Here is a 121,896-nt window from a genome sequence, read left to right as displayed (position 1 = left end):
CTGATCCTTTTATGAGGATAAGTGTTGATGCAAAACCTCATTTCTACTGTCCCTCGTTGTTCAAACAGTCACCACTTCCAAACAATGGCGGAAGCTCCGGCCGGCAGAGTTAGTTTTGGGCGTGGTTTCAGTAGGAGGGCAAACCTCTGCGCCTATGGTGACGTCACCATAGGCGCAGATTCTGAACGGCTCGTAGAAGTCACATGACACTGGAAGGATCATCCGGCCGGCTGTACAGACCCTGCAGAATTTGGTTGCTTTCTTCCTGCTCTGAGTTGGCAGGCTGAGGGGAGACCACTTTATACATGTTAAAGCAAGAAAAAACCTGTTTTTCATAATAGGTCCCCTTTAAGGCTGGATTATGGTTCTGCAACAAATCGACGCCGAGTCTACGCCACAGGTTGCGCCGCATCGTGCACCCCACGCCATGCCTAACCTGCAGCTCCCACAAATTGTAACTACGCGTCAAGAGGTCGCAGACCGAGAGGGCTGTGATTGGTTCGCTTGGTAGCAACGCATTTCCGGTTTCCGGTTCGTGAAGCAGTCGTGAACTTTCAGGGCTCTTTTCTTCGTGTATGTGTGATTTGTTTTGTTTTTTTGCACAATAGTTGTCCTTATCTCTTTGATTCACTGTGACCGGAAAAGTCGGATAAACCATTCAGGAAAAGATCGCACCCCCCTAGCACTCGCGGGGGGTATTGCACCGCGGAGAAATGGAGTGACAGAGAAGTCCGAAGGTTCATGACGGTGTCACAGCAACGGCGTGTGCTCTGCATTGGTGTAGCGCAGAACCATTATCCAGCCTTTATACAGCGCTTTCCAGCTGTACTCCTAGAGCCCCAAAGCTCTTTACACTGTAGACATTCACCCACACACAGCATCGATTCACACACCGGTTGTCGGCGGAGCTGCCATACACGGCGCTGGCCTGACAACCGGGAGCAACCGGGGGATTCAGTGTCTTGCCCAAGGACACAGGAGGAACTAGGGATCGAACCACTGACCTTCAGGTTCATGGGCGAACGCTCTGCCAACTGAGCCACCTTCCCCATGGTGCAGAGCTGCACAACCATCCAGACCAGGATGACCCCAGGATGACCCCAGGATGACCCCAGGACGACCCCAGGATGACCCCAGGACGACCCCCTGCAGGCCAGAGTCACTCCCAGCATGGAGGCTCCCTATGAGGAAACACTGGAGATAAAAGCTACAAGAAAGCAGGAGAAGATAGGCTATGAGGTTAAAATACACACTAAAAGAGTTTAAAAGTATAACATAAAATCTTAGAAGTAGGTCTAGAAAGCAAGACCTGGTAAAACAAACATAAGAAACATGAGAACAATTTAAAACCATAAGAGCATAAGATCTGGATTAAAACAACAAGAACAGCTAGTTAAAACAAGGGGATACAAGAAAGACTAAAAGGAATCAGCTAAAAGCCAGTTTAAAAAGGTGAGTCTTGAGCTTTTTTTTTTCTTTTTTTTGGGCTCTAGTGGCCCTTTATTGAAGATGCAGACTGGAAAGGGGTAGAGAAAGAACGGGGAAGACACGCAGCAAAGGTGCGCAGGCCGGGATTGGAACCTGCGACCGCTGCAGGAGGAGGACTGTAGCCTCAGTATATGAGCCGCTGCTTAACCCACTGCGCCACCGAGCAGCCCGAGTCTTGAGCTTTTAAAAGCATCAATAGTCTCTGGTCCCTGAGGTTCTCCGGCAGGCTGTTCCACAGACGTGGGCCGTAGTAGTGAAGTGATGCCTCACCGTGGGTTATGGTTCTAACTTTGGGAATGATTAAAAGGCCGATGCCGGAGGAGCTCAGGGTCCGCCAGGGTTTATAGGGTAAAAGCAGATCAGACAGATAAGAAGGCCCGAGACCGTTAAGAGATTTAAAAACTAATAAGACAACCTTAAAACCTTAAAATGTTTATCAGCAGATGCTTTTCATTTCATTGCTGGACTTCAGATGTGTGAAGGATGGATTCCAGTCAGTTTGTGGTTTCTCCTTCAGTTCTGTGATGAACGGGTGTTTTTATGGTTGTGATTGAGGTGAAAACATTGATTTGCTTCTACACAGCAGAGTCTGCAGGTAAACAAGCGAAAGAGAACCGAACACGCTCGTTTTGGTTCTTAAGATTTCTGGACCTGAATGAAACGTCATGTGAGAAGCCAGTGCTGATGGGGAGAACCACCGTGTCCTGGTGGAAATGCTGATCCGGTGGGACGAGCTTCACCAGCAGAGCTTCACCAGCAGGGTCTCCGGCATTCCCACCAGCTTCAGCTCTTCCTCCTGAGACGTAGTGGATGAGACATGTCTCTGCAGCCACGCCGCAGGACAACCATGTGGAATATCTAGAAATATCTAAACCGACATTTCAACATGCAGAAACAGCGCCATGATTTCATGATAACCAGACCTCGTTCCCTCCCCTCAGATCGGAGCTGGAGCTTTTACCCAGCAGCACCTTCCAGCACCGTTTGTATCTTCTAGACTAGATTACTGTAATGTGTTATTAGCAGGATGTCCAAGTAATTTGCTGAATAGGCTCCAGCTGATCCAGAATGCAGCAGCACGAGTGCTGACAGGAATCAGCAGGAGAGACCACGTCTCTCCAGTGTTAGCGTCGCTCCATTGGTTACCCGTAAAATTCAGAATCCAATTAAAAATGTTATTACTTGCATATAAAGCCCAAAACGGCTTAGCTCCGCATTATTTGCAAGACCTGATAGTGCCTTATGTTCCTGTCAGAGCTCTCCGTTCTCAGGGTGCAGGTTTACTCGTAGTTCCTAGAGTATCTAAATGTAGATTTGGAGGGCGGGCGTTCTGCTATCAGACACCATTACTTTGGAACCAACTTCCAATCTGGGTTAAGGAGGCTGACACCACCTCCACCTTTAAAACTAAACTTAAAACCTCAGGCGTCAGCAGCAACAGCAGACATCCACGTAGGCAGGTGGAAGCAGCAACGGGATGACCGGGGGACCGGGACCGCAGGCCAGAACGCAGCTCCCGGGGCTCCGGTCTGCAAACATGCACAAAAGAGAAAAAAGGGGGGCCGGCACAAGAAACTGCAGGAACGATGGACAAAAATGATAACTATGAGATATTTAAAATAAATGAAAATGGAAAGGGAGAAGAGAGAAAGGGAAAAGGAGAGGAGAAGAAGGGTGAGAGGCACCGCCCAGCGGATCATGTCGGAGATCTGGCAGCCACCTGAAGAATCTGGTGTGCAAGAAGTTTGCCGGCCTTATCCCCTTGCTCAAAGAACCATGCTCCAGACTGTAACATAAGTTCAGTTATACGATTGGTCATAAGCACAAAATCAGATTGTACAGATATGCGTTCATTATACACTTGTGGAGAGGGATTAACTTCATAAATACTGTCAAGCCAGGCAACACGCTTTCTCCACTCCATGCAATTTCGCCTGTCGCCATTTATTCTCAAAATGAATGTAAGGAATAATCTCCCCCCTAATAAAAGCCTTCAACGATTCCCAAAGAAGGGAAGCAGATACACCAGGGGCCTCATGTACTAAGAGTGCGTGGATTTCAACGTGAAACCGTCCGTGGAATTAACAAGAACGCAAAAATTCAGATGTACAAAGCTGTGCGCACACCCAAATCCACGCAGGTTGCTCTGTACATCACAATCAGCGTGGAATTGAGCGCACATGCGGGAGCGCAAAACTCCGCCCTGACTCATGATCATGAGTATAAAAAAGCAGGTGAAAATCGGCCAAATAAACTTTTTTGAAATGGCGAAAGCAACAACCAAAAAGTGAAAATACACAGAGTGTGAGCTGGAGACACTACTGACAGGGATGGAGGCCAGGAAGACCGTCCTTTTTGGCTCCCTGTCCTCTGGGATAAACACCAAACGGAAAAAAGGTGAGTGGGAGCTTGTGGCTGCGTCCGTAAACGCTGTGGGCTCAGAACACCGCAGCACGCAAGAAATAAAAAAGAAGTGGTCGGACATGAAGGTGGAGGTGAAGAGGAGAGCGGCTGCACACCGGCAAAGTGTGGCCATGACGGGTGGTGGAGCAGGCACGGAGGAGCTCACGCCTTTTGAGAAGTGCGTGTGCGCAATTATGGGTGAGACCGTCCTCACAGGCTTCCTACCTGTCGGTGAGTGTCATGTATTGGTTTACGTAGGTCACATGACGAGGGTAAACAGGAAGTATGTTAATTTAGAGACTGCAGTCCGGAGGCGGGTAATGTTGAATTGTACTGTCGGTCGGATAATAAAGCAAGTAAAATAAGAAGCTTTATGTCATGATTGTATTCAGGATGCACTATCTAATTGAGTATTAAAGTGGTATCAATCTTCCCTGCCTGCCTGCTTTTGTCCTGTCGCTTCAGAGTCTCTCATTTTCATTCCTCCGAAAACTCTACAACCATGGAATTGATTAACTGGTTTCTTAGCACTATTGACCAAATGTTTGCAACGAGAAGTCAGGGGGTTAGGAAGCCCTCCTGCCCCGACGGAACTTTTTTTGCAACCATCAAGGACGTTGAAGACGCCTTCTTAATTGGATTTATGATAGCAAGATTTCTTCTAATTGGAGTGGGGATTTTCCTGGCCTATCGACAATTTCGTAAGTCGGTGACAGCCGTTCTGGCCCTCTCTAAGCTGCCCGACGTTGCTGAAGGAATAAGCACGGGGATCCGCACTCAGACTCTAGAGCAGGGCCGCAAGCTGGATGCGATCCTTGAACAGAATCGCAGGCTAGCGGCGGTCTTCGAGCTCGTTAGCAAGATGGAGAACACCTTGGAGAAGCTGGGTACCCATCTTGGCGGGGATTGATCACAATTCATCTGATTGGAGTTGCCATTGATGAACCAGAGACTTTGAAGGCAGACGGAAAATTACTGGGCTGCCTGATCTCAAGATCGTTGATTCTACAATTTGCCGTTGTCGGAGTGGCTTGGCAGGCCTCTTCGGTCACAAATCTCCCTGGAGGAATGTAAACAAGACAACTCTGCTCAAACCCTCCCCCTCTCCCACAACACCTGCAACATCTTCCTCCCAGAACTGTACCGAGCTGCCTGATTACACCAAGGACTTTTGGCTGAGGAGCTCTGGGTGAAGGCCACAGACTATCACACACACACACACACACACACACTCACACTGACAACCACAACTCCCCCACCCCCATCCAACGCCTTCCTGGCGTTCACTTGGATGAACTGTGCTGGGACAATTTTATTCAATCAGATGATGCCAAACCGGGAACCTCAGGTGTCACAGCTTCCTCCCTCCCATCTGAGGAACCCCGCGCCACTGGTGCCTCCGGTCCTGAGGTCTGTCCGACCGGCCTCATGCTGACGCAGACGGTTCTGGAAATCCATGACATCAGCGTCATGCGACATAATATTAAAACATATTAAAAAATGAACCTTGACTACCTTGACTGAGTTTCCCATCTATAGTGTGTCAATGACACGTTGTCGGGCCCAAATGGCAGCTGCATGGGGTTGCACAAGGGGGAGTGCTGGCTCTGGCTCGTTTGCTGGCTCCTCCACCTCTGCCAGTGGGACGCCATGGCGGTGCGCAAGCACTAATGATGTGGCCCACCTTGTCGGGGCGGTACAGCAGCACCCCCCCGCTCCTGTCCAGGCAGCGCCAACGACATTTCAGCTGCCCGATCGCTCGCTCTATAACAGCTCTAGTGATGATGTGAGCGTGGTTGTAGGCGAGCTCTCGGGCAGTCTGGGGGTTGGTGAGGGGGGTCAACAACCACCCCTTCAGTGGATAGCCGCTGTCACCTGACAGGTTATTGTCAATGGACACATTAATGAACTGTGAAGTGGCTTTATTGTCGACATTGTAAGCGATCACTTACCAAGGAGCCATCCATCCTGCACCCTGCCAGCTTGGAGCCTCATCCCCACCAGGCTGTTGGTGAGGATGTAGGAGTCGTGAGTCGAGCCAGGCCACCTTGCCACAACATTTGTGAAGCGCATCTGTGCGTCACATATGATCTGCACGTTAATGGAATGAAGGTTTTTGCGATTGACGTACGCAAATTCATCCACCTCCGGTGCCTTTATTGCAACGTGTGTGCAGTCAATCACACCGATTAAGGAAACCGGCAATCGCTGCAAATTGCGTTTTAATATTTGCAAGGACGGTCAGCTGCACCATACGGGAATCTGATGTACTTGCCGAACATGCCGATGATCCTGTCCCATACAGCTGGCATTACACGGCTCAGTGCAGACTGGCTTATTTCTGACCGGTCTGCCAACTCGCACTGGTAGGACCCGGTAGCCAGGAAACCAATGGCCCTTTTCGATTAGTACCTACTCTGCACGCTTCTACTCGCCACGCCCCCGTCTTGCACTTTTCTACTACGGGCCGAGGCGGGTAGAGGCTACCGAGTAGATACTTTTTCTGTAACTATTCTGCCGAGGTTCTGAGCGGCTGAGTCGGCCTTGTATCTGACGTAGCACCCTCCACTCCACTGATTGGTCGGGGGGCGGGGCCGTCAGACGTTTAAATCAAGAAGCGGGGAGTCAGCGCGAGAGCTACAGCTTGACTGACCGACAGGCAATGGCAGCGCAAAAGTCTGTTTCATGATCCAACTCTGAGGTGCAGATGTTCATAAACCTGGTGCTGACGAAAGAATTAAAAAGGGATCTAGACGGGAGATAAGGAACAACCAGATCTACCAGGATCTCTGTCACTTCCAAGCTGCTCACGGCTCCAGCTGAAGGCTGATTTATGGTTCCGCGTTAAACCAACGCGTAGCATGGCTTGTGTTGGTATCAAACACAAGCCACAGACCCAGCAGCACATCTATCATCTCCTCCAGGTTCTACATCTTTAGTGTTGTTGTCTTCTCTGTTTAGATACACAATCAAATACGTCACAGCAGCTTCACTCCAACCTCCTACTTCTGATCTGGGTGTCGAAAAACAAACGAGGACAAAGCGGATGGAGGCGTTACGAGGCGTGACGAGCCGTACCGAGTCAGGCCGCGCTGAGTAGGTACTAGTGGAAAAGGGCCACAAATGTGGTCAGCACTTGTAAGGGGACAGGTAGTGCGTGGCTCCTCCTTGTGTCCCTCTCCAAACTCCCAATTCAGCACAGAGTTCCAAGAGGATGGCTCTTGGAAATCTGAAACGGCTGAACAGCCAGTCATCATCGTGGGCCAGTAAATCAGTGTGGTCCCTGAAGACGCGCTCCCTCCTGATCCTGCCATTATTGCAGTCGTCTACCACGAGCAGTACTGCCATCGGGATTTGCACAGGTTACGTTTTCCTGCGCCAACCTTTATATGTTCAGACCATGTGGTTAATTATGAAATTGGTGCAGTTCCACCCGTGTGTAATTTATCTGGTGATTTGGGACTGTCGTGTCCTTCATGTGGTCGTGAATTTATTGTTGACGTCACGTTTCCTCATATTCTGCACTTCACTGCATCACCAGTGAGTGTCGCCAACGGACAAAACCTCAGAAAAGTGCGTACGCCAGCCTTGGTGTGTGCGTGAAAGCAAGGGCGTAGGTTTGGTCTCAACATTGGTAGGGACGATATAACGGCATAACCTGCATGTACACTTTTTGCTGGGGACGGGACATAATAAGACCAAACAGATTGGGTGAACGGGGGTCAGGGCTACATTTGTCACAAATATGAACCTAATTAATTGATAGGCTAAATGATCAATGCAAAATAAATCTGTATTGACTTATACTAACTTTCATGTGTATTGGTTCACCTGATATACGGTTCCATTCAAACCTTTGTTTTCAAAAACTACTAAGGAAACATTTTGAAAACTTCCAGAATATTCCAGGATTTTATTAGCAATTTAAATTGCAATATTTGAACATAACTTAAATTATATTAACATACACAATAAATGTATTAATTGTACTTATTAATAATATCTTAACTATCCAGAATGCAAAAAAATAAACATTTGTCTACGACCATCAGCCAATCAAACGTGCGTTTGAGGAAAAAAAAATGGACCGGCGAATTCAGCAAGTAAAAAGGGGTAAATATAAGTCTGAACATAATGAAAATAATTCACTTAATAATGGTAGGGTCAATTCTATCCTTACAACATTTGGGAAGACAATCTAAATTACCTATATATCTGAACTCATTATATAATGCAAATAAGGTTGCTTAAAAGTTGGTGGGGACAATTTGAGCCTCTTGAAAAGGTGTGTGTGTCTGTGTAGCTGTGTGTGCAAAGTGAAAAACGCTGCTCTACCTGAACTGTAACTATAGTGGAGGAGAGAGGGCACAACCCCGCCACCAGAGAGACCAAAAGTCGACAAGGAAGAAACCCGAACCCAGACCACCAGCAACCCCACAGAGGACCAGAAGAGGGCGGGAGGAAACCCACCGCCAGTGAGGCCCGGCCCCCCTCAGGCGATAGAGGGAATCCCCGGACTGGGCCCCCATGACCAGGGGAGGAGGCAGCCAGGAAACCCACGGTGATGGACCAGGACCAGCCGAGCACCAGCCACCCGGCATGGGCCAATCATGTGGCCAGGAGGCCCACACCCCCCAGGCCCACGATCCCCACCCGGCGAGAGGCCAGCTGTCAGGGCAGCGAGGGGGACCGGAGACGGGCCCGGAGAGAGGGAACCCCCCAATAGGGAGCCACCCAAACACACCTAACAGAAGAGAGTCCCAACCCCAGGCTAGACAACGGACACCCATCCATCCATCCATCCATCCATCCATCCATCCATCCATCCATCCATCCATTTTCTATACCCACCTTATCCTTTGCAGGGTCAGGGGTATCTGCTGGAGCCTATCCCAGCTAATTACAGGTGAGAGGCAGGGGTTACACCCTGGACAGGTCGCTAGTCCATCACAGGACACCCATTCACACAGCAGGCACTAACATACACTCACTGACAAAGACATGGACAATCATTCTCTCCCCACTCCCATCTCCCCCTGGAGGCCCGGCACAGCCCAGCGCAGTCATTTCCTCCAATTGGATTTTTCCCACTTTCAAAGAAAACCAATGTCCCCAGTGGCTTTTAAAGGATGCAGCATTTAATATGTTGAGTATTTTTGCAATTACATTTTTTCCACCTTTAACCCCTCCCGCACACACACACACAACCTTATGACTCCCTCATTGACTTTAATATGTTGAATTTCATGCAACTGCATTTTTCCTTCACTAGAACCGACGTACACACCAATTACTTTTGGATTTTAGTAGTACCTGCGATTGCATTTTTTCACCATTACTAAAAATAAATAAAACCCATGCCCCACTAGAGGTTTATGTTCATCCACGTCAGCAACCAACTGTGTTGGCAGGTGTTGTGTTCCTGGCTTTTATTTGCACTTGCTTCATAAATGAATTTGACCATGGCCGACATGTGCGCCAGGGACTTTAAGGGCTTATTTACTGGGTGGTGGCATAACCCATACCTCATGAGATGAAGGTATTATTGATCATGTAGCTGCAATCAAGGCACGCCACGCAATTTATGCCTGAACTAGAAGAGATATCTGGGTTGTTAAGGGTGACGTCACCTTCAGAGGCTCTGGTGTTAAGTGGTTAATGTAGCGTCCCTGCTTACAACTGCCTACTGTCCATTTTTAATGCATTTAGCTGGTAGTCGTTTATGCAGACTCTGTGTCAAAGCCTTCTGCAGACCATTTAAAATCTTCAAACAGTTCTGAAAGTTCCGGTCTGTTGGATTCATACTTCTTTTCTGCAGGTTGTAATGATAAACAATAAAACCCTGACTCTCCAACTCCATATATAGTTACATTGGATGTATAGAATAAGTTGGAGAGGGATTTGAAATCATGTAGAACCTAAACCTTATTTGAAAAAACATTGAAAAGAAGGATGATTTCTCTATATCAAAGTAATGAGCGGTGATGCTTACTATGTTGATTTGGGTATTCTTTAATTGGTGATTTGATTTGATTATTCAAGGATGAAGGAAACATGTAGACTGTACCTTTTTTTCTTTCTTATTTCTTGAGGAATCTTTGTTATCCCCATGGAGGCAATTTGTTTTACTGGCAGTCTTGTCTCTTACTTCTTGCTTTTATTTCATTGCTTTAAATAATCTTTTTGAGTGTAGGCAATGAATAAGCTTTGCTCAGCCTACACCTTTTTCGGTCTAGATGGTATTTGTATATTGGAAACTTTTTTGTAATGTTTTCTTTGAACAGTGTATTTGTTTCCTTGTTGTCATTTTTATTTTATTCTTAATTTTGTAAAAGCTATTTTGATGTTTGTCTTATTTTTATTCTTTTTTTGTGATGTCATCATGACCGAAATAAACTAAACTAAATGATTCAAAACCTGGAGTAGAATAACACTTCAGATAAAACCTATTAAACTAAAAGGACACATTTAAAAAACTATTAATAATTAATGCTCACAGAAGTGTGAGTAAATGCAGTCACTTACTTTACACAGTTAATGATGAAGTGAAATCAAAATACAGGGAATATAAATGGAGCATAAAGGAACATACAGGGAACATACAGGGAACACATGTCTGGAGCCTGATTTATGGTTCCGCGTTAAATCGACGCAAAGCTTACGCCGTAAGGTACAGGGCGACGCGATTGGCTCTGAGTTGGTGTAACGCGGAACCATAAATCAGCCTTGAGTCAGAGACGTTCAACGCTCCGCCAGCACGTCTTCATGACGTCTCCCACAATGCACCGCGCGCCTGTCATGGCTGCTCACTGATGCCTCTTTCCCCACATGGGTGGATAGAAACGTTTTCCTGGACTGAGACGCGCCGGAGTGACCGCTTTAACAGAGCCGTGGTGGAGTCGGGCTTGAGCCGGGACCGTCCGGAGCGGGGCGCCACTGCCGCCGCCATCATGCCTGCGGAGGTCGGCGTGGAGCTGGTGGAGCTGGTGGTGCTGCGAGGCTTTCTGACGGCGCAGGAGGACGCGGGCTGGAAGGAGCAGGTCGCTGGCGACGCTGGTGAGCTGGCCAAGGGGTCTCCAGGGGGTCTCCGAAGGGGTCTCAACGGGGTCTCCGCAGGGGTCTCCGCAGGGGTCTCCGCGGGGTCTCCGGGGGGTCTCCACAGGGGTCTCAGCGGGGTCTCCGCAGGGGTCTCCGGGGGTCTCCGCGGGTCTCAAGCCTGAATTGTGGTTCTGCGTTAAATCGACGGCGTAGCCTACGGAGTAGGGTGCGTCGGTGTAACGCGGAACCATAAATCAGCCATCCGCGGGGTCTCAGCGGCGTGGCGCAGAAAGTGTACCCGCCTCTAACCTCCTGTAGTCCGGCTGCCCGCGGTGTCGCGTCGCGGTGACGCCGGACTCCGTTGACATTTTGACCATAACTCAATATACAGGACTGTCTCAGAAAATTAGAATATTGTGATATTCTGTAATGCAATTACAAAAACAAAAATGTCATACATTCTGGATTAATTACAAATCAACTGAAATATTGCAAGCCTTTTATTATTTTAATATTGCTGATCATGGCATACAGCTTAAGAAAACTCAAATATCCTATCTCAAAAAATTAGAATATTCTGGGAATCTTAAACTGTAAGCCATAATATTCAGCAATATTTCAGTTGATTTGTAATTAATCCAAAATGTATGACATTTTTGTTTTTTTATTTGCATTACAGAAAATAAAGAACTTTATCACAATATTCTAGTTTTCTGAGACAGTCCTGCAAATACTTCACAAGTGTCGTGGTAGTTGGTGGGAACGCTGTTTGGCATGGATCATACAGGGATATTTGCGGATAAAAATGAAAATAAATCAAGTTTTAAATGGAGTTTAGCTTTGAAGTCGCTGTATTTTGTGTGTGTGTGTGTGTGTGTGTGTGTGTGTGTGTGTGTGTGTGTGTGTGTGTGTGTGTGTGTGTGTGTGTGTGTCTGGGGGGGGCTGCTGAGATTTACTGACTTGGCAAACCTGCAATATTGTGAGCAAACCTTTGTGAGTGAGGATAGGTGCCACATGTTGGCGGCAAACAGATGAAGTGCATGTGTAAGAGCTGAAACGTGCTGAGTTTGGTTGTGATGAAGATGATGATGGTTGGGCCCGGGGCTGCAGCTCTGGGGCCTCCTGGTGGCTGCAGGGGCCGCATGCATCTCTGCAGGGGCCGCATGCATCTCTGCAGGGGCCGCATGCATCTCTGCAGCCAGGAGGAACCAGCTCTGTTTGGGATGGCCTGGCATCCATTAAGGTTATTAACACTTGTCGTTTGTGCCTTAAAATGCCCGTATTGAGGGATACAGTCCAGATGTTGAGCAGTAATACTTGGATCACTGCTCTTGGCTTCCCGGTGGTGCCTGAGTCTGAGGACTTTTCCTGGGTGGCTCAGTTTACAGGATTTGCAGCATGTTTCTCGTGCTCAGATCCTGAAATAGCAATAACACCCCCTCGGCTGTACTGTCACCATAAGGAAATACACGCCGCCAAGTCTAAAAATAAGAAAAATCATCTCCTTCATGTCAGATCTTATAATAGGATAGGACAAATATAACCTTACATGAAAAAATACATGAATTATCTCACTCTGTCATTATTTATTAAACAGAAACAATGCAGAAGAACTGTTTCCACCCCACGATGGAGCTCGTAGATCCGCCTTGAAATAGCAGTGTTTTGCTGTAAAGTTGTTCTGTATGAGTTGTTGGGTCAGAGGCTCCTCTGTGAGGAGTCCAGCACCAGCTGCCATCACACTTCCACCACCGTGCTGGGCAGGGGAGTTGTTTGTGGTGGTAGGTGTGCTGCAGCAGACGGAGCTCCAACAACGGGGGTTCTAGTAACATCATTTAATTCACGGATGCGCTGTTGAGCTGTTGCAATTTCTTTCTTTTTTTTGCACTTTAAATGGATATTGAAAGGAATATTTGAGTTGTTTATTTCTTAGTTATTTATTTTTTTACAGATAACTAAATTTTTTTTGTTTATGCCTAAAATAAGGAATGTAGAATAACTACTGCCATGTTTTTGCCTTTAATGTTTTCATACTTTTAAATATATTTAAAGTTTTCAGTTATCATTGCACCGCAGGGTGCTCGAGGGTTCATGGGAATTTGCCCAACCAGTCTACATGTGTTTTGTGGATCTGGAGAAGGCATTTGACCGTGTCCCTCGTGCCATTCTGTGGGGGGTGCTGAGTGAGTATGGAGTCCGGGGCCCTCTACTAAGGGCTGTCCGGTCTCTGTATGATCGAAGCAGGAGTCTGGTTCGCATTGCCGGCAGTAAGGCAGACTTGTTCCCGGTGCATGTTGGACTCCGGCAGGGCTGCCCTTCGTCACTGGTCCTGTTCATAATTTTTATGGACAGGATTTCTAGGCGCAGCCAGGGGCCGGAGGGGATCCGGTTTGGGAACCTCAGGATTTCATCTCTGCTTTTTGCAGATGATGTTGTCCTGTTGGCTTCATCAGACCGGGACCTCCAGCATGTGCTGGGGCGGTTTGCGGCCGAGTGCGACGCGGCAGGGATGAGAATCAGCACCTCCAAGACCGAGGCCATGGTTCTCGACCGGAAAAGGGTGGCATGCCTTCTCCGGGTGGGTGGAGAAGTCCTGCCTCAGGTGGAGGAGTTCAAGTATCTCGGGATCTTGTTCACGAGTGAGGGAACAATGGAGCGTGAGATTGACAGACGGATCGGTGCAGCGTCCGCAGTAATGCGGTCGATGTACTGGACCGTCGTGGTGAAGAGGGAGCTGAGTCGAAAGGCGAAGCTCTCGATTTACCGGTCAATCTACGCCCCTACCCTCACCTATGGTCATGAACTTTGGGTAGTGACCGAAAGGACGAGATCGCGGATACAAGCGGCCGAGATGAGTTTCCTCCGCAGGGTGGCTGGACGCTCCCTTAGAGATGAGTTTCCTCTGCAGGGTGGCTGGACGCTCCCTTAGAGATGAGTTTCCTCCGCAGGGTGGCTGGACGCTCCCTTAGAGATAGGGTGAGGAGTTCGGTCACCCGGGAGGAGCTCGGAGTCGAGCCGCTACTCCTCCACATTGAGAGGAGTCAGCTGAGGTGGCTTGGGCATCTGTACCGGATGCCTCCTGGACGCCTCCCTAGGGAGGTGTTCCAGGCATGTCCCTCCTCCCTAGGGAGGTGTTCCAGGCATGTCCCACCGGGAGGAGACCCCGGGGAAGACCCAGGACACGCTGGAGAGACTATGTCTCTCGGCTGACCTGGGAACGCCTCGGACCCCCCCTGGAGGAGCTGGAGGAAGTGTCTGGGGTGAGGGAAGTCTGGGCATCCCTGCTGAGGCTGCTGCCCCCGCGACCCGGTAACGGATAAAGCGGGAGAAGATGAGTGAGTGAGTGAGTTATCATTGCTTTATATACTTTCTTGGGGTTAAATTTTCATAAAATGCTAAAAACAGAATTCTCAAAAATTAAAAACCGAAAAACACAGAAAATGGAAAAAATAGGAACTGAATATGTTAAAAAATAAAAGTGATTTTCATACAGCCCTACCTCTGTTTGCTGCCCTGGATCTGTTTGGTAATTCTGATCCACGATGTTTCCTAAAGCAGTTCTATCAGCATTCTGGGAGCTGATTGGTCCTTACAGCATCATTAGCTGCAATACTTGCTGTTGAATCTCAATATAATACTAGTATTAATATGTTGCAGAACTACAGTCATATAATTCATGCAACAGCTCAAAAAACAGTTTAATAACACTAACTCAAATCAATATCAAATCGATTCTTGATATTTGAATCGATTATTATCGAGTATTTAGTCTGCTCCTCAGGTTAGCACCCAGGCTTTTCTTTCATAATGAGCATGCTTTTCTAGTGTTTGAGCTGCAGGTATCGTAGCGGCGTCGGCGATGCTCCTTTCAGCACCAATCTGTCCTGATTTTAATGGGTTCAAAAGCTAGATTAGCTTTATTTAAATGGGCTCCAGCCCATGTTTTTGTCACATATCTCTTAATTTTCATTATGCTTCAGTTTTGTGGAGTAAAGACAAATAATATGGTTCAGGCTTAAGATTTTCTGTTTCTTATGGGGAAAAAACCCATTTTAAACATACATGACATTATAAACTACGTCACATATGAGAAATCCCGTTGCAATCTTGAGTAAATGTTAATAGCAGCGTTTAACAGCACAATGTGTCTAGTGCTGAACCACAACGCTCGCCAGACAATGAGCATCCGGTTCATCAGGCCATGAAAAGTGACCAAAAAAGACCCGGTAGAGCAGCAGACTGGGACAACAATTGTCTCCCTGACCTCCGTCAACTTGTGTCCTTGGTGTCCAGACATTGATTGACAGTTGTTAAAGGTGGAGCGGAGCATGTCCAGATGAACATAATTTTGCCCATACATAAATACATAAATCATTTATTTAAAATACTTCAACCCCCTGACTGAAGCTTCAATTATTTGATTGGTTGTATTCTTTTCCAGAAGCTCTGCAGCACATGAACCGGGGTTTGGACCAGCCCTACCGAGAAACCGCTGTGTCCTTGTGAGCTATTTCCGGGTGTTCATCTTGGCTCGAAATTGCTGCTCAATCACGAGCACTTCTCAAAACTCTATTCACCGTTGCCTTATTAACTGCAGCTCATTGCTGCAACCTTCATGAGTTATGGACCAATTACAGGGACTCTCCCATCTTTCCATAATTGCTGCCATTTCATCGGCAGGCCGGGAGAGAAGCGGAAATTTCATTACAGGCGCGGCCGTACCTTAGGCGTTCCTTTCCCCCCCCTCATAATAAAGCCCCCCCCTCCGTGTACCGTTATGGCAGCGCCTGGGTTTCATTAGATCAGCGGTGAGATGATTTCCTCCACACCTCATTTACAACACCGGCCACACAGTAGGCGCTTATTAACGCCCAGGGTACAGTTAAACACGGTTTGGTTGGCAAAGAGATCCGGGTTCACGTGTGAGCATGAGCCAGTCTTTAACTTGGTGTCAAGGCTGACTTTATATAAAAAACACATTTATTTTGATTAAAGAAAGAAAGCAGATGATCCAGAGGCAAGGCGTTCTGTCCCCAGTCCTTGTGTAAAGCCACGCTGCCTCACCAAAGAACAGCACAAGCTACCCAAGGTTGCACCACATTTATCTTTGATTATGGGATGCATGTAGGGCTGGGGATCGATTCAAATGTAAAGAATCGATTCGATTCCGATTCTTAAGATTCAGAATCGATTATCACACTTTGATTCGATCCGATTCGATTCCAATATTGATTTGGGTTAGTTTTATTAAAACAGTTTTTTCAGCTGTTGCATGAATTATATGACTGTAGTTCTGCAACATATTAATACTAGTATTGTATTGAGATTCAACAGCAAGTATTGCAGCTAATGATGCTGTAAGGACCAATCAGCTCCCAGAATGCTGATAGAACTGCTTTCAGAAACATCGTGGGGCAGAATTACCAATTTATCCCATTTCCCATCGATGAGAATTTGGTTTTTAGCATTTTATGCAAATGTAACCCCAAGACAGTATATAAAGCAAAGAAATATAGACAATTTATGCAATTATAACTGAAAACTTTAATGTTTTCATACTTTTAAACATATCTAAAAGACAAAAACATGGCACTAGTTATTCTCGTGTCCAACAAAACATTCCTTTTTTGGGCATAAAAAAAATACCAAAAGTTGTAATGATGGGGGGGAAAAAAATAAAAATAAAATCAATCTTAAGACATATGAATCGATTTTTAGGAATTAATATGAGAATCGATTTAGAATCGGAAAATCGATCTTTTCAACACAGGCCTAGATGCATGTTTATCCGCATTATTTCAAAAAGCTTGTGGAGTGCAAGGGCATTTATTTCTGTCCAAAACACTCCCAGATCTTGTATTGATGATGGGCAGCTGGGTCACTGAGTCAGGTCTGCTCCAGAACCGACGGGTCACTGGCAGGACATAGTGTTGGCAAAACCACAAGTCAAATGGCGTCTGGTGTTCATCAGCTACCGTTTCATGATGGAAATGAATCCTGGCGTTGTTATCTTTGGCATTGGAGAAAGAGCTTGTTCAGTATGTTCAGGTAGTCGGCACACCTCGTTTTTTGGACTTGTGGCGTTGCTGAACATAATAACCCTGACCATCAAAAGTAACCCCAGGTCATGCTGACGAGGCTGAAATAAAGCTATTCATCATTCTGTTTAAATGTATTCTAAACAGAAATGCCACAAAAGCACATATAGAAACAAGAGGTGAAGACTCTGCTCCATTTGAATGCCAGCGAGACTTTAGAGATTAGATGGCATTAGCGGTCGCTGCCGTCTCTACGTTGTGATGTGGGAACCGCCAGGAACATCTTGATGGTTCCACCTCGGTGCTTAAACAGGAGCATGAACATACAGAGGCTCATACAAATTAGCTTAACCATTTAAAACCTTAAAATAAAGTAATTAAAATAACTAAAATTGTTCCTGAAACGGACTGTATGTCCGACCTCACAAGGCCTCTATAAGGACGGAGACATTTGGTGCTTTTCCACTAGTACCTACTCGGCTCGGCTCGACTCAACTCGGCCTGGTTTCTTTTCCATAAAAATTCAGCACCTGGATCAGAAGTAGGAGGTTGGAGAAGCTGCTGTGACGTATTTGATTGTGTATCTAAACGAAGAAGACAACAACACTAAAGATGTAGAACCTGGAGGAGATGATAGATGTGCTGCTGGATCTGTGACTTGCCCAGGACTGTAGCTTAGGTAGAGCACTCGGTGATGGAAAAATGGGAAAGAAAATTGTGGATAAAAATATATATATAAAAAAAAAAAGAATGAAATGGAAAAATAAATATGAAGAGAGAGAGCTCCTGGTGGATCTGGTCGTTCCTTATCGCCCGTCTAGATCCCTTTTTTAATTCTCTCCTCAGCACCAGGTTTATGAACATCTGCACCTCAGAGTTGGATCATGAAACAAACTTTTGCTGCCATTGCCTGTTGAATGAAATGAATGAATGAAATGAAGAAGCCGTCAGTCGCTCTTTCTCTGATTTCCTCCTCCTCACTCAGACGTCTGACTCCAACCCCCCGACCAATCGGTGGCCTGTAGTGTGATGATGTCAGATACAGCCGACTCAGCAGCTTAGAACCTCGGCAGAATAGTTACAGAAAAATATCTACTCGGCACGTTAGACCCCTAGTGGAGAAGCGCAAAAGCGCGGCAAGTCGAGTTGGGCTGAGTAGGGACAAGTGTAAAAGCACCAATTGTCTGCGGTTTAGTCTTGCTTTGCCACTCTTCATGTAAGTTCCTGGGACTCCTTGTCACCGTCGCTGTGATGTTGACTTCTTCATCCGGCAGGAGTGGTCCTCTGGTACCGCTGCCCTGCATGTTTGAGACGCTCCCCTACTCAGCAAACCTGATTGAAATCCCGATCGGCCTCTCATCAGGAACTGTGCCTGACCAACCCGTTTGAGCCGGGAGATGAATAAAACATGCCGAGCAGCGGTCCCCCCGGACCTGGGCCGAGGAACAAAGTGTTTTTGAAACCACGGCTCTGCTGTCTTGACAAAGTGCCGCTAACAGAACCGTACTAACGAAGTACGACGGCCCGGTATGACTTTGAATACCACGACAGGAGCACGGCAGCATTTTATTTTCTCCGTCTGCACTTTTAGATGAACAACGGTGATGTGAAATAAACCAGGAAGGACTGACGTAAAGTGTTTCTTTCTTGCATATTTAAACCCCAACATCCACTGGATTTAAGGACAAATGAAGACGCTGCACTAGACAGCTGGAAATTTCTGAATTCCCTAAACGGCAAATTAGATCTTTTGGTTTTAGTATTCGCGGCATGATGTGATGTCTGAGGACCAGCTCATCTGGATTTAAAGAGACGCTCAGAACCCCACCCTCTGGTCTCCCTTCGCTCTCTGTTCCCTCCATCCGGGAGAACAAAGTAATCTGTGCTAATGAGCCAAGCCAGATTCCCTCCTAAAATAAAAAGCTAATGAAAGACGGGGAGACGTTAAACGGAGCGTCTGGGTACCGCCATCATTTCTGGTCAGAAAGCAGTGGCCCTGAAATTGCCCTCTTCCCCTCCATAAAATCAGCTTGGTTTTTTCTCCCGTCTCTTCAGCGGTCATGCTGGGAGTTTCTTCTGCCGAATGCTCACACTGTGTGTGACATCTGTGAAGAAACTGTTCCATGTGCTCATTGCTTCACTGAAAATACAGCTTGAAATTGGGGAATAAACCTAAATAACAAAGCTATGAAGACCTGTTCGGCAGAGCGTGGCACAGCCTTTACGCAGTTTCGTCTTAAAAGAGAGAGAAAACTGCAGTCTCTCCATTGTTTCTGTGTCCTGAGAAATGATAGGAAGCCTTGAAAGGTAAAAGCAGGCAAATCTCACTCTGCTACTACTGGCCAGTAGTTTTGCTAGTACAGTTAGTAGTTCTGCTAGCACAGGGGTCAGCTCTTTAGCGCTGCCCTAGTGGATCCTGGAGCTTTTCCAAAAATGTTTGACCTTTTTTTTTCTTTTCTTTTTTTTTTCTTTCTTTTCTTTTTTTTTCCTTTTTTAATCTCAACTTTTTTCTCGACATTTCGACTTGTTCTCGACATTTCGACTTGTTCTCGACATTTCTTTTTTTTTTTTTTTTTTTTTTTAAAGGTTTTTTTGGGCTCTAGTGGCCCTTTATTGGAGATGCAGACTGGAAAGGGGTACAGAGAGAGAATGGGGAAGACACGCAGCAAAGGTGCGCGGGCTGGATTCGAACCCGCGACCGCTGCAGGAGGAGGACTGTAGCCTCAGTATATGGCCCGCTGCTTAACCCACTGCGCCACCGAGCGGCCCATTGTTCTCGACATTTCGACTTGTTCTCGACATTTCGACTTGTTCTCGACATTTCGACTTGTTCTCGACATTTCGACTTGTTCTCGACATTTCGACTTTGTTCTCGACATTTCGACTTTTTTCTCGACATTTCGACTTGTTCTCGACATTTCGACTTGTTCTCGACATTTCGACTTGTTCTCGACATTTCGACTTGTTCTCGACATTTCGACTTTTTTCGCGACATTTCGACTTTTTTCGCGACATTTTGACTTTTTTCTCAAGATTGTAATTCAACATTAATCTCGACATTTCGACTTTTTTCTTCAAATTTTGACATTTCTCGATATTTCGACTTTTTTCTCGAAGTGCATAATGAAAAAAAAAATCTTCCCCCAGTTATAATATAGAAACATGCAGCATGTGTTGCCTTCATTCTAAGGCTTGTACAAGACTTCATTTTTTTGCGGCTCCAGACATATGTTTTTTGTGTTTTTGATCCAATAAGGCTCTTTCAACATTTTGGGTTGCCGACCCCTGTTCTAGATGAATGTGGGATAAATAAAATAAAACCGATTTCATAGTGCCCTACTTCTGTTTGCTTGTGCTACTCCACGACCGAAAATATGCTTGTGCAGTATGGGAGAGGTGAAATCATACTAAAAAACTTGATCCAGTCCTCAACAACACCTGTCGCCTTGTCACTGGATGCCTCGAGCCGAACACTGCTAACCTGCACATCCTTCCTGGCATTGCCCCACCAGAGATCAGAAGGGAAGTTTCCAGCCATGTAGAACACTTGAAGCAGTCCACTGACCCAGGACACCTTCTCTACGGGATACTACACCTTCCAAGGAAAGGCTGAATCTGTGGAGAGCTAGTCTGGAAGCAACCCCTCCTAGCCATGACATGAAAATACCGCAATCTGAAACCCTCCCAAAAGGCCAGGATGAAACATGGGCTAAATGGAAGTGTCTCAACCGCCTCATAATCAAAGTTGGACGAACAAAGGTGGAAATGGTGATATACTACAAATCCAACTACCTGCATTTGTGGCCCTGGCCCCCAGGATATCACCCATCTCCTTAACTGCCCACTACTACCTCCCCCTGCTCAATGGAACACCTGCGCACAAATGTGTGGAAAAATGGATGGATGTCATCTAGCTCTCAACCTTACCAGCACGAACACTCGACAAGAAGAAGTACTAGGTTTCACCGGTTACGGCTCACCTTTTAGGATGGTGGTTTCTGGAACAAGACCAGAACTACTGCTGTACTGTAGATGATGAGGTCTCACAAAGTTTGTTAGTTTATTCTTGTTCTTAGCAAAGACGTGGGATTAAGACCTGGGAACTGCTGAACCAACTAAAACAGACCTCCCATGAGAAGAAGATCTTCCAGGCCGAGGTCCTCTGTCCCTCCCATCCAGTCCCTGCAAGACTGTCAGCTCTGTGTTGATATAAAAGAAGCAGTTTGTAATCAACAACCGGCAAAGACGACTGATGGACGAGGTCTCTGAGCACAAACAACGACAACAAGGCTAATTTGCTTCAACCTCAGGAATAACAAATGTGTGACTCGCTTCCTACAAACTATCAAAATCAAAAGGACATTTAGGAGCTGATGTACTAATTTTATTGCAGAAACAATCAGTCATCAGATGTTTGTAGATATTTTTGTTGTATTAAAAACCTGCCGACAATGAGGAAGGTCTTCCTGAAGTAAAACACAGGCGTCCCTGCCAGTGCAGCTTGCGAGAGACTCTTTACTGGAGGCAAAGACATTTTCCGACCAAAGAGAAACCGTGTCTCTGATGCAAACTTTGAAAAACTTCTCGTGTCTGTGAACAAACATCTCATGTGAGAAAGATCAGAGATGAGTTTTTGCAGTGTACATACAGTACATAATACACACGTTTTTGACCATGTTACTGTTAAAAGCAGGTCTTTGTTCTTGCTGTTGTGAATTATTGCAGCTCACTTCAATAAACAATTGAACTTAACTTTTTTGCCTGCGTATCTGTTTTTTTGTTAAACATTTTATTCGAGAAATAAAGTCAGATGTACAAGATTCACATCATTACAGTCTCAATCGGGTATGACTGAGTTTTATTGATCACTAAGATAACACTGATTTGGCACGAAGTTGGTTCAATTTAGTAAAATGCTTGAATGTAGTTACTAGTTACTTTCATTTTGCTGTAGCTTAGCTTGCTACATTTCTGAAGGTAATAGCTTTGATTAGGAGTGGGACGATACGGGTAACTCACGATTCAATACTGAGGTGACATGTGGCCCACGATAACGATAATATCACCATTCACGATATCTACGATATTCGATAAATACCCATAAAAAGGAAAACGTCTGTATAGGGCTGTTCGATTAATCGATTTTAAATCGTAATCGCGATTATGTAATTAGAACGATGTTAAAACGTGAAAATCGTAAAATCGATTTTTCACTTTTTTTTTTTTTTTTTTCTTTTTTTTAAACCTTGTCTGCACACATATTAATGATTGATACCATATTAATGATTGATGGAAATACCTCTCAATACCTGCGACAAGTGCCCCATGGGAGAGGCTCTTTAGTGTAGGAGGGGGCGTTGGAACCATGGTGATATACTAACATGCCACCGGGTAGACCGGCTCGTGTTCCTTGCAAAAAACTTGCAAATGTGAATAGCAAATGTAATGAGTGACATTACACACCTCTACCTCCTTCATGGGTTGCATTATTATTTAGCATGCAAAGACCCAGTTTAGTTTAATTAGAAAATGTCTTGTTTTATTTAATTGGAAAAATGACTTACTGTATGTTTGCAAGTGCTGATTTGCTGATTTCTTTTTTTTTTCAGAGATAAAACTTTATATTTTATTATATTTTTAAAAACTTTTTTCAACTTATTTTACAGAGTTTTGCACTTTATTCATTCATTTTTGGTGCCCAATGGGGCAAATGTTCAATAAAAAAACAGCATATTTGAAATCATTTCTTTGCCTTTTGTCAATTCACAAAATAATCGTAATCGGATTTTGAGAGAAAAAAATCGAGATTTTATTTTTGGGCAAAATCGAACAGCCCTACATCTGTAGTTATGCATTTATTCAAAGCCAAAACTTCATAGAATGTACAAGGAAAGTGCATTTGTATATTTCCTCACTGCCTCCTAGGCTTGTAAATATAAACACTGTACAGCTGGACAAATTAAAGTGCATGAACATTAATAACATGTTTTATATAAACCAGGACAGTGCACTGCTTTGTTTCTAACACTGAAAAGTCAGTAAGCAACTTAATTTTGCATAGAACCTCACTGCCTCCTAGTCTTGTAAATGTAAACACTGTACCGCTGGACAAATTAAAGTGCATGAACGATAGTGGGGTGACAACCACGTAAATATGTGTTTTAATAAAATATCGATATTTGCCATCAGTTTATCGATTTTTATTGCGACAGAGAGCGTTCCCAGTAGCTTGCCCAACACTGCCTGTCGGCCTCTGACCTTGCCCTCCTCAGTGACCTTGCCCTCCTCAGTGACGGTGTGTGTTGTCGTTTCAGAGGCAGGCCCTCTGCTGCACAGCTTGTTGGAGGGAGACTTCCAGGCGGTTCTGCTGAGCCCACAGGTGAGCGGTCTGCTCTCAGGAGACGGCAGCTGCAGTGAAGGAGAGGACATTGAGGCGCTCCTGGAGAGACGAGTGCTCCAGTATCTGACTGGTGGCTCCAGAGATGACCAGATCAACAGGTGATGTAACAGCAGAGTCGCTGCCCAGATGAGCAGGGTGGTGACGCCGTTTATTACATCCATTATGCTTTCAGTTCAAACAATCCCACTGGCTCAGAGCTAGTGCAACTTGACTTCAGACTTTTTTTATTGTCATTATAGAGTGAATGTGCATGACGTCACAGATGTGACTTCACAGCGGGTTACGCCCACTGAGTGTCGGAAAGACTGAGTGTCGGAAAGACTGAGTGTCGGAAAGACTGAGTGTCGGAAAGACTGAGTGTCGGAAAGACTGAGTGTCGGAAAGACTGAGTGTCGGAAAGACTGAGTGTCGGAAAGACTGAGTGTCGGAAAGACTGAGTGTCGGAAAGACTGAGTGGCAGCGTAGACTTTCAGTTTGAGCAACTGGAAAACATCTAAAATGGGAAAGAGCTGTTGTGCGATCGACTGTACTCATAGATTTAGCAAGAAATCAGAGTTATCGTTTTACAGACTGCTGAAAATAAGCTTAAGAGAGACAAATGGATCGCTGCAATTTCATAGAAACAACTGGATTCCAGATAAGGCTGGGCGATATATAGAGTATAGCCGATGTATCTCGGCTTCTACTCTGTGCGATGTACAAAATGACTCTATTGTGCATATTCGAGTATAAATTTTCACGCATTTGCTTTTAGCCGCGGGCATTAAATGACAGACTTTTCTCACTCTCTCGTCTCGTCTCTCCTTCTCTGAGACATAAAACAAGCGCACCCTGTTACACACATCAGTCACGTGTTGTCGTGTGTGCATTATCATTGGCCCCCGACCAGCTGCTGGTGTCGGCGCTGCTGTCCGGGACCGCCGCTCACTTCCACCCCACTTTAACTTTACTTTAACTTTCCCAAACTCGGCCTGTTTGCGCCGTGAGCTCATCTGCGCGGTTGCTACGCGCGGCGGACTCTTTTCAAAGCTAACCGGTTTAGTAAAGACGGGAGGGGATGTTTTCTCCTCGCACGACGCGAACGGCTCTCTGGAATCCCAGGAGCCGCTTAGCGCAACACGCGCAGCCGAGCCTTTAGGCTGATTTATGGTTCCGCGTTACACCAACGCAAAGCCTACAGCGTAAGTGCGCATCGCCGCGCACCCTACGGCGTAGGCTACGCCGTAGGTTCTGCTTCGATTTAACGCGGGCCATAATTCAGGCTTTTCTCTTCCAGAACTGAGAAACGTCACCTAGTGTTGCTTAAATGTGGCCACATGAAATCAATCACTATCATCGAAACAAAGTCAAACAAGACTATATAACGTCATATTTCTAACAATAAGTGAAAGTGATGCAAAGTAAAGGAGGAGAGGATGAAACATTGCAGTCCCTGCACCTACAATTTAATATAAAGGTGCTGTAAAGGCCCTCCTGCTCAGAGCAGCTCATCCTGGTAAAACCAGGTAAAACCAGGTAAAACCAGGTGAAACCTGGTCATCCTGGTCATCCTGGTAAAACCAGGACCAGAACATGTTCTTAGCAGATGTTCTTCATACGGGGAGTCAGAGATGCAACGTGCACTTTCTATTTTGAAATTACACTTTTTATGTTTGTGCCACTCACTGCTTAGTAACTGTTTAATAAATACAGTTTTGGTAAATTTGACTTATTCCCCCTTTTTGCATGAAAGTTTAAAATGAGCATATATTAATACAGTATGAACAAGAATGTTTTAATGTAGATATAGAATTATCATACTGGTGTGATTGTAGCATCAAAGTGTTAATTCAAGGCTAAGGCAAAATATCGAGATATATATCGTGTATCGTGACATGGCTTAAAAATATCGAGATATTAATAAAAGGCCATATCGCCCAGCCCTAATTCCAGACACCGAAACGTGGATTTGTGGTTCCCATTTTGTATCAGGTAATGTTGGATTTCTGGGTAGCTAACGTTAAACGGTCAAATCATAAAGTTCGGTGTCCTCATCACTTTAATTTCTACAACAAATCCTGCCTTGAAGTCGGACCAAGCGTCAAGACTTTTGTAAGCCTTCAAGCTTTGCTTCGTGTATTTCCCCGGCGTAGAAAGTCCATATAAATATCAGGAAACTGGATTCGTGGTCAAATATTAATGTCCATGGACCACTGGTTCTTGGTAACTGTACCAAATATTAATGTCCATGGACCACTGGTTCTTGGTAACTGTACCAAATATTAATGTCCATGGACCACTGGTTCTTGGTAACTGTACCAAATATTAATGTCCATGGACCACTGGTTCTTGGTAACTGTACCAAATATTAATGTCCATGGACCACTGGTTCTTGGTAACTGTACCAAATATTAATGTCCATGGACCACTGGTTCTTGGTAACTGTACCAAATATTAATGTCCATGGACCACTGGTTCTTGGTAACTGTACCAAATATTAATGTCCATGGACCACTGGTTCTTGGTAACTGTACCAAATATTAATGTCCATGGACCACTGGTTCTTGGTAACTGTACCAAATATTAATGTCCATGGACCACTGGTTCTTGGTAACTGTACCAAATATTAATGTCCATGGACCACTGGTTCTTGGTAACTGTACCAAATATTAATGTCCATGGACCACTGGTTCTTGGTAACTGTACCAAATATTAATGTCCATGGACCACTGGTTCTTGGTAACTGTACCAAATATTAATGTCCATGGACCACTGGTTCTTGGTAACTGTACCAAATATTAATGTCCATGGACCACTGGTTCTTGGTAACTGTACCAAATATTAATGTCCATGGACCACTGGTTCTTGGTAACTGTACCAAATATTAATGTCCATGGACCACTGGTTCTTGGTAACTGTACCAAATATTAATGTCCATGGACCACTGGTTCTTGGTAACTGTACCAAATATTAATGTCCATGGACCACTGGTTCTTGGTAACTGTACCAAATATTAATGTCCATGGACCACTGGTTCTTGGTAACTGTACCAAATATTAATGTCCATGGACCACTGGTTCTTGGTAACTGTACCAAATATTAATGTCCATGGACCACTGGTTCTTGGTAACTGTACCAAATATTAATGTCCATGGACCACTGGTTCTTGGGGTAACTGTACCAAATATTAATGTCCATGGACCACTGGTTCTTGGTAACTGTACCAAATATTAATGTCCATGGACCACTGGTTCTTGGGGTAACTGTACCAAATATTAATGTCCATGGACCACTGGTTCTTGGGGTAACTGTACGGGTCACTGTCAAGTCCAACTGCCCTTAATTTAAGCTGATAATCAGCTGTTATCCCGTCTTCTCCACTAGTTGCAGCTGTTTTTACCACTCAGAGAATAAGGGGGCTGGTCCAGTGGGGAAGTGACGTCAGTGCAGACCTTTTATACGAGGCATACAACGAAATTAAAGCAATTGGAAATAAATCAAGGCCTTTTACAGTCCAAATCCCAAGCAAAACCCCACTAAGTTTAACTACTAACAGTTTGCAGTTGATGATGATGATTTGTGGGCAGCACACGAGCTTATGGGGTTATTGATGGATGAAAATGTTTTTACTATTTTTGTGATCTCAAAGTTAATAATAAAGTTCAGCCAACTTTATCTGCACATTCAGTTAATATTATTAACTATTAACTGGATGTTAATAAATGGCGTTTTAGGCTTTAGACCTTCATCTTTTCCACAGTAAGTCCAGCTCGTCTCATCCGTCTCCGAAGGGTCAAACCTTAGTGATGATCTGTAGATGAAAGTCTGACTGAAACAATCTGATAAAGTTAGAAAAATGTGAACGATGCAAAAAAGGGGACCCTCCAGTTACAGCCTGATGTGTGTATTTGTAATTTTGAAATGTTTATGACAAATGGAGTCACTAATCTACTGTGTAGAAGTGGTGATTATGAACAGGATGGTGTTACGTGAGCTCACTTGTTAAAGTTGCCATGTAGAACTGACGGTGTGTGTGGTGGAAAGCAGTTGTTTGTGCACTTTTGTTATGAATTATTAATTTTTAATAAGGACACTTTAGCGTCCCTCCTCACACTCGAGGGAGAATTGTCTGTGACTAAATGCAGCAGATGTGGCTCCTGCAGCTCGACCCCCATCATGACTGGCTCCATTTCTTCACTTCATTTCCTTCCATCTCTATCTCACACTAATTGGTGTGTGTGTGTGTGTGTGTGTTACATCTCTAACTGCCTACTGGAAGTATTGGTTCAAAAGCCTGCATCTGTGTTTCTGTTACAGACAAATGTTTAGTTGATCAGAAAATCCTGCCTTTATCTTGACATGTAACTTGTCTGCAGTGTTTTTGTAAAAGCTCCGTCTGTTCCGCAGCAGGGAGCGGGTGGTGCTGGCCCTGGCCGTCTCCTGCCTCCAGATGTTTGTCCAGAGCAACTGGACCGGTCCTCCGCTCTCTCTCCACATCTGGGACTTGCTGCCTGCGGCCCTGCGATTGTCTCAGGTATGATACCGTCTCATTACTGTCTCCATCTTCTGTCTCGGGTATCATCCTCTCTTCTGTGGGGTCATAGGGATGTGTGCAGGTTTTCTTCTCTTTCTTCCTTCCATGGCTCTGTCAGCTGGGATGGCATCGTAAAAGTATGACAAGATAGTTTGTCATTCCAGTTGTGGATTCCTCCTCCTCCACCTGTCCTGGCTCAGGTGGAGGTTGAACTCCTCCATCTCGGGGACTTGTTCACGAGTGAGGGAACGATGGAGCGTGAGATTGACAGACAGATCGGTGCAGCGTCCGCAGTTATGCGGTCGATGTACCGGACCGTCGTGGTGAAGAGGGAGCTGAGTCGAAAGGCAAAGCTCTCGATTTACCGGTCAATCTACGCCCCTACCCTCACCTAGGGTCATGAACTTTGGGTAGTGACCGAAAGGACAAGATCGCAGATACAAGCGGCCGAGATGAGTTTCCTCCGCAGGGTGGCTGGACGCTCCCTTAGAGATGAGTTTCCTCCGCAGGGTGGCTGGACGCTCCCTTAGAGATGAGTTTCCTCTGCAGGGTGGCTGGACGCTCCCTTAGAGATGAGTTTCCTCCGCAGGGTGGCTGGACGCTCCCTTAGAGATGAGTTTCCTCCGCAGGGTGGCTGGACGCTCCCTTAGAGATGAGTTTCCTCCGCAGGGTGGCTGGACGCTCCCTTAGAGATGAGGTTCCTCTGCAGGGTGGCTGGACGCTCCCTTAGAGATGAGTTTCCTCCGCAGGGTGGCTGGACGCTCCCTTAGAGATGAGGTTCCTCTGCAGGGTGGCTGGACGCTCCCTTAGAGATGAGTTTCCTCCGCAGGGTGGCTGGACGCTCCCTTAGAGATGAGTTTCCTCTGCAGGGTGGCTGGACGCTCCCTTAGAGATGAGGTTCCTCTGCAGGGTGGCTGGACGCTCCCTTAGAGATGAGTTTCCTCCGCAGGGTGGCTGGACGCTCCCTTAGAGATGAGGTTCCTCTGCAGGGTGGCTGGACGCTCCCTTAGAGATGAGTTTCCTCCGCAGGGTGGCTGGACGCTCCCTTAGAGATGAGTTTCCTCCGCAGGGTGGCTGGACGCTCCCTTAGAGATGAGTTTCCTCCGCAGGGTGGCTGGACGCTCCCTTAGAGATGAGTTTCCTCTCTTAGAGATGAGTTTCCTCCGCAGGGTGGCTGGACGCTCCCTTAGAGATGAGGTTCCTCTGCAGGGTGGCTGGACGCTCCCTTAGAGATGAGGTTCCTCCGCAGGGTGGCTGGACGCTCCCTTAGAGATGAGGTTCCTCTGCAGGGTGGCTGGACGCTCCCTTAGAGATGAGTTTCCTCTCTTAGAGATGAGTTTCCTCCGCAGGGTGGCTGGACGCTCCCTTAGAGATGAGTTTCCTCTGCAGGGCGGCTGGACGCTCCCTTAGAGATGAGTTTCCTCTGCAGGGCGGCTGGACGCTCCCTTAGAGATGAGTTTCCTCCGCAGGGTGGCTGGACGCTCCCTTAGAGATGAGGTTCCTCTGCAGGGTGGCTGGACGCTCCCTTAGAGATGAGTTTCCTCCGCAGGGTGGCTGGACGCTCCCTTAGAGATGAGGTTCCTCTGCAGGGTGGCTGGACGCTCCCTTAGAGATGAGTTTCCTCTCTTAGAGATGAGTTTCCTCCGCAGGGTGGCTGGACGCTCCCTTAGAGATGAGTTTCCTCTGCAGGGTGGCTGGACGCTCCCTTAGAGATGAGTTTCCTCTGCAGGGTGGCTGGACGCTCCCTTAGAGATGAGTTTCCTCCGCAGGGTGGCTGGACGCTCCCTTAGAGATGAGTTTCCTCTGCAGGGCGGCTGGACGCTCCCTTAGAGATGAGTTTCCTCCGCAGGGTGGCTGGACGCTCCCTTAGAGATGAGGTTCCTCCACAGGGTGGCTGGACGCTCCCTTAGAGATGAGTTTCCTCCGCAGGGTGGCTGGACGCTCCCTTAGAGATTGGGTGAGGAGTTCGGTCACCCGGGAGGAGCTCGGAGTCAAAGGTGCAATACCCCCCCGCGGCCGCTAGGGGGGGTCACAATCTTTTCCTGAATGGTTTATCCGACTATTCCGGTCACAGTGAATCAAAGAGATAGGGACAACTATTGTGCAAAAAAACTAAACTAAATAAATCACACACACACGAAGAAAAGAGCGCTGAAAGTTCACGACTGCTTCAAACCGGAAACCGGAAATGCGTTGCTACCAAGCAAACCAGTCACAGCCCTCTCGGTCGGACAATGAAGTTGGTCGAGGAATACATGGGATATACTTTTCTTTCTTCTTGTCAACCAAGTGTAAACTATGTAAAAAAAAAAAAAAAGAGGATCTGCACACTTGGATCAATGCAAGTATCTTTAATAAACCAACCAAGCTTTCGGTCAGAAGACCTTCATCTTGTCTATTTAGAAAAATGTTGATACATTTGCATATTTTAGAAAAGCCTCCCAACTTCTCTGGAAATGGAGTTTGAGTTCGGACTGAAACACGCAACATTTCCTTTGAATGAGATGCCGCTGTCTGTTGTGTAGTATTTGTTTTGCATAATTAGTTAACTCAGTTGCAGCTATATGCTTTTATTTTGAAAGGTGGTGGGCAATTTGGGCACAGCTGACGTTACTTAAAGGGGACCTATTATGAAAAACAGGTTTTCTCTTGCTTTAACATATATAAAGTGGTCTCCCCTCAGCCTGCCAACTCAGAGAAGGAGGAAAGCAACCAGATTCTGCAGTGTCTGTACAGCCGCCCCGGGTGAGCCGTCCAGTGTGATGTGGATCTACGAGCCAATAAGATTCTGCTCCTGTTACGTAACGACAGGAGCGATTTACATAGTTTGTCCTCCGATGTGTGAAACCACGCTCACAACTAACTCTGCCGGCCGGAGCTTCCTCCATTTTTCCATAGCGGTGTATGGCGTCATTCAGGCAGCCAATCAGCACAGAGCCTCCTTATCATAGCCCCGCCCACTCAGAATCCTGCATAGATAATGAGGTTAGAGAATGGGAAGATAAAGACATGGCTCAGAGGGTGAATTTCTAATTTATTTAGAAAAACAATCAAAAGCTTGTTTTTAAGACATTCAAGGCCTGTTTATAATAGTTATTAGATGCCATAATAGGTCTCCTTTAACTGATTTGTGCCGTCAGAAGTTAGTGTTCACCGGGGGAGGTGTGCGGTTTCTACCAGCCTCAGGACAGGACCAGAGCCAACATTTCAGCATCATGCTGCATTGTTCTGGAAGAGGTTTAATAAAAGCCACAATACGTCACCACCTGTCAAAACAAAAAAGAAATTAAAAACTGAAAATCAAATGTACCTGTGTTCTTCGCCCTGAGATCTTGTATTCCGTTGGGTTTTTCTTTAAAAGGTTCCTGAGTTCATCACGTGTGGTACTGAATCAGCTTAGTGGTACGTGGGTGTATAGCGTGTGCAGAGGTTGAGCCAGGCAGGGCTGCAGACGGCCTCGTCAGGGCAGGAGGACAGTAACGCGCTTCTCTGGGGTCCTAATTACACCGGCGGCAGGATATTGGTTCCTCATCGCGGTGCACGGTGGTGCATTTCACTCAGCCATTAGGCCCGAGAAGAGAGCTCTTTTCTTTTATCAAAGTAATTCCTCTGGCATCAGTGATTTATCTGCTCTGTCACACCGAGGAGCCCGTGTTCTGAAGCAGGTCGTTCATACGTGCACAGCGGCACCGGTGAGGACGACGAACGGCAGAGGGGTCGCCAAGAATAACATGACTGACTGCTCCTCAGGATGGAGCAAAAGAGACGGGAATAAAAGTACATGCAAATAATTGATCAGAGGTATAAGTCAGCAATTTCACAATCATTGTTGTGTTTAAGTGACCTTTATTAATAATGTTAATATGAGAATGTGAATTTCATTTGTAGTAAGCGAGACATCTGTATGGAGCAAACATTATTTAATTCATGTTTTCGCATACCCCTTTAAATGGGGGGCGTATCCCACACCGGTGCAGGTGAACAGCTGACAGACAGCCAAAGCTTTGTTAGCAGTGTGATCAGAAGCATAGTGGTACTCACATGAGCCTCAATCGGCATAATCGCCAACTGGTTATTACTGTTCCGTTTTATTTGACTCTCCCCAACGGAATGGGGCTCTCAATCAGCATAAAAAATGGGTATTACTCAGGATTTTCACTTTTTCTTCCTTTATTTTCCTTTGAGATAATTTTGCGAAAGTTTCCAGGTAATAACCTAAAATGATGATAAAATAAATAACAATTATGACCATAAAGCCATTCTAATGTGTCACATAATAACCCAAATAAATAAATAATATACATTATGAAGCCTTTTATGCCAATTACCATAGCAATAATGTTATGCTTCAACCCATAATAACTTTCATAAAGCATCAATTCATCACTCTAAATTATCATAAATAATTAGTTCATCAATCCATAATAAATGTTTTCAAACCAAATACTTTGATATCCAAATATCATATGTTTATCTATAAAAAGAATAACAGACAAAATAACAGCAATAAAGCTACAAAGTAACATATCAAATGTATTCTAAGCAATATAATATATCTAAGTAATGAAAACTTGCCCAAAACCAAGCTTGTAGTTTCTTTACTATGTGAATGTATGGCGTTTACTGCAAAGAAAACACCAAGTCCCAGCATGCATCACGTGTTAGTGTCATAAATTCTTGTAATGTATAAATATAAGCAAGGACTTCATCTCTAAAACCTGCTGTGGACCTCTGCCCCCTTCCCTTCCCTCCAAGCCTCGCTCCTCTGCTTCTGATGGTCGGCCAGCGAATGCCGGCCAGGGCCACCGTCAGCTTCTCCTCCTTGGCTTCTCATGCAGCACCAATATTTTTGGGTGCTTGATTCCGATACTACGTGCAGAGCGGCCGGAGAAACTTGCAGTGACTGCCAGGACTGGTAAAGTTGGGTTGGGCTCAAATATCTGCCTGGATGTGCTGCCATCCCAAGAAGCTTTGCGTTGGCATCGACCATGATGCCTCGTGTTCAAAGCATAGACAATGAATGGGATCCATGTAAAGTAAGTGATTAGTCACATACTGTGGATGTCAGTCATAATCACCTCAACACAGGCCAGCTAGAGCTCCACCACGGTGGCAGATGAAACTGGAAGTTTCCTACGCTGATTTTATGTTTGAAGCGGCTCTTTTTTTTACTGTCGTCATGTGAAGAATAATCTGATAAACACTCTCACGTTCCTGCGCAACTGTGACTGCGTTTCCATGCATCAATAACCCTTTTAAAACCCGAATATTAGCAATAACCTGAATTTGCACGGCCATGTAAACACCAATAACCCCTTTTGAATAACCCGAATTTGCTCATATTCAGGTTTTTAAAAACCCCAATATGACCCCTGGGTTACTCCTTTTAAAACTGAATATTGGGTCATGTAAACGCCTAACGGAATATCCCCATCAAATGGAACAGGAATTTGTTTTCTGCACATGTTCTGTTCACAAGGAATCCTGGTCTTTTGAGTCCAGGAAGTTCTTATAAACACGGAGAAACCAAGACCAGGAGGAGACTAATCACTTCATAAATGTAATGAAGGATATGAACATTTCTGCATTTGTAGACGCTAGAAAGTACCGGGATAGAAGATTTACAAGAAGGTGAGAGAAAAGTTGCGCAAAGCAGCATTTGTTTTGAATTTGGATACAGGAAGAAGAAGCGGAAATGACGGTAATTGCGTCATGATGTTCTCCGTGCGTCACTGGTTTGATCCAGATATTCTGAATGATTAATTACCATGTAAACGGAATATTCCCAATGTTTCAGTAACCGGAATATTAGCAATAACCAGAATTTTGACTGCATATAAACGTAGTCTTTGTAGTCAAATGAGATGTTTAACATTATTTTTTTTTTTAACATTCTCTCTCTTTTTCTTATGGTCATTGTTAAGTGAAGTAAGACTATAAGGATCAAATTCAGTCTTTTTGCCTGGGGTTTCTTCAACCTCCACGTATCTTAGCTGCTGGTGTACTTTGGTGTATGGAAGCAGCGATGAGCTCATCACTGCTTCAGTTGGGGTTAAACCCCTTTAATCACTGTACGACTCTTTCAGCAGGAGTCTGGGAGACGTGTCTACTTGAGTAAATCTTGGAGGTGGCTTGTCTTTGTACATGTTGATTGCTTTCTGTTTTTAACTGCATTGACTTTATGTCTAATAAGATACGCTCGACTAATGAAAATGTCATTTCCCTGACAGTAAAGTGCGAGAACAGAAGCAGAGAAGGGATCCATAAAAAGTCTGAGATTCATGCTTGTGGAAGGGTTTCTGTGATGCCCTGCATGAACAGAACTAGTCTGCGCCTGACGTTACCACAGGGACGGTTGCTTCACCGTGCTCCTTTGTAGCTGTGGCAGGTCTGTGTTGATGAGATTGGCCACGATGGGCTCATATCTCTGTTCCAGTTGAGGCCAGTCAAGGTCTTGAACACCAACGGGTCCATGCCATGATCCCCTCCAAATTTGTTTATTTTTATTTTTTAAAGTGGACCTATTATGGCATCTAATACCTATTTTAAACAGGCCTTGAATGTCTTAAAACTAGTTTAAGATTATTTTTGCTAAATAAATTAGAAATTCAGCCTCCGATCTATGTCTTGTTCTTAATCCGGGACAAATTAAACTCTGCCCTTTAGTTAAATGCATTTTCTATCTTCTTTTCTTTTTTTTCTTCTCTATTTCTTTTTGCTTACTATTACTTATTTATTTATTTTTCTTTAATAAATCAAGTATGTTACATAAATATACACATGTATCTGATAGGAATATGTTGCTCTTGGGATCAAACCTTTTGATATGATGTTTGTACTGAGAGCATGTGTCTGATACGACTGTTGTTTCTATGGTTGAGTCTCATGATGTTTGTACTGAGAACAAAAATAAAAAGTTAAAAAAAAGAAAATGCATATTTTTTTTTTAAATCAGCAGAGAACCCGCCTCATGTGAGCGTACTCCTGTAAGACCTATGGACGCTTTTGCAGAATCCACGTATTTTCTATGATCAATTCCAGTTTTTGCACTTTCAATTGGTGTAGTTTCCTGTCACACTGACACATTTGGTATTCTTATTGAGTCGGATCAAAGTGTCTCCCGGGAAATTGTTTTGTGTTGTAATGCAGACGAGGCTGATCCTGGATTCCATCTGCAAAACATGTCCGGCCTCACGATGGTGGACAAAAGCACCAGGGTCAGAACCAGAACCAGCTGATTTAGCTGCTCCTGTCTGGTGGGATCCCTGGGACCGCTGGAGGATTTAAACAGCTGGGTGACGGCCACCGTGGGCCACCACCGTGGGCCGCCACCGTGGGCCGCCACCGTGGGCTACTGGACGTCTCCCGCTCAGACATCATTTTTAATTGAAAAATTCTTAAATTTACAAACAAGGCACATCAAAGCTGCCATGTAGCAAGCACATTAGAAAAGGCCTGTACTGAGTGGACACATTAATGAAATAGAAAATGGAAAATAAGGAACAAAAAAAACTTAAATTAAATAAATACATTTTCTAAACATTATAAATATTATGATAAAATAATGACAAATTAAATACATGTAGCTTAAATTAAAAAGAAAATGAGGATAAAAGAAATTTTGCCTTATAATTTCCTTCTGGTTGGGTTATACATCATTTCAATCAGAATCTATTAATTTATAACACTGTAATTCAGCAGTTTGTTCGCAGATTTGAAGTTGTTGAAGCATGTAAATGGAATATTCCGAATGTTTCAGTAACCGAAATATTAGTAATAACCCCAATTTTGACTGCATGTAAATGTAGTCATTGAGGTCTGCACAATTCTCTTAACGACACAGTCACTTTTATAACAGTGCAATGAAGCAGCGAAACATGTAAAACATGCAGGACACCGGCCCTCGAGGACCAGGATTGGTGACCCCTGGTCTAAACCATTCTTCCACTTGGTTCCAGAATCTCTGGGAGTGGCTAAGAGGAGAAAATATGCTCTGTGGTTTCAATTTCAGAGTTGCAAAATGAGCATACATTACTTTCAAAATTGAATCTTAATCGAAGGAATTCCTGAGAAGGATAGATATCATTAATTAGTTTAAAATGTAATTCTTTAGCTTTGGGTGGTAAAGGATAACATAAGAATTCTGTTTTTAACTGTAGTACTTTGTCAGGATCCATATCTCTGAAATCCTCTCCCGCTCAGACTTGGATAAACATGTCGACTTCATGGAGAACGTGCAGTCGTCGTTGTTAACACGTCGTGCTTGAGCAGTTTCTGGGGGAGACTGCAGTCTGAGTCAATTTATGACTGGGTTAAAACCATCCTGGGCCGCACAAAATCAATATAAAGTTGTCTGCTTGTATGACAAATGCCTGGTGAACTGTAACACAAAATCATTTGATGTAATTCTGTGTATCGTTTGTTTTATGATGAATTTCTAAAGCTGTCTGAACTTCCCTTTTTTTATTAAGATAATGATTGTAATGATGGATGTTTCACCCTTAGCAGGAATAACTTGATTTATTTATTTCCAAAACCTTTTAATCTTTGTTTTTTTTAGTCGTTTGTTCAGGTGCAGTTTTGTGACTTCTCTTCTCTTCTCTTCTCTCAGGATCCCCAGTCGTGGGCCGAGGCCGTCCACGCCAGCCTGCTCCTGGACGGGGAGTCTGCGTACAGCCTGGTATCAAACCCCTTCCTCCTCCTGCTGGCCCGGGTCATCCTCACCAAGTGCTCCGACAACATGCAGAGCCTCCAGGTGAGACCGTCTTTCTCAAGGTTGTCTCTGCAAAAGACAGTTTTCTCAAGGTTGTCTCCCAGTAAGCCATTTTTAAGGGAGTTTTTCTGTCACTGGTACCTTTTCATGATAAAATGACAGTAGAAGGTTAACTTAGCCCGGGGCTCGGCAACCCGCGGCTCTGGAGCCGCATGCGGCTCTTTAGCGCCTCCCTAGTGGCTCCTGGAGCTTTTTCAAAAATGTTTGAAAATGGAAATCGATGGGGGAGGGAAATATATTTTTTGTGTTAATGTGGTTTCTGTAGGAGGACAAACATGACACAAATATTCTGAACGTTTTCCAATGTTGTAAAAATGTGTAGAATAAATATTACATTTCAACATTTCTGTTAACAATGATTTCAACATTAATCTCGACATTTCAACTTTTTCTCGACATTTTTCTCAAAGTTCATAATGAAAAAAAAATCTACTAACTAATATAGAAACATGCAGCATGTGCTGCCTTCATTCTAAGGCTGATACAAGACTTTTCATTTTTTGCAGTTCCAGACATATTTGTTTTTTGTGTTTTTGGTCCAATATGGCTCTAAAACATTTTGGGTGGCAGACTCCTGTTTTAGCTGCTGGTGTACTTTGGTGTATGGAAGCAGCGATGAGCTCCTCGCTGCATCAGGTTGCAGACCCCTAACTTAGCCCATTCTAGAGTTCCTCCCTTGTTCATGATTTTTTTGTTATCTGCTCAGAGCAGGTTCTTGAGTCCATTGGTCCAGCACCTCGGCATGGGAGGTTGTGCATGTTTTTCAAACCTTTCCCAATGGATAGAATCTTTTTGCAGTCAACGAACACATCAGTAGGGGTGGCCGAGGGAGACTTGGGTCATGTGCAACACTGTTTTACAATAACACGCCTTACGCTTACACCGGCCAATGGCGGCGTAGAGTGGTTAATAGATCTGTAGGGGTGAATAAAATATGGCTCCTTTCAACGTGTTCTGTCTAATTGTCAATAGTTTAGCAAACGTTCTCAGCGGTCCATCATCTGGGCCTCAGCTGAGTGTTGGTGTCTGGGAGGGGGGGCAGGAGTGGACCCTCGTCCGTGACCAGCAGTGAAGCAGAACACAAAGCTTTTCTTTCAGTTAACCTGTTCATACTTGTGTAGGCTAGAATTTAAGGGAAAAGATGAAATGAAGTTTGATTAATCACCCAGACCTTAAACGTGGCACATTTTTACAAATGTCAAAATGACTTTGCACTTGTGGCTGGCAGACGGTGATGACACGGAGAGCGTCTGCAGCCTTAATTCACCCAGACTGCTGCTCAATAAACTATTGAGTGTCCATTTTATGGGAAGCAGTGCATTAGCAGACAGGATGATTCTGGACAAGGTCCAAGATCAGACCCGGACTGCTCGTCCTCCAAAGTGAATCACACTAAAATGATGGAACAGCTGAGAATCTTGAAGGTTCTGATGTTTGACGGCTTGATCTTGAACCCTCTGACTTGTCACTGGTGCACGATAGACGAGTCACGCAGGAGGGATGTGACGCACACCAACAACCCCAGAGCAGAAAAACTGGGCTGATATGAAAATCACCCAAAAGAGGAGAGGTAAAGTAAGAAATGCTCATGAGAATAAGGTTTCACAAAGGGAGCCTGGATTGCAGGGACTTGCACGTTGCATACATTGGTGCAACCTTTTCTGATTTGCTTAACGTGGAACCCAGCTCAGAGTCTGTGGCCTCTTACCATGAAGGTGAAGGCTTGTGACAAACTCATTATTGCACTTCTCATGTCGAGAAAGGACTTCAGGAGTGGATGCAAATGCTATAAAGCAGGGGGAGGTACTGCAGGGGGTCCTCCAACTACAAGATTAATAAAAGTAATAAAGCAATTTTAACCAAAATAATTTGAGGGTTTAAAAAAATATTTAAAAAAGAAATACATACATATATATATATACAGGACTGTCTCAGAAAATTAGAATATTGTGATAAAGTTCTTTATTTTCTGTAATGCAATTTAAAAAAAAAAAAAAAAAAAAAAAAAAAAAAACAAATGTCATACATTCTGGATTCATTACAAATCAACTGAAATATTGCAAGCCTTTTATCATTTTAATATTGCTGATTATGGCTTACAGTATAAGATTAAGATTCCCAGAATATTCAAATTTTTTGAGATAGGATATTTGAGTTTTCTTAAGCTGTAAGCAAATTGCATTGCATTACAGAAAATCACAATATTCTAATTTTCTTAGACAGTCCTGTATATCTGTGTGTATATGTATGTGTATGTATACATATATGTATGTATGTTTGTGTGTATATATATATATATAATGTGTGTATATATATATATATATATATATATATATATATATATAAATGATTGAGAAAACTCCATTAACAAGCGATAATATTCTACTTTTGACAATAACTATTTAGTCTACAACTCTACATTGACTAATGTCAACTTTAGAGCAGAAAAACAGGCTGGCTAGCTGTTTAAGAAAAGAAAATTTGTTGCGAAATTGACTTGGCTATTTCCTATTTGATACTAGTTAGACCTGAAGGATAAATTAGTGACAATAACGAAGCCTAAAGCTGGAGATTGTAACGTTCCAGCTCGGCCTAACGTTACTCCTTCCACGTCTGACGAGGACAAAGTTTCATCAACCATAAACACATGTAGCTAATAACCCAGTCAGGAATTGGATAATAATGTGGTATAAACAGAATAAAACACATTCAAAAGTTATTATAAACCAGGCTTAAAACTTGACACATTTAAAAAAAAAAAAAAAAAGGGAAAAAAATAAAAAAATAAAATTACAAGCGGGGCTCCCTGCTCTGTTTTTCTCTCATCCAAGGAGCCCCTGGGCTAAAAAAGCTTGAAGACCCCTGCTATAAAGCATTAAAATGCTCATAAATGCCACTGAAGTATAAGCAGGTGAATTTCCCACCATTGTGAACACCGAGCTCCTCCAGTCCAGGCCTTCCTGTGGACATACTACATCCATGTGAACGTGCCTGATCAGAGGTGCACGTGCATATAAGCAGGGTGACATTGATTCAGCAGGACAGTCAATTAAACCTTCATGCAGCCGTGAAACGGAGGTGTGGACTTCTTAAAGTGGAGATGTGCTGCAACCGATTCTTGCTGACACACAAATGAGCGTTTCCCATGGTTCACTTCCCCTCTCCCAGCGTCTGGTGAGACGGGAGGGTCCGTGTGGTGGAAGAGGTCTGGTGGAAGGGCAGATAAAGCGCTTCATGGCTCAGAGACCATCAGTTTTCCCTCTTTTGTTGTTGTGGTTTGCTGTTTTCCGTGCGTGCTCAGCACTTTGGTGCCTGATTTGTGCTGACGGGCTGGAGATCAGCACGTCGTGCTGAATTACATCAGGGTCCACTGGTTATCGAGGTTCTATTAAAATCAAAGTAAAATGAAAGTCTGCTTTTATTTAGCCTTTTTTTTTTTTTAAGCTTTCTACGGACCTTTTTAAGAAGGAACACACCAAGTATGTGCTTGTTGGAAAGCATTTATGCTCCCAAAGCGTGTATTGACTCGGACCAGAGAGGAGGCTCATATGGCACCGATTAGTTACGGGCCTGCTTTAGAGCTGCTTCAGTCTCTGCTTCAGTAAATATTTAGTTGTTGAGCATTGGCTGATAGTAGAAGATGGATGAGGTCCTCCAGCCTTCCAATGAACCACCAAGAACCAATCAACCAGTAAAAACCACTGAGGGAAACTAGTTTTTGTCCTCTTTGCGGTCTCTTAGGACTCTTTGTGGGATTGGCCCTGCCTGTTCCTCGCCTGTTCCTCGCCTGTTCCTCATCCATTCGTTACCTGTTCATCGCTTGTTAGTCACTTGTTCCTCGCCTGTTCCTCACCTGTTCCTCACCTGTTCCTCGCCTGTTCCTCGCCTGTTCCTCGCCTGTTCCTCGCCTGTTCCTCGCTTGTTAGTCACCTGTTCCTCGCCTGTTCCTCGCCTGTTCCTCACTTGTTCCTCGCCAGTTCCTCGCCAGTTCCTCGCCAGTTCCTCGCCAGTTCCTCGCCAGTTCCTCGCCAGTTCCTCGCCTGTTCCTCGCCTGTTCCTCGCCAGTTCCTCGCCAGTTCCTCGCCAGTTCCTCGCCTGTTCCTCGCCTGTTCCTCATCCATTCGTTACCTGTTCATCGCTTGTTAGTCACTTGTTCCTCGCCTGTTCCTCGCCTGTTCCTCATCCATTCGTTACCTGTTCATCGCTTGTTAGTCACTTGTTCCTCGCCTGTTCCTCACCTGTTCCTCACTTGTTCCTCGCCTGTTCCTCACCTGTTCCTCGCCTGTTCCTCGCCTGCTCCTCGCCTGTTCCTCGCTTGTTAGTCACCTGTTCCTCGCCTGTTCCTCGCCAGTTCCTCGCCAGTTCCTCGCCAGTTCCTCGCCAGTTCCTCGCCAGTTCCTCGCCAGTTCCTCGCCAGTTCCTCGCCAGTTCCTCGCCAGTTCCTCGCCAGTTCCTCGCCAGTTCCTCGCCAGTTCCTCGCCAGTTCCTCGCCTGTTCCTCGCCAGTTCCTCGCCAGTTCCTCGCCAGTTCCTCGCCAGTTCCTCGCCTGTTCCTCGCCAGTTCCTCGCCAGTTCCTCGCCAGTTCCTCGCCTGTTCCTCGCCTGTTCCTCGCCTGTTCCTCGCCTGTTCCTCGCCTGTTCCTCGCCTGTTCCTCACTTTTTCCTCGCCTGTTCCTCATCCATTCGTTACCTGTTCATCGCTTGTTAGTCACTTGTTCCTCGCCTGTTCCTCGCCTGTTCCTCGCCTGTTCCTCGCCTGTTCCTCGCCTGTTCCTCACTTGTTCCTCGCCTGTTCCTCACTTGTTCCTCGCCGGCCTGTTCCTCGCCGGCCTGTTCCTCGCCGGCCTGTTCCTCGCCGGCCTGTTCCTCGCCGGCCTGTTCCTCGCCTGTTCCTCGCTTGTTAGTCACCTGTTCCTCGCTGGTTCCTCGCCGGCCTGTTCCTCGCCGGCCTGTTCCTCGCCGGCCTGTTCCTCGCCGGTTCCTCGCCTGTTCCTCATCCATTCGTTACCTGTTCATCGCTTGTTAGTCACTTGTTCCTCGCCTGTTCCTCGCCTGTTAGTCACCTGTTCCTCGCCTGTTCCTCGCCAGTTCCTCACTTGTTCCTCGCCAGTTCCTCGCCAGTTCCTCACTTGTTCCTCGCCAGTTCCTCGCCAGTTCCTCGCCAGTTCCTCGCCAGTTCCTCGCCAGTTCCTCGCCAGTTCCTCGCCTGTTCCTCGCCTGTTCCTCGCCTGTTCCTCGCCTGTTCCTCACCTGTTCCTCGCCTGTTCCTCATCCATTCGTTACCTGTTCCTCGCCTGTTCCTCGCCGGCCTGTTCCTCGCCGGCCTGTTCCTCGCCGGCCTGTTCCTCGCCGGCCTGTTCCTCGCCGGCCTGTTCCTCGCCTGTTCCTCGCCTGTTCCTCGCCGGCCTGTTCCTCACCGGCCTGTTCCTCGCCTGTTCCTCACTTTTTCCTCGCCTGTTCCTTGCCTGTTCCTCATCCATTCGTTACCTGTTCATCGCTTGTTAGTCACTTGTTCATCGCTTGTTAGTCACTTGTTCATCGCTTGTTCCTCGCCTGTTCCTCATCCAGTCGTTACCTGTTCCTCGCCTGTTCCTCACTTGTTCCTCACCTGTTCCTCGCCTGTTCCTCACTTGTTCCTCACCTGTTCCTCGCTTGTTCCTCGCTTGTTCCTCATCCATTCGTTACCTGTTCATCGCTTGTTAGTCACTTGTTCATTGCTTGTTCATCGCTTGTTAGTCACTTGTTCATCGCTTGTTAGTCACCTGTTCCTCGCCTGTTCCTCACCTGTTCCTCGCCTGTTCCTCATCCAGTCGTTACCTGTTCCTCGCCTGTTCCTCACTTGTTCCTCACCTGTTCCTCGCTTGTTCATCGCTTGTTAGTCACTTGTTCATTCGTTACCTGTTCATCGCTTGTTAGTCACCTTTTCCTCGCCTGTTCCTCGCCTGTTCCTCACCTGTTCCTCATCCATTCATTACCTGTTCCTCGCCTGTTCCTCATCCATTCATTACCTGTTCCTCGCCTGTTCCTCATCCATTCATTACCTGTTCCTCGCCTGTTCCTTGCCTGTTCCTCACTTTTTCCTCGCCTGTTCCTCGCCTGTTCCTCATCCATTCGTTACCTGTTCATCGCTTGTTAGTCACTTGTTCATCGCTTGTTAGTCACTTGTTCATTGCTTGTTAGTCACTTGTTCATTGCTTGTTAGTCACTTGTTCATCGCTTGTTCCTCATACATTCGTTACCTGTTCAACGCTTTTTAGTCACTTGTTCCTCGCTTGTTAGTCACTTGTTCATCGCTTGTTAGTCACTTGTTCATCGCTTGTTAGTCACTTGTTCATCGCTTGTTAGTCACTTGTTCATCGCTTGTTAGTCACTTGTTCATCGCTTGTTAGTCACTTGTTCATCGCTTGTTAGTCACTTGTTCATCGCCTGTTCCTCGCCTGTTCCTCACCTGTTCCTCATCCAGTCGTTACCTGTTCCTCGCCTGTTCATCACTGTTCCTCGCTTGTTCCTCGCTTGTTCCTCATCCATTCGTTACCTGTTCATCGCTTGTTAGTCACTTGTTCATCGCTTGTTCATTGCTTGTTAGTCACCTGTTCCTCGCCTGTTCATCACCTGTTCATCGCCTGTTCCTCGCTTGTTCCTCGCTTGTTCCTCGCTTGTTCCTCGCTTGTTCCTCATCCATTCGTTACCTGTTCATCGCTTGTTAGTCACTTGTTCATCGCTTGTTCCTCACCTGTTCCTCGCCTGTTCCTCATCCAGTCGTTGCCTGTTCCTCGCTTGTTCCTCGCTTGTTCCTCATCCATTCGTTATCTGTTCAACGCTTGTTAGTCACTTGTTCCTCGCTTGTTCCTCATCCATTCGTTACCTGTTCATCGCTTGTTAGTCACTTGTTCATCGCTTGTTAGTCACTTGTTCATCGCTTGTTAGTCACCTGTTCCTCGCCTGTTCCTCGCCTGTTCCTCGCCTGTTCCTCGCCTGTTCCTTGCCTGTTCCTCACCTGTTCCTCATCCATTCGTTACCTGTTCCTCGCCTGTTCCTCGCTTGTTCCTCGCCTGTTCCTCACTTGTTCCTCACTTGTTCCTCGCCTGTTCCTCACTTGTTCCTCGCCTGTTCCTCGCCTGTTCTTCGCCTGTTCCTCGCCTGTTCCTCGCCTGTTCCTCGCCTGTTCCTCGCCTGTTCCTCGCCTGTTCCTCGCCTGTTCCTCCCATAAATCCTCCTGAACTGTCCTGTTTTCTGCATGAGCCCCTGAAGTTGGAGCTGAAACCCTCAGTGAAGCGTCCTTGTCTTACGACAGTCTTCCTTAAGACCTCCGAGCAGAAACTTGGTGCTGTGAAGAACTAGCTACCTTTCTGGTCTGACGTCTAACTTATTCTTTGTTTTTTTCTGTTTATGTATGACATTTATTTAGGTAGTAATCATAAGTTTATTTCTAGTTCAGAAAGTTCCAGTTTTTTTTCTGTTTGGTATTTTTTACATTCCCTTTTTTTTGTGTAAAAAGTCCAGGCTGAGAGTGAAAGTTTGTTTTTTCTATTGTTTCTTTTGAAGCCGTCTTCACAGTCAGACGTTTGTTAGTATATGGTAGAATTTCTTTTACGCTGTTTAATTTGGTCCAGACTTACAGCAAAGCTGGAATTGTGCTCCATTTCCCCTGACGGACCTGGTGGACCCGAGTCCGGTTTGCAGGTCTTCGTATGCTCTCGTGCTCCTTCAGTGCTACCCACACATGTTCTACCAGATTGAGGTGTGGTCTTTGTGATGGCCTTTTTAAAGACACTTTACGACAGGAGTGGACATCTTCAGTTGTTGTTCTGGGGCTCATTTGTACACTTGACACCAAAGCTCGCTCGTCTCTGGGACTCTTGACGATAGTGTGCTTTTATGCTGTTTCTACTGGAGTGTAGTTTGAACAGATGGGCGTGGGACCTTCACACGTCTGGAAGTGAACCAGACTTGGACCTGCAGGTCCACCTTTGTCCTTTTGTGGAGGATTTTCTTCTGGTTTTCATGATGTCATATTTTTATGTTTGAAGTGGTCATAAATCATGGCTACAGGTGTCTTCAGATAACTCTGATTATATCATTTTTCAGAAGCTTCTTTTTTTCCCCGAAGCGTCTTGCCAAACACGTTGTCATGTAGAAATCTACACGAGAATGAGCTACAGTCACAAACGCGTCACATTAAGATGAACCGTATGAATGCATGCTGCTGGATTGGTGGTGTAAGAGTTCTACATCCGTTTACTGCTCAGATGTAACTGTGAAAGTCCGTAGGGTAAAGATGTTTTGTGTTTGGTCCTGCAGCTGCTGCCCTGGTGGACTCTCCGCTACGTGAACCTGCACCAGCAGATCCTGGAGGCCCGGTCCCCCCAGCTGCTGGACCTGGCCTGCAGCTGCATGGACAAAGGTCTGGGCACATCACACTCACAAACACTTCATGTAGGCCTTTCCCTCTAGTACCATTCACTTCTCCAGGCTTTTGTTGCTTATTATTTCACTTTTTTGCCATCAAATTCAAAATGAGCTCAAATTTTCAAATCTTTGAACTAGGGATGCCCCGATACCATTTTTTTTTTTTTCACACAGAGTAAGAGTACGAGTATTTTAATTTGTGTACTTACTGATACCGAGTACCAATACGATACTTCTACCACAAAAATAACTAGGCTAAAAATGCAATGAAAAATGCAATGAATTGGAAGACAGGTTTTATTTGTAACAGATAAATTCAATAAAAATAAATAAAATGAGTAGAATAACTATTTTAAACAAAAAATAATCTTTGTGTAAATAAAAAAGTCTCCACACTGGCACTGTGTTCACATTTAAGAAAATATCAAACATATAACATATCAATGAAACATCATATCGCGGCTCGAGGGCGTCGAGAAGAGAAATCCTCTCGAGCTTCTCCAGCTGACAGTGGCTGCTCATCCAGCGCTACATGTAGTAGTAGTAGTAGTAGCAGCGTTATTTTAACGGCCCGGGGGTTGTCTCTTGCCATTGTCTGTCTCTTTTGCAGAACCTGAGCTAATGTTGCTGTTGTGTTCTTGCAGTAGCATCAGTAAACTCTGTATACTCAGCTTTATGATGCGTCTGGAGATGTTTTATCAAGTTGCTGGTATCAAACTACGTATTCTCCTTCCCTCCTCTTGACACCTTAGCATCAGTAGCTTCAGTCTGCCTTGTTTCTGTTGTCCTCTCTTATTCTGAAATATGTCCAACTGCTGACGTCCCGCTGCATTAATTGTTGCTATCTCTCACTCATGTATCACTCTCTTCTCACTCATGTATCACTCTCTTCTCACTCATGTATCACTCTCTTCTCACTCATGTATCACTCTCTTCTCATCACTCGCTGACTGCAGCTCAACATCTCCCCCTAGAGTCACTAACCAGTAACTACAACAACAATGAAGTATCGGTGTGCAGTATCGGAGAATTTTGGAGAGTATGAGTATATGAGAGCATTATCGGCCCCGATACCGATACCAGTATCGGTATCGGGGCATCCACTATTTTGAACGTAAATCAAACATTTGTAAGATTTCTCCTTTTGCACAAACTGAACTGATAAAGGTTGTTAATGCCCAGGTTGTCAGCCGACTTGTTATTAGAGGACATTAAGTAATTGTTGGTGTTTTCCACATGTGTTGTGCTGCTTGTTGGGGTTGGGGGCTTGTGGGACTGCAGTCTGCTGTTGGACAGGTAATGGAGTGTGAAGACAGAGCAGTATGTGCTGGATACAAATCACTCTGATCCATATTCCAGAGGTTAAGCCTCCACCCACCACTCACAAATCACTCAGAGAGGTGTGGCGGACGCTGTGGAGCGAATGCAGATGGCTTCAGTGTGCAGGTGCTGCTACCATGTGTGGCTTAGTTTAAATTCATTTGTGCTTCCAATTTCCTGAGTTAGACAGCTTTAGCTGTTGTTAGTCAGGACGCGCTGCTGCTGGATTCAAGGTCTGCTTTAGATACCAGCAGTCGGATACACTTATGAGTCAGAGCATCGCCGCATGTGAGCAGGAGCAGTGTTGGTGTGGCTGGTTTATTCCTCATCTCCACAAGAGGATTTCAACACGCCAACAATGTGGTGATTTAAATCTCTCATGCTCATCTTTTGTTGTTTAAATTTCACACTGTTTTAAGCAATGATGGTAAGTTTCAGGCGCATTTGTGAACTATTTTATTGACCGCCTCAATTCCAAAATACAACTTAAAAAACAGAATGCAGAGTTACACCTCTCTTAAGGTCATATTTTATTTACAGTGAAAGATTAAAAACATAGCAACAATAGTGCACTTCCTCTCAGCTTTGTTTCCCTGCCGGTCTCAGCTGAGGATCGTCTCTGTGACGGGGCTGATTAATAAATAATTACTAATCAGATCCCAGCGGGACGCACACCTCAAGGCCTCGGGTCCTCAGGCTGCCAAGCTTATGTGACACATGTTGGTGGTATCACTTCCGGATGTATCAGGGGCATATTTCTATTAGGGCTGAAACGATTCCTCCAATAATTCGAGTAATTTGATTACAAAAAATGATCGAGGAATTTTCTCTGCCTCGAGGAATCGTTCAATTTTGCAGCTCAAAGCAAAATATTTCGCCTGGACTACGTTTAATGCGGCACAACGCGCTGACACCACGCACGTAAAGGAAGAAGAAAGAGGAGGATATGTTTGGTTTTTGTAACGTCATGCTCAGGCGGGAGACACATGTAGCTCAGTGCTTAACTTTTATTTTTAATCCACTCTATATTATTCTGGTCCGTTCTCCTATAGACGAATCCGGCGAAACCCGGAAGTCGAGCGGCCGCCATTACTGCGGTGGCGGCTCCGCTCCTCCGCTCCAGCCCATAGACATATATACGTATGGATCTATTACTCCGCTCCCTGCCAGGCTCTCTTAATGTATTTGTATCATCAGAAAACTCCTGTCCCGTCACGTGCATTTGTTTTGATAGTGAATGAAGACGGGAGGGACTTTCAAAACTACTTTTCTGTTTCACCAAGTGAACAGACGGAACGCAAAAAAAGATGTTAAACTGCTGGAAAGGAACTGGAATTTACCTGGATACCTTAAACAAGGAAGCCAGGGAGCGGTATATGGAGAAAATAATGATTATTAATGGTTTGGGTTCATATGAAATCACTACTAAAGAATGAAGCTCCGATGAGGATTTACTGCCGCAGTTCTGCACAACCCACGTCTTACTACCTTGTTTAGTGTTTGGCAGCTGCTTTGGTAAATGTTTGACTCGCCATGTGTTTCAATAAATTAGTATAATATAACAACATACAGTACATCTTTTTTATTACTCTTACTTCTCTTTTCTTTATTTTATGCTGAAGAGGCTCCGAGGCGTGAGCAATATTTTTCTTTTCCTCGTGAGATTATTTTTTTTCCTCTGCAGCTACAAATAGAGTTGATATTTTTTCCTCAACAAACTAGTTTTATCTGCAGATTGGGGTTATGTATGTATGTATTCTGTATCATACGGAGCTGAGATAGTTCTGCCCTTCAATTAGAGACCTGTAATTGCGTTTTTTTTCGTCATCGGACGCCAGGCGATCAATAAAATATTCTTGGATACCTAAAATAAAACAAAACATAAACAGGTAATATTTAATTGTGCAGACGTGCCTCGTAAGGAGAGGAGGTGGAGAGAGCTATATTACAGTGTTTAATCATACACTCCCTTATCTCCCTATTCCTCTATTCTTTCCTGCTTGTCGCTCAAACAAATCATTATTTATAAATTAACATCAGCATTAATTTAAGATACCTTCATTAGTTATGGAAGGCCACTGTCTAACATCATCAATCCAGCTATAATGATGCTGTAGCGTCAGGTTACAATAACAGCGCTGCGGTGGCAGATTGACACCTGCCACCGCAGCGATGGCGCCGCCGCAAGATGGCGGCGCACACAAACCGGTCGCCGGATTCGTCTATATGTTCCCCCTCTAACCCGGTACATACATAGGTTCCTCTAAACATCTGTTCCCGCTACAGTTTTAACTAAAAGAAAATGTGCTCCAATACAGCAGGTCTCATAATTTTATTTTGAACACTGCCAAAACTCAAAATCCTAAAGACGTTAACTTAAAACTTAACTAGAACTTAAAATTTGCTTGACACAAATGAAAGTTCAATTGAAACACGTGGGGAAAACACCTAACCTTTTAAGTGATGTGTGTTATCAGGTGTAATGGCATTTTTAGGTTAAAAATAAGAATATTTCTTCGTAAGATCCTTAGTTTTTTGAGTGAAGGCAGTGAATTTGGTCGACTGGTGTAAGTTCAGGGTTTTTAAATGCACAGCCATGAACCTACTGGATTATATCATTTAGTCTTGATGTCAATTAACATCTATCATCTTATGTATATTTATAATTGCTCTTTAACTAAACAAAAACATGTTTTATCCGATTAATCGATGGAATTTTCAGTAGAATACTCGATTACTAAAATATTGGATAGCTGCAGCCCTAATTTCTATGGAGAAACAAGAGCATCAAATCATTTTTTTCTCCTCCCCCACCTGGTCTGGCAGCTCCACGGTTCTGGTTCTGTAGCCGGGCCGTGCTGGAATCAGCACCAACACGGTGGTGTTTCTGATGGTTCTCACTGGTTCTGGTTCTGTATCTGGGCCGTGCTGGCAGCAGCACCAACACGGTGGTGTTTCTGATGGTTCTCCATGGTTCTCCTCCCACAGTGCTGAAGGGCCCGTCCGCCCTGTCGGGGCAGAGGAACCTGGCCGTCCAGTTCCACCTGGAGTGCGTCTACGTCAGCCTCACCTACTACGAGTACCAGTCGGCCCAGGAACACATGAGGAAAGCCCAGGAGCTCTCCGGGCTGGACATCAACGTGACCGGTACGTACAGAACCCGCTCCGACTGCAGGGATGGGACTCTCATGTTGCTGATGCTGAATAAGAGGCAGCACCGTCTAACCGCCCTGAGGTGATTTATATCTGATGGAACCAGGTGCTCTTGGCAAACGGACCCGATTCCAAGAGAAGTTCTTGGCTCAGCTCATCCTGGAGGTGAAGAGAGATGCTGGTGATGAGCGGGAGGACGAGGCCAGCCCGGCCCCCACACCTCAGGCCAGCCTGCCCAAGGTACCAGCTGCTCCTCGCCAACTCTGGACTGCACAAGATTACATTTGACAAAAAAACTAAAGAGCAACTGTATTTTTCCACAAGTAATGAGAGCGGGCTGTTGAGAGTTGAATGCTGGGTTCATGCTGGTTCAAAGCTCTGCAGCAACAGGGGAACGTGTAGTTTGAGTCACTGCGCATCTGTCTGCAGAAACGTGATTAAAACAATTAGGCCTGTGTTGAAAAAAATCAATTTTCCAATTCTAAATCGATTTTCATATGGACGGACTCCTGAAAATTACTAAAAATCGATTCGTATGTCTAAAGATCGTCCTCATTTAATTCACACATGCCCTGTTGCAATTTCTTTATTTTTTTGCACTTTAAATGGATATTGAAAGGCATATTTGAGTTATTTATTTCATACAAATAACTTTTTGTTTATGCCCAAAAAATGTTTTGTTGGACAAGAGAATAACTAGTGCCATGTTTTTGCCTTTAAATATGTTTAAAAGTATGAAAACATTAAAGTTTTCAGTTATAATTGCTTTATATACTTTATTGGGGTTAAATTTGCACAAAATGCAAAAAACCAAATTCTCAAAAATTCAAAACCTTAAAACACAGAAATAGAAAAAAAATAAAACAGAATGTGTTAAAAAATAAAACTGATTTAATTCGTTTCCTCCCTGGATCTGTTTGGTAATTCTGACCCATGATGTTTCCTAAAGCAGTTCTATCAGCATTCTGGGAGCTGATTGGTCCTTACAGCATCATTAGCTGCAATACTTGCTGTTCAATATCAATATAATACTAGTATTAATATGTTGCAGAACTACAGTCATATCATTCATGCAACAGCTCAAAAAACAGTTTTAATAACACTAACCCAAATCAATATCGGAATCGGATCGAATCAAATCCTGATAATCAATTCTGAATCTTAAGAATCGTAATCGAATCGATTCTTGACATTTGAATGGATCCCCAGCCCTAAAAGCGATCAGGTTTAAAGCAAATACAGCTGCATTTCTCCTCATCTTATATACAGATACAATGTAAAATCGATGTAAAATCGTAAAAAGTATCCCAGAATGCATTTCACCTGGCTCAGTGTAGTAGCACGTTGGCCCAGTGTTTATGAGACGAGGTTCTAATATGAAATATCCTCAGATGTTTTCTATAACCTGCTGAAGGAATATTGGGTTTATGGGATTATAGGGGTGTAACGATACACTAATCTCATTATACGGTACGATACACGATATTGAGTTGAGTGTGTGTGTGCTTGCAGGACCACCTCCTGGGGGACGACACGGTTCTGGACCAGATCCGTCTGGCAGAGCCGGACCAGTACTCTCTGCCTGAGCTGGGTGCTGAGGAGCAGGCCGTGGTGCTGGCCGTGTGGTGAGTCCCGGACCTGCACACTCACGCGTTCACACCAGGGATGGTCAACCGGTGGTCCGCGGCCCTCTGGTGGTCCATGGTGGTATTGCAGGTGCTCCGTGAAATTGTAAATGGAAGACAAGGCAAGACATATTTATTTGTACAGCACAATTCAACACAAGGTAATTCAAAGAGCTTTACATCGACATTAAAAGCGCCAAGACATAATTAGACAGTAAATAACAAATAAAATGAAATAAAATTATGAGAAAAGAAGGTAAAATAATAAAAAGCACAAGTTGCTGAAAACTAAGGGCAGTAGAGCACAGCAGGTACACGTCTCATTCGCGGTTTTCAGAAAGTATTTAATTTAAGAGTACGCTTAAATAACAAATAAATGAAATAAAATGATAAGAAAATAGGTAAAATAATAAAAAGCACAAGTTGTTCAAAATAAGGGCAGTAGAGTACAGCAGTCTTTAAGTATTTTTTATGGAAAACAATAATAATTAAAAAAATATATATTTATTCTTTAGACTCAATTTATTTTCCATTTACTATTCATTTTTGTGAATAATTTACCCATCCAAATGATGTCAAATGAGTGAGAGTGAACATTGTAATATTATAAGCCCTCTTGGCTTCCTATTGGTCATTTTTCATTGACTTTTTTTTCGTTTTTTTTTATAGCAAAAGGTGCAAATAAAAATATACACTGATGCAAATAAATAGCCTATACAGGCCCATACTCTTATTTAAAAGCAAGGTGCAAAATAAAACAAACATCCCCAAAAGCAGTGGACCCCGAGTTGCTTCTTGGTTATAATGGTGGGACTGGGACAAAACCAGTTGAAAACTAGTTAACACGTTGGTGCCAGTGCCGTGGAGGTGGTGGAGCTGGATCAGTGAGCCGCCTCTGGAGGGAACTCCAGGGTCACGTGGCCGGACACGCGCTCGGGTCTCGGGTCAGGCTGCTTCAGTTCTGTTGCTCTGATTTGCTCAGATCTGTGAAAACAAAGACTTTCTTCACTTACTGGAGGATTATTTGAGCAGACTATTCTCAGCCAGCGGGCACTAATCCAGGGGCAGAGGGAACAGATCACCCCAACCCCACTCAGTCATGTAAAGCATGATGAAATAAACACATGACAAACCAAAGCAACGAGGAAAAGCTCAGCTTTCAGCTCATATTAAGTCTATTCTCATCAACAAAACGCGTAGTAGAACCCAAGAATGTGGCGGCTGCTGCTCAGTCCTGCTTCATCACATCAGCGAAGCAGCAGCACAGCGCCTCCTAGTGTCTGGGAGGGCATCTTCCTGCAGCCAGCTCCCACTGGTCTGGTCTGGGCAACAGTGTTATCACAACCAGGCTTAAAATTATGGAGGATTTTTTGTGCCAAAATTAAATAAATAAATACATCATTAATTAATTCAATGTGTCATTAATTAATACATAAAATAAAAATACCAAAGCAGTGGATTCCACTAGATTCGCGTTAGTCCCGCCCACTGAGTTTGATGAGTGAAACTGACAGTTTTACATTTCATGATTCACACGCAGCAACACGAAATCATTAATTAAATGTGTCATTAATTAATTAAATGCAGTTTTACATTTCATGATTTACATACAACACAAAATCATTAATTAAATGTGTTATTAATTAATTAAATGCTGAAATAATAAATATATTTTTTTTACTTAATGAATTGTATTTTAATTAATTAATGACATATTTAATTCTAATTTTAATTAATTAATGACACATTTAATTAATTAATTATATATTTCATTGCCATTTTAATTAATTAATTATTTATTTATTTAATTTTGGCACAAAAATCCTCCATATAAAATGGTGTAGTTTGTCTTAATGTTAATTATCTGTTTTAATTCGTACGTACTTGGGCAATGTTTAATGCAACACGCACTTTGTACTGTAAGTCACACAACTTGGATACTCTCAGTACCATAATATTACCATCGCTGGTATTTCATTATTATAATATGCATTTTTTGCTCAAGTCACTTTAAACTCAAGTCACTTTAGATACAATCCATACTGCTTTTAAATGCTGCTAAATCTATTTTGCTACAATGTATGTTTTTATGTTTTCTGTGGGGACTGCGGGTGGAAACTACTGTAGCATTTCTGCTAAACCCGGTGTATTTACACTGCTTAATGTAGTGTTCATTAATATGCATTGTCCCATCTAAAAAAAAAAAAAGGTGTTTTAGCCCGATGTTTTCATGTCAGAGCGAGACCATCCGTGGCTGGTAGTGTTCTCTCTCAGCCAGCAGCACATCAGAGCAGATCCCAGGTTTATTTCACCCACGCAGACCCCTGCTCATAGAGGTTCAGCAGGGGTGTCAGCGTTTCATCCATTATATCAAAGTAGTGGAAGTTTTCCCCATTTTTCCAAGTGATATTGCTGCTTCCGAACGTTCCCTCTGCAAGCCCAGCTGATGGGCTGCAGAGGAAGTCTGGCTCAGTGTTGGTGTTTCACTGTGCGACAGACGGAAAAGGAAAGGGCTCCGTTGTGGTGGTACGGGCTCGCCGTGACCTGCCAGGATGCGTTCGGTAAACACGTGGTTTTCAGGTACAGTAATCCCTGTTTTTTTGCGGGGGTTTCGTTCCAAAATGAACCCGTGATAAGTGAAATCCGCGAAGTAGAAACCTTTTTTTTTTTTTTTTTTTTTTTTTTTTTTTTACAATTATTATACAAGGCTTCAAAATGCGGAGATCACCCCCGCCCCACCGCGACCGATTAACTGGATTTGTACAGGAGAAAATGAAAAATTATTATGAAAAAAAAAAATACAATGAGTACAGTAGGACAAATTGTGGCTGGTGCGTATTTCCCTGCTCTTCTGATGCTCCTGCATCCTGACTCGCTCTGTAGTGTCTTTTTCTCCTAAAGCCGCGGTGCACGTGTGTTTTTTCCAGAGAAAAACATAGTTATAGGTCGTTTTGTCGCTCTTTTTTCTTCTGGGCAAAAAGATTCTTCTAAACCGACATGGATTATATCTGAGACTGTAATGAACGATTCATCAAAGCTCCCGTTCTTCAGCTGCTGCTGAAGCTCATTGGTCGTTCTCAGCTTGTTGCTAAGCAACCAACGTTATTGACACAGGAAGTGAAGAAGCGGGGAGACTGTTTAGCCAATCAGAATGCAGAACATGATGCACAATGTAAATCCGTGAAGCAGCGAGATGTGAAAGGTGAACCGTGTTATATCCAGGGATTACTGTACTTTCATCTAACACACCTGGAGAAGAAGGTCATGGAACAGCTTTTCCTCCTTCTTTATGTCGGCTGATTCAGTTTCCTTTAAAACAGCAGCTCAGCAAATGCTGACTAGATGGTCGTAGCACCCGTCCTCCTCCTCCTTCTCCTCATCTAACACTGAGGTCTCCCCAGTAGTCCCGGAGTTCTGACCCAGACTTCTGTCTTGCAGCACACACTTCCAGAGGAACAACCCAGTCCACAAACTGACAGAGGAGGAGCTGCTGGCCTTCACCTCTGTAAGTCTCATCCTGCTCCTCATCCTGCTCTTCATTCTGTCCTCCACTACAAACTGGGATGATTGTCTGATGATGATTGTATGTTCAGGCTTGGGAGGTCATTTGGGGTTGCCATAGTGATGAATGCAACACTGAGTGGAAATGAAGTCAAACTTTGACCCCAAATAAGACTTGTTAAGTGGACCCGGGGGTCCGGGTTACCGGTGTGAGGATCTGCAGTGGACCGTACGGCCGTACGGGCCGGTCACAGAGAGGGTACGTCCCCCCCCGCCGGCTCTGTGAGCAGGCATCTTCCCAGCCTACACGTGGATCCAGGAATCTGCAGGCTGGTTAGATGGTTGTCACATACCTGGCCCTCTTCTCCCCTTCCTGGAAGACCTTCTGGAGCCGGGCCTGGTCTTAAAATGCTCTGGCTAAGGAATCCAAGACTTTGGCCCAGTCCCAATCCCCCCCCTAGTCCTACTTTTCAGCCCTACCCTTAAATTTTGCGCGTTCCCGTGAGGGTAGTGGTGTCCCAATTCCTCTTTACATGTAGGGCTAGTGGGCATATCTAGCCCTTCACAGTGAGGGATTTCAGATTCTGACTCGCTGACCGAGGGCGAAATTTCCCAGAATGCTTTACGTCATCATTTGCAGACTGAATTAAAAAAAAAACATGGCGGACATTTGTCATTTTTAGTGTATAAAATCAATATTTTGAGTTAGTTTCTGCATAAAAATGCTTTTTGATTACATTTCTAGTGAGAAATATATATTTTACTTTCATAATATTCACTCAGTGAATGTACATAATCACTTGCTTGCTCGTTGTTGCGTTGTATCTTCAGATCTCACCAGAATAAAGGCTGATTTATGGTTCCGCGTTACACCAACGCAGACCCTACAGCATAGGCTCTGCATTGGTGTAACGCGGAACCATAAATCGCCGAAAATCCCCAAAAACATGGGAGCAAATTTCTTAACAGGTGTTATTTGGATAAACTGAGCCCAGGTTGGGGATCTTAACGGTTACTTTTACGCCTGAAAAAATATTAAAACTTAATCAAGTGGCATATTAACAGCATTACAGCGGAAATTAAAACGTAACTACGCAGTCACTTACGTACCCGAACGTAAACCACGCAGTGACGTAGCAAGTGGTGTCCCAATCCCTAGGGAACATTACAAGGGCCCTATGGTTTGTGGCTTCATTTTTAGGGCTAGTGGTAGAAAGTAGGGTGAACATTGGGATTGGCCCTTTGTATTGCTTACATATAATCGAGGTGTCCGAGAAAGGAAGATTGAAACCTCTGCAGTTTTAGTCCACCGACGTAAAATATGACAGGAAATAAAGAAGTAAGGTGAAGTGAACGTCTGCCATGACGGTGCAGCTGAACACTAGTACTTCAGTGGGGGGGCAGCTGTCGGAGCTCGCTGGTCTGCGGGGGCGTGATGAACTGATGAACGCTCGGCCAGCCTCATCATAGGACGCTAATGGCTCTGTGATGGATTCAGGTGCAGAAATAACTGCATAATTACAACAATTAGCCGTTCCACTAATGACTGGAGCGAGACCTGCGGAACATCCATGAACATTGTTAGTGTTTGTTGATGTCACGGAGAGCCGTGTGTCACTTTCACGGAGCATCGGAACGGGGATCTGTCACTAATATAATGTCTGCAGAAAGCCATAGTTGCATGACTTATTCTGATTAGAGGCCAATCAGTTTCCCTTATCAAGCTGCAGTCATTTTCCCTGACGTCTACCTGTGAATAAATCTGCCCCCCCTCACATTGTTCCATTTAATCAGCAGGTCTAAAGCTGAAGCACAGATCTGTGGTAGCTATTACCCCCCAGATGATCAGATAAAGACCAGAGGCTGTAATGGAGTTTAATAATGAGGCGTTCTCACTGGAGCTTGGGTGATTTCTCAGAGCGGTGCACAGCAGACGGCCGGGTGACTTTACTGCCGCAGATCAGATCAGAGGAAGTGCAGGCAGCTCAGACACGGCCCTGGTCTGGAGAAACCTGGCCTGAAGCTTTTCTCAGGCCGGCGTTGCATCAATGTGGGACCAATCCTCTGTGTCTACACAACACCACCATGTTTGTTTTATAGAAGACTTTCATTAAGATTGATTGGTTTCAGTGTGACGCTGAAATCTATTCAGTCTAGGAACCTTTGTTGGCTCACCAGGTGTGTTTCCGACTGGCAGGAGTTTTAGACCGCACACACGTTAGGAATGTCATGCCGTACTGGGCGGGTGAATGTCTGTAAATTGTAAGAATTGGACTATGTGAGTGACAAATAAATGTACAGGACTGTCTCAGAAAATTAGAATATTGTGATAAAGTTCTTTATTTTCTGTAATGCAATTAAAATAAACAAAAATGTCATACATTCTGGATTCATTACAACTGATTCTTTACAACTGAAATATTGCAAGCCTTTTATTATTTTAATATTGATGATTATGACTTACAGTTTAAGATTAAGATTCCCAGAATATTCAAATTTTTTGAGATAGGATATTTGAGTTTTCTTAAGATGTAAACCATGATCAGCAATATTAAAATAATAAAAGGCTTGCAATATTTCAGTTGATTTGTAATGAATCCAGAATGTATGACATTTTTAGGGCCCGAGCACTTACAGTGCGAAGGCCCTATTGTATCTGTAGGAATTTTTTTTTATTCTTCTTTCTTCTGACGAAAGGACGGCCTTTTTTCCCCCCTAAACCCACAATACGGTTTGACGTACATGAACGAAAATCAGTACACACCTGTATCATGTTGCAACTTAAAGAAAAGTCTCTTGGCGCCATGGCCGAAACCGAACAGGAAGTCGGCCATTTTGAACATTCTGAATTAATCGCATAATTTTGGAGCAATTTATGCCATTCCTTTGAGAATTAATTCAGCCCGAACCGTATCGTGCACCCAGGTGTGTTATACATCAAAATGCGTCTCCATCCTGCGACTACGGGCATTACTTTTCTCTTTCAAAAGCGTTACCGTGGCGACGCTAGACGCCAAAAAGCGCGCCCCCCCCCCTTCATCTAATTGGTCCATATTTGATAGTTCCCCAAAAGTCACCAAATTTGGCATGCAAGCCAGGCCTGGCGATAAATTTGATATTTCATGGTTTGCATTAATGGGCGTGGCCTAACGGCTCAACAGCGCCCCCTAGAATACTATTCTCTGCCATAACTTTTGAATGGTTTGACATAAAGAGTCGTGGGTGGTGTCACCTGAATCGGTATTGAGTCCTTGACCTCCATTGGCCTGAATTAGCCCCGCCCCTTCTTCTGATTGGTTGTCCCTATTTTCTGCCATAACTTTTGGATGGTTTGACAAAGAGAGTCGTGGGTGGTGTCATTTCTGATATGCTTATGGGGGGCGGTGGCCGTGAGTGCGAGGGCCCGTTCATCGCTGCTTGCAGCTTTAATTGTTTTTGTAATTGCATTACAGAAAATCACAATATTCTAATTTTCTGAGACAGTCCTGTATGTAATAATTGCTCGGGGGTTTATGTTCTGGTCTCTGGTCTAGGAAAGATCCTAGAAACAACTTCTGTTGTAATAGACGCTATATGAAAATTGAATTGAACTTAGACGAAGATCACATTTGATGGTAAATTAATGCTGAAAACCTTTTAATTTGAAGGAGTTCACAGTCCTTTTTCTTGCCACTGTAACTCAAAGGAAGGTTGTGAAGTCATTCAAGTATCCCAGGTCATTAGTCTTCAGTAGATTGCCCCGGAGAGTGGTTTTTTCTTCCACTAAGACATGACTTTCATCTTTTCTCCAGTGCATCCTGTCCCAGCCGAAGTTCTGGGCGGTGCAGGTGGCAGCGCTCTGCCTCAGGACCAAACTGGAGCGAGGGAGATCTCGCTGTGTCGAGAGAGCCATGATGCAAATGCAGGTGAGGATGTTTTTCTGAAGTCTTTGTAACCACCCGAGTCCTTGGACGCCCGCACACATTAGTGCTGTCCACTTGCATCCCCTGTGTGATACAAAACCAGCTCCATTGGGCCATTACTTCCTTTACAACGTGTCAAGTGGGGAATAAAATGTACCCCCAGGATGAATAGATCCTGGACAGGTGTGTGGGAGTGCAATGCCAAGAAGGGAAGACATAACCAATGGTCTTAGAGAAGCAGTTGCTGCACTAATGGCAAACACAAAAGTATGCTCTTGGTTCAAGACAGTAACATACCCCCCTAAAAAGTAGTTTTACACTGCAAAAACTCAAAATCTTAACAAGAATATTTGTCTTATTTCTAGTTAAAATGTCTCATTTTTAGTCAAACAAAACTCATTACACTAAAAACAAGTCATTACCAGAAAAATAACTTGTTATTTGACAATTTTCACCTGTTTCAAGTAAATTTTCACTTGAAATAAGTAGAAATCTGCCAGTGGAACAAGATTTATCTTCTTATTACAAGCTAAAAAATCTTGTTCCACTGGCAGATTTTTCTACTTATTTCAAGTGAAAATTTACTTGAAACAGGTGAAAATTGTCAAATAAGTTATTTTTCTGGGAATGACACTTGTTTTAAGTGTAATGAGATTTGTTTTACTAAAAATGAGACATTTTAACTAGAAATAAGACAAATATTCTTGTTAAGATTTTGAGTTTTTGCAGTGTATGTGTTTAATAAGCGATGAATCCTGGTCAGAAACACCTCCGATTCCTCACGGAGGTAGCGGACATGTAAAGCTCTCCACAGTTCCTCTGATCTTACAAGGAAGAGACTAACAACTGTCCTAAGACATGTTTGCAGCACAGCTTTGGTTGAATGTTTCTCCTTTTTTCCAGGCGATTGTGGACCACTTTGAGGATAAGAGCTGTCCTGTGAGCGAGCGGCTCAAGGTGTTCTACTGCTGCCAGGCCCCGCCCAGATGGGTGGTCCAGGTACTTTCATACTTATTTTGTAACGTTAAAAACGACAAACTGTAAGAGACCTGGAAGCCCTGATGTAGAGCCCTGCGCGGGACTGTTTTTTTCATCCCACTCGCGCTGAATTTCTGACCACTACCGCCTGCTCCCGCAGGGTTTCTATCCACTCCCACCCGCTCCCGCAAAACTCTGAGAATTCATGCTGCACAATAATAGAGATGCATTGATTTAGTGTCTTCTCCCGTCCTGCAAGAGAAACATACTGGACAAAATCTGATTTAATGTTAACATGGTCATTGTGTAGCTTGATGGATAATTAACAGATCATAGGTTACCTGACAGAAAGTTAGATGCAAATCCATCATTGTCATCATCGCACGCTTTGTTGCCTTTCACGCAGCATCAATTATGTGATTGAGGTTATAACAGCGAGAGCAGCTGTGAGTGGCTCAAACACTAATAAGTAACGAACGAAACCAATTCAAATTTTTTTTTTTTAATATATATGTTTTTATTGGCAGACTGTTTCCATAATACAGAGCAAAACAGATGAACATACCTTTTTTTTTTCTCCCTCTCCCCATCCCTGCCCCCACAGTTATCGTCATCAATTTTCCCTTGGGAATAGCAAAAAATAAATAAATCAAATAAAAATAAATAATAATAACAATAATAATAATAAAAATAACAAAATTATTAATAAATAAAAATAAAAAGATAGTAATATAGTGACATAACAAAAAAGTATTAGTAGTAGTGCAATGAATGTAAACTTAAATAAGAAAATAAAATGAAAACGAAATGGGTTATTTATAGATTAATAATTAGTTCTTAGATCAATGACTAGTAATTCCAGTAATAGTCACAAGTTATACTAGTAAACACTTGAGTCAGAATGTTGTCATATATCACCCCCAGAGTTATATACCAATGTATTAGTAATTAGGCTGTTACTATTCTTAGGGATAGAAAAACCACGAAAAACAATCAGCTCAGTCTTTTGGAAATATTCTAAAATTTTCAAAATAAGTAATAAATGGTTGCCCGCTTGAGAAGAACCTTTCTAATGAACCTCTAATTGTAAACTTTATTTTTTCCAATTTTAAGAAATCCATAATATCAGAAACTAATTAATTTAACAAATGAATCACTTGGCCATTACATTTCTGTGGAGGAAGAGAATGCTGCTGACTGACCGACTGAGGTTCCAATCCCTCGTCTCTTCCAAGATGCTCCAGACACTAAACGCAGTTTCTCCAAATATCTGACTTGTTTTGTCTTTGTTTAGTAAAGACCTTGTTTGAGGTTTATTTTCCATGTCATTGATTTCCACCTTGTCGCTAGGCTACATCCCGATCCTGCAGTGTTTTTTTTTTGGCTGCCCGCTCCCGCCCGCAGGAGAGTTCAAACCGCCCGCTCCCGCCAGATTTCCGTTTTTTTAACCAGAATATTAGCAATAACCCGGTTGCGCACGGCCATGTAAACCCCAATAACCCCTTTGAATAACCGGAATTTGCTCATTTTCCAGTTTTTAAAACCCGAATATGACCCCTGGGTTACTCCTTTACTAACCCGAATATTTGGTCATGTAAACGCCAAACGGGATTTCCCCATCAAAAGGAACAGGAATTTGTCTTTTCTGCATGTTCTTTTCACAAGGAATCCTGGTGTTTTGAGTCCAGGAAGTTCTTATAAACACGGAGAAACACAAGACCAGGAGGAGACTAATCACTTCATAAATGTAATGAAGGATATGAACATTTCTGCATTTGTAGACGGTAGAAAGTACCGGGATAGTGAGATGCAAACAGTCCTGGTGGGAAAAGCTTAGCCATAACTGGCACCAAGTATCAGGACGGTGGAGATTAATATTCCTCTGCCCTGAGAAGAGGGAGAGTGAGAGGAAGGAGCAGTGAGTGAAATCAGCAGTGATAGAAAGATTTGAACTTGTCCAGCAGGATAAAGGAGTGTTGGAGGGAGAGAGAGGGATCAGCCGGGGAGGAGACATCGCCCAGGCCACGTGTAATAACTGATAACGGCAATAAAGCTGGAATTGAGGAGTCCGTATTGCTGCCTGGGGACCTGAAAATGGGTTGAGGAGGAAAATTGCAGCAACCGCTGCGATGCATTTAGTCTCGGCGGGAGAACCGAGGCGGGAGGGACGTTGGCTGCTAGGAGGGATTCTGCTTGTGTTTCTGTTCTGTACTTGGTTTTCTTGAGACAATGACTACGTCTACATGCAGTCAAAATTGGGGTTATTGCTAATATTCCAATTACTGAAACATTGGGAATATTCTGTTTACATGGTGATTAATTATTTGGGATATCTGGATCAAACCAGTGACGCACGGAGAACGTGATGACACAATTCCTGTCATTTCTGCTTCTTCTTCCTGTATCCAAATTCAAAACAAATGCTGCTTCGAGCAACTTTTCTCTCACCTTCTTGTAGGGCTGCACGATTCTGGACAAAATGAGAATCACGATTTTTTTGCTTAGAATTGAGATCACGATTCTCTCACGATTTTTTTCCAATATAAAATTTATTGCACTTATTACTTTAACTTTGCAACAGCTGAACAAAAATATAATAACAATAAACATCTCTTGTCTTCTTTACACAAACCTTTAAATAATTTAAACAATAATAACAATTTTGAACAATATTTGTTCCTCCCTGAGTTGAACACCCTTTCAGAAAGGGGACTTGTAACAGATCCTGTAGTTCTGAGGCAACAAATTATTCCTCTGGCTGGGATGAACCCCCCATTGCCTTTTGCTGCTATTAAGAAGCTGCCGATACAAAAGGTAAACGTTACAAAAAATATGATGGTGCCTGATAAAAGACTGGCATCAACTTTGTAACAGCTGACATTGAACATAAAAACAATAAACATCCAAAAAAAAAATTTTATTTATTTTTTTTTTAAATCGTCGTCATTTGGAAATGAGATTGCGTTCAAGCATGAATCGAGATCGCGATTTTTTTTTAACGATTAATCGTGCAGCCCTACCTTCTTTTAAATCTTCTATCCCGGTACTTTCTACCGTCTACAAATGCAGAAATGTTCATATCCTTCATTACATTTATGAAGTGATTAGTCTCCTCCTGGTCTTGTGTTTCTCCGTGTTTATAAGAACTTCCTGGACTCAAAAGACCAGGATTCCTTGTGAACAGAGCATGTGCAGAAAACAAATTCCTGTTCTGTTTGATGGGGATATTCCGTTTGGCGTTTACATGACCCAATATTCAGTTTTAAAAGGAGTAACCCAGGGCTCATATTGGGGTTTTTAAAAACCTGAATATGAGCAAATTCTGGTTATTCAAAGGGGTTATTGGTGTTTACATGGCCGTGCAAATTCGGGTTATTGCCAATATTCGGGTTTTAAAAGGGTTATTGATGCATGGAAACGCAGTCACTACTTACCTTTATACCTGTGGGAAAGGTGGTTTCTATGGTTTTGCAGGTGCAGTTTAATGTGCATTTATCCATGTAGTGGTTGGTAGGTTTGAACATCCGGGGGGCTGACTGCACTCAGGTTTAGGTTACACGCTCCCATGGACACACAGGTTTGAGTTGCAACCAGAACGATGGGAGTGATGGGAGCGTTTCACCCGGGGGGGTGTGATGGAGGAGTGGCCGGAGCCACCGGTCCAGACTGGCCCTGCCTTGAATATCTTCTCCACCTTGGAATTGTAATTTACTTATTTCAAAACAGGGACAGTGCACAACAAGACATGAATCTTGTACAAGAGAATATGCATTGTGCCAGGTTGTAGCAGCTTGCTGTTTTCCACCTGTAGTCCCTGGGCAGGTTGATGGAACAGTACATAAAAATGAGTATAGAAAAAGAAAAAATAAGTAAAAGAGCAGAACAAAGCAAAGAGACAATAGATAAAATAGATAAATAGAAACATGGAAGCAGATTCAACAGAGCATGGGATCTGTCAGATGTTGGCACCTAAGATTTAAAGCTAGGCTGCCCCCCCAACACACACACACACACACACACACACACTTCATAAATGTACACACACTTGTCTGGACAGTAACCAACGCTTGGCCAGATGTGAGAAGGTGTGGGGACTTGTACATGAAATGATGACTACGTTTCCATGCATCAATAACCTTTTCTAACCAGAATATTAGCAATAACACGGTTGCGTACCGCCATGTAAACACCAATAACCCCTTTGAATAACCGGAATTTGCCCATATTCCGGTTTTTAAAACCCCGAAATGACCCCTGGGTTACTCCTTTCTAACTCTTGGCTATCTGAGACGACCTGACTACTGAACTGTACTTGTAATATTGTTTTTTTCTTATATTGACTGGATTGTACATTGTCTCGCCCCAGACCTCTGTGCTGCGTTTTTTTTTTGTTATTGATATTGTCTTGCAAAAATTGAAAAATAAAAGTTTCCAAAAAAGAATGTCCTCTCCTCTCCAGAAACAGCTGGCCAGCCTGCTGATAGACCTGGGCTGCACAAGCTCGGCTCTGCTCCTCTACGAGAAGCTGGAGCTCTGGGAGGACGCCACCATCTGCTACGAGAGGCTCGGTCAACACGGGAAGGTACACAAACAAGTCCAGCTAACACCCCCCTCTGCAGACCTGCATGGGGTTTCATGTCCTAGATTAATCATCATTAGTGCTCTCATCAGCTGCATTGTTGGAGAGGTTTTACTCTGAGGTTCAGAGAGTTTTTCTGGACAGGGACTCCTCCCTGCAGCCGGCCTGGATCCCTCTTTTCCCACAAGGCTTGGTTTTCCTCAGATCCACAGCCAGAAACATCACTGTACAGCAAACCTGGGCAAAATCCGTCCCGCGGGCCACGCCAGGCCCTCTGTGCGTCTCTGTCCGGCCCGCATCAGGCCAAAATTTTTTTGTGAAGTTCAATATGTATATCAAAACACATTTTCCACATATGTATACATATATATACAGGACTGTCTCAGAAAATTAGAATATTGTGATTTTCTGTAATGCAATTACAAAAACAAAAATGTCATACATACGACTCTTCTCCTTGCCCCGACTCTTCTCCCTGCCCCGACTCTTCTCCTTGCCCCGACTCTTCTCCTTGCTCCGACTCTTCTCCTTGAACCGACTCTTCTCCCTGCTCCGACTCTTCTCCTTGCCCCGACTCTTCTCCTTGCCCCGACTCTTCTCCTTGCCCCGACTCTTCTCCTTGCCCCGACTCTTCTCCTTGCCCCGACTCTTCTCCTTGCTCTGACTCTTCTCCTTGCCCCGACTCTTCTCCTTGCTCCGACTCTTCTCCTTGCTCCGACTCTTCTCCTTGCCCCGACTCTTCTCCTTGCCCCGACTCTTCTCCTTGAACCGACTCTTCTCCCTGCTCCGACTCTTCTCCCTGCTCCGACTCTTCTCCTTGCCCCGACTCTTCTCCTTGAACCGACTCTTCTCCTTGCCCCGACTCTTCTCCTTGCTCCGACTCTTGTCCTTGCCCCGACTCTTCTCCTTGCCCCGACTCTTCTCCTTGCCCCGACTCTTCTCCTTGCCCCGACTCTTCTCCTTGCCCCGACTCTTCTCCTTGCTTCTCCTTGCCCCGACTCTTCTCCTTGCCCCGACTCTTCTCCTTGCGCCGACTCTTCTCCTTGCTCCGACTCTTCTCCTTGCTCCGACTCTTCTCCTTGCTCCGACTCTTCTCCTTGCCCCGACTCTTCTCCTTGCTTCTCCTTGCCCCGACTCTTCTCCTTGCCCCGACTCTTCTCCTTGCCCCGACTCTTCTCCTTGCGCCGACTCTTCTCCTTGCTCCGACTCTTCTCCTTGCTCCGACTCTTCTCCTTGCTCCGACTCTTCTCCTTGCCCCGACTCTTCTCCTTGCCCCGACTCTTCTCCTTGCTTCTCCTTGCCCCGACTCTTCTCCTTGCCCCGACTCTTCTCCTTGCGCCGACTCTTCTCCTTGCTCCGACTCTTCTCCTTGCTCCGACTCTTCTCCTTGCTCCGACTCTTCTCCTTGCTCCGACTCTTCTCCCTGCTCCGACTCTTCTCCCTGCTCCGACTCTTCTCCTTGCGCCGACTCTTCTCCCTGCTCCGACTCTTCTCCCTGCTCCGACTCTTCTCCCTGCTCCGACTTTTCTCCTTGCTCCGACTCTTCTCCCTGCTCCGACTCTTCTCCCTGCTCCGACTCTTCTCCTTGCTCCGACTCTTCTCCCTGCTCCGACTCTTCTCCCTGCTCCGACTCTTCTCCTTGCTCCGACTTTTCTCCTTGCTCCGACTCTTCTCCCTGTGCCGACTCTTCTCCCTGCTCCGACTCTTCTCCCTGCTCCGACTCTTCTCCCTGCTCCGACTCTTCTCCCTGCTCCGACTCTTCTCCCTGCGCCGACTCTTCTCCCTGCGCCGACTCTTCTCCCTGCGCCGACTCTTCTCCCTGCGCCGACTCTTCTCCCTGCGCCGACTCTTCTCCCTGCGCCGACTCTTCTCCCTGCGCCGACTCTTCTCCCTGCGCCGACTCTTCTCCCTGCGCCGACTCTTCTCCCTGCGCCGACTCTTCTCCCTGCGCCGACTCTTCTCCCTGCGCCGACTCTTGTCCTTGCGCCGACTCTTCTCCTTGCGCCGACTCTTCTCCCTGTGCCGACTCTTCTCCTTGTGCCGCGGTAGCACATACACATGAATGGAGTTGTGTGGGTTGCTGTGTGGATTCTGTTCTCACTGCCAGCCCTAATAGTAAGGGATGAAATGAAGCTGATGTCTTCGTGCTTCTCCTCTCTTCCTCAGGCTGAGGAGATCGTGCGGCGGGAGCTGCAGAAGAAGGAGACGCCCAGCCTGTACTGCCTGCTGGGCGACATCCTGAGGGAGCATCAGTACTACGAGCGGGCATGGGAGCTGTCGGGCCACCGCAGCGCCAGGGCCATGCGCTCCAAGGCCCTGCTGCACCTGCGCAACAAAGAGCTGCAGCCGTGTGTGGACTGTTTCGAGCTGTCGCTGAAGATCAACGCCATGCAGGTACGGTTAAGGCACGTTAACGTACTCTGGCGAGGAGGAAGTAGATCCTCATACACCAGAATGGCTATCTACCCAAGGAAAACCTGTTCCTAATGAATTACTATTATTATAATTTTTATATAATTGTTTCTTTATTTGGAAAGAACAAGTAGATAAAACGGGGCTCCCACATTCACCCCGACTCTGATACAATACAACTCAGTTTAACTGTTTACATGAACTCTGAACAGAAATCAGGGGGTACTATTATTATTAGGGCCCGAGCACTTACAGTGCGAAGGCCCTATTGTATCTGTAGGAGTTCTCGTTTTTTATTTTCCTCGTTTTTATTTTTCCGACGAAATGAGGGCCTTTTTTCCTCCTAAATGTGCCCCAAAAGTCACCAAACTTTGCACACAAGCCAGGCTTGGCGATAAATTTGATATTTAATGGTTTGCATTAATGGGCGTGGCCTAATGGCTCAACAGTGCCCCCTAGAACCCCTAAAACTTTGTGCCTCAAGCCCTACAATAGGGTTTGATGTACATGCTAGAAAGTCGGTACACACCTGTATCATGTCGCAACTTAAAGAAAAGTCTCTTGGCGCCATGGCTGAAACTGAACAGGAAGTCGCCATTTTGAATTAATCGTGTAATTTTTGCACAATTTATGCCATTCTTTCGACAATTAATACGGCCCGAACCGTATCGTGAACCCAGATGTGTTATACATCAAAATATGCGTCTCCATCCTGCGACTACGCGCATTACTTTTCTCTTTCAAAGGTGTTACCGTGGTGACGATAGACGCCAAACATCGCGGTCCCCTTCATCTGATTGGTCCATATTTGATAGTTCCTACTTTCTGCCATAACCTTTGAATGGTTTGACATAAAGACTCGTGGGTGGTGTCATCGGACTTAGTTTTGAGTCCTTTACCTTTATTGGTGAAAATTGCATGCGCAAGGGCCTGTTCATCGCTGCTTGCAGCTTTAATTATTATTATTATCATTACTATTAGTATTATTGTTTGGAAACCTTTGTGACTGTGTGCTTGTTTACAGGATGGATGTAAAGGTGTTAATACAATGTACTATATTCCTAATTAACTGTACTAAAGTTAGGATTACACCAGATCGGCATATGTCTGAAACTCAGATTCAAGCACTCCCAGGTTTCCCAGGAAACATCAGGAAGATCCAGACTGCCTTAGGTAATGACGTGAGCGGTCCTGGCAGCAGCCTGTTGGTGTGGACCAGCCTCTTGATCGCACTCAGATTAGACACAATTACGTGATCACGTGATCAGACAGGAAGGATTTCCACTTGTGAAGAATCTTCCTCTCTGTTGCACGCTGAACTCTGTGGTAGGCTTGTGTTGAAAAAAACGATTTTCCGATTCTAAATCGATTCTCATATTAATTCCCAAAAATTGATTTGTATGTCTAAAGATGGATTTTTTTTTTCATCATTACATTACAACTTTTGGTATTATTTTGTTTATGCCCAAAAAAAGGAAAAAAAAAGTTTTGTTGGACACGAGAATAACTTAATAGATAAGTTATAGCCATGTTTTTGCCTTTAAATATGTTTAAAGGTATGAAAACATTAAAGTTTTCAGTTATAATTGCATAAAATGTCTGTTTCATTACTTTATATATTGTCTTGGGGTTACTTTTGCATAAAATGCTAAAAACCAAATTCTCAAAAATTTTATACCGGAATAGACCGAAAATGGAAAAAATAAAAACGGAATGTGGGAAAAGATTTGACCGATTTCATCCATCTCCGTTTCCTCCCTGGATCTGTTTGGTAATTCTGACCCACACGATGTTTCTGAAAGCAGTTCTATCAGCATTCTGGGAGCTGATTGGTCCTTACAGCATCATTAGCTGCAATACTTGCTATTGAATCTCAATATAATACTAGTATTAATATGTTGCAGAACTACAGGCATATACCGTATTTTCGCGACCATAAGGCGCAACTTTTTTTTTTTTTTTTTTTTTTTAAATGTGCCGGGCGCCTTAAGAAACGGTGCGCCGTGTCTATTACCTGAATTACGGTAATGTCAGGTCGGCCACCATGAGAAGGTAAAAAGAGAAGGGGGTGGGTGAAGCTGAATGAGACCATCCACTGAGCTGTTTAATGCAAAACAGATGATGAAGACTTTTAAGGATTTGCTTGATGTGTAAAGTGAAATAAAATACAATCAAACTAAGTTTTGCTCCGCTCTATTTAAATAAGCACACTTGTGTGTGAGTGTTCTGCAGCGCCGGCCGGTCGGAACCGTCCACATTCCCCGGTTAAAGCAGCGGCTGCAGCAGCGCGGTGATGGTCGCTACTGCAGCCGACTTCCTGGTTCCCCAAGCGGGTCCGATGACCTGGTTCCCGGCCGCTTTAAGAGCAGAGATTTCTGGGGTCTGTCTCAGGTCAGATCAGCTTCACTTTCCGAGATTTGCAGCCAAATCTGTCGGTTACAAACCCGGTACCGGATCCCGACATGCGCGTGTGTGTATTCGCGGTGCGACACACACAGATTCTCATGTAGGCTATGTGGTGCTGGACTGGCGCAGCTGATGGACAGAAACTTATGGTGATTTTTAAAAGAAAAACTTTGCATAAGACGTTTCCAGCCGGAGTCATTATAAGGGTGAATGAAAAGAGGGGGCTGGATGAAGGGATGATGATGATCAAGAAGCTGAGACAGGTTTGGAAATTCGGACTGGCGCAGCTGAATTAACAGAGCTCCTGTCGGATACAAACCCCGGTACCGGCTCCCCGACAGCGCGTGTGTGTGAGCGGGTCCAGCGCGAGGGTCCCGGGACGCGGGACCCGGGACCGCCGCGGGACCAGCGAGGGGGGGGGCGGACTGGGACCCGGGACCCGGTCCAGCGCGAGGGAGCAAACGGGGAGCGGGACCCGGGACCGCCGCGGTCGGGATTTTTAAAAGAAAAGCGTTCCCTAAAGAGACTTTTCCAGCCAGAGTGAAATGAAAAGGGCTGGATGGATGAGGAGATGATCAGTGGCTGAGACAGGTTTGTGCAGCAACCCGGTGGTTTTTTTAAATTCTTTAATGCAGAAACAGAATATGAACCTTTGAAGGGTTTGATTGATGTGAAAAGTGAAATAAAATATCAAACTAAGTTTTGCTTCTGCTGTATTTTTAGCGCTCCGTCTCCGTAGACGGCGCCTTTTGGGTCGGTGCGCCGTATGTGTGTTTTAAAACCAAAAATGACACACAAAACTGAGGGTGCGCCTTTCCACACAGTGCGCCATATGGTCGCGAAAATACGGTAATTCATGCAACAGCTGAAAAAACAGAAAACAGAAAACTCAAATATTCTATCTCAAAAAATTAGAATATTCTGGGAATCTTAATCTTAAACTGTAAGCCATGATCAGCAATATTAAAATAATAAAAGGCTTGCAATATTTCAGTTGATTTGTGATGAATCCAGAATGTATGACATTTTTGCATCACAGAAAATAAAGAACTTTATCACAATATTCTAATTTTCTGAGACAGTCCAGTAGTTTCTGTGGATGCTTTAGAGGTGCTGCACAGACGCTGGACTCTAACCGGCACCAGGATTCTGTAATCTTGTTGTGATTAGTGCTCTGACCCGTTTGTTGTGTGTTTGTGCAGCTCGGTGTGTGGTTCTCTCTGGGCTGTGCCTACTTTGCTCTGGAGGGCTATGAGGGGGCGGCCAAGGCCTTCCAGAGGTGTGTTGGACTGGAACCAGATGTAAGTGCACACACACACACACACACTCACACACACTCATTGCCACAACGCAGCCCCCACTTCCTCACTCCAACCATCACTGTTAAACACCCACTCCGGATCAGGACGCCAATCCACAACCTGAAATAAACCTGCCCCAACCACCTGGAGGCCGTTACTGTGTGTTGCACCAAAGTTAAACCCCCCCCCCCTCTCTTCCAGAACTCAGAAGCGTGGAACAACCTCTCAACAGCGTACATTCGCCTGCAGATGAAGTGAGTACGAGTTTCCACACAAACCTGCACGGACTTGCTTGCGTTCGCTGTGCATGTGGCGGGTGACGGCATTGGCTTTTCTTCAGCAGGACTTTTTTTTTCCCCCCAGTCAACAACAAAACAGCTTTTAATTTTGTGTGTATTACAGTAATCCCTGGCTATAACGGTTCTCCTTTCACGTCTCGCTGCTTCATGGATTTACATTGTGCATCGTGTTCTGCATTCTGATTGGCTAAACAGTCTCCCCGCTTCTTCACTTCCTGTATCAATAACGTTGGTTGCTTAGCAACAAGCTGAGAACAGCCAATGAGCTTCAGCAGCAGCTCAAGAACGGGACCTTTGATGAATCGTTCATTACAGTCTCAGATATAATCAGGGTGTGATTTGCCGGTGGGGATGGTGGGGATTTTCCCCCCTCTGGTTTACACGTCCTACTGAATTATTTTTATCCTCGGTGGGGACAAAATTTATCCCCCCCACCCAAAGTGTTTTCACCAATACATCGTAATTATTAACAAGTAATAACAACCAAAATACACCGTGTTCATTCTGCTTGTGTGTGATTTTGATACGGGAGCGAGTCAGAGGCATCGCACCCACAGAAAGCAGTTTTATTTTGAAAACCAACCAGATTTTCTTGTATTCCAAAAGTCCGACTTCCGGCCCGCCAAATTAAAAGATACAGTCAGTCAAAATGAATGAAAAAATGAAAAGAATCCAGAGCAGCATATTCTCATATTTTACAGGATCACAACCAGAAATCCTGAGAAAAAATGTGACAGAAGATGAAAGAAGATGTGACATTGCTGATCGGATGGTAGACGAGATCATCTCCCCGGCTGAGGAGCTCCCATGTTTTCTGTTAAACTGATATCGAGAAAGAATTAAAAAAATATACATTTTATTTGTGAATGTGTATGAATGTGTATGAATGTTGGTGGTGGTCGGAGGGGCCGTTAGGCGCGATATGGCAGCCACGCTTCTGTCAGTCTGTCCCAGGGCAGCTGTGGCTACAAGGTAGTTTACCACCACTGGTGAGAATGTGGATGAATGAATAATTATTTCTGTAAAGCGCTCTGGGTGCCTAGAAGGGCGCTATATAAATCCAAGTCATTATTATTATTATTATTTATTTATTTTTATTTGGCACATTTAAAAACAATATTAGGAGAAAATATTTCTGCAAATGCAGTGGTTCAGTTCTAGGGGTGGGTTAAAAATATCGATATATCGATATTTTATCGATATGCATGTGTAGGAACGATTATCGATACATAAATCCAAGTATCGATTAAAAAAAAATATATATATATATATATATATATATATATATATATATTTTTTATATATATATTTTTTTTTTATCCCGATTTTTTCCCCCATTTTATCACCCAGTGCTCCTACCTAAGTCAGTCCTGGGCATTGCTCCATCTACCAACCCTGGGAGGCCCTGCACTGAGCTCAAGTCTCCTCCTTACTTGAGGAGTGAGCAGGCAGCTTCTTTCCACCAGGCAGGGTGGGGTTTCTCTGGCCGGACGTAGCGATGGAAGGATCATGTTATTCCCTTATTGTAACCAGAATATCAATATCGTATCATATCGGAAATCGTATCGTCTTGGGACCTAGTGTATCGGAATCGTATCGTATCGGGAGGTCAGTGATGATACCCAGCTCTATTCAGTTCATGTTCAAAATAGGCTTACCGCCTACGTTATGTAGCTTAAGTGTAAGGTTTACACAAGAAACAAGTTTTTTTATAGCCTATACTGTTGGACCGCTGTTGTGTGGTAATTCTTTTCTGAAAAAATATTTCTCAAAATTACCCCCCACCCCTCTGTTTTTTTTAAAAATCGCACCCTGGATATAATCCATGGTTGCATGTCGTTTTATAACACTCTTTTTACCCAGAAGAAAAAAGAGCGACAACAACGACCCATAACTATGTTTTTCTCTGGAAAAAACACTCCTGCACCGCGGCTTTAGGAGAAAAAGACGCTACAGAGTCAGGATGCAGCAGCATCAGAAGAGCAGGGGAATACACACCAGTCACAATTTGTCCTACTGTACTTATTGTATTTTTCATTTTCTCCCGTTCAAATCCAATTAATCTGGTCGTGGTGGGGCGGAGCTGATCTCCGCAATTTTTGAAGCTTTGTATAATAATTGTAAAAAGAAAAAAAAATTCGGATTTCACTTATCACGGGTTCTTTTTGGAATGAAATCCCCGCCAAAAACCAGGGATTACTGTATATACGTCACAGCTGACCCAGAAGGGTTAAACGGGATCTGCTAAAGGCCTCAGTCCTCCTGTTCTTCAGAAGGATGTAAAGGTTCCTCTGATGGAGCCGAGTGGTCATGACTGCACGTCTCTGACTGGGGAGTGTATTTAAACCAAATCAAAGTAAAAACCCAGCAAGCGTGTGATGACGGAGGAAGCCTGGGCTGGTCAGCGCTCAGTTGTGCGCAGACTCAACACCAACACCCCAGGAGCTTTTGTTTGCAGCTTGTTCTTTCAGGCCTGAAATTGAAAAGCAAAGCAGGAATAGCTTTTTTAATACCTGGTTAGCACCATTGCCAATTCAGCACAAGCTCTTTCTAAGCGAGAAAATGTGTTGAAGTTGTCTGCAAATAAATCATTCCTATTACTTGTGCTGGTTTGTTGTGTATTTCCCTGATGGTTGGTCGTTTGCTCCCCGGCAGGAACAAGGCCTTCCGTACCCTCCAGGAGGCGCTGAAGTGCAACTACGAGCACTGGCAGATCTGGGAGAACTTCATCGTGGTCAGCACCGACATCGGGGAGTTCGGGGAAGCCATCAAGGCGTACCACCGCCTGATGGACCTGAGGGACAACTACAAGGACGTACAGGTAGGGGACGGCTGGACCCGTCCAGCTGACACGTCCCCACAGCTCCATCCACTGGTCTACACTGCAAAAACTCAATCATAACAAGAATATTTGTCTTATTCCTAGTTAAAATGTCTCATTTTTAGTAAAAAAAAAATCTCATTACACTTAAAACAAGACTCATCACTGGAAAAAACAACAATTTTCACCTGTTTCAAGTAGATTTTCACTTAAAGGGGACCTATTATGGCATCTAATACCTATTTTAAACAGGCCTTGAATGTCTTAAAAACAAGCTCTGAGGTGCAGATGTTCATAAACCTGGTGCTGAGGAGAGAATTAAAAAGGGATCTAGACGGAGATAAGGAACGACCAGATCTACCAGGAGATCTGTCTCTTCATAGCTGCTCACGGCTCCAGCTGACTTTTCAGCAGCACCGAGACAAACTAAATGAAATTAAAAAGCGTCGCTGCTTGAAGCTTCTCTCACTCTCATTTTTTAACTTGATATCAAACACAAGCCACAGATCCAGCAGCACATCTATCATCTCCTCCAGGTTCTACATCTTTAGTGTTGTTGTCTTCTCTGTTTAGATACACAATCAAATACGTCACAGCAGCTTCTCCAACCTCCTACTGCTGATCTGGGTGTTGAAAAGAAACGAGGGCAAGTTGAGTCGAGCAGAGTAGGTGCTGGTGGAAAAGCTCCATAAATGGGTGCTCAGGTGTGCTCAGTTACCTGGGGGGGGGTGTCGGTTATCCTGCCTGAGGCCTTGAAGCCAGAAACATCATGACGTCTCTGAGCTGTTGAACACCACCGTCTGCTTCGTGCATTTAAACTTCTGACTTTGAAGAAAGTAATAAAACAATTATTATTATTCATTCAGACTTTTTGAAAATAAAACTAAACAGAGAATACTAATTGATACGAACCAGGGAAAGTTTCCTCCCCCTGGACGGTCGTGGGTCCACCCCGGGCTCCGGCGTGTGTTCACGTGTCCTCTGCAGGACCTGGACCTCACGCTTTCCACAAATGTGCTCACTGGGGTCGGATTGGAGAAACTCTGAGCTCTGTTGTACACAGAGCGGATAAGTAACAGAAACTGTCAGGCCGAGACTCAGAGCAGGACTCAGATGCAGAGATATTAAATAACAAAAGCCTTTTATTGAATTGACCGGAGACCTCGGACCGAGTGACAAACAAATGTCTATAAACAAAACTAGACATTAAACTCTGACTATGGAGAGAACAATAAACACTCCAGGAGGAGGGAAAAATAGTTAATAAAAAGAAACAAACACAAAATGTTCCGTATGGAGGAAAAACCTGCCTACAGGACTGTCTCAGAAAATTAGAATATTGTGATAAAGTCCTTTTATTTTCTGTAATGCAATTTAAAAAAAAAAAAAAAAAAAAAAAAAAAAAAAAAAAAAAAAAAAAAAATGTCATACATTCTGGATTCATTACAAATCAACTGAAATATTGCAAGCCTTTTATTATTTTAATATTGCTGATTATGGTTTACAGCTTAAGAAAACTCAAATATCCTATCTCAAAAATTAGAATATTCTGAGAATCTTAATCTTAAACTGTAAACCATAGTCAGCAATATTAAAATAATAAAAGGCTTGCAATATTTCAGTTGATTGTAATGAATTCAGAATGTATGACATTTTTGTTTTTTTTAATTGCATTACAGAAAATAAAGAACTTTATCACAATATTCTAATTTTCTGAGATAGTCATGTATATAAAATAATGTGGCTACGAAACACAAATCATTCTTAAAGAGGAAAAAAACCAAGAACTATGAATCTAAGCTAGGATATAAGTTAAACAAAAAATCACCCTTTAACGAGGAATAAACTAAGGGCTATGAATCTAAGCTAAGGAAAAAATTACAAACAAAAAAATCACTGGTCACGAGGAATAAACGGATCACTAAGGCGATTCCTACGGCTGTGGACGTGGACCAAGACTCTGGTGCAGGACAAGGACGAAGTCACTCTGGCACAAGACAAGGGGAACTATTTAAACTCATGGAGGGAAGTAGGGGACAGGTGGAAACACTTAGGACAATCAGACTGAGACACATGAGGAAGAGCTAGGGACCTGGAACCAGAGGAGAATTACTTTCCAAAATAAAACAGGGAATGACAGGACAAAACCAACCCAAGACAACCTCCCCCCGGTGTGACAGAAACACTGTGGTGAGAGTGCTTAAAGTGGTCAAAAAAGAACCTGGATGAGGTCAAAGAGGCACCTCGTCGGTACAAGACCCTACTGACGTGTAGGATCCCTGGAGACCAGAACAGGGAGTGATTTCATGTTCCCATCAGTGGTTGTTCCAGCGTTCAGACAGCAGCAGGTCCTCCTCTCTGCAGCAGGTCCTCCTCTCTGCAGCAGGTCCTCCTCTCTGCAGCAGGTCCTCCCCTCTGCAGCAGGTCCTCCTCTCTGCAGCAGGTCCTCCTCTCTGCAGCAGGTCCTCCTCTGCAGCAGGTCCTCCTCTCTGCAGCAGGTCCTGCTCTCTGCAGCAGGTCCTCCTCTCTGCAGCAGGTCCTCCTCTCTGCAGCAGGTCCTCCTCTCTGCAGCAGGTCCTGCTCTCTGCAGCAGGTCCTCCTCTCTGCAGCAGGTCCTCCTCTCTGCAGCAGGTCCCCCTCTCTGCAGCAGGTCCTCCTCTCTGCAGCAGGTCCTCCTCTCTGCAGCAGGTCCTCCTCTCTGCAGCAGGTCCTCCTCTCTGCAGCAGGTCCTCCTCTCTGCAGCAGGTCCTGCTCTCTGCAGCAGGTCCTCCTCTCTGCAGCAGGTCCTCCTCTCTGCAGCAGGTCCTCCTCTCTGCAGCAGGTCCTCCCCTCTGCAGCAGGTCCTCCTCTCTGCAGCAGGTCCTCCTCTGCAGCAGGTCCTCCTCTCTGCAGCAGGTCCTGCTCTCTGCAGCAGGTCCTCCTCTCTGCAGCAGGTCCTCCTCTCTGCAGCAGGTCCTCCTCTCTGCAGCAGGTCCTGCTCTCTGCAGCAGGTCCTCCTCTCTGCAGCAGGTCCTCCTCTCTGCAGCAGGTCCCCCTCTCTGCAGCAGGTCCTCCTCTCTGCAGCAGGTCCTCCTCTCTGCAGCAGGTCCTCCTCTCTGCAGCAGGTCCTCCTCTCTGCAGCAGGTCCTCCTCTCTGCAGCAGGTCCTCCTCTCTGCAGCAGGTCCTGCTCTCTGCAGCAGGTCCTCCTCTCTGCAGCAGGTCCTCCTCTCTGCAGCAGGTCCTCCTCTGCAGCAGGTCCTCCTCTCTGCAGCAGGTCCTGCTCTCTGCAGCAGGTCCTCCTCTCTGCAGCAGGTCCTCCTCTCTGCAGCAGGTCCTCCTCTCTGCAGCAGGTCCTCCTCTCTGCAGCAGGTCCTGCTCTCTGCAGCAGGTCCTCCTCTCTGCAGCAGGTCCTGCTCTCTGCAGCAGGTCCTCCTCTCTGCAGCAGGTCCTCCTCTCTGCAGCAGGTCCTGCTCTGTGCAGCAGGTCCTCCTCTCTGCAGCAGGTCCTGCTCTCTGCAGCAGGTCCTCCTCTCTGCAGCAGGTCCTCCTCTCTGCAGCAGGTCCTCCTCTCTGCAGCAGGTCCTCCTCTCTGCAGCAGGTCTTCCTCTCTGCAGCAGGTCCTCCTCTCTGCAGCAGGTCCTCCTCTCTGCAGCAGGTCCTCCTCTCTGCAGCAGGTCCTCCTCTCTGCAGCAGGTCCTCCTCTCTGCAGCAGGTCCTCCTCTCTGCAGCAGGTCCACCTCTCTGCAGCAGGTCCTCCTCTCTGCAGCAGGTCCTCCTCTCTGCAGCAGGTCCTCCTCTCTGCAGCAGGTCCTCCTCTCTGCAGCAGGTCCTCCTCTCTGCAGCAGGTCCTCCTCTCTGCAGCAGGTCCTCCTCTCTGCAGCAGGTCTTCCTCTCTGCAGCAGGTCTTCCTCTCTGCAGCAGGTCCTCCTCTCTGCAGCAGGTCCTCCTCTCGGCAGCAGGTCCTCCTCTCGGCAGCAGGTCCTCCTCTCTGCAGCAGGTCCTCCTCTCTGCAGCAGGTCCTCCTCTCTGCAGCAGGTCCTCCTCTCTGCAGCAGGTCCTCCTCTCTGCAGCAGGTCCTCCTCTCTGCAGCAGGTCCTCCTCTCTGCAGCAGGTCCTCCTCTCTGCAGCAGGTCCTCCTCTCTGCAGCAGGTCCTCCTCTCTGCAGCAGGTCCTCCTCTCTGCAGCAGGAGCCTCCACTCGTTTTCTTCTTTTGTCTTTGTCTCCCCCTCCAGGGAACTCAGTCCCCCCCGTCTGTGAGCTTTGCTTCCAGGAAGCATGACGGAGCGTAGAGCGGGCTGCACCTGGGCCGGCCTCCCCAGCTCCTCGTGGGGATCAGCTTCACTTCACACGGTGCCAGAGCCGTGTACAGATGTGCAGGGGATTATACCGGACAGAAAATATCCCCACACGGAGGTTTTCATCAGCTAGCACCGTGACCATTGAAGAGGTTCCCTCCTGTGTGACGGTTCTGTGTAACAATCCAACTTGTTGGACAGCTGCAGGCCCAAAGTGTGGGATTTTTGTGAAGTTCCCCCGTTTGAATGAACCGCAGTGATTGGAAAACTACGAAAGCAACATCAAGGGGACATTCATCTGGCTGAAACAAACCAAGTTATTTTGGGACACAAGTCCTTTTTCATCAATACACTAGAATATCTGCTCAGACAGAAAAGACTGAGTTGTGTTCTACTGCCTCTTAAACCTGATAGGGATCAGGTGGACCAGATCACTTCCATCAGTGTAAATAACTGCAGCACAAAGGTGGCCAGGGGACTCTGGACAGCAAAACCCTGGAAGTTTGGCACCAAAGAGGAATCCATTACCTAGAAGACGGTTATAATTCAGACACTGCTGGACTGAGACAGTGCTGGACAGAGTCTGGAGATGTTCGAAGGTGGAAGAATGCAGTTGATGTTGTGAATATGAGGTGCAAATGAGAGGCTGCTGTCCAGGATGATCCAGGATGATGCCAAGGCTCTTGACTTGAGGGGAGAAGGTGATGACGGGTGGAGCAGGGAGAGGGTTGTGACTTGGTGAGGGTGGATTTCGAGCCGATGAGCAGAACCTCAGTTTTATTGCCATTGAGTTTTTTTTTTTTGTAACTTATTTTGTATTCAAATTTTCTTTCAACAATTACAGTGTCAGGGTAAATCAAACATGCATAGTTAAGCACTCATCCTTATATCAGTGTCCTTGTTCAGTAACAATGGTGGTGTCCTCTTCTCGTCTTCTGTAATCAGTCCATTTTTCACATTTATCCTCGAATTGTGCCTCTTGTAGTCTCAGTTTATGTGTAATTTTCTCCATTAAAAAAATCTCTTCCACAGTGCACATCCACTGCTCCTCAGTCGGAGGGTCCACTTTGTACCACATTCTGGTAATTGTTTTTTTACTAGCTGACAGCAATACTTTGACAAGGTACTCATCTTCTTTCTGTATCGTATCTTGTGTTAAGTTCCCCAAGTAAAGTAGCTTACATGATTTTGGTATCTCATACCCTATTATCTTTTGTAAACCCCTCCATATTTTGTCCCAGTATCCCTTCAACTTTTGACAGGACCAGAATATATGTGTATGATCAGCATCCATGTGACCACATGCTCTCCAGCATGGCTGCTGAGTAGACACCACCCCTTTCCTAATCTTTGGGGTAATAAAAAATCTGGCCATATTCTTCCAGTTAAACTCTCTCCAGATCCTGGAGCTAGTGGACGTGCACTGTGTTTTACAGATATTAAACCACTCTTCCTCTGTTATTTCTTCTTCCAATTCCTTTTCCCATTTTTCTTTGACATAAAAGGAAGAATACTTTCTACATGACATCAAGCTTTTATAAAGGGCTGAGATTACTCTGCATTTTTTACCTTCATAAGCTCTCTGAAATACCTCAACAACCTCACTTTCAGTGTCAGTTTTTATCTCTTTCTCATAATAATCCTTTATTTGCAGGTAGCGATATCGTTCATGTTCGTCTAGTCCAAATCTATCCTTCAACTTCTCAAAACTCTGCAGCTTACCCCGTTCAACCATTGTACACATTGCTGTGATCCCTCTACTTGCCCATTGTTTGAACCCTTTATCATTTGTCCCAGGTATAAACCTATCATCAAATGCAAACCAACTCAATTTCTTTATCTCTTTCTCCAGTTTATACCTTTCAACGACGGTATTCCATATTTCAATTGTATTTTTAGTTATTACATTCAAATGGTTACCTATTTTTCCCAATAGGCCTTTATATGCTATCAAGTTTCGTACTTCAACGCCCGCCTGTTCTATCTCAATACTTTTCCATCTTGAAAAATACTCATTGTTACACCAGTATATCAAAGGTCTGATTTGTGCGGCATAGAAATACTCCTGAAGGTTCGGCAGGGCCATTCCTCCCTTATCTTTAGGGAGCTGCAGAGTTTTGTACCTGGTCCTAGGTTTCTTTCCTCCCCATATAAACCTTGATATCCACCTGTCCCATTCAGTAAACTGCTTTGGTGGGATCTTTACTGGAAGAGATTGAAATAAGTATAAGAGTCTTGGTAGAACATTTATCTTAATTATTTCTATCCTCGAGCTGAAGTCTAGAAAAATAGCAGACCATCTCTCCAAGTCTCTCCGAATATCTTGATTTATTTTAGTGTAATTTGCTTCATATAGCTTGTCTATTCCTTTTGTAACACTTACTCCCAAGTATTTGATCGATTTGGCATTCCAATCGAGTTTATATGTATCCTTTATCTCTTGGGCCGGGGAATAGTTTATTGACAAGATCTGTGTCTTTGTAACATTAATTTTATAACCTGAATATTTTCCGTAATTCTCCAATAGCCTAATTAATTTTGGGAAACTTTCGTTAGGTTGCTTTAAAAAAATCAATATGTCATCCGCAAATAATCCTATCTTATGTTCCTCCCTTCCTATTTTCACCCCTTTGATTTCTTCCTCCTGTCTAATCATTTGGGCTAATGGTTCGATAAATAATGCAAATAGACTTGGAGAGAGGCTGCACCCCTGTCTTGTTCCCCTTTCCAAAGTGAAACGTTTTGTCAAACTGCCATTTATTCTGATCCTTGCCATAGGTTCCTGGTATAACGACTTAATACAATTCACAGATTCCTCATTAAATCCAAATTTTCCTAATACATTATATAAAAATACCCAACTCACACTATCAAAAGCCTTCTCTGCATCTATGCTTACCAAAACTGCACTTTCCCCCTTGCTCTGTATATATTCTATAACATGTAAACTTCTTCTTATGTTATCTTGTGTTTGCCTTTCTTTAACAAAACCAGTCTGGTCTTCATCAACCAAATCCTGCATAAATGTCTCTAATCTTTTGGCTATAATTGAGGTGTAAAGTTTATAATCCACATTTAGAAGCGATATGGGTCTGTAGTTACAGCAATATTCTTTGTCTTTGCCTTCCTTTGGAATAATGGAAATAATGGTTTCCTTCCATGAGGGGGGGATCCTGCCTGATCTGAGACTATAATTAAATGAGTCCTGGAGTAGTGGGATTAACTCTTCCTTGAATGTTTTGTAAAAAAAAGCTCCCATTCCATCAGCTCCTGGAGACTTCCCAGATTTTGCCCGGCTAATTGCCTCTTTAATCTCTTCTATTGTAATTTCTGAAGTCAATATTGCATTCTGGTTTGCGCCAATCGTTGGCAAATCCAAGTTGTCTAGCATCTCTGTCAGGTGTTCTTCATCTATAGAAGTGGGTTGTGAATATAAGTTACAATAATATTTCTCAAACACCTTTTCTATTTCTTCTGGTTCACATAGAGTTTTATTGGTCGCAGGATCTTTTATTTTATGTATATTAGTTATTGCTTGTTGTTTCCTAATGCGTCTAACCATAACTTTTGCGGCTTTAGATCCTCCCTCATAGTAGGTTTGTTTCATAAACCTTGCTTTCCTTTCCACCTCTTCCAACAATATATCATCTATTTTTTTCCTCACATTTTTAATCTGATTCAGTATGTCTGAGTCTTTTGACCGTTTATGTTGCTGTTCCAGTTCTTTTAGTTTTTCAATTTGTTTCTGATATGTCCCCAGTTTAACCTTCTTTAAAAATGCTGTGTAAGAAATCAGCCTCCCTCTAATCACAGCCTTCAGGGCATCCCATAAGATTGTTGGGTCAACTTCCCCATTGTCGTTTTCCTCTCGGTATGTAATTATTTCTCCTCTTATTTCTTTGACTAGTCTTTTATTATTGAGTATGCCTTCGTTGAGTCTCCATATTGTATTTTTCCTCCTGTCTTCCATATGAATTTTCTGCACTGTGATCTGACACATCAGCCACTCCTATTTTACATTCCCTCACTTTGTGTATATCTCCTTTACCCATTAAAAAATAATCAATTCTGGAGTACATAGCGTGTGGAGCTGAATAATGGGTATAATCCCGATCAAGTGGATGAAGTTCTCTCCAAACATCCAGTATATCCATTTCCGACATAATTGTACTCATGTACCTATTAATTTGTTGTTTGTTTCTCTTCGTACTCGTAGTGTCCAACCCATAATTCAATACCACATTGAAATCCCCACCACACACTAATGTCCCCTCTGTTTCTAAATTTATAAGATCAAAAACTTTTTCATAAAATACTTTCCCACTTTCTGGAGGAGCATACACATTGAGCAGTGTCACCAATTGATTCTCTAATTTCCCTTTGACCATAATATATCTTCCCTTCTTGTCACTGATTTCTTTAATCAGTTCAAAGTTTACCATGTTGGAGATCAGTATCATCACACCCCTTTTGTGACTATGCCCAAAGGAACTGGAGAATGAATTCCTGTAACCCAATTTTTTAAACTTTACATGTTCCTCCTGCGATAGGTGAGTTTCTTGGAGGAAAATAACCTGCATTTTCTCTCTCCTAAATTTAGATAAAATTTTATTTCTTTTTTTGATATTGTTCAAGCCGTTAACGTTCAGTGACACCACCATTACATCATTATGTTGCATTGTTTGTTTCCCTTGAAATAGTGCCTAATCCCGCCACTGTATTGTTGTCAACCAACCTTTTTTCATGAACAAAGTATGAACAAACATAAAAACTGAACTCCCCCGCAAAAAAGGACCTCATTCCCCATGGGTCCTGTCTCCCTGTTGGTGGGAGTGGGGGGTAACTTTTCCTGAACAGAAGCCCCCCCCTAGTGGTTAGGGATGGACCTACAATAGGCCTTCCCATACTACCAGATAAGTCCAACAGTCACTAACTTGACAGCTCCCTTCGTCGATTCCCGTGTAAACTTAAACATTAGAGAAGTTTCATTTATTTGAGGAGGGAGGGTGGTCTTAAAAATCCCCATTTCAAGTCTTCCTTAATGGTACCCTTTCTATTGTAATAAAAATAAAAAAAAAATAAAAAAAAACCTCCAGTTTGCCCATCAGAACAGAAAAAGTCAAAAAAAAAAAAAAAAAAAAAAAACACAAGGGTGGATGGGGCACCGTTATCTGTAAACTGTTTGGATTAATTTACTCACCCAGCCAGCGTGTGTTCTTCAACTTAAAAAAAAAAAAAACAGGAGGCATTTAACTCGTCCGTGGTACCTGGAAACCCCCTCCCTCTCTCTCATTTTCATCATCCCCTCATCATCTTCTAAATCCTTGCAGCTTTCCTCTCGCTCTCTCCGCCGCGTCCTGACCGGCATCCTCGGGTGCGCCGGGTCCTTGGTTTGTCGCCTGCCTTTCTCCGACGCGTTGCCATGGTGAAGCTCTCTGGATCCGCTCCTCCAGCGAGGGCTCGCTGACGCGCTGCTCACCCGTCTCCAGCCCTCTTTTCCGCATATCCCGCGCTGCGTCTTCAGCGCTGTTGTAGATCTTGGGCCCGTCCGACCAGTGAATCCTTATCCTACTCAGAGGTGTCTGGAAGCGTATTTTTTTGTCTTTCAGGGTCTTTTTAATTTCGGAGTAGGATTTACGTTTTTTCAACACCTCGGTGGGGTAGTCGTGATCAAAAAATATCTGCCTCCCCTCAATTAATATTTTCTCTTTCCAGGCTTTAGTAAGAATGCTCTCTTTGGTCTCATATTTGAGAAAATTGACCACAATGGACCTCGGTGACGCGCCGGGTGGTGGTTTTTTTCCGAGACTCCTGTGCGCGCGTTGAATATGGAGCTCGGTCCCCGCCGGTAAGGCGAGCTCCCGGCGGAGGAGCCCCTCCACCAGTTCTTTCACAGACTCGTTGTTCCGTTCAGCCACATTATAAATCCTCAAATTACAGCGTCTGCCGTGTCCCTCCACTTCCGTCAACTTATCTTGAAGTTTTGTTTGCTGTTTTAATAAAGTGAGGATGGCTTCCTTCGCCTCGATGTTCCACTCCTCCAACTGCGCCACCCGCTCCTGCGCCGCAGTGATATCCTTCTTCTGCTCTTGTATTTCTGCGACATTTTGTGCCAATTTTCGATTAGTTTCATCCTTAAATCCGGCAAACTCTCGCCTCACCTCCTCTTTAAATTCTTCTTTGAATTCTGAGAGGTCTTTTTTCATCTCCCTTTTTAAGTCACGTATCTCTCTCGTAATATCAGCGAGTCCCTCGAGTACCGTGTGGGCCTGTGGGTTGTCGTCATTTTCCCCGCTTGCCGCTTCGTCTTCACAATCGTGTTCTTGGTCTTCGGACAATGCTTTTTTCCTCAAACTTCTCTGTCCTCGTCCCCCGCTCATTGTGCATCAGTTTGGAATTCGTGTTCTCAATATTTTCGTAGTTTGGGGGAAATTATTGTCTAATCGACTCAGGAGCTCTGCTCTATGCTGCCATCTTGCTCCGCGCCCGGAAGTCCCCACCTGCCATTGAGTTTTAGAACATTTTTGCTCATCCAGGTATTGATATCATCCAGACAGTCGGTGAGGGAAGTGGGAGGAATAGTAGCAGTGGGTTTGGAGGAGATATAGATCTGTGTGTCATCGGTGTAGCATGGGTGTGTCATGGTGACCAGAGGATTGAGCCCAGGGGTAGGAGGTAGATGGTGAAAAGAATCTGACCCAGTACTGACCCCTGGGGGACACCCAGTGTGACACCCGTGCATCAGATTTGTGGTTCTTTAATTGTACGAACTGTTGACGGTCAGTGAGGTATGAAACCAAGAGAGTGCAATACCAGTGATCCCAATGGCAGCCGGGCGGTCCAGGAGTATAATAGTAGTTTAAGAAAACGCAAATATCGTATCTTAAAAAATTAGAATATTCTGGGAATCTTAATCTTAAACTGTAAGCCATAATCAGCAATTTTTGTTTTTTTTAATTGCATTACAGAAAATAAAGAACTTTATCCCAATATTGTAATTTTCTGAGACGGTCCTGTATACACCCACAACCATACAACTCCAGTCCCCCACCAACCCTCACCCCCCTTTACTTCCTACATCTCCAGGTTTATGAGACTTCTGTGTTCTCATAACGTCTGTTGACTCATCAGTGATTAAAGGATCCACGAGGCCAACATGAATACGAGTTGGGACTTCTTGATTTCTGATTCTTCTTTCCTTTTCTTCCCCTCCCCTGGGCAGATTCTCCAGATCCTGGTTAAAGCCGTATCTTCCAACCTGCTGGACAGCCAGGGGAACCAGGCGGGAGTCCTGCAGCCCAGACTGAGGGAGCTGCTGGGCCGGGTCAGCTCCCGCCACAGCAGCGACGCTGAGATCTGGCGGCAGTACGCCCTGCTGTACGGGGACGGGCGGGGCAGCGACCCGGAGGACAGCCACAAGGTTGGTGCTGTGCACCGGCACAAACCGGTTCTGGATCAACACACACCAGCATCAGAAGGGTCCCATATGGGACCTCTAACCCTAATATCTAGCCCTGCATTCACACTAATATCTAACCCTGCACTCACACTGAAAGCGTCAAAAATCTCCTGACGCCTGCATCCAAATTGTCATTTCTGCTTGGTGGATTCACACTGAAAGCTGCATGTCGACGCCTGCAGTGGGCGGGGCCTGCAGGGGGCGGGGCTAAAGCTGCGCTGCAGAACTGGAGGAACAAAGTGTATATATTCTACACATATCTATATATAAGCGTGCACATCTTCAGTTTCCTGTTTCACCATAGATCACACTTTGGGAAGCCTTCTTTATATTTTAGAGGTATTTCCGCGTAGATAAGAGTCAGTTTGATATAAAAAAAAAACGAAAAAGGCCGAAAATGGAAAAGTAAAAAGGGAATCTGGGAAAAATTTAAATTGATTTCATCCGTCTCTGTTTCCTCCCTGGATCTGTTTGGTAATTCTGACCCACGATGTTTCTGTTTCAGTTCTATCAGCATTCTGGGAGCTGATTGGTCCTTACAGCATCATTAGCTGCAATACTTGCTGTTGAATCTCAATATAATACTAGTATTAATATGTTGCAGAACTACAGTCATATCATTCATGCAACAGCTCAAAAAACAGTTTTAATAACACTAACCCAAATCAATATCGGAATCGAATCGAACCAAATCTTGATAATCGATTCTGAATCTTAAGAAATGGAATGGATTCTTGACATTAGCCCTGGCTAGGATGGGGGTGTGGAGGACGCAGCCTTGCAGCTGCTCCGTGGCAGTAATTCCTGCTTCTCTCCTCCTGGTGACGTGGGCCAACAGCAGGTATGTAAGACGGTTAGAGAAGACAGACACAAACGTACCATAAAGGTCCTCCCTAACAAACGGCTGGTGTGGATGAAGTCTTCAGCCGCTTCTTAAAGCGACCGGCGCCGCATAAAAACACGGGTAGCTTATTCTGCAGTGGAGGAGCGTCTGCTTGACGGGAACGGTGCCCCTGAATGTTAAAGCGTATGTGGTGAACCACTAACCGCCTCCAGCTGGAGGATCCGACGGTTCCACTACAGGCATGAAGCATGCGGAGCTGGACCAGACGACCCTCAAGGGCGTTTCTGTTGGATCAGGGGTCGGCAACCCAAAATGTTGAAAGAGCCATATTGGAGCAAAAACACAAAAAACAAATATGTCTGGAGCCGCAAAGAATGAAGTCTTGTATAAGCCTTAGAATGAAGGCAACACATGCTGCATGTTTCTATATTAGTTAGAACTGGGGGAAGATTTTTTTTTTCATTATGCACTTTGAGAAAAAAAAGTCAATGTCGAGAAAAAAGTTGAAATTTTGAGAAAAAAGTCTAAATTTCGAGGAAAAAATTTGAAATGTCGAGAAAAAAGTCATAATTTCGCGAAAAAAGTTGAAATGTCGAGAAAAAAGTCATAATTTCACGAAAAAAGTTGAAATGTCGAGAAAAAAGTCGAAATGTTGAGAAAAAAGTTGAAAAGTCGAGATTAAAAAGTAAAGGAAAAAGGAAGAAAAAATAAAGGAAAAAAGAGGAAAAAAAGAAGAAAAAAAGGTCAAACATTTTTGAAAAAGCTCCAGGAGCAACTAGGGCGACGCTAAAGAGCCTCATGCGGCTCTAGAGCCGCGGGTTGCCGACCCCTGTGTCAGAACCAGCTGAAAAGTGCCTGCAGTAATGTGAACAAGAGCAAGGAAAAGCACGAATCACCACCCTGGAGTCCTTATGCCTGGTGCACAGACCACGGTATCCGTGACGACCAACATCTTCTGCCTGGTGCACACACCACGGTATCCGTGACGACCAACACCTTCTGCCTGGTGCACACACCACGGTATCCGTGACAACCAACACAGACTGTCCATCTCTTCGGAGTTTAATTGAAGTTAGTTTTCTGCTAATTTCTGCATTTTGGATTTCTTTCATGCAATCAATTAATCCAGACAATTTATAAAACTCAGTCTTACGGAAGAGTATTAGAGCCAGGCAGGAGAAAAATAAAGATAATATTTTAGAGGAGGAAGATTTTTTTTTTCATTATGCACTTTGAGAAAAAAGTCAAAATGTCGAGATTAATGTTGAAGTACAATTTCAAGAAAAAAGTCGAAATGTTGAGAAAAAAGTCAAAATTTCGTGAATAAAGTTGAAAAGTTGAGAAAAAAGGCGAAATTTTGACTTTATTCACAAAATTTCGACTTTATTCTTGAAATTGTACTTCAACATTATTCTCAACATTTCGACTTTTTTCTCAAAGTGCACAATGTTGTGCAACTCGGGTAGCTTGGCCGTCCAGTTATCGAAGGCTAATGATAATTCTATTAAAGAATTATTAACAATTAATAAAGTGGACTATTTATCAAATTGTATTATCAAAAATGATAATTCTCGTAGGGGCACCACCCCCGATGCCTTACTTCGGAGGAAATTGTGATAACTAAACAGCAGAAAATCAGTCTCATTATGATTTGAATTATCCTGCAGAACAGCAAATCTTACTATATTTTACAGAATAACAGTGAAGGCGTGATATCCGAACACTAGGCTCTGCTTAAACAAATCAATTTGTGACCAAATCTTGCATGAAATAACAACAACCACTCATTAAAAAAACAATCCGAATTTATTTACATACGGGTATCAAAGAAGATGTAAATGGATACCCAATAAATCCCGATGGCAGAACTTAAGTATCATAAAACAATTAATTAACTAGAAAAACATCAATAGAAAAATATGACATGAAAGTTAAATGCATGGAATGGAAAAAAGAAATCAAAGCAATAATAAAAATGATATCACGAACATGTACAGTTTAAAATATTGCAGTGTTTAAAGGGTGGTATTTTAAAGATGGCGGAACTCTGTGGTATTTAAGCATGGACGCGCCCTCTGGGCCACGTGCAATCGGACCGGATGGCGAACGCAGCATTTAAAACGTGCCTACGGCAGAAAACAGCGACTACCAAATAATCAAACATGATAATGATAACAATGATGATGTAATCTCAGCTCTGAATGCAGATTTAGCTCTGTAACACTCCCAGTTAAACTCATACACCCAGGTCTCAAAACCTCACGCCTCCTTGGGTCTCCGGGTGCTGATCAGGGGTTCCTGCCGGGTCTTTGGTCGGAGTCCGATCCCAGAGAGTCCTCCCGCCTCTCCCGCTCCTCCTCCTGACTCTGGAATCACGAGAGGACGGGGGTACAGCTGAAGCAGCCGGCGCTCCAGCCCCGGTCCGGAGGCTATCACGTCGTCTCGGGGGCGCGCGGGGCCAGTCTACTTCTTCTGAGTGCTGGTGCCCGTCGGCCTGAGCGCGTGGCCCCGGGACGGGCGGCGGGATGCGTCTCGGTTCTGCGCGGGGCAGGCTGTCCACAGGTCCTTTCAGGTGAAGTTTAAGAGCAGAGAGAGAGGTTAGAACAGAGGAACGGGTCTCACCCTGGGCCGGGGCCGAGCTTCGAAGCGGCTCCCCCCCCCTTTCCAGCTCCCAGGGACCGGGGATACGTGAAGCAGGACTCTGGATGAAAAGTTGAGACCGAGAGCTGATGGGGGCGGCTCCGCGCACCGCGGCTTCAACGGGCTGCAGGTCCAACGGAGCGGCCCGATGGGGCCTTACACCTCCCCCCAGCCGGGGGGAGAACGGAAGATGGGATCTTGGCACAGAGCCAAACGATCCAGCTCGGATGAGATCTAGTGGAGAAGGAAAGAGATGCAGCCGGCGCTGTCTGCGCCGCGGGCCCTCGCTGATCCTCCGACGAGACCACGCTGCAGATTCCCCCCCCTTTGGGGGGGGGGAAGGCCGTGGTCCCTTTGGCCCGGAGCCAGGAAGACGTCCTGACCCGCCAGTTGAATGAAGGAAAAAAGAGGGAGATGAACGCGCAGCGCTGCGTTTTGATCCTACGCGCGCTACGGTGACGTCATCGGTGCCTCATTGCGATTGGATGCGCGCCGCTTATAGGCGCCACCCCCCCCACGCAAGGCATGCTGGGGGTTGTAGTTCGTGGCCAGGCTGCCATTTTTGGAGGCACATTACAGCCGATTTTCAGCTGAGTCGTTTCAAAGTTGAATGTACACATTCACAAAATGTTCACATACAGAGTTCACATGGCCAAATGGGCGAGCACAACAACAATAAAAAAAAAATCTTCCCCTCTCAAGTATTTGTTCTCCTGCATGGCCCTAATACTCTTCTGTACAGTCTTTATGCCCTAATGCCATCAGATTAAAAATCTGATGCTTTATTTATTTGGAGATGTGGCTCTTATGGCCTAATTTCATGGTAGATGGACAGAGAAAGGGAGCAGAGGGAGTCGTAGCCCGTCTGTACCTCCCGTCCCCGGGGAGACTCCTCAGACAGAAAACATGTCCAGGACCAGAGTCAAACCAATTAGATTGGAACTAAAACAGAGCCCTGAGGAGCGCCACAGACCAGTGGCCTCCTGCAGGATCGGAGAAGGTCAAACAAGAACTCCTCTAAATCCTGAAATCCTCAACGAGTCAAATCCTGTTTAATTATGGCACTTTTCCACCAGTACCTACTCAACACGACTCTCCTCGGTTTTGCGCTTTTCCACTAGGGGTCTAACATGCCAAGTAGATACTTTTTCTGTAACTATTCTACCGAGGTTCTAAGCTGCTGAGTCGGCTGTATCTGACATCATCACACTACAGACCACCGATTGGTCGGGGGGTTGGAGTCAGACGTCTGAGTCAGGAGGAGGGAATCAGAGAATCAGAGACGGATTCTGGTTCATTTTATTCAACCAGCAACGGCAGCAAAAGTCTGTTTCATGATCCAACTCTGAGGGTCAGATGTTCATAAACCTGGTGCTGAGGAGAGAATTAAAAAGGGATCTAGACGGAGATAAGGAACGACCAGATCTACCAGGAGCTCTGTCTCTTCATAGCTGCTCATGACTCCAGCTGACTTTTCAGCAGCACCGAGATAAACAAAATTAGAAAAGCGTTGCCACTTGAAGCTTCTCTCATTCTCATTTTTTAACTTGGTATCAAACACAATCCACAGACCCAGCAGCACATCTATCATCTCCAGGTTCTACATCTTTAGTGTTGTTGTCTTCTTCGTTTAGATCACACAATCAAATACGTCACAGCAGCTTCTCCAACCTCCTACTTCTGATCTGGGTGCTGGATTGTAGTGGAAAAGAAACCAGGCCGAGCTGAGTAGGTTCTAGTGGAAAAGCGCTATTAGTTGCCTCTGCAGTTTGGCTTTTTTGTTAACAGACAATTATGGCGCTAAATGCCGATTTAAAAAAAATGTAAATAAGGAAGTAGTAGGGCTTTGAGTAAATCCAGAACCACTCTTGCTGCTGAGGATGGAAGTCTCTCTGAAATGATTAAGCAATAATAATCCCTGATTGCCTCCTTGTGGATGTTGATTCCAGGCTCTTCAGTTCCTGTCCAAAGCGCATCGCTGCGAGGTCCAGGCCGGCGGCTGGGAGAAGGAGCCGGCGCTCTTCCTGGAGGTGATCCAGAGAGCCGTCCACATGGGAGAGGGTGAGTGCACGGCCGGCTCACGCCACAACCAGCACTCACACTTCTCACAGAAGAACTTATGGTGGATTTCCACTGAAAGCGTCAAAAATCTCCTGTGGAGGCTCAGGACGCCTGCATCGCTGCAACGTCTGCCGAAGCCTGCAGTGGGCGGGGCTAAAGCTGCGCTGCAGAACTGGAGGGAACAAAGTGCATATAGTCTACATATATCTATACAGGACTGTCTCAGAAAATTAGAATATTGTGATAAAGTTCTTTATTTTCTGTAATGCAATTAAAAAAACAAAAATGTCATACATTCTGGATTAATTACAAATCAACTGAAATATTGCAAGCCTTTTATTATTTTAATATTGAGGATTATGGCTTACAGTTTAAGATTAAGATTCCCACAATATTCAAATTTTTTGAGATAGGATATTTGAGTTTTCTTAAGCTGTAAGCAGGCAGGTGGAAGCAGCAGCGGGATGACCGGGGAAGGGGACCGTAGGCCAGCACGCAGCTCCCGAAGCTCCGGCCCAATCATCAAGTCCCAGGTTAGGTTCAGGGTCGGGGAAAGGTTGAGAAGGGGCAGGGCCAGGGAGAGGAGTCTTGACGGACTAATCTCTCCCCCGCCGGACCTGGCCGTTACCCTGCCCCCCTCACTCCCACGCTGCAGGTTCCGGTGTTGTGCATTCAGAGATGCTCTTCGCCACCGGCAGAGGATGCTGCAACATGTACAAAAGAGAAAAAAGAGAAGAAAAGGGGGGGCCAGCATAAGAAACTACAGGAGCGACTCTAACACACTAGGGTTTACACTACCTAGAGATTTACCAACACCAGCTAGAGGTTTACTAAACACTAACTATAGGCTTTACTAAACAGAAAGGTTTTAAGTTTAGTTTTAAAGGTGGAGGTGGTGTCAGCCTCCTTAACCCAGATTGGAAGTTGGTTCCAAAGTAATGGTGCCTGATAGCAGAACGCCCGCCCTCCAAATCTACATTTAGATACTCTAGTAACTACGAGTAAACCTGCACTCTGAGAACGGAGAGCTCTGACAGGAACATAAGGCACTATCAGGTCTTGTAAATAATCCGGTGCTAAGCCATTTTGGGCTTTATATGCAAGTAATAAAATTTTAAATTGGATTCTGAATTTTACGGGTAACCAATGGAGCGACGCTAACACTGGAGAGACGTGGTCTCTCCTGCTAATTCCTGTCAGTACTCGTGCTGCTGCATTTTGGATCAGCTGGAGCCTATTCAGCAAATTACTTGGACATCCTGCTAATAACACATTACAGTAATCTAGTCTAGAAGATACAAACGCATGAACTAGTTTTTTTGCATCACTCTGCAAGAGGATTTTCCTGATCTTTGCAATATTACGGAGAAAAATGCTATTTTACAAACCTGATTGACATATGGTTTAAACGACAAATCCTGATCGAAAACAACACCAAGGTTCTCATAGTTGCACTGGAAGCCATCCCAACACCATCTAATCCCTTCCTAAGATGCTCTGGACCAAGAATGATAACCTCTCTTTTATCTGAATTTAGAAGCAAGAAATTTCTGGACATCCAGTCCTTGATGTCCCTAAGACATGCCTGAAGTTTAACTAACGGTTCTGTTTCATCCGGCTTCATAGACAAATAGAGCTGCGTATCATCAGCATAACAATGAAAGTGTATGCCGTGATTCTGGATTATACTTCCCAATGGCTGCATGTATAAACTGAACAAGATTGGCCCTAGCACTGAACCCTGCGGAACACCATAACAGACCCTCGACTGTTCTGAAGAAACCTCATGTACATGAACAAACTGGAACCTGTCAGATAGATATGATTTAAACCAACGTAGAGCTGTCCCTTTAATCCCAGTTCACCAGTTTTAGAGGAACTGGTGGCTACAAAAGTGAGAGTTTGTTTGAGGATAAAATGAGTTGAAATGCTTCTCTGAGGAAATATCAAAGAGCTACAAACAAACAAACAAACCAACCAAAATCTTCTCAGGCCAGAGGGAGCTGTGTGAGAAGCTGCACAGGTCCCACCCTGGTCTCCGACCCAGAAGGACTAGGAGAAGGACTAGGGCAGGGGTCGGCAACCCGCCGCCCTAGAGCCACATGCGGATCTTTAGCGCCACCCTAGTGGCTCCTGGAGCTTTTGATTCCTTTTTTTCTCTTTTTTTTCTTCCTTTTTCCTTTCATTTTTAATCTCGACATTTCGACTTTTTTCTCAAATTTTGACTTTTTTCTCGACATTTTGATTTTTTTCTCGACATTTCAACTTTTTTCTCGACATTTCAACTTTTTTCTCGAAGTGCATAATGAAAAAAAAAATCTTCCCCCAGTTATAACTAATATAGATACATGCAGCATGTGTTGTCTTCATTCTAAGGCTTATAAGGCTGATACAAGACTTTTCATTTTTTGTGGCTCCAGACATATTTGTTTTTTGTGTTTTTGGTCCAATATGGCTCTAAAACATTTTGGGTTGCCGACCCCTGATCTAGGAGAAAGACTAGGACTAGGAGAAGCCCTTACAGAGCGGCACACAGATGAAAGCATCTCCTGAGCCGGACTAAGTCACCGTCTGCCATTTCCCACAAGGTGCTAACGAGCTGAAAGCAGCGGGTGCGCCGTACGTTAGTCTGTAAATCACTTCCTTTTACGTACGTGTATATTTGGACAGAGAAGGGCGTGTGCAGACCACGAACCCATCTGAGAGCGTTTTACAGACGAATGTGAGAACATCTGTCCAGCTCAAGGTTGGCCAAGAGTGGATCGTGCTACAGGACGATGATGGGAAGCACAGCAGTGAATCTCCATCAGAAAGGCTGGAAAATAAAGGAATCAGGTCCAGGTCCCAGACCCCGGCCTGATTGAAATGCTGCGGCTGCCACTACGCAGCTTTTCCTTTCAGTCATTCTGTCTTTGTTCTGCTTCTGAATAAGATTACGTGTGACATTGACAGAGCGCTCGCGTACACTCTGCAATCCTCCCAATCCTCCTCCTCCGATCCTACGGTGGGTTCATCTCCCCCGGCTCGTCTCCTGAGCTGCAGTCACGTGAGGACCTGAACCTGACGGATGTAAATCTGTCCTAAATCCATATTATTTAAGAGGGAGTTGTCCTTGATGATTTGATCATCAGCAGGTGTGGTGCCTATTGAATTTAATTGAAATTTTTATTTTGAACATGAAATACTAGTAAAAACAAAACCAAACAATAATAATCAATATTAAATAAATGTAAATAAGAGAAAAAAAATACAAAAATATAAATAAAAACATGCATCCATCATAATTAACATGCTCGAAAAGGAGCAGGAATAAGTAAAAACGTTTGTTTGTTTGTTTTATTTAGGATCCCCATTAGCATTAGCCACAGCATTAGCTATTCTTCCTGGGATCCGACATACACACAACACACAAATTAACACTTAATACATACAGACATAAATTACACATGACAAAACAATAATAGACACAACTCCCTTAATCACAATCTATACAGAGGAGAACTAAATCACCATCATTCTCAGACATAAATACATAGAAATGAAATAAAATAAAACACCTTTATAACCAATACCTCCCTGAAATGACCTTATCTAGAATTATTTGACCACTTTTCACCTTATTACGATAGGGTTTACACTACCTATAATTATATTTCAACCTTCACTTTGTTCCCTCTAAATGACAAATCATCATTCATTAAATTTTAAAAGATATTGTTTCAACTGAATCTTAAACCAATCTTTGCTACCTGCATGTGAAATATAAACTGGTATAGAGTTCCACCCAACCATGGCTCTGTAAAAAAAAAAAAAGTTCTCTGAATCAAACCTGTTCTCACCCACGGTATGAACCTGCTTTCTGATGTGATTCTAGTATTGTACCCATGGTGAGCAAAATGATAATGGAATCTGTCATACAGTTGTTTTGGAGAGCGTGTCACCAGTTTATTTCTCAGAAAACTTAACATAACATACGTAGACCTTTGTCTTACAGATACCAGCCTAGTTTTTTGTGCATGCTGGACACATTAGACCTATAAGGACACGATAAAGCACAACGTGCAGCTTTATTTTGTGCCACTTGTAATTTCTTTACATTTTCAACTAAGGTATTAGACCAAACTACAACGTATTAAATCTTACCCCCTAAACTCTATTTCATTATAATCAAAATTAATTTAATTTCTATTCAAACTATCTTTCTTTTAAAACAATTTCTAACAAATGTACTCCTTTAAACTATTGTTAATGGCAAATTGTATGTATAGTGAGAAAATGGATGTAAGTTAATATGCTCATAAAAAAATAACCAAGTCTTAAATGAGAATCTATCATTCTAATCAATAGGTAAGAACAAGTTGTTGGTTAAATAATATAATATTGAATGACTGGCCACATCATGAGTGCATCCACGCTTTTGGAATTGCTGTTGACTTCAACATAAGATCTGACCACATGTAACATAAATGAGACGTTATTAACCTATAATAATTCATTACAATGAAAAACTGACCAAAGACATTTAAAATTAGGGTTGGAAAGTGAGTTTTCCATTTATAGTATTGATTAAGAAACACGTAAACATAGATATCCATTAAATAAGTACAGCTGATAGCAATAGAACCCTGGATGTGATATACAGTATACGCATGCCCGTGTGAATACAGACATACCGGTACATACAAATACATGCATACAAATACTGAGATCATTTATGACATTGATGTATTTCAAGAACATTTTCAGGCCATTATATCATTATATCAGCCCACATGGATATTCTACTCCCTCTGATTCCTCCTGCTGAAGTAAGGTACCAACATTAGTATCATGTCTTAAAAAACATATAAAAGGTCTCCAGATGTCGACAAAGACATGTTGCTTCCGTCTAATAATGTAAGTTATTTTTTCCATTGTCATGTTAAAAGCCATCTCTTTAATCCACCTTCCAATTCTTGGTCCATCAACATTTTTCCAATTAAGTGAAATGATACGTTTCGCTTGTAATATACACATATCTACAAGTCTACATTCTTTATCTTGTAATTTTGGCGTAGTTGGGTACATACCCAGAATAAAAAACCTTGGATTGGAACATTGGTAACTTTTTGCATAATATCTGATCAATCATATTTTTTTTTTAACTGTGGCAAGGTGCGTGCCACGGGGGCCCGACCGAAGGACGGAGAGGACACAGAGTTTCGTTCAGACCCTTTTATTTCTCACCCAAAACGTGCAGAAACACACACAGCTCCTCAGCAGCAGCCTCCTCCTGAGTCTCTCAGTCCTCTTTATCAAGGCTGGCAGGTTGGAGAGGCTGATGGGACACACCTGTGTGATTGCTGAGTGGTTGCAGCCACTCCAACCTGCCACATTAACTTTATTTTTTTTTAGTTTTCAACAACAATACACCACATACATTTTCTTCTTTCTTTTTCCCTTTTTCAGCTGCATACAACATTTTTACACATTATACTTAAGTATTAAGCAAATAAAACGAGAAAACAACATAATTATTCACTCCAAAATATACGTATATAATAACAAACCGACAAATTTAAAAAAAAATAGTAAAGTCAAATCAAATCAAACTTTATTTATATAGCACTTCTCATACAAATAATGCAACACAAAGTGCTAACAAAAAAACAAATAAACATAAAACTTATTAATGCCCTGCCCCCCTTTGGGTATTACTCCCAGTGGTGCCACTGTGGGGTCTTGTGGAATATCCTGTTGAAAAACCTCTTTGAGGGCATCAAACACCTCTCTCCAGAATACACTTAACTTAGGGCATAGCCAGAATATATGGGTGTGATTGGCAATGTCTGTCCCACAATTCCTCCAGCACGAGCTGGGATGTGTCGGGCCCACTGATCAATCATATTAATAATATCCTGCCAGAAGGATTTCACCTTCACACATTCCCATATGCAGCGGTACAACGTTCCTCTTGCTTCATTGCACTTAATACATTATATCAGGGATGTTATCATTAAACTTGTGCAGTTTGACTGGGGTTATGTATGTAGAGTTTTCCATCTTTACAGTGGTGTAACTTGTTCTGGTTCCAGTGGTTTGGAAACGTAGCCCATCAGGCCAGCAGGGTGGAGTCACTCTGTTAGAATAACATGACGCCACCGCAGGGAGGTTTGCTCAGCGCTCCTCGCCCAGGCATCGGTGTGTGTCCTGCACCCGAGCAGACGGCAGGACAGATGGAACGTAGCAGGAAGAATGTGCTCCATAAATCACCACTGGTTGACCTTTCCAGCGGCAGCGGCACTGCCAGGGCGGAGGCAGGAAACGGCCACGCTTCCTTCCACGTAGAACAGAGAGTTGACCCGTTGAAACGGCCGCGTGGAGGAGGCCGGCGCTGCGGCCACGTGCCCAGCTGATGCTCGGTTCAACATGAAATCAATCAGCAGTCACACAGGTTATATGCATCTAAAATAGAGACAAAGGTTTGAATGTTGAAGCCCACTAATTCAAAGTTTCCACATTGATCATTGGAGTTCAGTGAGGTTGTCTGGATGTTCTTAAATAACCTTCAGTGAGTTTTACAACACATGGATGTTTAAGCCGATCGGATGAAAGTGGTGTAGCCTTGTATGTCATGTGGTAGTCGTCCTCTTTAAAGCCCATGTCTTCATCCCATCGTCTGTATCTTCATCTGTATCTTCTTGTAATCAGCCTCGCTCCACTGCAATCCCAGTTACTGGATTTGAATGGGAGAAAATGAAAAATGATTATGATTAAAAAAATACAATAAGTACAGTAGGACAAATTGTGACTGGTGTGTATTTCTCTGCTCTTCTGATGCCGCTGCATCCTGACTCGCTCTGTAGCGTCTTTTTCTCCTAAAGCCGCGGTGCAGGAGTGTTTTTTCCAGAGAAGAACATAGTTATGGCCGTTGTCGCGTTTTTTTCTTCTGGGCAAAAAGATTCTTATAAAACTTGTAAACCACCATGGATTATATCTGAGACTGTAATGAACGATTCATCAAAGGTCCCGTTCTTGAGCTGCTGCTGAAGCTCATTGGCCGTTCTCAGCTTGTTGCTAAGCAACCAACGTTATTGACACAGGAAGTGAAGAAGCAGGGAGACTGTTTAGCCAATCAGAATGCAGAACACGATGCATAATGTAAATCCGTGAAGCAGCGAGACGTGAAAGGAGAACCGCGTTACAGCCAGGGATTACTGTATTTGAAAAAGTATCTGTGCGCAAAACCTGAACATTGTCCCGCGTGCTCGCTGTCCAGGAATCCTGCGTCACCATTATCGTTGTCCAATCGTGTGTTACGGCGTTTATTGAGCACACTCAGTGTTGAAGCTGATTTCTAACACTCGTGACACGTTGCAGCTCATTTCTGTGAAAGGTTTTCTGTGTGTTCCTGCTCCCTGAATGTCTCCTGTGTGTTCCAGTGTCCCTGAGCTGCAGCGGGATGAAGAGGACTCCAGCAGAAGCTCTGCAGATCCTCTCCTCCAGCCGCCTCAGCCTCCGGAGTCTGGCTACTAAAGCCAAGGTACGGTAGCCACAACTCACGCCAACACACAGGTCCAGGTCACACTCAGCCATCGCAGTATTGATCGGGATAGTAAAGGATCTCACCATGGTGACGTAAAGAAAGGAAGACTTGGTTCAGGCTTGGTATTAACATCAGTACTGGAGTTGAGGGGGGATGTGGGGGATGAGGGGGGGTGGCATCCCTCCTGAAATAAAAACGGTCCAAATCATCCCCCCCTGAAATAAAAACGGTCCAAATCATCCCCCCCTGTAAAACTGCCATCCCTCCTTTCCATCCCTTATGTCATTTCATCAATGAATGTGGTTTTACTGCTATTTCAACATTTAGAGTCATCACCAGAAAAATAACACCAGAAAAATAACTTATTTGACAATTTTCACCTGTTTCAAGTACATTTTCACTTGAAATAAGTAGGAAAATCTGCCAGTGGGACAAGATTTATCTTATTACAAGCAACTACTTATGTGAAAATCTACTTGAAACAGGTGAAAATTGTTGTTTTTTTCCAGTGATGAGTCTTGTTTTAAGTGTAATGAGATTTATTTTACTAAAATGAGACATTTTAACTAGAAATAAGACAAATATTCTTGTTAAGATTGTGAGTTTTTGCAGTGATCCATGTTACTTATCCTGTGAAGGACAGAGTCATATTGATAAGTTCAGAAAAGTGTTTTTTATTGTTGTGTTTTTGATGTATTTGATGTAAGCCCAGTGGATATTTAAAGCTTACAGAAGGCTGCATTTAACTGCTGCTATGTCATTCCTGCAGTATTTCTGCAGCTGTTTTGGTCACTGCTATTATTTGTAATATATTATATTATTTGTAATCAGCACAAATTATCTGTCCCCATATGATCAAATCCACCATCCCCCCTGATTTTTTTTTACAACTGGAGTACTGATTAACATGCACCCTGAGCAGGTTTTGGCTCTAGAAGGTGTTCCCAGACACATCCCAGAAGATCCGGTTTGTCTGCAAATAAACACATCAAATGTGTTATTTTAATCAGAAGAGGCAGCAGCTGGAAATGAGGAGGTGAAATCCAACCAGAGGAAAGAGCAGCTGGAAGTAATGAGATGAAGGTCATCCTCCAAAAGCTGTTTCCAGTCTGTGTTGAGCAGAGGAAGCGTCCCGTCCAGGTCTGTGTGGACGTCACTGGGCCGTAGGTCCCTGAACGGTCCCAGAACGTGGACACCAGTGTCCCCCCATCACCCCCAACTGAAGCTTTAGAAAACCTACTAACGGTAACTGCAGCTACACAAGACAGAGCTCCACGGAACAGGAGAGCAGAGGCCTGGAGTCCGTCGGTGGGGAAATCAACCCCCAACCACGCGGCTGCCGGTCGGTAAAACCCGGGAGCTCCAATGGGAACGTCCACACCGGCAGTGGAAAACCCTCGTCCTCCAGGGACACAGTCCGTTCCCCCGCCTCATCACTACGGGAGAGTATTAGGGCCATGCATGAGAAAAGAGATTTGAGGGGGGAAGATTTTTTTTTGTGCACTTTGATAAAAAAGTCGAAATGTCAAGATTAAAGTTGAAATACAAACCGACATTTTTCTCAATTCTAATTCAACATTATTCTCGAGGTTAGACCCCTAGTAGAGAAGAACCAAACCGAGTGGAGGAGAGTCGGGCTGAGTAGGTACTAGTGGAAAAGTGGAAGTGTGGTTGTTTTTTAGTTGAATTTCCCTTCGGGGATGAATAAAGATCTGTCTGTCTGTCTGTCTGTCTATACACGTGATCTGGTCTTTATTGATTGACACGTGATCTGGTCTTTATTGATTGACACGTGATCTGGTGTTTGACCTCCTCTCCATCTCTGTCTTCCAGCAAATGCACACGGACGTGTCCACGGGTCTGGTCCAGGCCGAGCTGCAGGACGGCCTGGCTGCTCTGGAGCAGCTGGTGGCCGAGCTGCAGGAGCAGAGCGGCGCGCTGAGACAGCCACAGCAGTGATGGCACCAACAGAGACCCCCCCCCCAGAGACACCAACACAGACACCAACAGAGACCCCCCCCCCCCCCAGAGACGCCAACAGAGACACCAACAGAGACCAGCCACCTCCAGACATCTGGACTCTTTATTTCACTTTCATCAAATCCAGAGACAAAGTCGACAACCAATGCCCAAAGTGCCACTTCCTGATCCCGTCTTTCTGTCCACATCTGAATGCAAACACAGACAATAAAATGGTTAAGAAGTTAAACACCTGTAATCTTTTATTTCATCATCTTGATTCTGAAGACATCAGAAACGAGGGCGTCTGCATGCAGACGTACGTCAAAGTCACTCCGAAACAACGTTTGTAGGCAGGACTTTAATGGAGTTTTGAGTGAAGTCCAGTTAAAAGTGAGAACATGTCCGTCCGTCCGTCTGACGGCTGTTCTGGTGTGGAACAAAGGTGGGTAGAGGAGCCAAAAATTGTACTCAAGTAAAAGTACTGTTACTTCAGAATAATATGACTCAAGTAGAAGTAAAAAGTAGTCATCCAAATAATTACTTGAGTAAAAGTAAAAAGGTACTTGGTGAAAAAACTACTCAAGTACTGAATAACTGTTGAGTAACGTCTGATTTATTTTTTTAACACAACCATTCAAACAGACAAAAGTACAAAATAATCATCTTCAGGCAAATTAAATCAATAAAATAAATTAATACAAAATTGCTTAAATTAAAATAATCTTAAAGTAAATTCAAGTACTTTAATGAATAATATAAATAAAATAACTGAATAAAAAAATAAATTAGGCACAAGTAGCACAAAATTTCCTGCCTTTGTACTTTTCTTTTTTAACCAGGCAGAACTAGAACAAACATGAACTCATAGAAACTCTGTGTGTGTTTGAGTCTGTGTAAATGTGACAAAACATGCAAAAACTAACATTTTTCCCAAAGAATCACTCAGTGATGTCATGAGATTGACGCGTACGCGGATAAAAGAGATAAAAGAAAAGTAACAGCTCAACGTAGCCTAATGTAGCGGAGTAAGAGGAACAGTTTCTTCTTCACAAATCTACTCAAGTAAAAGTAAAAAGTATAGTGATTCAAAACTACTCCTAAAAGTACAACATTTCCCAAAACTTACTCAAGTAAATGTAACGGAGTAAATGTAACTCGTTACTACCAGCTCTAGTGTGGAACCTGGTGAAGTCCAGCCGGACGTCTGTCCCACGTCAGAGTAACATCCAACCATGTCCAGGAAATGTCCCTGGCTTTCTCCTTACTCACCTTTTATTCAGGATGCGTCTAGTGAGGCTCGTCTTGAGACGACAAAGTATCCCAGAATGCATTTCAGAAACGGTCGGGGGTCATCTCGCTCCCGTTAGCAACATTCAAACCTTGGTGGAAACCAGTGCAGATATGGATTTGAAGGGTTTCTTTGCTCTAAAGTTGGTCTAAAATTGATCACCAGAGAGATTTAATACATCATTACTCAAAGACCCCGACTTTACTAACTTTTTTAAGAAAGAATGGGACATTTTTTTGCAAATTAACGACCAGCCGGAAATATCAGCAAGCGTTCTATGGGAAGCTGGGAAAGCAGTAATGCGAGGCAAAATAATTTCCTTTTCGTCAAATAAAAAAAGAAAAGACAACTTAAAAACAAAAGAATTAGAAGGTGAAATAAAGACGCTAGAGGAGGCCTTCCAGACTTCTGCAGACGAACGTATCCTTAGCAAAATAAGGAAAACTAAAATAGAATTAAATAAAATAATTGACGCAAAAACGCAGTTTCTAGTACAAAGGCTTCGCCTGGAAAACTTTGCACATGCTAACAGATCAGGAAAATATTTAGCCAATCAATTAAAAATAAACAAAGAAAAAACAACCATAACATCTATTAAGGACCAGTCAGGGGAAGTTACACATGATCCCTGTTTAATAAATTCAATCTTTAGAGACTTTTACTACAAATTATACTCGTCACAAATTGAACCATCTGATCAATCCATTAATGAGTTTCTTGGAGAAATTAACCTGCCAAAGTTACATCAGGAACAGGTTACGAATTTAGATTCACCACTCTCAATAGGAGAACTCCATGAAGCTCTTCAACATATGCCCAATAATAAAGCTCCGGGCCCAGACGGTTTCCCAGCTGAATTTTATAAGGAATTCTGGAGCATATTAGCACCAACATTTTATAAAATGATTCTAAATATTAGGGAAAATAAAAGCTTACCCTTAAATATGAACTCTGCTAATATTAGTCTTTTATTAAAACCGGATAAAGATCCCTTGCTCCCATCGAGCTACCGCCCAATTTCATTAATAAATGTAGACCTTAAAATAATTAGCAAGGCCCTTACTGAACGTCTGAAAAGAGTCACCCCTTCTATTATACATCCGGATCAAACAGGCTTTATTAAAGGTAGACATTCGTCTACTAATATTCGCAGATTATTAAATATTATAGATTATTCCAGTATCAATAAACAGGAAACTACTATTATATCCTTAGACGCGGAAAAAGCATTCGATAAGGTAAATTGGAAGTTTCTATTGGCAATCTTACATAAATTTGGATTTGGTGAATCTTTCATTGACTGGGTAAAAATATTATACAGCTCTCCCAAGGCATGTGTAAGGACAAATGATCAAATCTCTACAAGTTTTACCTTGCAAAGAGGCACTAGACAGGGTTGCCCTCTATCTCCCTCATTATTTGCAATATTTATCGAACCTTTAGCAGCAGCTATTAGACAAAATCAAAATATTAAAGGTATACAATGCAAAATAGTAGAGCACAAAATAAGTCTTTATGCGGATGACGTACTCCTCTTCCTCCAGAACTCACGATCTTCACTATCACAGACAATCGCACTTATAGAGGGATTTTCATCTCTGTCTGATTATTCTATTAATTGGTCTAAATCCACCGTTTTGTGCGTGAACTGCAATTTTAGGAATATATCCAATACTCAATTACAATCAGGGAACATTAGATATTTAGGCATAAACATCTCCCCTAGGCTGTCAGAGTTAATAAAATTAAATTATGTTCAGCTTATAAAGAAAATAGAAGATGATCTTGCTAGATGGAGCTCTCTCCCCATTTCACTCATGGGTAGAATAGCCACCATTAAAATGATGGTTTTACCAAAAGTAAATTATTTTTTCTCAATGATACCATTCAAACCCCCTATTTCCTGGTTTAAATCGCTGGACTCAGGTGTTTCAAAATTTCTGTGGAAAAATAAAACTCCACGCATTAGTTTAAAGACATTGCAGAAATCTAAAGAATATGGAGGTTTAGAGCTACCTAATTTTCAGTATTACTTCCTTGCCAATAAATTACAGTATATTGTAAAATGGTCAAAAGATCATCCTTTAGATAGTCAATGGCTGGACTCAGAGCAAGTGTTTTGCAACGAACTAGAAATCTCAGAGTTACCATTTATTAGTCAAAGTATCAAACGTCATCAATGTTTCAAAAGCATTAATATTAGCACAACTTTATCAGCTTGGTGGGAATTTCTTAAAGTAGCTAAAATTTCACTTTTTCCATGTGACCGTACACCCATATGGAACAACCCAGACATCGTGAAAAATGATAAAAAGATGGTTAACTTCGTTCAATGGAGAGATCAAGGAATACGGTATTTACAGCACGTAATTGTAGGAGGACAGTTTGTACCTTTCAATACACTTATGGTTCAATACGGAGTTAGCAGGAGTACATTTTTAGAGTATCAACAACTCAAGGCCATAATAAATAAAACATACAAAATTAGACAATTAGACTTACAACTTCCCGCTAAGATAATAGATTTATTAAATCTAAGCAATTTAAAGTTGTTATCAAAACTTTACAGGTTAGTGTCTAAACTGGACGAGTCAGTCTCTCTCCCGATCTCCAAGTGGGAGGCGGATCTCTCTCTGAATACCAACCAGCTTTCTTGGTCACAAATATGCTTAAATACGTTTACTATGACTAAAAACCCAAACTTACAACTTATACAGTATAAAGTTCTTCATAGAATACATTATACTGGACAAAGGATGTTCCAGATGGGCTTTGTCACCTCTAATATCTGTTCACAGTGCACAGAGAACACCCCAGATAATTATATGCATGCTTTATGGTTCTGTACACCGGTACAGAGGTTCTGGAAGGAGATTTGTGAGGATTTATCCACATGGATCGACCACAGAATCCCAGTGTGCCCCACGGTGTGTATATTAGGGGTGCGTCCCAATACTCCCCCTCGCCCTCCTTTTCTTCCCTAACCCTAACTTTTGCGCGTTCCCGTGAAGGTAGTGGTGTCCCAATTCCTCTTTTCACCTAGGGGGAGGGGGCATAACGAGGGCTAGGGGCTGAGAATAGCCCCTTCAAATCGAGGGATTTCAGATGCTGACTTGGCGAGCGAGGGGGTATGAAAAAAAGAGGCTCTGCGTCGATTTGACTCGCCGACCGAAGGCAAACAGGCAGACTGGTCTCAGAGAAATAGAGAGAAATAATCCTGTGACTCGTCAGATTTGTTTTGGATGTTTCTGATATAATAGTCTTCAGAAACCACAAAGTAATCCAGCTGTTATCTGGGTAATTTACACACTTTCAGATAAAGTTGCGGAAGATCACGCCAGAATAAAGGGATTTATGGTTCCGCGTTACACCAACGCAGATCCTACGGCGGAGGTTACGCAACCTACGCCGTAGGCTCTGCGTCGATTTAACGCGGACCCAAGCTCCGGACCCGGCAGACAGAAATCTCTAAATTTCGGAGCAAATTTCTTAACAGGCGTAGCTACAACTGTTAGATTTCATCTATTAAACCAACATATTCCTAAATGATTTATTTCAGCCGGCGTGATTCTCAACAGAGCTGCGTCCCGGGAGAGTTTCTCTCCCGGGGCTGACGGAGCAGCCTGCCCGGCGGACACGTCTGTTCTCGGGCTGTGAGCTGAGGCTGCTCCCCGGGGGCGGCGGCTCTTCTCATCTCCGAAAACATCGGGTCAAATTTCTGAACAGGCGTTATTTGGATAAACTGAGCCCCGGTTGGGGATCTTAAGGTTACCATTATACCTGAAAAAATATTAAAACTTAATAAAGTGCCATATTAACAGCGCTACAGCTGAAATAAAACAGCTTTTGGCTCTCTGCTTCCTGATCAGGTTAGGGATGAAAACGAGGGGTAGGGGGAGAATTGGGACGGGCACCTGGGCCAAGTGCCCTAGATCTCAAGTGCCCTAAAATCTCCCCCTTCTTTTTTAGGGCTTAGGGAAGAAAAGAAGTGCGAGTGGAGAAAAGAAGGGCGAGTGAAGGAGAATTGGGATTGGGCCTAGGTCACCTGGGAGACACTCAAATAGATCCTAATTGGACACACCGGGTTCTCACTGCCTTATGTATCGCAAAGAAAACCATTCTAGTAAATTGGAAACAAAAATCCAGTTTATGTATTAACCATTTTAGGAATCTTTTATCAGATCATATTAGTAGTGAGATAATGTCTGCCTCCACTGAACAACACTCGGCTGAATTGCACTCTCTGTGGTCCCCGATTATTGGCCTCGTTACCTAGTGGGGGCGGGGGGGGGGTGATCTCGTAGCCCTTGGGGTTGGGGGTCGGCTTGGGGGGTCTGGGGCGCGGGCCTCTGGTGGCCCCTGGGGGGCGGTGGGTGGGGCTGCGGGGTCCTGTCCCTGGCCGGTGGGGGCCTTGGGGGCCTGTGGGGGGGGGTACCTCATGGCGGTGGGGGGGGTGGCTGGGGAGGGCTCGGGCGGGGGGCGGTGGCTTGGGCGTCTCCGGGCCTCCTGGGGGGGGCTGGGCCGTGGACGTGGGGGTCCCACCCGGAGGGCCCGGTCCTGCCTGGGTGGGGGGTGGCTGTCTGCGCTGGGGGGGCATTGCTGCCTTGGTCCTCCGTCGCTGGGCGGGGGCCAAGTGCCCCTGCGGATGTGGGGACTCCGTGACCCTTGGGGTGTCCGCCGGGGTGGCCTCGGGGGGGGGGGGTGGGGCCGGGTCCGGAGATCGGGCCTCCCCTGACCGGGGGGTGCACGGGCGGGCGCGGCGGCGGGGTGGCGCCATTCCCAGGTATCTATGTCTTATGTTGTCAGTATGAATGGGAGGATGTTGGACCGTTTCCCCCTCCGTCTGGGGGCTCCGGCGGCTCCGGGGGCGCCCGTGGAGGTACGGTGGGGCCCTGGCCCGGCTCGGGGGGCCGGCCCCCGTCTACTGGATGGCCGGTGGGGGGACGCGGGTGTCTTATCAGGGCCGGCTTTGCTGGTCCTGCCTCCTGGCTTCGGCCTCCGCTCCCCCTCTTGCCCCCCCTACACGATTCATACGCACATAGGCGAAAGGCGGGGGGTCCGGGTCGTGGGGGGCACTGTCCCGCGTGGCCCGGCACTCCCCGCCTCACGGTTTTAACAGCAAACTAGACACTGCACATTCAACACTTTATAAATACACTTGACAAGGACACGTAGTTCGGGAGGGGGGGGGGTCGGTATCAATCGATGCTTGGCCCTCCCTCCTCCCTGTTTTTATGGCATTAATCACATGCACTCAACACAAGGGGCGGGAGGGGGTCCCACATCACCCGCGTTCCCTCACCGGCCTGGGCCTCGGACGGGTGGGTCGGGTTACCCGGGCCTGGCGGGGCCCGCCGTGCAGCCTGGGGTGCCTTCTGGCGGTGCTGGACCCCCCCGGGGAGGGGGAAACGGTGCGTGATTGTATGTCTGTGTCGGTGAGAATGCGGTATGGAAGGGTCCTGCCATGGAGGATTTGAGCCTCCATTGGCAGGACATCAAAAACTTAATAATTTATCAATATTATATTATACAAAGATGGTTATTATTATTATTATTATTATTATTATTATTATTATTATTATTAGTATTATTATTATTATTATGTATAGTATATTATATTATTATTAGTATAGGTATCGGATAGGTGAATGGATGAATGAATGGGATGCCTGGGTCTGGGGCCCTCCGTTGTCGGGCCTGCGCGGGTGTCGCCTTGTTGGGGGGTTCCCTCTCTCCGGGCCCGTCTCCGGTCCCCCCCGCTGCCTCTACGGCGGGGCGCCCCTCTGGTCTTGGAGGGCCACTTTCGTGGGGGACGGGTGCGCCTGCCCGCGTCGGCGGCCGGGGCGGCTCTGTCTCTCCGGGCAGGCTGGCCCCCTGCCGGGTGGGGGTCGTTGGCCTGAAGGGTGAGGGCCTCCTGGCCGCGTGTCCGGCCCGGACCGGGTGGCCGGGGATTGCCTGGGTCGCGGTCCGCCGCCGCGGGATCCCTGGCTGCTTCTTTCCGCGCCGTGGGGGCCCCGCCCGCGGGCCCCCTCGGCCGCCGCCGGGTGGGGGGGGGGCCTCGCAGGCGGTGGGTTGCCTCCCTCCTACTTCTCCCCTCTGTGGGGTTTGCCGGTGGCCTGGGTTCCGGGCTCTTCCTTGTCGGCCTCTGGTCTCGCGGGTGGCGGGGTCGCTCCCCCCCCTCCCCCACTATAGATACACTTCAGGTGGAGCTTTGTTTGGTTTATTACACACACACACACACACACACACACACACACACACACACACACACACGCACACACACACACACATATAGTCATTTAGTCACATGCACACACACACACACACACACACACACACACACGCACGCATGATCATATACATACACACACACACACATAGACATACACACTGGCTTGTTCACCTGCATGCTGGCTCTCTAGTTTTTGGGTTTAGGTAGCGGTAGCGATAGCTTAGCTCAGACTGCGATCAGATCTCAAGATTTAGGTCGATTGCTGTTCGTGTTTTGGTTGGCTCCGTGCCGGTTTCGTGCTTTGTTTGTGGTTTTTTGTTGCAGATTTCCAGTGCTTGACGTGTGTCTCCGTGTGTTCCTGCTTCCTGGATTGGCAGTGGATGTCGTCACCCCCTCCCCCCCCAAAAAAAAAAAAAAAAAAAAAAAAAAATTGATCACCAAACATCTCAGAAGTGTTTGGACGGCGTGAACCGTCCGTAGCGGCGAGTGGATTTGTGTCGTACACTTCATGTACAAGACAAAGTTAGAAGTTTAAAAGCAGAAATTAAAGACATCAATTAAAAAGAATTAAACAAATGAGATGCAAGAAATTATGGTTGTAATGCATTCTGGGAGATTATTGAAATGCAGCAGTAAATAAAAATGTTTTTAACCTCAACTGAGTTTCAGCAGCCCTGATGCATTCTGGGAGTTTGTTCTACAGGTGAGGAGCATAAAATGGGGAAGTGGTAGCCCAGTGGCTACAGAGGTGCTCGGGTCTGGAGGACCAAGATAAACCACTGGGCCCCTGAGCAAGGCCCTTCATCCTAACTGCTCCTAGTCTAACTAGTGATGGGTTAAAAGCAGAGACACATTTTGGTGTATGTCCATGTAGGCTATACTGACAAAGATATATATCCTTTATTTAACCAGGTAAAAAAACTCATTGAGATTAAAACCGCTTTTCCAAGACTGACCTGGCCATAATGGCAGCATAAAAACAATACAACAATACATACAAACACAGAATAAAAACAATACAACAATACATACAAACACAGAATAAAAACAATACAACAATACATACAAACACAGAATAAAAACAATACAACAACACATACAAACACAGAATAAAACCAATACAACAATACATACAAACACAGTCAGTCAGTCACACATTCCGGGGAAACATTAGTAAAACAATAGTAAAATTTACACAACGGGGCAGTCACAAGAACTGAGAGAGCTAAATTCTCTGTCTTTTAGAATTGATTTGAATTCACCCAAGGAAAGTAGATCAAACTACTTCAAGTCCTTCTCTCATCATTCCAGGTTGACGGGGCAGAAAACTTGAACGCCTTTTTTACCCAGTTCAGTTCTGGCTCTCGGGACCTGCATTTGAATAAAGTTCTGTGAGCGCAGGTTCATTATGGCTGACGTTTCTACACATGTGCACGCACAGATATGTAGGGAGATGTCCCAAAATGGATTTTTGAAAGATTATTATTATCAAAAGCTGAACGACGCCTCACCGGTTCATCAGAGATGTGTTTTGGTCCAAGACCTTTCAGAGCTCTAAGAACTGGACTTATATGTTCCTCAGTCTCAGTGAGGACTCGGGTCTCTTAGGGGGCGTGAGGGGGGGGGTCATTCTCAGGTCTCAAGGACACACTGCAAAAACTCAAAATCTTAACAAGAATATTTGTCTTATTTTTAGTTAAAATGTCTCATTTTAGTAAAAAAATCTCATTACACTTAAAACAAGACTCATCACTGGAAAAAACAACAATTTTCACCTGTTTCAAGTAGATTTTCACTTAAAATAAGTATAAAAATCTGCCAGTGGAACAAGATTTATTTGCTTGTAATGAGAAGATAAATCTTGTTCCACTGGCAGATTTTTATACTTCTTTCAAGTGAAAATTTACTTGAAACAGGTGAAAATTGTCAAATAAGTTATTTTTCTGGTAATGACTTTTTTTAAAACAATATTTTTTATTATTTTTTCACTTTTACAAGTAAAGAATGTATGATCCACAGAAATAACAACCAAAACAGGCAAACAAATAAACAGGACAACCAAAAAAAACAAACAAAAAAAGAAAAAAACTAAAACCAGCTCAGATCCATATAAATAATACCCTGGGTTACAATAAAAATGTACAATATGACCAGTCAAGAAAATCCCTGCAACATGATATTAGAGACACCCGGCTCTACATAGTTCAAGTAGGGCTCCCAAACGTTATAGAAATGGTCTGTTTTAGAATGTAATATACATATCAGGTACTATGACTCTTGTTTTAAGTGTAATGAGATTTTTTTACTAAAAATGAGACATTTTTGACAAATATTCCTGGTAAGATTTTGAGTTTTTACAGTGCATGTTCCTGCACATCTGCAGCATCACAGTTTCAGTGTGCTTCCGCCCACACATGCAACTTCTCTGCAGGTGCATTCACTCCCCGGACAGCTGGCAGCTCCTGCATCAGCAAAAAAATACAAATGAAAACATCATCACACTGCAAAAACTCAAAATCTTACCAGGAATATTTGTCTTATTTCTAGTTAAAATGTCTCATTTTTAGTCAAAAAATCTCATTACACTTAAAACAAGAGTGATTACCAGAAAAATAACTTATTTGACAATTTTCACCTGTTTCAAGTCAATTTTCACTTGAAATAAGTAGAAAAATCTGCCAGTAGAACAAGATTTATCTTCTCATTACAAGCAAAAAAATCTTGTTCCACTGGCAGATTTTTCTACTTATTTTAAGTGAAAATCTACTTGAAACAGGTGAAAATTGTTGTTTTTTCCAGTGATGAGTCTTGTTTTAAGTGTAATGAGATTTTCTTTTACTAAAAATGAGACATTTTAACTAGAAATAAGACAAATATTCGTGTTAAGATTTTGAGTTTTTGCAGTGCATCTCCATCCTGGTCTGCTGTTGATGTGCAGGGATGATCCAACAATCTCCCTCCACAGTTTGTTTCCTCAAACCAGCAGGAAAAAGACCTTGACAATGCCCTTAAAGAAAAAAGAAATTCCTTTTCTCTTCCCCACAATAATGGATGTTGTGTTTTATTCTGCTCACGGCTACAGAGCCTCCCCCTCTGCGTCAGAGGTGAAGCAGTGGAGCCCACTGATAAGGATGGAGAGGACTTGTTAAAGATTGGATAACTTGAATGCTATTTATGAAGCCTGTTCATGGATGATACCGCTCTTATCATGTACGAGACTGGAAAGCTACAAGTGTGTACACCATGGCGGTACTGAGTGATTAATGGTTGGAGCCTGGACTCGGTGTCTGCACAGCGGAGAGTAGTGGCACTCATGTAAGGGTCATTAAACCTGCAGCTCCAGCCTCGCACTCTGGTCCTGCAATCAACAACGACCCTTTTAACACTTTGAATCATTAAATTTACTGCATCATATCACAGTCACAGCACCGACTTTAAAAAGAAGAAAAAAGGGGGCTCAGAGAAAAAAATAGACAAGAAAATAAACAAAAACCAACTCAGTGATTCTTACATTTAATCTGACTTTTACTTGTTTACAAACTTTATAGATATTTCTTTTTTTTCGTCTCAACTCATATCATTCATTTGATATACATCAACTGTACTTATAGTATATACTGATTTTGCCCAAATATAGTATACAGCATACAGTATGCGAGCAGTACCTGAGTAGTTTAGGACTTCTGGGAAAATGCCATTGTGTAGGCTAGTATTGAGTGTGGCTCATGTGCCGTTTCCCATAATGCAGTGGGGCACTACAGAAGAGGCTCGTCACAGCAGTCACATGACCGGCTGTTGCTGGTGGCATAGCACTAACATACTAACAAGAATCAGACCACTTTACAGTACATACTACATACTAACAAGAATCAGAGTGTTAATGGAAGAGAACCAGTGTCTTAATGGAAGAGAACCAGGGTGTTAATGGAAGAGAACCAGGATGTTAATGGAAGAGAACCAGGATGTTAATGGAAGAGAACCAGGATTTTAATGGAAGAGAACCAGGGGTTTTAATGGAAGAGAACCAGGGGTTTTAATGGAAGAGAACCAGGATTTTAATGGAAGAGAATCAGGGGTTTTAATGGAAGAGAACCAGGATGTTAATGGAAGAGAACCAGGATGTTAATGGAAGAGAACCAGGATGTTAATGGAAGAGAACCAGGATGTTAATGGAAGAGAACCAGGGGTTTTAATGGAAGAGAACCAGGGGTTTTAATGGAAGAGAACCAGGGGTTTTAATGGAAGAGAACCAGGATTTTAATGGAAGAGAACCAGGGTCTTAATGGAAGAGAACCGGGATGTTAATGGAAAAGAACCAGGATGTTAATGGAAGAGAACCAGGATGTTAATGGAAGAGAACCAGGGGTTTTAATGGAAGAGAACCAGGATTTTAATGGAAGAGAACCAGGGGTTTTAATGGAAGAGAACCAGGGGTTTTAATGGAAGAGAACCAGGGGTTTTAATGGAAGAGAACCAGGGGTTTTAATGGAAGAGAACCAGGATCTTAATGGAAGAGAACCAGGGGTTTTAATGGAAGAGAACCAGGATTTTAATGGAAGAGAATCAGGGGTTTTAATGGAAGAGAACCAGGATTTTAATGGAAGAGAACCAGGGGTTTTAATGGAAGAGAACCAGGATGTTAATGGAAGAGAACCAGGATGTTAATGGAAGAGAACCAGGATGTTAATGGAAGAGAACCAGGATGTTAATGGAAGAGAACCAGGATGTTAATGGAAGAGAACCAGGATGTTAATGGAAGAGAACCAGGATGTTAATGGAAGAGAACCAGGATGTTAATGGAAGAGAACCAGGGTCTTAATGGAAGAGAACCAGGATTTTAATGGAAGAGAACCAGGATTTTAATGGAAGAGAACCAGGGTCTTAATGGAAGAGAACCGGGATGTTAATGGAAAAGAACCAGGATGTTAATGGAAGAGAACCAGGATGTTAATGGAAGAGAACCAGGATGTTAATGGAAGAGAACCAGGATGTTAATGGAAGAGAACCAGGATGTTAATGGAAGAGAACCAGGATGTTAATGGAAGAGAACCAGGATGTTAATGGAAGAGAACCAGGATGTTAATGGAAGAGAACCAGGATGTTAATGGAAGAGAACCAGGGGTTTTAATGGAAGAGAACCAGGGGTTTTAATGGAAGAGAACCAGGATGTTAATGGAAGAGAACCAGGGTCTTAATGGAAGAGAACCAGGATTTTAATGGAAGAGAACCAGGATTTTAATGGAAGAGAACCAGGGTCTTAATGGAAGAGAACCGGGATGTTAATGGAAAAGAACCAGGATGTTAATGGAAGAGAACCAGGATGTTAATGGAAGAGAACCAGGATGTTAATGGAAGAGAACCAGGATTTTAATGGAAGAGAACCAGGGGTTTTAATGGAAGAGAACCAGGGGTTTTAATGAAAGAGAACCAGGATGTTAATGGAAGAGAACCAGGGTCTTAATGGAAGAGAACCAGGATTTTAATGGAAGAGAACCAGGATTTTAATGGAAGAGAACCAGGGTCTTAATGGAAGAGAACCGGGATGTTAATGGAAAAGAACCAGGATGTTAATGGAAGAGAACCAGGATGTTAATGGAAGAGAACCAGGGGTTTTAATGGAAGAGAACCAGGATGTTAATGGAAGAGAACCAGGATGTTAATGGAAGAGAACCAGGGGTTTTAATGGAAGAGAACCAGGATGTTAATGGAAGAGAACCAGGGTGTTAATGGAAGAGAACCAGGATGTTAATGGAAGAGAACCAGGGGTTTTAATGGAAGAGAACCAGGATGTTAATGGAAGAGAACCAGGATGTTAATGGAAGAGAACCAGGATGTTAATGGAAGAGAACCAGGATGTTAATGGAAGAGAACCAGGGGTTTTAATGGAAGAGAACCAGGGGTTTTAATGGAAGAGAACCAGGGGTTTTAATGGAAGAGAACCAGGATGTTAATGGAAGAGAACCAGGGTCTTAATGGAAGAGAACCAGGATTTTAATGGAAGAGAACCAGGATTTTAATGGAAGAGAACCAGGGTCTTAATGGAAGAGAACCGGGATGTTAATGGAAAAGAACCAGGATGTTAATGGAAGAGAACCAGGATGTTAATGGAAGAGAACCAGGGGTTTTAATGGAAGAGAACCAGGATTTTAATGGAAGAGAACCAGGGGTTTTAATGGAAGAGAACCAGGGGTTTTAATGGAAGAGAACCAAGGGTTTTAATGGAAGAGAACCAGGGGTTTTAATGGAAGAGAACCAGGGGTTTTAATGGAAGAGAACCAGGATTTTAATGGAAGAGAACCAGGGGTTTTAATGGAAGAGAACCAGGATTTTAATGGAAGAGAATCAGGGGTTTTAATGGAAGAGAACCAGGATTTTAATGGAAGAGAACCAGGGGTTTTAATGGAAGAGAACCAGGGGTTTTAATGGAAGAGAACCAGGATTTTAATGGAAGAGAACCAGGGGTTTTAATGGAAGAGAACCAGGGGTTTTAATGGAAGAGAACCAAGGGTTTTAATGGAAGAGAACCAGGGGTTTTAATGGAAGAGAACCAGGGGTTTTAATGGAAGAGAACCAGGATTTTAATGGAAGAGAACCAGGGGTTTTAATGGAAGAGAACCAGGATTTTAATGGAAGAGAACCAGGGGTTTTAATGGAAGAGAACCAGGATGTTAATGGAAGAGAACCAGGATGTTAATGGAAGAGAACCAGGATGTTAATGGAAGAGAACCAGGATGTTAATGGAAGAGAACCAGGATGTTAATGGAAGAGAACCAGGATGTTAATGGAAGAGAACCAGGATGTTAATGGAAGAGAACCAGGATGTTAATGGAAGAGAACCAGGGGTTTTAATGGAAGAGAACCAGGGGTTTTAATGGAAGAGAACCAGGATGTTAATGGAAGAGAACCAGGGTCTTAATGGAAGAGAACCAGGATTTTAATGGAAGAGAACCAGGATTTTAATGGAAGAGAACCAGGGTCTTAATGGAAGAGAACCGGGATGTTAATGGAAAAGAACCAGGATGTTAATGGAAGAGAACCAGGATGTTAATGGAAAAGAACCAGGATGTTAATGGAAGAGAACCAGGATTTTAATGGAAGAGAACCAGGGGTTTTAATGGAAGAGAACCAGGGGTTTTAATGAAAGAGAACCAGGATGTTAATGGAAGAGAACCAGGGTCTTAATGGAAGAGAACCAGGATTTTAATGGAAGAGAACCAGGATTTTAATGGAAGAGAACCAGGGTCTTAATGGAAGAGAACCGGGATGTTAATGGAAAAGAACCAGGATGTTAATGGAAGAGAACCAGGATGTTAATGGAAGAGAACCAGGGGTTTTAATGGAAGAGAACCAGGATGTTAATGGAAGAGAACCAGGATGTTAATGGAAGAGAACCAGGGGTTTTAATGGAAGAGAACCAGGATGTTAATGGAAGAGAACCAGGGTGTTAATGGAAGAGAACCAGGATGTTAATGGAAGAGAACCAGGGGTTTTAATGGAAGAGAACCAGGATGTTAATGGAAGAGAACCAGGATGTTAATGGAAGAGAACCAGGATGTTAATGGAAGAGAACCAGGATGTTAATGGAAGAGAACCAGGATTTTAATGGAAGAGAACCAGGATTTTAATGGAAGAGAACCAGGATTTTAATGGAAGAGAACCGGGATTTTAATGGAAGAGAACCAGGATGTTAATAGAAGAGAACCAGGATGTTAATGGAAAAGAACCGGGGGAACAGGGAGTAGTGTTCACACATCTATAGTGAACAAAAGAGGGCCACCTAGGTAGTATGTATATATTTCATCTCTCCCACAGTTTCTTGAAAGTAGAACAGGTCGTTCTTCCCTTCATCCACGTGCTCTCTGGTTTGGGCTCGCATCTTCAGCAACAGTTATTCTTGGCTGCTCTGTCATCACCCAGAGGACACTATTCAGAAAAGGAAACATAGCCGTTCTCACAAAACCTCCAGATGTGCCACAGATAGCGCTGCTTACGTCACCACTCCCACGATTCTCATGACATCACACTTGAACGTCTGGAATGCCGGAGGAAGTCTGGGCCCCGTAGACCACGCCAGACCAGTCATGACCAGAGTCATGACCAGCTGTGCAGAGCCTTTTAAAACATAGTGTTTGATTGTCCTCAGGATTCCAGTCAGCATGTCCACATTTGGACACGTTCACTACATGACGTCCCGGTAGCTCTTGTAGCACCTATAATGTCATAATTTCCTATAATGTAATAATTTCCTATAATGTAATAATTTCCTGAAAATGTAATAACGCCTGAAAATGTAATCAAATTTGCACTTAACTCAATCGAAAACGTAATAGAACCCAATAATGTAATAACTTCACCAATAATGTAATAAAATATCCTGACTGATATTGTAATAACATTTTTACCGATAATGTAATACCTTATTACATTATTGGGAATTTATTACATGGTACTCAAAGTCTGAAATTTAACCCAATAATCATTCTGGTGTTTCAAATCCAGGCAGCGTATATAACATTCTTAGATACTTAAAACACAAAATGTAGAACTCTGGACTGAAAATGAACATATTACATTATTTGTAAAGTATTACATTATTAATTTTGGAAAAAAAAAAAAAAGGCCCACCTGGAGGTAGGCTATTACATTATCGGTAAAAATGTTATTACAATATCAGTCAGGATATTTTATTACATTATTGGTGAAGTTATTACATTATTGGATTTTATTACATTTTTGATTGAGTTAAGTCCAAATTTATTACATTTTGAGGCGTTATTACATTTTCAGGAAATTATTACGTTATAGGGTGAAATTATTACGTTATAGGGTGAAATTATTACGTTATAGGGTGAAATTATTACGTTATAGGGTGAAATTATTACATTATAGGGTGAAATGATTATATTATAGGGTGCTACAGCCCTGCTAAGCATGACGAAGCTGATTGGGAGTGTCTGGTAACCTGCTTGTTTTATCTTTGCAGCAGAAAGGAAAACTGTGTAGCCACTACAATTGTTCTTTAGACTAAATGAAACAAGCCTTATGTACTTCAGCCACACTCAGACCCTTGTTCTAGTAGCTCCTACGGAGAGATGACCTGGCAGCAGTCAGAGCTTTGAGCCTTCTTGGGCAAGAATCTCCAAACTGTGCACATCTGGATCTGGACAGTCTCTCCCGGTCATCCTGACAGCAGCTTGGCGAGAGCGAGCAGGAAAGTGATCTATTGTTGCTGAACTGTTACCTTCAGTTCTCTAGGCAGATATATGTTTCATTTTTGGCCCAGGATTTTATGGACAGTCTGTCTGGGTTGGGTCAAACAAAGACGGGTGTTTTGCTTCGCTGAGTTGGATGAACGCCAAGCAGGCTGTTATTTTCTTCTGACTGGGAAAAAAAAATCAGAGTCTATTTCTATAGAGCTTCACATACAACACGAGCAGCAGAAACGACAGGAACCCCCCGCCGCCACTAGCAGATATCCAGACACGCGTTGACAGTACTGGAGTTGAGGGGGGATGAGGGGGGATGAGGGGGGAAGAGGGGGGAAGAGGGGGGAAGAGGGGGGATGAGGGGGGATGAGGGGGGATGGCATCCCCCTGAAATAAAAACGGTCCAAATCACCCCCCCTGAAATAAAAACGGTCCAAATCCTCCCCCCTGTAAAACTGCCATCCCCCCTTTCCATCCCTTATGTCATTTCATCAATGAATGTGGTTTTACTGCTATTTCAACATTTAGAGTCATCACCAGAAAAATAACACCAGAAAAAAAACTTATTTGACAATTTTCACCTGTTTCAAGCAAATATTCACTTGAAATAAGTAGAAAAATCTGCCAGTGGGACAAGATTTATCTTCTTATTACAAGCAAAAAAATCTTGTTCCACTGGCAGATTTTTCTACTTATTTCAAGTGAAAATCTATTGAAACAGGTGAAAATTGTTGTTTTTTTCAGTGATGATTTTTTTTACTAAAATGAGAGATTTTAACTAGAAATAAGACAAATATTCTTGTTAAGATTTAGAGTTTTTGCAGTGATCCATGTTACTTATCCTGTGAAGGACAGAGTCATATTGATAAGTTCAGAAAAGTGTTTTTTATTGTTGTGTTTTGATGTATTTGATGTAAGTCCAGTGGATATTTAAAGCTTACAGAAGGCTGCATTTAACTGCTGCTATGTCATTCCTGCAGTATTTCTGCAGCTGTTTTGGTCACTGCTATTATTTGTAATATATTATATTATTTGTAATCAGCACAAATGATCTGTCCCCATATGATAAAATCCACCATCCCCCCTGATTTTTCATGTGGGCGGCCCGGGGGCTGACGGGGCTGGTCCTGGTGGAGGGTTTGATGGAGGCTCCACAGACGCTGACCAACACAGCTCAGACTGTCCTCACATCAGCCTCTGGAGAGAGAAGAGCACTTCCAATGACTCCTCTCTGCTGCCATCTGATGATCCGCAGAGTGAAAATCGCACTGCAAAAACTCAAAATCTTACCAGGAATATTTGTCTATTTGTCTCATTTTTAGTCAAAAAATCTCACTACACTTAAAACAAGACTCATCACTGGAAAAAACACAACAATTTTCACCTGTTTCAAGTAGATTTTCACTTAAAATAAGTAGAACAATCTGACAGCGGATAAATCTTGTTCCACTGGCAGATTTTTCTACTTATTTCAAGTGAAAATTTACTTGAAACAGTTGAAAATTGTCAAATAACAAGTTATTTTTCTGGTAATGACTCTTGTTTTAAGTGAAATGAGATTTTTTGACTAAAAATGAGACATTTTAACTCGAAATAAGACAAATATTCCTGGTAAGATTTTGAGTTTTTGCAGTGCGCACTGATACTTTTGAACTGCTTCTCCCCAAAATCCAACAGTATCTTTAACTTTTTAACACTTGCATTTAAATTACAAAGGAAAGTTATTCACAAAGGTATTTTATGATCAAGAAAAAGCTCCATGAAAGGTATGAAATTACGTATGTCTAATACCGCGATGCGTCCATATCTTTGGTGAGTTATGAGTGTAATCTGTCAAACGCAACAACAGTGTTGTGTCAAGAATTACAGCCGAGTTCACCTGAGTTATTTTCTAAATAACTGAAAAGATTTACATGAGAAGATTTAAATAATGAGCCAAAAGCCATTTAGAAAGTTGGAAATGTGTCTGAGAGACATGTGGTTGAAAACTCGTCTGCGGCTGATCTCCATGAACACATGAAGCCAACACATTTGGTAACTTTATCTTTAAAAACGTTTTTGGCGATATGTGGGAATGTTTAAATAAAACGAATCTGATGTGTTTCCAGGCGTATTTTCTCTTGGCAATTCAATTTTATTGGCAATTTGAAGGGTAAAGGAAGCCCAGCCAGTTTCTGTGAAAGGTGCTGGTCGTCCTGAAACCTTCTCCTTGTTGGTTGGAAGCAGACGGCAGCAGACGCTGTTTCCTCATTCAGAGCAGATTAGCAGTCCAGTCCTCGACTGCTCCTCAGCTCGCTGGAACCTTGTGGTCCTGATGGTTTATGCTTTTCTGGACCAGAATCCTCTTTTCCTTGAGCTGATTGTTTACATTTCAGTCACGGACACCGACTCATGTATCCGTTCTTTTGTTTTTCATTCCTGTTGTTTTGCAAAAGAAATGAAAAAGACAGACTGCTTTGAGTTTTCAGTCCTGAGAACATGAAAGACATTGATGTCTGTCTTGTTCTACCTGCAAGTCTCACCTTTTTACAATCTTCCCGCTGTATTTGTGCTCACTTCTCCTCACCCACATGTCTTTTTCACAATCCGTTCAAAAGTTATGGCAGAGAATAGGGACTATCAAATATCGACCAATCAGAAGAAGGGGTGGGGCTAATTTGCACCAAGGACTCAAAACTAAGTCCGATGACACCACCCATGACTCTTTATATCAAACTATTCAAAAGTTATGGCAGAAAGTAGGAACTATCAAATATGGACCAATCAGATGAAGGGGGGGCGCGTTTTTTGGCGTCTATCGTTGCCACGGTAACGCTTTTGACTGAAAAAAGTAATGCGCATCGTCGCAGGATGGAGACGCACATTTTGATGTATAACACACCTGGGTGCACGTTACGGTTCGGGCGAAGAAACGGACGAAGAAATGGCACAAATTTGCGCCAAAATTACCTGATTAATTCAAAATGGCCGACTTCCTGTTTGGTTTCGGCCATGGCACCAAGAGACTTTTCTTTAAGTTGCGACATGATACAGGTGTGTACCGATTTTCGTGCATGTACGTCAAACCGTATTGTGGGGCTTGAGGCACAAAGTTTTCTAGGGGGCGCTGTTGAGCCATTAGGCCACGCCCATTAATGCAAACCATTAAAAATCAAATTTTTTGCCAGGCCTTCATTGCATGCAAAATTTGGTGACTTTTGGGGCACATTTAGGGGGGCAAAAAGGCCCTCCTTTCGTCGGAAGAAAAATAAAAATAAAAACGATAACAAGAACAATTCCTACAGATACAATAGGGCCTTCGCACTGTCAGTGCTCGGGCCCTAATTAAGACATTGCTGGAATACAGTGCATTTTTGAACAGTGATGATCACTATAGGTGAAATATAGTCCTGTTTATTCTCTGCCTTTGCAGTGGTTAAAGTGGTTCTGCTCCTCACCGGTGGAACAAACTTCCTGTAGACCTGAGGTCTGCTGCAACTGTAGATCCTTTAAATCAGGATAAAAACATTACTGTTAGTGAAGCGTACTCTTAAATTAAATACTTACCTGCTGGACTCTACTGCCCTTACTTTTTAACAACTTGTGCTTTTTATTATTTTACCTCTTTTCTTCATCATTTTATTTCATTTTATTTGTTATTTACTGTGTAATTGTGTCTTGCCGCTTTTAATGTTGATGTAAAGCACTTTGAATTACCTTGTGTTGAATTGTGGTATATAAATAAACTTGCCTTGCCGTGCCTTAAAGAAAAAAGTTTGTGTTAAGCAAATAAAAGCAGCTTAAATTGCATTGTGTCTTATTTTCACAACTAAAGAGTAAATAGCTACATCAGGGGTCCTCAACCCTGGTCCTCGAGGGCCGGTGTCCTGCATATTTTAGATGTTTCCCTGCTTTAACACACCTGATTCTAATTAATCATCATCATCAGCTTTTCATCCAGGTCTGCACAATTCTGTTGATGACACAGTCACTTGTATCATGGTGCAATGAAGCAGGGAAACATCTAAAACCTGCAGGGACACCGGCCCTCGAGGACCAGGGTTGAGGACCCCTGAGCTACATCAAACATATTAAATTATTATTTTTCTTTTACCCCCGAAGTGACAGTCCATGCCCATGAAGGCTACAGTTTCTGGATTTCTTGCTGGGATCATAATAGATAGGACCGCCGCATAAATGCAGCAAATTAAAGGAGCATGAGGCCCCTTTGAAGAAATGAGACTCTCTAGCGCCACCCTTCACCACGACGGCCGTTGGGGGTACTGCAGCCAACAGTGAAGCCGGCACAGGAGAACGTGGAGAACGTGCATGCAGCATCATGTGACGTCACATCCGCAGCCCAGCGTGGGAAATTTGGGCCCGAATTACAGCACATTTTGCAGCACACAGCCTGTTCAAGGCAACGGAGAGATACGCTAGAGGCTCATTCTTTTGGGTTTGGAACGCTTCATCTGACATTATTACTAGAAAACTTAAAACGTATACGAATTTTTTTCATAAATCCTGCCTCAATCCTGCCTCAAGCTCCTTTAATACATAATGATGTGAAAATGTACAGTATTAGGCTACATTATTACATAATATGGCATTATTACATTATGATGGGAAAATGTATAACATTACATAATGCGGCGCTACGTACCTGAATGATTGGCATGAAACAGAACTGTGACAGAGCTTTGTCAACCAAATCCCCAGAGAAGAATCCCTCAGTCCCCACCAGCTCTCAATCCTCTGGTTGGCAGTACCTGTCCTTGTGACATAGCTTCTGTCGTCATCTCTCTGTAGATACTGCTGAATGTCTCTGACCACCACGTTCTCAGTGCCTGTGTCTGTCCGTACGAGCCCGGGGCCCCCACAGCGCTCCAGTGCTTCCACAAAGTCCCCCCCCCGATAAGTTTCGGGTCGCTGTTAGTGAGGGCGGCACCGCAGCCACATGATATTGCTTGAGAATCTGTCAATGCAGTCATTAATGCATATCCCTCATGGCTTCAGTTTGTCGTGTGAGTCTATGTGCCACACAAAGTTAGGTCCCTGAGCTAAATAT

General features: G+C 44.0%; 1 protein-coding gene across 2 annotated transcripts; it reads left to right on the top strand.

Moving 5' to 3' along the window:
* Nucleotides 1-10,683: 10,683 nt before the first annotated feature.
* Nucleotides 10,684-100,385, top strand: ttc27 (tetratricopeptide repeat domain 27). Of its 2 annotated transcripts, none has more exons than XM_061745612.1 (20): nucleotides 10,684-10,947; nucleotides 23,282-23,465; nucleotides 27,757-27,880; nucleotides 36,492-36,635; nucleotides 44,954-45,056; nucleotides 49,370-49,528; nucleotides 49,641-49,774; nucleotides 51,047-51,159; nucleotides 54,598-54,664; nucleotides 58,452-58,565; nucleotides 59,466-59,561; nucleotides 64,000-64,122; nucleotides 66,286-66,513; nucleotides 70,140-70,238; nucleotides 70,440-70,492; nucleotides 73,193-73,358; nucleotides 84,855-85,052; nucleotides 90,525-90,636; nucleotides 98,058-98,158; nucleotides 99,995-100,385. In XM_061745612.1, exons 1-20 carry the CDS (start codon nucleotides 10,704-10,706, stop codon nucleotides 100,118-100,120), a joined length of 2,688 nt encoding a protein of 895 aa, XP_061601596.1. In that variant the 5' UTR covers nucleotides 10,684-10,703; the 3' UTR covers nucleotides 100,121-100,385. The 2 variants fall into 2 exon arrangements, with proteins under 2 accessions (XP_061601596.1, XP_061601595.1); XM_061745611.1 differs by having other exon boundaries at nucleotides 27,754-27,880.
* The last annotated feature ends 21,511 nt before the right edge of the window (nucleotides 100,386-121,896 follow it).

The sequence above is a fragment of the Cololabis saira genome, chromosome 17 (genome assembly GCF_033807715.1).
Source record: "Cololabis saira isolate AMF1-May2022 chromosome 17, fColSai1.1, whole genome shotgun sequence".
In the NCBI taxonomy this organism is placed as follows: domain Eukaryota; kingdom Metazoa; phylum Chordata; class Actinopteri; order Beloniformes; family Belonidae; genus Cololabis; species Cololabis saira.
The sequence above is the reverse complement of the archived record's forward strand: the minus strand, read 5'-3'. Positions and strand labels throughout refer to the sequence as shown.

What these genes read in the sequence shown, in the direction of transcription:
- ttc27 (XM_061745611.1), top strand. Translation starts at nt 10,704, where the DNA reads ATGCCTCTTTCCCCACATGGGTGGATAGAAACGTTTTCCTGGACTGAG. An exon ending in GCAGGTCGCTGGCGACGCTG is followed by an intron (nt 10,948 to 23,281) that starts GTGAGCTGGCCA and finishes TTGTCGTTTCAG; the next exon opens with AGGCAGGCCCTCTGCTGCAC. An exon ending in CGCCCAGATGGGTGGTCCAG is followed by an intron (nt 59,562 to 63,999) that starts GTACTTTCATAC and finishes TCTCCTCTCCAG; the next exon opens with AAACAGCTGGCCAGCCTGCT.